The sequence below is a fragment of the Ammospiza nelsoni genome, chromosome Z (genome assembly GCF_027579445.1).
Source record: "Ammospiza nelsoni isolate bAmmNel1 chromosome Z, bAmmNel1.pri, whole genome shotgun sequence".
Lineage (NCBI taxonomy): Eukaryota > Metazoa > Chordata > Aves > Passeriformes > Passerellidae > Ammospiza > Ammospiza nelsoni.
In genome coordinates, this window is record NC_080669.1 from 51,350,478 (window position 1) to 51,494,656 (window position 144,179).

General features: G+C 38.2%; 2 protein-coding genes across 2 annotated transcripts; one reads left to right on the top strand and one right to left on the bottom strand.

The window, feature by feature from the left end:
* Positions 1 to 16,017: 16,017 nt before the first annotated feature.
* Positions 16,018 to 78,289, bottom strand: RNF180 (ring finger protein 180). The gene is made up of 6 exons (XM_059492831.1): positions 78,153 to 78,289; positions 75,942 to 76,037; positions 71,498 to 72,439; positions 37,179 to 37,404; positions 32,393 to 32,518; positions 16,018 to 16,220 (listed from the first exon to the last, which is right to left on the bottom strand). The coding sequence occupies exons 1-6, from the start codon at positions 78,252 to 78,254 to the stop codon at positions 16,018 to 16,020; spliced, it is 1,695 nt and encodes a 564-aa protein (XP_059348814.1). The 5' UTR covers positions 78,255 to 78,289.
* Positions 78,290 to 139,670: 61,381 nt separating this feature from the next.
* On the top strand, positions 139,671 to 140,909 carry HTR1A (5-hydroxytryptamine receptor 1A). Its single transcript, XM_059492703.1, has one exon. It carries the CDS (start codon positions 139,671 to 139,673, stop codon positions 140,907 to 140,909), a length of 1,239 nt encoding a protein of 412 aa, XP_059348686.1.
* The last annotated feature ends 3,270 nt before the right edge of the window (positions 140,910 to 144,179 follow it).

Consider the following 144,179-nt stretch of genomic DNA (forward strand, 5'->3'; position numbering starts at 1 on the left):
GGCTGAAGTTTTATTGTAACCATGATTTCCATGGTTACAAAAGTTGAAGTTAATTTAAAATAATTCTAATGCCAAAAAAGGTTTCAAAGGGAGCCATGACCTTACTGTTTCTTGAAGAACGCATCCATCTTTGATATACATGAGATTAAGGTGGCATATATGGACTTTAAAGCCCAGGTCACTTGGGGAGGTCTAAATAATCCCACCTACAATTTTATTTTTTGCCATCATAAACACAGCTCTAAAGGGATTTCTTAGGTTTTTTTTTTAATGGTTGAATGAATTTGTTTCTTTCCAAGCACTTTTTTACTTACAAGAAGGGATTAATGTTAATTTAAGAAATTCTTCAGATGACTGCAATACTTAGAGGTGTTCTCTGTAAGAGACTTTTGTCACCTATTCATAAGTCTTACAGACTTAAATACATTCTTCTTTTTTCATACCAATAAACTGTGCCTTTGTCAAGGCAAAGTCCGAAGTTTGACATGCATTTTAGCTTTTTCTTAAGCTAAAATTTGGAATTTACTTACAGGCACTTTAAGGCAATGAATGAAATCCTTTCAGTTGTCCATAAGTCACATAAGTCATAAGTTTAGTCAAAGACAGTGATAAGGACAGTAGAACAGAACAGCATTTTATTCTTGTAAGGGCAGTAGAACAATAGCACTCCTGTGGAGAAATAGATAAAGAATGTAACTCAGGCAAACAGAGCCCATTCAAAATGCAAGCAGGATGCCAGCTCAGCTCTGCGAGGCTGACAAAGAGTAAGTTGTACAAAATCAATTATATTGTGCTTACTCAGAAGTGGGGGTTGACAAACAGCCCCCTGAAAAGGACACAAGGCGATGAAGACAGATCCCAAAGAACCATAGAAGGACTTCTGATGAGAGGTGCAACTATGTGAATAAAGTGATACAGACACATCAGATAAGCAGGGATAGCTTATTTGTAATTTGTAATCAATGTGTATGGTAAACACTCTTCGCCTGACACTTGGCACATGCAATTAGAGGAAGGAACTTCTGAGTGACTAGGCTGCAGTAAAGAATGCCTGCTTTCTAATACTCAAAACTGTGTCAGAAATTTCTATCTGGCAGATTTCAGTATCAACAGAAAAACCTTTAGTTTCAAGAAATGAGGCATTATTCCTTGTCATCTATATTTTTTAACTTAAATGAACAGTTTATATGTCATGTTCTAATAATGGCTACCTTTGTGTCTTGATCAATTTTCCCAGTACCCAAAAGAGTGTGTAAAAAGTGCTGTGTCTCACCTTGCAAATCTGCAATGATGCCTCTTATTTAGGATATTGTTTTGCTTCCTAGAAGGGAAATCCAGAATATGGTGCATGGTTTTAAAATGTACTGTACACTGTACAGAGAGACAGAGAAATCACTTAGTAGTAGAAGCAATAGCAAGTGTGTTTTAATCTCTTCCAGAACAGGATGGGGAAGTCTATATTCTACCTGACATGCTGTGATAAGTATGTGTTACATACACACTTTTGATCCAAAGAAGGGTGTGAAATCTAAGACAGCTGAAACTATTTTCACAGGTCTAAATTATGTAAGCCAAGTGGATGGTCACATGAATGGTGCTTGAAAACACCAAAAAGTCTGTCTCAAAGCATTCATATGAGCTAAAATCGTCTATTTGTAATTTTGATCAGGTAATTTTTAACCGATTTTTGTAAATGTTTCAAAACTTCTTTTGACAGTAGATGGCTTTATTTTTAGAAAGGATGAAGGAAATCAGGTCAAAGCTACAAAAGAAAACTGGAAATACTGTTAGGATTTTGCAATTGAGAACTCCAGATAATGTAATAATGAATTAAATGCTTTAATCATTAAATAATGATTAAAGTAGATGTCTCAAAGTTCAGTGGGAAAGAGAAGCTCCTCATTTTCCCTCTAAACCTTTTCTTTTGCTGTCTTCCCTTAGGTTTATTGGTTGTGCCTCTTTATGTCTGTACTGCTGTGTGAATGCCTCAATCCTCATTTTTTTCTCTTTGAAAAGCTAATGAAAAAAATGTGATCTTTTTTTTTTCCCCTGCTGTACCCACTCCTAGCACAAGCATCTTTTGATGGATGATAAAAGGGGCCTTCTTTTCCCTATCTTGCAGCAAGTCATTCTTGTCGCAGACATTTCTCCACAGAAATCCTTTCTTTCAGATTTCTGCGTCTTCAGAAGGCTGCGTGTTCGAATCACGTCGGGGTCACCAGATATTACCACACCTGAGAGTGGGCGCAGCTGGTGAGAGAGAGATGGTGAATCTTGTTTCTTGAATCAGAAGGCTTGATTTATTAATATATGATATAATACATTATAGTTATACTAAAAAGAATAAGGAGAGAGGTTTGCAGAGCTGCTAGCTAAGCTAAGAATAGATAGAAAAGAATCCACAACAAAGTTGTGTCCAGGGACTCAGTCCCCTAGCTTGCACTGATGATTGGCCCTTAATTATAAACATAGAAAATGAGCCAATCAAGGTGAATCCTATTGCATTCCCCAGCAGCTGATAATAATTGTTTACCTTCTCTTCGGGGGCCTCTGGCCTCCCGAAGACGCAGAAATCTGAAAGAAAGGGTTTCTGTGGAGAAATGTCTGTGACACATTCTCTTCACAGCCTGGGCAAAGCTAACATAGTCCACACATTCCATTAAATAGCTCATGAGAACAGTGAGCTGGGGCTCTCTTTCTCATACATGAGTACAGGACAAGCCACCTTAATCTCCCTCCCTGAATTCCAAACGGGCTCCCTCCTTATCACCACATCATATTTAAACTCCTTTTCCTGACAATGAAAATTAAATTACTCTTTTTCACAATTTTCTCTCTCTTATTTCTTGTCGTACTTTTTCAACTCACTCTCCTCTATGAATTAATCGATCACCATATTCACTTTGCACAATACGTGTACTGTTTTGAGTCTATGTATCAGCAGTTTTTGAACTTTGAAAAGCTCCTGGTCACTAAATTCTCATGTCCACACTATGCATTAGACTCAGCATGTACAGACATCTCTGGTCAACTCACAGCATGGTATGTTAATGGTATTTCTGAAGCGCCTTCTTTCAAGATGTGCTTTTGCAGTCCAAAATCTTAAAACAGGGTTGTACATACCTGGCATGTAAGAAATGCTTAGAAGAAAAAGCCGTAGTAGTTAAAGTGAAGATTAACTTTTAGTTAAAACTCATAGAATGATAGAATGGAATGGTTTGGGCTGGAAGGAACCTTAAAGATCATCTTGTTCCAACCCCCTGCCATGGGCAGGGACACCTTCCATTGGACCAAGTTGCTCAAAGCTCCGTCCAACCTAGTCTTGAACACTTCCAGGGATGTGGCATCCCCAGTTTCTTTGGGCAATGTGTTCCTGTGCCTCACCACCTCTAGAGTACTCTTTCCCCATTTAAAACCATTATGCCTTGTCCTGTCACAACAGGCCCTACTTAACAGTTTGTCACCATTTTTTTTAGATGGTCCTACTGAAAAGCCACAGTAAGATGTCCCTGGAGCTTCCTCTTCTCCAGGCTGAACAGCCCAGCTCTCTCAGTCTTTCCTCATAAGAGAGGTGATCCATCCCTCTGATCATCTTGGTGCCCTCCTCTGGACTCCCTCCAGCAGGTCCCTGTCCTTGCTGTGCTGTGCCCCCAGAGCTGACGCAGCCCTGCAGGTGGGGTCTCAGCAGAGCAGAGCAGAGGGGCAGAATCCCCTCCCTGCCCTGCTGCCCACCCTGCTCTGGATGCAGCCCAGGACACGTGTGGCTCTCTGGGCTGGCAGTGCCATGGCTGGGTCACGTCCAGCCGCTCAGCCACCAGCACTCCCAATTCCTTCTGGGCAGGGCTGCTCTTGGTTCCACTCATCTCACAATATTTTTCCTTATGACAATTTAAAATCTGCAGGGTTTTAATTTGATATACTCTGGTTTTGATAGTACTATAATTGTACCTTCTGCCAACACACACCAACTATAAAAAGACCTAGTAAGCACATTCATATATACTAGTGCATTAATTAAATATGAAGACATTTTAAATAGACAGTGGTTTTAGCTGCATTTATTTAATTTTTAAAGGATTTCACAGAAAGTAGCCTCATCAAGTTGTTGCTTTTGGAACACTGGAAAGTTTTGTGTAAGATGTAAAAAAATAGTTGTTGTTTAGGAGCTGAGTTAATAAAGGATCATGATTTAAAAAAGCTTAAGGTATCCATATATTCAGATCTTCTAGTTTTTCAACACAGATGACAACAGTAGTCTGATGACTTGGGGAAACAGTCTCTAGAATGTGAAAGGCATATCCAAGAGCAGCATTTGTCTCTCTTCCCCTTCTCTCATATATTCCTGACTAAAGCATTTAACTTACAGAATAAATTTCAGTGAAACTGAAACTTAGAAACTCCATCTTCTGTACTTAATAAAGAATTTAAATTCAGATAGTATTATTGCAGCTGAAAGGAACCCTGAAAGATCATAAAGTCCAACAAATACAGAGCCTTTCTTTCATTTGACAATGAAAGAAAGTGGTGTTTCTCCCTGACATTCCTGTATGTTTATCTAGTGCTTAGAGCATTTGCTGTGGACAAGGAAAGTTTTGATTGAAGGAGGATATGTTTAACCCATTTTCCTGAAGCACTCTGACCACTAAACTGCAGAAAAAGATTATTGTTATCTGTGATTAACACAGGCATTATTATTCATCACAGACACTGCTATTCTAAGGGCAGTTAGGTGTCAAGGATCTTTGGAAAGTATAAACATAATTAGTTTTATATTACTGTTCATTCCTCTGAGTAAACAAAAAACATTTGGGTGAGTGCAGACACTCAATATCCACTTTTAAAACAGTCACTCAGAGCCTATTCTGGCAGACCACGGGCAGTTTGCATTGTCACCTGACCATGCTGCCTGCCATCTGTATGATTCCTACTGCCAAGTGGTACAGCACACAGCCAGCTATGCTGGCTCTAGTCCACATGAGGATTCCTGCACCAAAAGGTGGGAAAAGCAGAGCAATTTCAGGTGCAGCATGGCTGCTGCAGCAGCACATAAAATGGCCTAGTGAGAGAGTAGATTTGTCTGTCACGGTAGGTTAAAAAGAAGGAGCTGGTGGACAATGTTCATTGCTGAATCAGGACTTCATCCTTATCGCTTTGGAAGACTCTCTTCTAGGACTTGATATTTTCTCTTTTAAGTCCTTGATTTTGTACTTTTACTGTGACTTGTTTACTGTGCAGTCATTCAACCCACTGCTTTGCCTTTCAGGAAGAAAATTACCCACAGTTGTTGTTGCATTTTGAAGATTTAAAAAAATTTAGCACTATTACTACATTTTAATTAATTTTATTACATTTTAATTAATGCTAACTGATAATGTTACCTAATAATGAAACCTGTCCACTTTTAATGTTTAAAACCCAAAGAATTTCAATAAAAGTAAAAATATAATTTTTGTATTAATTCTATGTAACAGCTGTAATGTTTTTCTGACATAATGCTGATTATGGTAGTGTTTTTCAAAGAGACAGTCCAGAGTCTTTACTGAAGTCCTTTTAAATAAAAAATATGATTGCTATGATCTCATTTCTGATTACTGATGATGCTAACTGACAATGAAAATATTTCTTGAATTTATGTAATAATTCTTGGATTGCTTTACTTGTATTTGTAAAAAAACTGAGATGTGAAATAAACTCAACTTTCTTTTCAGTTGGTGCAAAAGCCAGAAACCCTGTTTACTAAATAACATTGTGATTTATATTTTGCTGCCTGAAGCAATTTGCTCTCTGCTCTATTTAAGGGTTTAGATATTCTCTCCTTTTCTTGATGAGGGTACTTAGCTAAGCAGTATGTGGAAGCTAGTAGGAATCTTCCAGAAATGTCGTTCCAGCCAGTGGGTCAGAGACATTGCTGAAAGGTTTTTAATGTTAAACTTCTTGTAAAGCAGTAAATGCTACCCCAGGGGTAGGGGTGTGTTGTGGGTTTTTTTTTAAAGTAGATAAAGAATTTAGTTAGTATCTAACTAAATCATGCATATATAGTTAGTATCTAACAAGTCATGCATATATAATTTGGCTGCCCTTTGATTTAAATTATGTTAATAAGATAATTTCGTTATTGTTGCCAAAAAATTTGTTAACCTGTTATATTAACTCTGTAATATTTGTATTTATATATTCCCCAGTGTTTGTAAGAGTGCCTTTAACTTGAGAAGCCCCAAGTGATTTGCACATTGAACATTCTACTAGACTCTGCATGAAAATAAATATTAAAAATAATGACAATCAGACCTGCAAATTACTCTGAAAATAAAACAATTCAGGAATACCCAGGGAAAGAGAAGGGTATCTTCATTTATGTTATTTTTACCATTATACTGGATTCCTCTCTTAAGCAGAATTAGAGATAAAATAGTAGTATGGCTTGACAGCTTAATACCATTATGTAATTTTTGTAGTTTAGGATTTAAATCATAACCTACATGACAAATAAAAATTAGTTTGTGAGGCTTGATTCCCAGGTGAGTGTAAAGAAAACTATCAGATGATTTTGTAGGTCTTGAAATTGCTGTTCATGTGAAATTGGAGTATATGCATCGGAAAAATCTGTGACCATAGAGCTGTTTTATGAATGTATATGTTCTTTTAATTCCCAAGTTTTAAAAAAGATAAAAGGTGGAATCCAATTCTATAAGATGGAACCAGAGAGGGTTATAATTTGACTGTAACATTAACTTCTTACACACATTCTCTGCTTGATAAAATGTAAAAGAAAATTAGCATATTCTTCCTGCCCTGAAATTTAATTCAAATTATTTTAGAACTAGTTTAACTTCTGACAGCTGAAATGCATACATTAGCCATGTAGAGCCATCTGCAAGGCAAACACATTCTTACCTCATACGTTTCTAATTGGAACATGTTGTCTTGCAGGCATCATTTGATGCCATGCTCTGACTGGTAATGAATTCTGGAATCATGCATCTCCTCAAGGATTTATACTGTATGGATTAAGGACAGTTTTTTGAGAATTTCAGTTATTTTCACACTTTGGTTGTAAGTGTTACCATCATTTCTTGGGTAGCAGCCTGATTATATGAAGAGTTACTATCCCCCAAACCAGGGGTTACTTTAGGTAGATAGGTATTATATAGGATTTTTTTAAGTATTACACTTCAATTTTAATTTACCAGGATGGTCAGCTAATTTTTTCTGTCAATATCTGATATCCTTCACTTTATACAGGTAATATTGTAAAGCTACATGAGATTTATTGTCTCTACAGTCTGAATTTCATTCTCAGGCTCAGAAACAGTGGAATATATTACATGATTAGCATTTTAATACTATTTTTTTTGAATGACAGAGTAAAAAGGATTTGAAATAATTAATTTTTAATGTTTTCATCAGTATCAAATGACTTATCATAATCCTTTTATTGGTGGCATTTACAGTCTCTGCTTCATTGTCTTGTTTAAGGATAAAATATTGCATATGGAGCATTTTTAAGTTATTGCTGATTACATTTTAATGATTTAATGGAAATGTGGAAATACTTCAACTAAATGTTGAAAATGTTTGATGGAAAATGAAATAGATTATTCATAAGTGAAATGGTATCTACTGAAAAGTCAGAATATAATTAGTGCAGTTTTCTCATCCTAAAACCAAAGAACAAATTTAAATAAGCCATCACTAATACAGTGCATAATGATTTGTATCACTTGTATATCATCAATCTAGAAATCCTGGGAGCAAATTTATTTAATTTGTAAATTGGTATTGAGATTTCAATGGCATGAAGCTGAAGGAGTCTTTCATTACATTGTAAAGTAGAGTGGACAATAAAAAAAGTGGCTGAGGGATGGCAGCATTACTGTTGAGTAATACAGAGTAATATTCTGTAGTATTGAGTTCCAGAATATTTTTTAAACTCAAAAACTAGTTAGCTAAGTGCACACAGGACAGTGACTGCTGCTACAATATTACAGGAAGTGCTAACAGATAGATTTTAAATTTCGAACAGTCCTGTGGGGCCTTTTCAGTAGCATTTCCATATACCACGAACAATCCTGAATGAAGCAGCATACTTTTCTGACCAAGGACCAATGTGTAAAGAGCCCTTAAGAAGATCAGGTCTAGGCAGCCTGAGCCAAGACCTTGAGGGGTTTCATCTCCTCAGGCACAACAAGCAAATAGGCTCATAAGCCACTCTTCTGTTCCTACCAGCCTCAAACATAACTGAGGGAACAGTCAGTTGTTTTCTAGGCAGTGGTCAGTAAAATAATCTTGTGTTATTAGTACTGATCTTGAGTTTTCTAAGCCAGGCTGAAGGGCATTTATCCTGGCACTGCTACACAGTACTGATATCCACTACCTCCCTGGAAGCAGTTGCTTTGCTGTCCTTTGCTTATCTGCTATTTTACACCTTTATGGTTGTTTTCTTGCAAGAACCAACCATACTCTGGCTCCTGGTATCTTTTTTACAGGGACACAGAAGTTTCTTTGAAAACATCCTGAGGTTTTATTTATATCTAGTACCATAAGGTGTTTTGTTCCTCTTCGTCATGCGTATATATTTTCCTTCCATTTATATATGCCACAACTTTCATTAAAGGCTGTGGAATAAGTCAGGTTAAGATTCCCACCTGGTTATAAGTTCAGAATTTTGAGAGAGTGGTATATCATGCCTTAGCAAAACAAACTGATTGAAATAGAAGAGCAGCCCCAGAGGACAGAAAGCTGAAAAATAACAGTACACAATCTTGCCTTCTTTGGATAGATTCCAGCAGTCATAGGTGAACCTATATACCTTAAGAAACCTGGGATTATTGGGGAATCTTTTAACGGAGCAGAAAAGGAAAATCAGTGTGTGTTGTCAGATGCCCTGTATAGCTCCTGAGGACTTATTATAGGAGACCTGCTCAGTTGAGGACCCCAAAGTGCCAGGGGAGACTACAGAGTGCCCTGGACAGCACTCAAAGGACAAGGAAATCCATTTGATCTCCTACATAACTCTGCCCAGATGAGAGTCTTTCCTTGAGAAGCAAGCCCTGAGCTTTTTTTCCCCCCATTGTCAGTCTGATGACTTGTCCAGAAGCGTTCCTCTGATCAAATTTGTCGGCTTAGTCAGGACATTTTCTGCAGTGTTCATCAGAGATGAAGTTTGTCATGTAGGATTTGTCTGTAATAAAATAATTTTAGTAAAACCTCCTGGAAAAAATGTGGGATTATACATACCCTTGGTCTTCTTTTAGGAACTTTTTTTAACAATAAAAAACCTGTAAAAATTATGATCAAGTGAAAAGTTGAATGTCCTCAATTATACATTATTACATTTTATGATTAAACTTCCACAGTGTAATGGTGTAGAGTACTTTCAAATAGGTCTACATTTTAGTGCCTCATCAGAAATGTAGAAATATTTCAACCAAAGAAGATGTTTGGTACAAAATTAAATAGATTATTATATAAGTTATTTTTAACTATGTAATTTTACTAAGCTATTATAGACTATTTTTTTTCCAGTGTTATATCACAGCAACAAAGATTTAAGACTCTGGAGGTTCAGTTTAGTTTTGGTCATACAGTAATCAAATATAAATAAACATAAAATTTGAACTTGCTTTCATGAGAAATTCTGAAAACTCCAGAAATGCTATCAAAATACGTTTTACAGTAATACAAAAAGTTTGTAAGACACAAATCCAGTTGCAGGTGTATATGAGAAACCGTACTCTAGAGTGATGACTCTCATTGATTCTGCTGGGATCCAGATCACTGCTGAAATCCATCATAAACACATCCATTTAAGGCTTTAGATCCCAATATTTGAAATCCTAAAAAATCCATTTTGAAGAAATGTGATCTTCAATTCTGCATCGGGCTACTTTAAAAGGAAGGTCTCATATTGGGAATGACAAATTGAGGCAGACAAAATAGGAGGTACTGTTTGAAATTTGAATTCAAACCCTTACCTGTAAAAATTTAGATTTTAGACTTGAACATTTGAATAATAAGTTTAGATATAAAGTTGGCATATCAATTTCTGGCACTAGGATTACTAATATGGAAATAATATAACTAAACCTTCTGTGATTCTTTCCTTAGTGCTCTTATAAGTACTGCAGAGAACTGCAACAACCACACAGTAAAAAGAAAAATAACTTTTTAAAGATTGAACTGGTTACCAAAGAGAGACTGGTCATATTGAATAAAGATAACAGTGAAAGAAGAGAAAATTGTAATTAATTCTAGATGGATATGTACAGAAAAGTACAGAAATGAATAAAAATGTGGGCCAAGTTTTTCTAGCATTATACTGCTTTTTGTTTTTAAGGGAAAACATGATGTTCTCCTCAGACATTTCTGTTTTATTTACCTCTTATTCAGGAATTCCCTTATTCTAGTTCTCAACCAAGTTAATTCTTGTGTGATGACTTCACAGAATGACTCATATGAGAGAGACTTCATTCTCTTAATAATTTCCGTGGTCCTTGGCTGGCATCTCACTAATAACTCTGTATTCCCTTTGGACAGGGCAGCCCTGAACTGGACAGAGCCCTCGCAGAGATGGACCCACCAATGCTGAGCCAAGTGGCAGGACCATCTTCTGTGACACCATTAGCCTTCTTGACACAAGGATGCACTGCTGGCTCATATTCAATTTGAAGTCTACCAGAACTCCCAGGTTTTCTGGAGTGTAGAGCTGCTTTCCAGCTGGGTTACCTCCTGCATGTACCGAGGCATGGGGGAGCTGTTCCCAGGTGCAGGACTGCTCTTGTTGAACAGCATGATGTTCCGGTCAGTCCATTTCTCCAGCCAAAGTTCCACTGGACAGCAGCACAACCCTCCGGTGTACTATCCACTTCTTCCTATTTTGTCCTCTGCAGCTTGCTGAGGGTATGCTCTGCCCCATAATCCAGGTCACTATTGAAGATGATGAACAGGATAGGATGCAGGTTTGTTCTCTGGGATACACCACTAGCTACTCGCCTTCAGGTAGACTTTGTGCCACTAATCACAGCACTATGAGCTTGCTCTTCAAGCCAGTTTTAAATCCACCTCACAGTTTGTTAAGGATACTATTACTGACAGAAGCCTTGGCCTGAACTAAGGTGCAAATGGGAACATATGGATTTTATTTAACAATAAATGGATTTTATTTAGCAATAAAATGAGAGGGAGAGGGAGGGGGGAGGGAGAGGGAGAGGGAGAGGGAGAGGGAGAGGGAGAGGGAGAGGGAGAGGGAGAGGGAGAGGGAGAGGGAGAGGGAGAGGGAGAGGGAGATGGAGAGGGAGAGAGAGAGAGCAAGGGAGAAGAAAGAAAGAGAGAGCAGAAGATAGTCACCACTCATGGATCCAGAGGTGTCCTTTTGATCCTTCTTAACCCAGGGTTCTTGGTGGTAGGGTTCTGAGGTCATTCAAAGCTTTTCACTATTTATACATTTTTGTAAGCAAAGGAACTAATGGTCATTGGTTACACAGTTCTCTTATTCTATTGGCTAAAGGATTCCCTCACTTCTAGCGCTAATACTGAGTCTCATGCTCAGTCTTCCTCTGGGTTGTGAGTTGGCGGCTGCAATCTCTGCTTGCCAGAATTACCTTTTACCCAGCCTGAGCTGACTTCAGCACAGTTGGTGAGTTGGCTTTCCTCTTGGCCCATAGAATCAGCCATTATCACTGATACATTCTTCTCCCCAGCTTTGTTTACTTCCCCCTAGGCCTGATATAACACTCAGACAACATCTTTTCTTGTCTCATGTATTCCTCATGGTGTCTTAATTCACAGTTCAAGTTTCAGGTATGCACAGAGGCATGGTGGTTGCAGATGCCAGTTGTCCCATAACCTGCTGATCAGGATCTTTGTTTGACCAGCGATAAGCATACGAGCAGCAGATTCTTTACACACTTTGTCACTGTGAATTTCTGTCTGATTACCCAGGATGTGCTAGCTAGATCTGCCAGGCTTGGAGTTGGGCTGTTCTGTCACTCCATTCTGTGCTTATCTCATGGAAAAGTCTTTCTGTGGTAACTGTGTTTGAGACAGAAAACGATGATCTTTAAGTCCTTATACTAGTACTGTCTGCCTTAGAACTTTCTGGTAAATAAAAGGCATCTCTAAGGATAGCTTGGTGTCTTGGTCCATATCCAGAGCAATCCAAAGCATCTTTCCTCACAGCCTCTGCCTGGGTATGGGGCTGAACACCAGCAGATGCTCTTGATATCCTATCTTTCTTTTCTGTTCATCTGTGACCTAGAATTCCCCAGAGGAGAGTGTGCATCTCATAGTTATAATGTTGTCAGGATAGCAAAGAACAAAAGATCCTGAGAACACATCCAAAAAGCAACACTACACACCATGAAGACAGTTACTTGTCAGATGATAGCTACAATAGATAATCTTACTCCCAGACTTTCATGTTATCAGCAATAATTTTCTCTAAAAATGACAAAATACACTGGTTCTTCCTTCTTTTCCATCTCAGTATCACTAAGTGAAGCAGTTGACATGTGATAAAAACATGAGGTATATATACAGAATACTGGGAAAAGCTTCACTTGGATCTGAGCTTCTGTAGGCAGGCACAAGCCATGAAAGACTCTGTTGTGCTTCACAGCAGCTGCTCCCTGAGCAGCTATTTTTTCGGGTATTTTTTTTAGAGTTGTGTCATGAGAGAAGCAAGATGACTGAACCTTTGGCAGGTAGGGGAGCTACAAACATACCCACTGGCTGACAAAAAACTCTGAGTAGGCATGAAGGTCCTTTTCCAGTAAATGTGATGCCTAAGTCTTGTCCTGGGTTTCTGCTGTCTTCAACTGCTAAATGGTCTTGACTAACAGTGCCAGTACTAAGAATTCTTCATGATCAGAATATGTTAAGAACCAGACCATGCCCCCAGATGATTTCTGACAAAAGATGCCTGGAAAGTAATGAAACAAATAAAAGGTTGCTAATATAAAAAAAGTTAATCCCACTAGTGAAAAAATCAGCAAAACTTTGCTGCTCCCCAAGCAGAAACAAAAGGGATATCATAGAATACAATGAATAAAAAAAAAAAAAATTCCACCAAGCAAAATCTAGTGAAATGACTGCAAAATATTAAAAACAACTCAAATTTTATTGTAAACATTTTAATACTATGATAGTTACAAATACACACTTGCTTATCAGGATCAATTGAACCAGAAAATAGCCTACAAAGGACCTGCTCTTGCTCGAAGAGATATTGACAGGATTTTACAGCAGTCTTCAAGGAAAACCAAATTTAAGCTTTTAAATGGTTTCTGCATTTTTACAGAAATATGTATCTCAAAAAATCCCGATATATGACTAAAAATGTGCATCTCCACTCTATACTTCTTCGGTGTTTTCCTCCTATGGAGGACTGATCTCTCAGAGTTGGAGTAGCCTTCATAATCTACATTTTTAATAATTTAAGAATAATCTTCCTGTGGAATTAATAACAATCCATATAAAATGAAACAATATTGCTCAAGAAACTGTTTAGGCCTTGAAGAAAGGTAGAGTTAAACAATTAGAAATGTCCTGCAAAACTGTGAGTCCTACTAACTGCAGAAAAATGTCTCTCTCAGTCATCAATTCTTGATGAAAATGTACAAAAGAAGCCAATATTAAATTGTATTTTTACTCTTCTTTGTGGCTCTTTTTCAAATAAAACCATGGTAACATGCTATTAAAAATGGTGTAATTTTTTCTTATATAACTAGTTAGCTTCTATATTACATTTCTTATGTCTTAATATATTTTTGAATATTTACTGAAGGATATTGCTTTACCAGGCAGCCTCGTTAAAATTTTAAACAATATTATTACTGGAATTTTAGACTATATCACTTAAAGGAAATTTTCATGACTTTTTTTATTTTAGGTTTTTTGAGATCAAAACATAGAAGCAATTTTTTTTTAACAGGGAGTTGGTCTCTCCCTTTTCTGACATATGAGCTGTAATTTCAGAAATTTAGAGAGGCAAACAAAAATTGAAGTTAGAATGGCAGTCCTGGCATATATGAGAGAACTGTTTAAATTTGTGGATAATATTTTAGGATACACACCCACACATCTGCATGTAGCCAAATAGGAGCGTATGACTTATACCCCCTAGTTTTTAAAATACTTCTACCAAATGTTTTATTCCAGCCTTAAATCTTTAGAAAGATTATGCTTAATGTCATGAATAATAGAGCCAGTCACTTTTAGGAAGAGACAAAGTAACTGGATGTGGATTATTCTTATTACAATAATGTATTTTTGGCAAAGCCACAAGTATGTGGTGATGGGGAATTTCAGTTCTTACATCTCTTTAAATTTGCATACATTAAAAAAGACAACAGATTATTTAGTCTAATCAGTGTAGTTTTTGTAATTTTTAGTTCTACTCATATGTTCTTGAAAAGATTGTTTTATGAAATATTTGTAGTTGATTTACTGCTGATTTTCAGATTAAGTGAAAGTTTCTTTTCCTGATCTCTTCATAGCCTGTAAGAGGCTGACCATGCTGGAGCTGCTCCAGTAAAGGAATATAAGATCATTCTTAATAAAACTCTGATTTCATTCCATCACATTTGGCAGATGGCACCTTCCACAACATATTTCTCCTTGTTCTCTGCTAGAACAGGGGAGTACACCACCTACTGAAAAACCACAGGTCTCCCACACAAATTCTGATACTAGAGGGACAATATACCTACACTCACATGCTTTTCTAGATGAAAGTACAGTGTACTTTGAAGAGTCATGCCACTAGAAATAAAAACTTCCTTGTACCTCCCTGAAAAGTAAAGCCCTAAACTACTGTGTGCCATTCTTCAGAACCTGATTCCCACATTCATTTCTAGTATCTTGTACTATAATTTAATAGATGCTCTTCCACTTAAAAATACTGTCTAAATAGCAAGTCTGGAATTATTGTTGAACTGGTTGCAGTTTGGCACTGTAACTCATCAATTTTTATTTAGAGTAATTACAAAGTGCTTCAGAATAGTTTCACAAGAAAGGTGCAAATAAATACTGTGCCCTCTTATGTCCGGATGTCCGGTCCCATGAGACATAAAGTCCTGGAGAGCCCACATTTAAAAGTATCCTCAATTTTTACAGCAATTTAATAATGATACTGATTTCTTATACTGGAGAATGCTTCTGTCTCCAGTGTTTATTTGGGTCAGTGTCTAACAGCATCATAGCCAACAGGCCTGCTGCTTGCCCTCCATTAGTCTTGCTGGATCCAAACACACTCATCTGAATGGGTAAAAAAGGTATGGTGCTACAGTGGGAATCTGCACAAAAATGGTCTTCTTACTGTGCAGAACTTGTGGTAGTTAGTTGATTCCTTTTGATTAATATTTGCAGAAAAGATGACCTGGCAGCACACTGCAGTGTAATTTTTCTTTTTAGTTAATAGGCTCAAAATATCAGAGTGGAATGCTGACAGGTCTATCAGTTGTCAAAATTTTCCAGGATTTGGATCATGGCACTGAAATAGCTCTGATGAATGTCTGCGCAATGCATGGTACAGCACTTCTCCTGCTCCCAAAGGATCTGAGTAAAAATGGGAAGCATCTTTATTGCTTTTATGTATGAGGAATTGAAGCACCAATGAGTGAATGAAGTGTGTCAACACAGAGTGAAACCCCTAAATGACTTTATAGATTACATTCTTTTGTACTACACAGACTTCCCCTAAAAACTGGGAGTACTTCTACAGAGTAATCATTTTATAAATTAGGGGTAAATTCTTTTCCCATCAAAATTTCCCAAAGGCAAAACTCCCACTGAATGAAGTATGATGTAGATTTCACATTACATTTGTAACCAAACTCAAGTACTTTGTCACATATAGGAGAAGTAACGAACAGCTGCACAGCATGCTTGATGCAGTCTATTCCAATTCTGAATGATAAAAATGCAGTATCAAACATTTTAACCTTTTATCAATATTTTTCTATTCACAATTTTTCTGTTCCCATGACTCTCATTTTCCTTAACTGTTATTTCTACAGCCTAAAGAGGGAAAAAGAAATAACAAAGGAAACAGAAAACAATAAATCCTATTATCCAGTTGACTGAATAAATGTATATGATCACCAAGTCCATATCAAACCGCCATCCACGGCTATCATCCTCGAAGTCCATGAAGTCCATCCTGTGAGCAGCATGTGGGAAATGCCTCCTGGTCACAGTATTTGAGCGCCTTCGAAAACCTGCTGAAAAACAGACAAGGAGATAAAAATCTTTTTAAAAAGAACCAGATTGACTAGCAAAAAAAGTTAACACTCCTTCCTCCAGTTATCAAAAAGACAAATAGAAGCAGGAAATCTCACACCTCACTGCTAAGTTTCATCACTTTGTTGGACAAGAAGCTATCTTAGGAATTGATTTTGAAGGATTTAAAAAGCAACACTGTGTTCCTTAAAAAGTAACTCTGTGTTCCACGTCTAGAAAATAATATGTTTGTTTGTTTGTATATGGATTTCTCTAACATAATAAAGTAATGATATCTGCTTAAGTTATCCAGATTTATGAGCACCTCTCTTTTGGTGCCTTCTTTCACTGAGTTTGACTTAGTGATCTAGAAGTGAAAGGCTCCATATACTGTAATGAATCTCTTCAGTAATTGGTTAAAATGGGTTCCCTAAGATGGGTTCTACTCATCTGAATTCTTCGGTAATCAAAAATATCCAGATCTGTACCTGTATAGTGCAACAGTTGATACACATTTGAATTCCTTTTTACTAGAATCTGAGATTATCTTTCAAAGATAAAATAAATAAATCTTCTAAATGAATTGTGCCTGCTTTACAATAATGCTCATTATGTTCAATATAATGCATACCAGGTGAAAATTAAATTTTTAAATCACTGTTTCTATGCTGATAACACCTTAAAAATATATAGGTAGATGCAAACAAGTCAAGTGGAAGTAAAAATCCTGTGTCTCCAAGATGGCCTGAGTGTGGGGTCCTGCCAAAAGGTCTGTCCTCTTCATTGTCCCCCAGACTTCTCCAAGTAGCAAGAGAGGTACTGTGGAAGCAGACCTCCTCCCTATGTCAAGACATGAGTTTGGAGAAGAGTCTGTGCAGCTGTGTCAAACAGTAGGCTGTGGCACAAAAAAGAGCCTGGAAGCTGTGTTGCAAAGGCAGAAAATCTGTCCAATTCTGATAAAGGACTGTTGTACTCTAGATTTTTCCTCTGTTTTCATGGAATGAGAAATTTTTATGATGCATTCTGTATTCTTTAATAATTTCTGAACAGAAAAATACCTTTTGTATTTCCAGCTAGATTGTAAACCACATTTCTTAACCATCTGCAGATAAAAGCTGAGAGCTGTAGAGCTCCTCAAAAATGGAACAGCAACATAGAGTAGGGGTTTGAATTATGAAACAGAAGACCTGAGGGAGCACCAAACATCTTTTAATGTATTTTTCTACTACATAAAAAAAACCCTATCATACATGATTTCAATCCCCAAACAATATAGTCCCCAAAATAATTAATGTATGGGCATGTATTTGTGCAAAAAATATATTTTATTTAACTTTCTTGCATATGCCTGTGTTGCTACACTCTGAACAAGAACTTCTACTGAAGTCACATGAATATGCATGCACAGTGCTGGCAGAGTCTGGCAGACTGTTAGTGGGAACTTGTTACTAGATAACAAAAACAACGTTTTGTGCAAATCACACTTTTATATGCACCAAAGTGTGCAAACAAAAAAAGGTTTTCAGTAAGCATCAGTAGGCACATCTGTTGCACTTTGCACCCTTCTATGAAGTACTAGCAAAGCACTAAATAAAACTACAAAAAAATGAAAATATCCTCTCAATTTTATAAGTTGACCTACTTTTTTAAAACTAGAAAATAGAAGGTACAAGATAGAAAATTTTACTATAAAAATGTTCCCAAATGAATAATATGCAAGCTACAATAACCATTTACATTAAAAGGGCTCATGTAAAATTAAATTATGTATGAACAAGTGTTCTGAGGTTAGCAGATATACCAAAGTACATAATTTTGGCACAGCCTCTTCTTTCTGCATGGATGAGAAGAGCTATTGAAAGACTGTGAGAAAAAATGCAAGTATAGACTGAGACCTTCCCATATGTGCCCTTGCAGCACCTGGCAGCTTAGTGAGCTAGATCTTTGGAAGTTGTTTCCAGAACAATGTGTTAAAACAGCATTGCACCTGTCTCTGCATGCTTGTGAACCAGATCTCACACTGACTCCATTTACTGTACTTTATGTCCCTTGGTGGAGCAGTTTTGGAGTAAATAAATTGTTTTCTTTTCAGGTAAAACTAGAAACAGAAGATGAGTTCTTAGAGCTCAAAAGTGTTCCAGTAATGTGCTTCAACCACTAATGGGCATTTAGCCCTTGGGACTACAAGTTTCTTCACATGCAAATGTGGACATCTGACCTCACAGCATCAATTTTTGTGCTCTATTATAGCTGATATAATTGCTAATGCAAGAATGCCTCTGAGAGACAGGGAATAATCTTTTCTACAACATCTTTATGCCATTCATAATTTTACAGATCTCTAGTATCTGTTTTCTCTAATATGCTTTCCAAACAAAAGAACTTTTGAATTTTCTTTGTATGGAAAAAGCTTCAAAACTTCAGACTATCCTTTCCACATTATGCTTCACCCTCCTTTATTTTTCTCTGAGATGATGTAATCTAAAATTATGTGCAAAATTTGAGTTGTGGGATCACCACAAATCCAGACAATGACAAAACATTTTGTTATTATTCCTGCTTACCTTTTTATTGTGGCTGTGCATGAAATGTTTTAATTAATCCCAGTATTATCCAAATGTCTTTTTTTAAATGGCAATAGCTGATTTACAGCACACTACAGTGAATATTATGCATTGTGGAGATGACTAATGCCTCTGTGTACACCTGACTGTCCTCATAGTGAAAGTGTTTTCCTTGCAATCTGAACTCTTCATATGCCTTAATGCTCATCCACTTGCCACGGAACACTGTGAACAGGTGGTCTGTCCTCTTGGTGGTCTCCTTAGAGGTATGATAAGGCTGACTGAAGATCCTCCCCAAAGCCTACCCTTTCCCTGACTGAAGAAACCAGTTCTTTCAGCCTCTCCTTCTGGGTCAGGTTCTCCAGGCCTCTGAGCATCCCAGCCAAACCTGGGTTGCTCTGCTAAACCTGCTCCAGTCTACTGCTGTCTTCCCTGTACAAGGGAGGAAGGCAAAACTGCAGGATTTTAGATGTGGTCTGTTGAGCAGTAGGGGATAAAAGCTTTGTCCACAGTTTTTCATATATTCTACTCCTGTTCACAAAGCCCAGGATGCCGCTGGCTTTCTTCACTGCCAGGGCATACTTCCAGCTCACCCACAGCTTGCTCTCCACCAGGATGCCCAGGCTCTTTCCAGAGATCTGTCCTCAGGCTTTCAGTGCACAACCTGTCTCATTGCCAAGGGCTCTTCCTTCCCAGGTGCCGGTCTCAGCATTTGTCCTTTTTGAATTTCAGAGTCCTTCCAGAACATTTCTACAGCTTGTCAATGTATCTCTGAATGGTAGCCCTGTGATGAGTCTATCAATCTGTCCCTAACTTTGCTGTTCTCTGCAGGCCTGATGAAAATGTGTTCTGTTGCTGTCTCCAGGTCACAGATCAAAAGAACTGTTAGTTGTCAAGTTCAAATTTACTATCGTTAGTGAAGTGAATAATATAGTATCACTATAAATTTTACCAGCTGTATATGTATCACTTTACACAGACCACTGTGTCATTCTGACAAGGTCTCAGTTTGAGTTGCTATGTGCTCTTTTACACTGTATTTTCCATCTCCTTCTTGGGTCTGTTTTTCTTTTTGAGGTGCCTGGCAAAAGGGTCTTTGTCTGATGCAGCACCTGCATTTCTCCAACTTCTTGTCCTGTCTGAATAGCAGCCCCACCACTGAGTCTTCCAATTTGTTGTCACCTGCAGACTTGATGAGAGCATGGAGGAAAAGAACAAAAATTTCCAAGTATTCTATAATTTTTCAAGTATACAGGTGTTTTTATGTTGCTTTCATGCTTTGACAAACAAGGTATCATCCCAAACTTCTTGCATAAATGCCAGCTTTCTCCCATATGCACATTAAGAGGCATTATATTCTGATTAGGCTAACATAATAGCTAAATTGCAAGATTTTCTAGTTAAGATGAGCTGTGAGATTTGTATTTCCAAGAAAGAAAAATCATATATTGCTAGAAAGGTTTATGAGAGAGCAGCACTTATTCTGTGCGAATGACTGCAAGCATGTCCCATTAACTTCTCATCTCATGCCCCAAGCTTTCAGTCTCAAGCTCTCCACTGAAATTCAAGTTCCCAAAATATCCAGTTCCTTCCCCAAACTAAGGCCCTTTAATGAAACCACCATCCTTCTCAGATCCAGAGATCCACTTCTTCTGCATGAAAAGCTTGAACCTTACCACCCTCTTGCCTCATTATTTCAGCTCCACACACCTGTTGTCTCAGAAGTCTTTTTATCTAGAGAGAGTCATATCAAATTACAAACTTTTCTTTCTCCAGGATGCATACCAGAACCTTCAGCTTTCCTATGTTAAAACTTCTACTATCATCTTCCAAGGCCTTTTCCACAGCAAAATCATATTTCCAAACCTCCCTCACTATCCTGCTCTTACTTTCCTCTCACTTTCTCTCTGCTTTCCTTGCATATTTCACTCCTCTTGCCCTTCTAATATTATCTGTGGTCTCTTGCTGGCTGCCAGCACCTTATAACCATGACTTACATGACAGCTTAAACATCTCTCCTTTTCTTTCCATCCCCAAAATCCACATCCTACTTTTTGACAGCTGTTGGGCTCTAGAAAACCTGGATGTAAAATGTACTTAAGGTACATTTGTACCTTAGTACGAAATGTACTTTCCTTTCCTGAAACCATTTTTACTTTCACTATGTTGTCTGTCTTACCAGTTATAGACTTTTGCTGGGCTTTTGGTTTAAGTGTTAAATTCTATTGCAGTCTCAGAGAGGTAAGTTGTGTTTAAGCAGTAATTTGTGCATGCTTAAAATGTGATTTATTGAACTCACTGTGCATATGATACTGATGGCCTCTGCACATGAATAAATCAGTTGCATGCAGGCAATTTAGTGAGAAACACACAGATATTGCTTTTTAAAGGTGTCAAAGACCCCTATCTGAAAGAGTCTAGATAAGCAATCAGTTACTGTGAAAATCTGAAAATGCCATGTCCTGAAGCCTTTCATATGGGACACAAGACTTGATTCCATAAGGGACACTCCTTTCCATAAGGCAGAGCTGGGAACCACTGTTACAGCTAGATGTCTGCTTTGTGACTTTCTTAAGGCATTTATTACAAAAAAGAAGAACAACATGCTACAGACAAAACTATGTAGAAATCCCAAACTGTGGAAGTGTCACTGATGTACATGTCATTTGTCAAAACAAAAGGCTTGCAAAAACGTCAGTCCTACAGAATCAAGCACCAGCCAAACAATGCTTCTTGCTGTTGGGTATTAGCAAAATTATTGGGATTTATATCTAAGAATAATCTTCCCTCTCTTAAAACTTTATAAATCCTTTGGGGATCTGAGAAGAGAATACAACAAAATGAACCAGAAATATACAAAATGGAAAGGATAAAAAACCCCAACTAAAACAATGAATAGAGGTTCCAATGGCAATAACAGTTCTTAAAAATATTTATTTCATACAACTCTAACTTCCCATATTATTTTCAAAATTATAGGTACAATTTTTTTGGTAGCTAATCTCAGAGTTTTTCTTCAGAGGTGTGTAAACAAAATAAATGCAGAATTTAAAGTCATTGATTACAAATCAATACATAAAAGCCATACTTGAATTTGGCATTTCTTTGGATCATTTATGGCCAATACCTTAAATTAACATCTCTCAGGCCTTTAGGACAGTGACAACTTTTCATTTGGACTTTTTCCTCTGTGAAATACTGTAAATTGCATTCCATCACAATTACAATTATTTTCACTTGACAAATTTGGTGGTTTTACTCTAGAGTGAAAATAAATATAAGATCTTCTTCCATTCAAATACAGCTTGTCAGATTTCAGTGAGAATTATTTATAAGTGAAGTTTTTTGCACATTCCTACTATTAGTTTGAATTCTAAGAAAAAAATACAGCATCACTTTACCAGTTAACAGTGATGTTCAGAATACTAAGCAAATAAAGAGATAAAAAGTTGGAAGACAGTTACCTCTTGCTATTTTATAGATAAAAAATTCAGCTTTTACAAATTAAAATATGAACCCATGAAGTTAGCTTGTATATTGCGAAAAATAAGCAGATTGTGAGAAAAGAAAATGAGTAAGTTTGAAAATTAATGCCAAAAGCCATAAAGCCACATTAAATGCATGCATACACATTTTGCATTGGTTATTCTGCATAACTAAATATCTCACTCTTTATTAAATAAGAAATCTATTTGCCAATTTTATGAAAATTATTCAATAGCTACTGTGTCCAGTCCCTCTCAGAAATTCAAAGAAAAAGTAGAACTCATATTTTCTCTCTTGGGCTGTTTATTTTCCTGAAAATAACGGAATCAAGAAACAAGAGGACTGTGGGAGGGCATAATGACCTTAGAAAACATGCTCAGCCTATGATTATTATCACAGAAAACATAATCATCTGTGATTATTCTATAATTATCAATACTCACAAATAGAAGCCACTTGGCTAGCTCAACTGCGAGGATACGTACTAAAATGGGAGTAATTAATTCACATATCTCAGTGTAAAAGTCACTCGACTTTGGGAGACTTGAAGGAATTTTGGAAGATAGTCAGGATGCAGATCTTTTTTGGTTTTAAGTAACTAGGTGAATTACCTGTTTGCTTTTTCTTTCTTCCCCCAAATCATAACACAAAAAGTACCAAACAGTCAGAATATTATGTAACAGCTGAGGAATCATATCAAGGAATGAAGCTGCATGGTCTCATGCATGTCATAGAGATCCACATGCATAGGTTGCACACATTCTAGACCATAAAATGTCTTACTTTGATTTTAAAGGTAAGACTTGTACATGTATATTGATGACATACAAATTACAATTATAGTAATTTTAATACATTTGCCTTCAGGAGGGGGAGTTGTAATGACTTTTGTTCACATTTGGTTGTAAATAAATTGTATCTTAACAGTGAATTTAACTTGTGGACAATTTCTCTCTTTACCATGACCATGCAGACAATAAAAAACAGGGAATTTCAAACAGCAACTTGAGGTTGTTTCTGCTTCTGTGGTTATGTGCATCAATAATCTATATGAAAAAAAATTTTAAAAAGTATTCTGAATATTCTAATTCAATGAGATTTCATCTTATTTTTAATCTACTTTCTGCTTCTCTTCCATTCTATCTAATCTCTTACTCATCATCAACATCATTCATCTCTCTCCTGCTGTTCCTACATTTTACTACTGAACGTTTCTGTACATCATGTTGTATTTGTCATCTTCCCAGATGACCAAATACTGTATTTCAGCTGCCAGCAACTCTTGCTAAGTTATCATCACAAAAGCCTTCCCCTGTTTGTGTCATATTGCTGTAATGGCATTGGCTACCTCTAGCTTCATTCTTCCCTCACTAAGTACTTACATCCCTTTAGGCTCTGTTTGTACAGACTGCTACCGCACAATATATAGAGAGGCAAACACTATCGATATTGATAGGTAGACTTCTTATATAATAAGAGATGACTGAATAAGTACAGAATAGCATTAAAAAAATATGTCATATTGTTTCTTGTCTTTGATGCGAATGCTACTTGGCATGATGCTTAATTCTCTCTAGATTCTTATTTTGTAACCTGCATGATTGCTGTATTTTTTTCTAAGCATACTATTTAATACTAATGATGATTTAACAAAATACTTTGCAGAGTTTTGTAACTACTGTTAAAACCGTTTCAGTGCTTAAGGCTTTAATGTTTTAAGCCAGTGTCAGTGATAAAAGTAGATACTAATAATGCAAATACTCTCTTTAAAATAAATTAATGAATTGTCCCTATTTCTCCTAAGACAGAGGCAGTGTGATGGCAGAGATCAGAAGGAATACCCGTAATAGGCATGCCTCACCACGCCCCTCTGTAAGACATGGCTCAGTTCATCTGCAAATCTGGCAACACGAGTCCCATAATTTCTCTGGAGAAACTGGTGAATTACCTTTCTTGGACCCATGCATCTGTCTTTAAAAAAGGCATGTTCAGTTTTAGCTATTGTCAATACTCAAAATTTCTATTTCCCATCTGAGCAAATAAAAGAAATGTTCCTCCGGATAATGAAAAAATTCAAAGTACAAGATTGTATCTTTAGAAAGCTGGCACAGTTTTTCTGAACTGAAAGTTTTCTGATGATGACAGTACTTAACCAGTTTTTAGGAAGTTAGCCAAGACTTCACAGAATGAGCTGTCTAAAAAGCCTTCATAGTTGTTCAACATAAAATTAAAGATAAATTTTCACAAAGCAGGTTTATTAAAAAGTTAACTAGAAAGAAGTCATTTGAAATAAAAAGAAAATGCTTATGAACTGTTAAAAATTCCTTCCATTAGTCCTTTTTTAGTTGTGCAATGGTTTTTATCTCTGATTTTTCCTGATGCAATTTCAAACATTCAATTTTATCTACTCAGTAAGTACATTCATCAAAGCTCCTGAATCTGCTCTGTTGTTTGCAAATCTCTGGCTTCTTTAAGATGGTATGGCTAGTCTGACTCTAGACTAATTAAAATATTATCACATTTTAGTGTTTATTATTCTCATTCATCACCTTGAGTGCTTTCATGGTTCTTCTTTTGTCCTTCAAAATCAAATCAAAATGTCAGCTTTTGTTTCCACTTTAAAGGGTCTCCACAACTCTGTATTGCCTAAAAAATGTTGTCTATCTTTTTACAATTATGCTGTGCAAGCACCACATTCTTCCAAAACTCTTGTCAGGTTTCTGTCCAATAAATACTCCAAGATCAAAGTGAATTTTTGCTTATGTCCAGCTTTGGAATGGGTACAGAGTTATCTGTCACTGGTACAGGTGTATGAAGTAATAATCACTGCATATTAGACAGGAAAAACACTGTATGTGGCTGTCCTTTTTTCTTCCCTATCCACTCATTGACGGCGATGAAGCCAACTGATACATCTATTAGCAACCAAAAATTATTATGTAGCAAACAGAGTTTCTGTGAGGTATCAAATAAACGGACTGAACACCAGGCAAACTTAACTTTTAATTTAAGATGTATTTACACCAGCAGAGTTGAAACTCTGTAATGGTTACATGAGAACAAACTGCTCTCTAGGTCATGCATTTCAGTGCTGGGGAAGAATGCACAACATAAAATTTATTAAACATAATAGTTAACAGCTAACAGTAACAGTATAGCTAACAGCTAATTAAGAATATAATATAGTCATTTTTTTCCTATTCCCTATTCTTCTTGGCCTAGCTGGCAAGGATTATTCTCCACTTCCACTAAAACACATAAAAAATACTTGCTATTTCCTGTCACTGGTGAAGTAAAAAGGCATCTTTCCTTTCACTTGTTCATAGAGACCAATCTGAACCTGAACTAATCACAGCAGAACTTTACACAAAACATAAATATTAAAATCAAGAGATATTTTATGCTCTAAACAAATTCTGTAATGAAAGACTACCACTTAAAAAAATGATAATTTAAAGTTTACCCAACGTGGTTAAACAAAGATTATGTATTGTTTTCAGTAGTCTCTAGAGAGCAAATAGTAAATATTTATGTGATCTTATTTAATAAACAAATCAAATAGAACCCTTTTATGATGGCTTAAATAAAATCATAATGAAAGACACTATTTTATCAAACTGCAGAACATATAAAACAGGCATACTGAGTAGTATAAAGGTCTTCCTACCCTATCATTCTTTTCCTGACAAGTCAGACTATGAGGAAATGATCAGGATTGAAAAAAAGTAAGCACAAGGCAAGCATATTGCAACACTTTTCCCTCTCAGTGCCAGGGACTTGCATTTCCATGATCTCTGCAGACAAATGTGGTACCTTTGAGTTTAACAGGAACAAGAATCTGTCATGATTTGAACCCATGCTTTGGGGTAATGATAATTTTATTTAATGTCTCTTAGTTCTTTTGCAGAGTTCTAGTTCTTTTATTATGAAACAGTGAATAACAGCAGCATACATACACTTCTGTCATGCCTTTCCTGATCTTAATTACCGCAATCATCCCCCCTCTTTTAGTAATTTGTTTCTTTGTGTGAAGTATTCTAGTCTATTTACATAATCCTCATCAGGAAACAATTTAAAACTGACTTTCTCTTTTATCTTTTCTGTACCCTTCCTGCTAACTACCTTGTTTTGTGATGAAAAGAAAACAATGTAAACATTGCTGAAGAACACTACGTTCCAAGACAGTCTCCTGCCACTGATTGCACTTGGTTTTAATTTTTATTATCCCAAATGTTTCATACTGTAAGCAAATCTTACATCTTCATATCTTGTAAAAAATACGCTGGATAATATGAGCTGTAACTTAGACCCATACAGGATCCATATGATATATCTTCAGCGAGAAAAAATAATCATATATTTGTATTCTTTGTTTGGCATCTTTTAACTGGCTATTAATGCTTCAAAGGACTTTCCCTCTTATCCTGAACACAGCTATATTTTATCAAGCATCTTTAGAAAAGGACCTTAAAAGTTTTTAGGAATTGTAAGCTGCAGAGTGAAAACCCTGATACCTCTAACACCCCTACAAGGTAATTTGGGTTTCTCTGGTACAGCTGTGGGCCATGGCTCCATAGGAGGTCCAAGATGTTCTTAGTTTGTCTCACTGACCACTAACACTTGGCTGCCTAAGCAGAACTAAAGATGCCAATCTAACATCCATTCAGGGACATGTCAAATGGGGAAAGGCTACAGTATACCTTTTTGCCATGGCCATTCTAGCACAACCCTTAGTGTTGCATAATTACAGCTACCAATATTCCTGCCACACCAGGAATATTGGTAGCTTACAGTACCATGGTTAAATGGAAACAAGCAATCCTGATGACACATACAAATTAGACAGAATTTGATTCCCTCCAGTGCATTGATGAACCAATAGAGACAAATCAGTAACCATAATTTCTGAGTAGTAAATTACTTTCCTGAAAGGACTGGAACATCCTTTTCAATGAGAATGTGGCTCTGAAGGAGTCCCTAAAGAACAGCCTCTGCAAAACAGATTAAAATATAAACAAGGCTATTGATACACAATATTTAGTTCTAACACTGTTGGCAAAGTAACAGGGAATGAAGTGGCAGCCATGAAGCTGAAGTTTAAAACTTCTTTGTAGCAAAGACCTTTTAATTTTAAACCTTCCCTTCCGTTTTCTTTTCCTTTCAGATTGACTTCTACTTGGCAAGATGCAGAAGGAGAAGCATAAAGGCTATTTAGTGCATAGCCGCTCCATGGGACCCAAGGGGGACTCTGGAATCAAGAAATCAGTCTTGCATTTTTTACCAGCAGGAGCTGACAGAACTTGTGGGCAAGGAAAATGGGTACAAGAGTTAGGGCCCAAGTGCTGACAAATCAGTAAAATGACAAAGTGGCCATCAGTGGAGCTGACCTAAGACACTCATCCAGCAGGTTTGGATTCTGTCTTTTCTATATTAGTGTACTATAAGCCTAGCAGACACTGAGAAAACACTTTCCAGTGAAGTGTGTCTTTTTTAGGCAGAAAATTCAATTTATGTGAAGACTGCAGATCGCAAATGCATTTTGTGACAAATAGATGTATGCAAATTAACTTTTTGTGATTTGTCAAGCCCTACTGAGGAACCTTGTGAAGACAGGCAGAGAGAGCTGGGACCATTTAGTCTAGAGAGGAGAAGGCTGAGAGGGAAGATCAATAACATATATAAATATCCCAAAAGTGGGTTTCAAGAGGATGCTGCCCGACTGTTCAGTGGTTTCCAGAGACTGGGAAAAGAGCAATGGCCATGAGCTAAAACACAAGAAGTTCCACCTCAGCGTGAGGAAGAACTTTGTGTTGAAGGTGGCAGAACACTGAAACAGGCTGCCCAGGGAGGTACAGCCTTCCTCTCCAGAGATATTCAAAACCCAGCTGGATGCGTTCCTGAGTCATGTGCTCTGGGTGACCCTGATGGGATGGATTAGAAGAACTTGAGAAGAATAGTCCAAAATAAGGATTATTCTGGGAGTCTTCTGCCAGTATTACTCTTTATAGCTAAAATGAAACGCTGCACCTTCTATTTTCAGTAACACCCGTCTTGTTTCTTCTCAGTAGATCACATTTATCTGAACTTGAAAACCAGTATCACTTTATTTGGTTATTTTAAACAAGGAAAATTTAACTTAAAACTTGTACATTTCTTGTTTCCAACATCCTTCCTTTTTTGCCTATCAAACTGAAATCACGATAAGAAGAATCTTGAATCAAGAAAGTAAATTTTAGTATCGTACCCCTATTTTAAAGACAGAGATACAAAGAAATTTACCAACTGGCATTATTAAAAGCTTTCTCTAAAGGAAATGGTTCACCATTTTCTCTAGAGAATGATTACATAAAAGGTCATAGCAGATGTGACCTACTGAAGTGATGGCAATTTCCACCAGGTTTTAGTAGGCTTGGAAAACACTCTATTGCAATCCTGATGCAGAAGTCAATATTTTTATTAAGTACCTAAAGACATGAGATGAGGAAAGAATCTGTGCAGATTTCATTGTATACAACACTGGAGGAAGGTTTTCTAGATTAAACATTTGAAAAGATAGAAACAAACATTCTATTTTTAACTAGACTTTCAATTTAATTGCCAAGTTTTATATAAAACATCAGCAACATTAACAGATGGAGGGGATTCCTATTAGCCTAGGAATAATTATGATTCCAAATACTAACCAAAGGCTGTAACTCAGAGGTTCCATAATCCCCTTCTGCAGTTCTGACCACCTACTTCTACTTTTCTTGAGTCATCTCTACAACCTTACTCTACATGCAGGCAGCCAGCATCTATCTACAATGCAATCATTATCCTGACTACTTTATCCTTTATCTCTGCAATAGATAATTGCAGAGATAAAGGATAAAGTAGTCAGGATAAATAATCAGATTTATGCAAAAGCTTTAGAAATAACACTTTTAGGCACAGTGTACTAAATGTCTCAGTCATTTTTAATTTCTTAACTTGATTACACCAAAGTCAATGTCAAATTAAGTATCATATTTGCAATTTAAATTATTCTAATCTCTTATTTTAGCTCACATTTCTGTATCAAATTACTGTTGGGGACCTACCCTTTGTTGATGAACTTCCTGTGACTGTACAGCTCTTACAGAATGCAATTCCACTTTAATGGCATACAAAGACCACACTTAAGTTATTCAATTATGATATATCATAATAAGATCCAATTGAGTGTGCTTGCTATTTAACTTTTCTGTTCAAACTACACTATTTATCTGTTATAAAATCTATTTAAGAAAATAATTAATCGAGATGTTATTTCTATTGTGAAATTGTGATTTTTTTGAAGTTGTCAGTACTCAAAAGAATAACTAATATAGTATCTTTTTTATCTCATATGAAACAGAAGATATTTTATGGAATTTAAAATTAGTTTGTTAACTTTTCCATGTATTAAAAATCTGAATGGGAAAAGAAGAATTGCTTTCCTTCGTGAACAGCATTTTCATTTAATCATTAACTTATCCTTGACCAAACACCATGTAGACAGCAATACCATAAGCAATGTTTATGAAACAAGTGGGAATTCTGTTGATTATTTTATTGGAAAAAAATACAGTGCAATACAAGGGCAAACTAATCTGGAGCAATTTTCATCGGTGTAAAGCTCAAAAGTGCTGCAGTGCTGAGGTTTCTTTCTTTTTGTATAAGAACTGAAAAGTTAGGGTTGTTTGTATTATTAAAGATAATTCTACATTGCCTATGGAAAATCTCATATGAAAGAAAACTCACATGTAGATTACCAAATATAATTGGCTAAGTGAATAAGTTCAGGAAAAAAAGTAAGGACAAAGAAGTGCTTGATTTTATCTAGCAGTCCTGCAATGTTCATAAAGTCAAAATTAGTTAACCTGATAAATTTTGTATATAATCTAAACTTCCTAACAGTAACTTTTGTCTCCTCATATCCCAATCTAGTTCTGAGGTCTGATTTTATCTAGCATATCTAATGAGTGATTTACTGGCTAAGGTATACTATTTTTACATCTGTGGTATTAAAATGATATTGTGGAAGAGGTTTTGTCACAATGAAAGCTGGAATAATATGAAAAGAGCTTCCAGATACTCCATGAACACTGGACCTGCTGGATATGAAAGTGAAAGAACATACGTATTTCTAACATGGCTGCAGAATTTCTTCTTTGCCAATGCAGTATTGTACTGCAGTATTTGACAGTGCACTCCTATACAGAGGTGGTTATTTTCATGTTCAAATTTGCAAAATTTCATTGCTTTCTAAGCACTGTAATGACATCCCTTTTCACTCCAGTCACTCTACTCATGTACCCACCCTATTCCTCTTCCCATTCTTTATATTTGACTTCTGAAATTATATCATCTTATTAGGCTATTAGGTTCTTAATTGAAAGAAAATTAATCTAAGTACCCTCTATATCCCTTCAGATCTCAGTGGTATCAGGGTTTCCCTTTGCAATGGAATCTAATATGGTGTCAGAAGACTTTTGCTGCCACTATTCTCAGCATTTTATGCCTGTTAAGTTTGAGCAGTGTCCTGAGCCAGTAAACAAAACCAATTATGGAAACCAAATATAGAACTTTAGGTGTTGCCAAGTACAATTTAGATATAAGCCCAAATGAACAGTCCAGGAAGAAAATACTATATATTTTCATTTTGAAAGCACACAAACCTGCAGTAGTTTTTACTGAAATAAAAAGTCAGAAGAGAGACAAGGCAGCAATCCTCTTATTGAGAAATGCAAAGACAAAGTTTCAGACAGCTTTGTGGTTTGTGTGTCTCATTAACTAGATTTAACCATGTTCCCATTTAGTGTGGGACCTTTAGGCTATACTTTGGAGACACATAATTCCAGCACTCAAAATTATCTTTGGCAAATTTTCAGGTGTAACAATACTGAAACTTTATGATGTCTCCAGATCTTTCTTTTATTTCTACTTATTTATGCTTTGTACAATGCTTAGCATTGAGAAAGATATTTATGAAAGGCATAATTTGTATAAGACTACAAAACATAAAGGAACTATGTCACATGCATAATATACATTAAAATATATCAATAAGACCAGCATTAACACTCATACTGTATTAACTCCTGTTAGAGAAAGTAAGTACTTGTCCTCATTGTCCTGCCAACAGTTTTTTTCTCTGAATAATACCAAAGATAATCCATGAGTTCTCAAATTTCTCAAGCCTGCTCTTTTTGATGGCCAAGAACATTTCTTGATATTATCAGTACCAAATTATGACATTACTACACGATTTTATAAGTGGAGTTCCAGAATTTATCAAATGTCACGTTTACAAAGGCCTGGGTAGACTTATACAAGGAATATAAAATGCAACTCCTTTTATTCCCACATACTTTTAGACGCCATCTGCTCCTGCAAACAGGAAAAGCATATCTGCTAGCTAACATTATGAAAAGTGTATACAAGTAACTACAAGTAAATTTACACGAGGCCTGGTGAAGAAAGGCCATTAGACTGAAAACAGGGAAATATGGGTAAACAGTGAATCCTGCATTTAGATGGTGTAGCTTAAATTTGTTCAGTTCATGATCAGTTAAACGTGAAAATGTTTAGTGTTAAAGTAGCAACAAGAGCCTAAGTTTTCTTCATACAATAAAGAGAAAATGAAATGAAAACACCCATACCCATGACTGTATTTTGTATGTATTATATATGGAATAATATATATCATTCAAAATTTTTATTTGACTTCTTTTATAAAAGTCTGATTCTTCTGATTTTTTTTTTGATAGGTCTTTATTTACCACACTCAGAACTAGCAACTTTTCTCCTAGAGTAATTTTTTTTATTCCACTATGCAGACAGACAATTTTCTAAGAAGGAAGCTATACAAAACTATCCTGATAATGTGTACAGAATTAAAGATTCAAAAATAAATTAAAGGGTACAAGCACAATTGTCTTTTTACAGTTTGCAGTTTATCTTCAGATTCAGAGCACTGTGTATGAATCACCCAGGAGAATTAAACTCATCTCTACTTTAAGGATCACCTGTCTGTTTGCCGATGGCACGTATTAATCAGAGTCTTATTTTCAAATATTACACTTGAGTTGGAATGACATTCAGGCAAAATTTAAAAATCTTACCTTCAAAAACTCTGAATGCTTTCTTGCAGCTTGGTAGAGGCCATTTAGCAGAATTGGATTTTTGAAAATTTTCCTTTAAATTCAAATATTCCACAGGGAAAAAAGATCTGGTAGAGTTATTCAGATCTACAATAATTAAGGGGAAAGAATACATACATCAATGCCCTAAATAAAGCATAATAATAATGAGCATAATAATTTGCATAAATTTACACAAAATAAAAAATGCCATATCTACTGTGTAAGTCTACTGATTATAACACCTATTTTTTAAAAATCACATTTATGCAACCATTTCCATACATAGCAAGAGCAAGTTGTAAACATTCTGCTTCTTTGGAAAAAAAAATTAGAAAAGATTATGTCATTATGATAATTTCTGGCAAAATTATGCATTTAAGAAATCAAGCTATTTAACTTACAAAACTATTATGATCTCTCTTAATAAAAATTATATCCATAAAAATGACTGTGGTATTAATTCTCAGCTTTTTGTTTAACATCACCATTCAAAAGCAATTGTAAGTAAAGCAAAGGAAGGGGAAGAGTCTGAAATTTTTTTAGATTTTAAAAAATACTTTGGATAAACAGGAAGTTAATAATACTAATTAATTAATCCTGTTAATTAATTATTTTATAAGTTTTTAAGAAAACATTTGTAGGATGATTCATGACACCTTGCAAGAGTTGGCATTATGCACTAATCTCAAGAAATCAACATCTTCTCAGTGTATAATTTGGGGAAATACCTACATGGTTGCAACTTAAAACTGCCAAACTAAGTATTCATAGGAATGCAATGGAAAACTAAAAACAACAGTATTTTGCTACCATAGAATTGATCTACTGATAACAAACAGGGTTGCTAAGCTAGTAGTTAACAGGAAAAACTTCAACCCCCTACTCATCAATTTGTGCCTCCAAACCAAGATGGCTCCAGATAAATATTAATAGTAGCTGGTACCATAATTCTTTCTGTACCTTCAAAGTAAGAAAAGACATTCACAGAACTTTTCAGAAGGCTTTTTTTATTACTTCATGTGGTCCAATGTAATGGAACATACTTTTCCAATAAGAAATACTTTATGAAAGGATAAAATCTTTTTCTCTGGCAAATTTAAGAAAGCTAAGCTTTTTGTGAGCAGGCTCCAAAAAGAAGAAAAAATGCCTCTGCTTCCAGTAGCTTTTTCTGTGTAAGATGAAGATATTAACAGATTTGAAGTAAAAACCCCATGCTAGTTTGATTCTAAAATTTATCCTTTATTTCACCATGTCACAATGCAGGTGGCATGAAGCTACACAATACATGAAGAGCACAGAATCTTCAAATCCTCCATCTCGTTATGTGAAAATAGAGCTACTGCACATATAAACTGCTGTCACTGAAGGAGAAAGGGCCTTTTCTCTCCAAAATGTAAAATGAACAAACTGTGCATTTTTCACTAGTGTTTTTTAAATTTTTATGAAAGAGCTTTATATGCTACTGAACATATTTGGATTAAGTACTATTGAGATTCAGGCTTTTGATGAGACTCTGCTTGCTTCTCACAGCACAGAGAACATTTTATTTTCCTGCTACCACAGAAATCAACACAGTTCTTTCAATTTTATTCAAATTTAAATACTGAAACCTCTGGTGAGGCATCTAATTCCTGTTTCTCAGAAAAGACAGTGGTGACAAGTCTTACTGGCTTCTAGAAGCCTGCTTGGCTGGGCTTTCAATGAAAGATCCCCTCAGGCTGGCCAGGTCACCTGTCCCTCTGCAGGTACATGACCCTCTTTCCCTGCCACGTGCCTGGACCTCCCTTGCACAACCTCTACCCTCAATCTGTATTTCTCCAAAGTGGTGGATTTATTGCACATGTGTGTCAGATCTGGCCCTTCTTGCAAACGACATAAATTAAATTTTTATTAATGGAAGTGCAGAAGATCACTCTGTCCCTGTAAGTGAAGCATTTAAAAGATGCTTCTTTTAAGTTAAGTTACTTGATGGAATCAGCTCAAGAGCTGTTTTCTTATGTGTATCCTGGGCACATTGTCATCTGATCAGATGTGAGTTTATCCTGATGGGAGAAGGGCTTCTAAGAAAGCCTTTAAGAAAGATGGGAACGCATAGTAAGCACCATAGAGCAACCTATCTGGACTGGAACTCATGCTTAAGGGATCCTGTAAAAAAGGCTCAGCTGACCAAGGCAACTGGCCAGAGGAATTGCCTTTGTGAGTCAAATATGGCTTTGTAGCTCTCAGTTAAACACTGATTTTCTCCATAATTGATGGATAATTGATGTCTTAGCCCTTTTTTTTGACACGTTAGATGCATCCTTCTGTTGCAGTTATGCTCAGTCTGCAAAACTGTACAAGCTAAAGAGTGAACTTCTGAGTATATCCTTAAATTTTTTTCTTTTTGACAAATCTTTGTAAAATATATGCACTCACACATATTTTACAAAAGGAAAGCTGCAGAGAGCATCGAAAATAAATTAATGAGGCACATAAGACATCCCAGCTGCAGCATTAGAGAAGTATGTAAAGACTACAAGCAACTTTGCTTTGTTACCTGCACAAACCTATAGTAGCAGTGACTTTAGCATAAGTTTTTAAAGGCTTAATAACTCTTCTGAGTGGAAAAAAAACCCAAATTACTATGCTTTACATTGCTCTGGCACCATTCATCTTCTTAATGTGCTGATTTTACTAATTCCTCTGAGGATACAATATCATCATCAATACCCCTTAGTTAATTTAAAAGTTGTTCCAGTATGAACTGGAATATTTCAAAATATTTTTCTTAGTATATATAATAAAACAAAGCTAAATTACTGTACCTATTTTTAAATATATTACTAAGTCAAGCACATATTGCTATATACTGAATGGTAATATACAAATAGCTGCAGATTTCTTTCATCTGAAGTAGTTAATACAAAATATATTATATACTGTCATGGTCCACTATTTATAGTAGACTCTATTTACAAATCTATGATACATTATGTCCTCCTTAGGCACATAATTCTTCTTCCTCAAAAGAGCTGCATACCTATTTAATATTTTAAGAGTGGGTAAGGTTGAATGGGATGTCTTGAGAACAGCTAGTCCAACCTGCTCTGGCAGGGTCAGCTGCACAGGGGCCCAGAACCAGCTGGGTTTTGACGGGTGTTCAACAGCCTCTCTGACCAGACTGCTTGACATTCTCAAACAAAAAAAAGCTCTTTCTTGTGTTCAGATGGGATCTGAATTGTGTTTGAATTCATACCGAATGCCTTTTGTGCTGTCAGTGAGCACCACTCAAAAGAATCTGGCTCCTTCCTCTTCATTCCCTCCCACCAGGCATTTTTACACATTGTATGTTAGGTACTCAAAGGCTACAAATAATCCTAGTAATATTTCACTTAGAAAACTGTAACGTGTTGAAAAGTTTTGCAAATACATTTTAGAAAGCATCTTTATTCTACTTTTGTGCTCTCCCAGTGGTAATTTTCTGCAGCAAATCTGCTAAATTGGTTTTTTAAAATTTAAATAGCCCTAGAAAAACCTAACTATCTATCAGTGAAACACACTTAATCTGTACATCAAATTGAAGGGAGCATCAAACATTAGGAAAATGAAAAGAGAACAGCTTGAAATCTCTATACAGCAGACAGGTAGGGGTTGAGAGTGCTCAGGCTGCAGCTTTCCACCCATTTTCTCTGCTGCAGTGCATCAGTGCAGGTATAGCCAGTCTCTATCCCTGGCAACCAGCAGCTGCTCAGTGAATCACCTTGAGGCAATAGGTTCACCTGAAAAATGCTTCCTTCCCACCCAAATGAGTTCTTTATCCCAGTCAGTTCCTCAAACTGACCTGCCATCAAATCATACAAAGTTAGGTCTGTTCAAAAGCAGAGTCTGTGGACAACCAGAAACAGAAGTGGGCAGCTCTGCTGATCAATGTGAAACCATACTTCAGTCTACATCCCTAACCTGCCATCATCACAGCACTCACAACAGCTTAAAGAGGATCTCTGCAAGATCTCTGTAGCGTCTAAAATGAAACAAACACTCCTGCATGGCTGAGTCATTTCCATTACTTTGTGAACTGTCTCTGCATAGTTTTAAGTGCTGTAAATGACCTGACTCAAGATACATGGTGCAATTTTATCAATGGCACTTGAATCTACCATATAAGCTTTGGACATAAAAGACTGACTCATGCTGTTCCAGATATTCTATCTGCAGAACTACTTACCCTCTTCTATTTCTATACCTAGTCTGACACCAAACACCCTAGCCACCATATTTTTCTACTGTTAAGAGTAAGGAACACTAGAGATGAGGGTATAGGAGGCTAGGACAGGAGAATTTAAGAAGATGATCAAGGGTTTAAGAAGATGATCTCCAAGCCTTTAATTGTCTCTAAATTTAATGTCATAAATGAAAAGAGCATTTTTTGTGTGCGCCATGAAGTGAGCAATTTTGAAAATACTTTTCCATTAGGATAGTTTGAGAAATGTTTATTATGTTTTGAGCTTGTTATTATTCAGGAAGAAGAAACAAAAGAATTCTACCAGAAAAGAAAGCAATCAGAATCTCATTTTTAAAATAAAAAGTTTAAAAGTACATGTCCCGAATAGCTTCTTGACATTGAAGAGAACCTGCATGGAATGTTATTAGGAGATGTTAAATGGAAAGAAAATCTCACAGTGGATTAACATTACCAAAATTTGCTCTGAATGCATACAGGAAGGAAAAGTACAAATAATTTTTATTTGTAAAAAATAAATAAGTGCAAAATCCTTCATTTCTATACCTGTTTGGAAAAAAACTCTGGCAATTGTAGTACGACACAGTGGACATGGAGTGCTGGTTGGATTGTCTTTGGCAAGCATCCTTAAGCAAGGCTCACAAAAGATATGGTGGCATGGATAGCACATGTAAGGGTTGAAATAAACATCCAGACACACAGCACAGAGATAGCTTTCTTTATCTCCTCTGAGTTCCTGCTCATCATCTGTATGTAGGTTATCATTTGCAGGCTGCAAGAAGAAAAAGAGAACAGATTTTCACATTCAGCTCATAACTATTTTTGATAAACCAATTGTCCAGAAGATCATTTTCAGTAATGGTTAAGAAGATTAATATCACACACGTGATATTCTTAAATTTAATACAGGTTAATACTTTTAAAAAGATGATGAAACATAAAACAGGAATATCAGAAAAAGTCCTCTGTGGGAAAGATGAAAATCACAAGGCAGTAAAAGAAGGAAGTAACAAAACCAAAATGGCTAAGTAAAACTCTATTATGATCAGATTTCTTCTTTTAAAATTAATTTTTACAGTTTATATGTATCTGCATTACAAAAAGGCAGAAACATAGAATGGTATGGCTTGAATGGGACCTTAAAGATCATCTAGTTCCTACCTTCCTGCCATGTGCTAGATCCCTTTCTTGAGACTAGGCTGATCAGAGTTCCATCCAACCTGGCCTTGAACATTTCCAATAATGGCACATCCATAACTTCTCTGGTCAAACTGTTACAGTGCCTCACCACCCTCAAAATAAATTCTTTTACTTAATATCAAATCTGAACTTACCCTACTGCAAACTGAAGTCATGTCTCCTTGTTCTATCACTACATGTCCTTGTAAATATTCTCTCTCCATCCTTTATGCTCCCTTCAGGCACTAAATGGCCACAATTACATTACCCTTAAGCCTTCTCTTTTCCAACCAAATACTGAACAAACAAAACCACACTTTGAACAAACCAAATACTCAGTCTCCATTCCTCTAATTATTTTGGCAGCCTCGTCAGAACCTGCTCCAGCAGTTCCATGTCCTTGCTGTCCTGTGCCCCCAGAGCTGATGCAGCCCTGCAGGTGGGGTCTCAGCAGAGCAGAGCAGAGGGGCAGAATCCCCTCCCTGCCCTGCTGCCCACCCTGCTCTGGATGCAGCCCAGGACACGTGTGGCTCTCTGGGCTGGCAGTGCCATGGCTGGGGCATGTCCAGCCTCTCAGCCACCACAGCCCCAAGCCCTTCTGGGCAGGGCTGCTCTTGATTCCTTCATGCCTCAGCTTGTACTGATATCAGGACTTGCTCCAACCAGTGCACATTTCACTTGGTCTTACTACATCCTCAAGAGATTGCTGTACACCCACTCTTTGAGTTTGTACATGCTCCTCTGGATGGCATCCCATCCTTCAGGTGTGAAAATACCTTTGCTGTGCCAAGAAAGGCAAAAAAAAAACAACTTTAAAAATAATCTGTGAATGGTTCTGCCTTTGAAAATTAATTTGTGAATGTTTATGTTTGTAATTGAATAATTACTTAATGTTCCAGCAAGAATGAGTTCAAAACAAGCCACAACTTTATTACTACAAAGCACAGTATAAACCTTAGAGTAGAAAGTATAGGAACTCCTATCATCTTTGGTAACTGCTTGCTTTTGTCAGCACATGTACTCCAAATTTCCTTGCACTGCTATATTTGTAGGAAGACATAGCTGGACTTCCCAAATGGTGCTCATCCTATATGAATGTAACAACTGTGGTGCATTGCCATGTTCTGGCTTTGCTCCTGTAAGATGACTAAACCTTTCCAAGTAATCTGAAGATCTGGTATTTATGGCACCCTGGGTTTTTGGCTGTCATGATTTAGGAATAGTACTCTTCTATTTAGTGCTCCCGCTGAGATTCTCCAAACCATGTGCCACTCAACTCGTTTCCCCTCCCCTCTGTGGAGGGCTGGAGAGGAGAATGGGAGGCACAAAAGGTGAAGATCACTGACTGAGATAAGAACAAAAACTGGGAATGGTAGTGAGATATATGAACAGTAACAGCAACAATACTAAAGGCATATATATATAAGTATAAGGAAAAGCACGGTTATTGTTCACTGTGGAAACCCCTGACATAAATACCCCACTGCTCCCTCTGGCTCAGAACCAGTGCCACCTGACTGCCCCCTCCAGCTTGGAACCGATGTTATCCAACCCTCCCTCCAGCTCAGAACCTGCACCACACTTACTCAACTGGAAGGAAGCCCTTCTCTTTGGAAGAGACTCTCTTTCCCCGACCCCAGCAATGACACAAGGTAGAACAGAATAATCCTTGAAGAGCTTAGCCATGCCCTCTCCTGACTACTGCAAAAGTTAACTCTGTGGAATGAGGATATTGGGTTAAAGAAGCAACCAATCTTTTATTCATTATGGAAGACACTCAGAAGACATTTACTATGCTCTGCCTCTTCTATCCATCTTCTTTGTTTCTGTTTCTGGTTTTCTCTTTCACAGATCACAGAACCCAATATACTGCAATAACCAAGAGATCCACCACAAAAAACCAGGATAGGAGCCTATCAAGACACTGCTGAGCGTCAAAACTCTTCTCTCATCCCCCTTACTCTAAACTCCCAGTCCTTGCCTCCCCTGTGCAGCTGTGGTGGGAAGTGATAGAGAAGCTTTGGTGGCTGCCTGGAATCCAGCCAGGGTCAATCCAACACACTATGCATTACAGAGGCCACTTTTGACACTCATAGGCCATGACAGACCACTACTGCCTGACACTGGTACCAAAAGTTAATGACAATTGTTAATATTAGGGTTATGTAGATATGGAAATCTATAGATGTTTCAGAGAAGATTACATTTATGGCTTATTACATTTATGGCTTACACTTATGGTTTGGATTGCTGTGTTTCTCATTACTCCCAAAGAGTATCTCTCTCTACAGGAATTACTGAACTCTGCAAAGAGTGAGTAAATCCTTAACAGTATGCAATACAATACTGTGGATTGCATTAAAAATACAGAAAAATTCAGCCAGGATTTATCTGTTCTGGACAAACATTTGTCCTGTTGTTCTACCTTAGCCTTTGCATTGCACTTTCCAGGATATTATGTGGCAAGAGTGTTTGTAAATTCTGAGCTGCTGTGCCAAAACCACATTGCACTGTGTCCAATCACAAGGTCTTGTACAACCATGATTGTCAGTAACTGTTTCTCTTACCTTAGAACTTAGTCTAAGAACTGTCAACAACAGTTTCTATTACCTTAGCACTTACTGCTCCAGTTTGATTTTCTCCACTTGACAGGTCTGAAGAAAACTTCGGTGTGTAGTGAAATTTACAACAGGAGCAACTAGGATGTACTGATAAGCAGGAAGCACAAGTCTGGCTGCACTAACAGCCGCAGAAGCTAGATACAGACAGGAACAGCTTGGCACCATTACTTCCAGCTCCATGCTGTAGGAAAGGTTCTTAAGACAACATTAAATACTAGAGTATTACAACTATCAGTAAAACTGTTTAACTCAGACTGTCTCTACACTTACAGCACAGAAAACCCACACCAGAACAGAATGGCAAAGGGTAACAAAATTTATTACAGCTAAGTAATTTTAGAATGAATTCATTCTAAAATTCTTCATTATACCATTTCTTTGGGAAAAAAAGTGGCAAATAATTTCGCTGAGAAAGTGAGGAAAGTAATCTCAGGTAATTACATGACTGATGACTTCAGCAGAAAGCAGGAAACACTAATACATTGTGAAAGTCCCCTCCAATGCTGCCACACGGGCTTGGCAGGGCAGAATTAAGTGTTTGAACTCAATCTTAAATGTCTTTTCCAACGTAAGTGACCCTATGATCCTATGCAATGTCAAAAACATAATTAAAATCTAGCACAAAAACAATATACAGAAAGCTTTTGCTAACTGGTTTTAATGAGAAGTGTTTGGAAAGAAAATACACCTTGTGTCTAGAGGAGCTGACTGCAAGATAAATGTCATTCAAATGGCAATTTGGTAACTAAGACAGCTAGAGGCAAAACTTCTGAGGACTCACAGGTAACAGCTGGTTCTGAGACAGGTTTGCAATAATGGTAAGATGCACGGACAGAGGTATCTCAGAACCAATTGCAACTATCAAAAGTTGCAATTTGATCAAAAGATCAAAATTATTCTAATGTGCAAACAAGATCTAATTAGGAGTAATTTTCTTAGTGGAAGAGATGTCTTTTCTACAGCTTGGTGCCCCTTTTCAAAAGATCTATGCAGGCACATGGCATTATTCAGAACTGCAAAGCTAAAACCCAAGTAACTTCCTTGTGCAAGAAGCTAATGCACAAAAATTTAAAAAGTCATTATTTTTTAGTTTGCAATTAAGTGGTGCCTATATATATTACTAGAGCCAGGGCTTTAGTGTATGAAAACTTAACAAGCATAATCCAGGTTGGTTTTCTTACAGGATTACAGTACAAACAAGATTAAGAAAGTACATGTAAACATCAAGGACAGTGAAAGATTGTCAAATAATAACAGAAAAGGCTGGAAAGCAAAACTATTGCTCCTGAGAAATGAAGGAAAGGTAAGAGCCTTTCATCTTCCCACACTGATTGGGAGCTGCTAATGCAGCTTTGACAGTAATCCCTATATAGGGGGACATCTATAGTGAGACATCTGAAGGATATTAATGAAAGAGAGGAATCAACTTCTGCTTGAGAAGCCTATAAAGCATGTTAAGGAACAAGGAGTCTGATACAGCAGTGGTTGAGAAGGGGCATGAAGCTATGAAATATGGATATTGGAGCTTGTGAGAAGTCTCTGCTACTGGACTACAGGAAAGTAATTGATTCAGTTTCACATTCAGAAAGAATACATGCATCACTGGATATCTAATGCAACACATTATCTAATGTATGGTTTACCTGCAATCATATGAAAGACCCAGACCAAGTGGTCGTACACTCAAGAAAAGATTTCGTATGAAAGCTATCAGTAAAAGGAAGTTTAGAGTAAAACCTGGAAGCATGATCAAAACAGTGGCAAAACCAAATAAGGCACATATGTCATTTGACAAAGTTGCCCTGTTGTGAAAAAAAACCCAACCTGCAAAACCATTCATTTTCAAATGACCTATTCAGCATGCCTTGTTATCTCAAAAATGTCCACAGTTGAAAGGAATGATGACTGAGGGGAAATCAGTTATATATTTCACATTATTATCTTGCAAAGAAAACTGCCTCTAGAATGATTTTTAGCTCTAAACCTAACTCTTCAATTATAATGCAGAATTGGAATCATACACCTCAGGTCTAAAAAAGTGAGAAAGAATGAATATTGATACTGTTTAATACAAAAACAGAACAAAAAGAAATAAATGCTTCTTGGTTGTTGCTGGACAAAAATATCAGTAGCTTCACATTGTCCCACAACAGCTTTAGAATCTCTTAGACAATTGCAAACAGAACTGGTACAAGACTTATTACATCAGGTACATTGCTTCCTGAAAATGTCTTAAAATTGACAGATATATTAGACACAGGGACTGAATGACTGTCATTGTTATGAGAAAATTTTTAAGTGTTCTTTTGCTTCAAACGGAATTTAACTAGACTTATTTCTGTAGAATAAGTTAGTGACTTCTAACGGCATTTCAAAAGTAAACTCAGAAAAAAAATAAATCTAATATTAAAATGCAGAAAAATCCTACTCAAAAATGTTGCTAGCTATATTAGCAGAAGTTCTTCCAAATCAGGCTATAAGGTATGCCAGGGTTTGTATGCCTTTGAACACTGTTTCAGTTGACAAGTATAATGAATACAAAAGGACATATTTTCTGGTGTCTGGCAGAACTAAGCTTGAAACATAAAAATCATAATAGGGTAGAGAGATCAATGCCCATGGCTTAAACATCTTTACAAATCAATAACTGAGTCTACATTCCCCGCACTTTAAATTTCTCACCATACAACATTCCAGAAAAGCTCAAAGGCAAGCCAAAATCTTCAAAGCAGAGCCAAGCTGCCCAAGCAGCTCTGAGGAGCCACTTATTGCCATGTTCTCCATTCAGAATGACAGAACCACAGGATGAGTCCGGTTGGGAGGGACCACACAGTGGTTCATTTCAACCAACTCCAGCAGGGAGTAGGATTGTGTCCAGACAGTTTTTGGGTGTCTCCAGGGAAGGAGACTCACAACCTCTCTGGATAATCTGCTCCAGTGCTTGCTCCCTTGCACAGTGAAGAAGTTCTTCCTCATGTTCAGGTGGAATTTCTTGTGCATCAGTTCCTGGCCATAGCTCTTTTCCCATTACTTAGCACCTCATAGAAGAGCCTGGATCCATCCCATTGACACCCTCCTGTCAGACACCAGTGCACATTGATACGGCTCCCTCTCAATCATATCTTTGAGGCTGAACAGGACCAGTTCCCCAGCCCTTCCTTACAAGGGAGATGCTCCAGCTGTTTAATCATCTTTGTAACCCTCTGCTGGACTCACTTCAGGAGCTCCATGTCTCTGCTGTCCTGAGGAGCCCAGAACTGGACACAGCACTCCAGGTGAGGCCTCACCAGGGCTGAGAAAAAGGGCTGGATCACCTTTCATGACCTGCTGGCAATGCTTCCCTAATGCACCCAGGACAGTCTTGGGCACTGCACTGCTGGCTCATTCAGACTCTCTCTGCTGCATTTGGGACTGATAAATTACTCTAGGGGAAAAAACTGGAGGATATTTTGTTCATTATTTTTTTAGAGAAATTTCTTTCTAGAGCTGAGAAGCTAACTGTGGTATTTTTTAATTTATATTTTATTTTGGTTGTATTTTTGTTCTAGGTGTTTTTGTTTTTTTTTTTTTTTTTTTTTTTTTTGTGGGGGGAGAGGTTGTTTGTGTTTTTTTGTTTGGTTGTTTGTTTTTTATTCAGCCTCATTTAGAAGTTGCCTTAGGCATAGGCATTGGAGTTGTTCATCAAGGACAAGTACAGGTTGGATGGAGTAGTGAGTGATCCAGTCTAGTGAGTGGCACCTCTGTCCATGGAAAAGGGCTGGAAGTAGATTCTAACGCAAAGCATGCTATGATCTTGAGTGCATTGCAGACCAAGGCTTCTAAGACAACTACTGAGAGGACACATATACTAGAGCCCTTTAAGAAAGAAAAGAATTATAGAATGCCTGAGACATAGCAAGTTAACCAATTTGGTTCAATGAGATATTTTTACTTTGTCAGGAGACAAAGACTTATTTTGTTGAAGAAGTGCGAAAAGACCTCAGAAAAAAACAAACAAAGGGGAAGTAAATTATCTAGTAACTTTTCTTTTCATTTGTGTCCTTACCTCATCCAAAAAAATTACTATTTTAATTTATTGCTGATTCATATTGTTTTAATCAAGTTGAAACAGGCCACACAAAACTGAATGTATCTTGTGCTAGGCACTGTACATAAGTATTATGCACTTATCCCCTTTCTTTCCAAGCATCTTATATAATATACTTCAGTTTCTTATTATGACAGATTTGAAATTTTTAAAGCATTTTTTGTTATGCAATTTGGTTAATCTCTGCAGTTCCTTCTATGGAGTACCAGCCTTTAGGCTTTTGAAATACACATCTAAACTGGCAGCTCTACATATTATTACCCTTTTAGAAATTTCTCTAAGAAGTATTGTATTTAAGGAACATGTCTAAACACAGCTTTTATGAAAATATCTTGAAGATCCCTGCAACTAATTTATAGGTTTATAATAAGGTTTCATTCCTATTAAAATAATTCAATTATAAAGAATAATTGAGAGATGGGCCACTGGAATAAATATTACTCAAAATTCTTGTACCACAATCATATAAACACCTTAATATTTATAATCACCCTTAACTAGTATATAAGAAATTAGTACCATGTTACAAGCTTATCTTTGTTTTCATTTTGCCTTTCATAAAACACATATATAGTTTATATAGCATGTAAAAAGACAATGTCGGCTTTATAGTTAAGTAGCACATGAAGCTTGCCACCAGAAATAAACATCCAGGCACAGCTATTAGTGTCACTAAATCTAAGAATAAAGCAAATATTAACAATTATTAATCTTTATTGAAACCATTATTTCAAACAAAGAGAAGGAAAATTCATTCCCAGAGGCCTGCAGAAATTTCTGTGAATCTCACAGAACCTTGATACGATGCCTCAATGATAGAGAAAAGGATCTGTTGGCCTTCTGGCATGAATTGCAGAGAAAACTTTTTTTTAAAAACTTCTTTTCTTTTTTTACAGATGTTGTATGTTTTACAAATATATTAGAGCTGGAAGGTCAAATTAGAGTCCTAAAGAAGTAAAAAAATGATTGGCTTTTGTTAGTTAGAGCAAAACAGTTGCTATCTACACTTGAAGTCCACCTCACTAGTACAGTGAGTGCAACTCCCCTCTAGTACAAACCTGCAGTTGTTCTGGTTCCTGGTAAAAAGATATAGTCCTGTCAGTTTACATACAAATGAGATGAAGAATCAGAAAATATTTTGGCTTTAGATTAATTTTTTACCTGCAGAACCAGATTTTGTTTTCTTTTTTTAATTTTAGCAAAACAATTTAGAGCACTGAAATAACAGACAAGGGCTTATTTTTTAATTCTTTCTCTAGGATTTGTGTGAAAGTATACACTATTGCTTTTAGGGAAAATGCTCATAACAAAATGTTTGTAAAAGCATACCTTGAACAGTGCGGCTACATTTTGGCATCTTTGCATAAGTATAGTACTAGAAAGAATGCATTTGAAATGCTTCTGGTCATTCAGTATAAATTAAAGGCAAATTACAGCAATGCATGACATGATCTGAGGTAACAGCATACAACCAACACTTAATGAAGAATACCAACTCTTACCATTTACAAATGTCTCTCCCCCAGCACTATACAGCAGAAAGTGGAGTAGGCAATGGAAGAGAGCTGGTCAGATGTGGAGGTTGGCTGCTGTTCTGAACAGTGTTTATAAACTGTTTATAAATCAATGTCATTCCATTTGTGGAACACTGCTTTCCAAAATAAGATAAATGTACAGATTTTTAGTTTCTTACCAGTCTTATTGCTCCTGGCATTTGCCTGCTCCAAGGTAAGGTTCTTTATATTCATAAAGTCTACAGCAAGTACAAAGATTTTTCTGCTAGCAATTAGCAAAAGATCAACATAATGAGAATTACACAGTTTTTGGCTGCTAGTTACAGAAGACTTCTTACTATTTGGGACAGAAAGATGAGTTTGCTGAACTGAACTCTCAGTAAAAACTTTTTCAAAAATGTCTTCAAATGATTTTCAAACTAATTCCTCAGTTTTATTATGTAGCCATTACCATCCTTTCAGTCATCAGTTGTGGTGGTTACATGATCACTCCAGTTTTATTAATACAATAATAATATGTTTCAAACATAGGTTGGAAAAAGTCCAAAGGACTGGGGTAGAAGTCACAAAATTCTCCCTTTTATTCATCAGATAGAAGAGATTTTTGTTAGGATTCATAACAACTGTGACCAAAGGAGGTATTCAACCCAGATAAATTGACTATTTTATTTTTATTCACCAGGATGTGCATTATGGTACAACCACCTCTGACCCTTCTTTTGGACACCTTTGGAAGGTGACATCCTTCTTTCTGGGGGTGGGCGACCATTGTGTGCCTTAGACTGAGCTCACCGTTCACCCCAAAATCATGAGTTCTGAATCTGCAAGCATCTTCTGTTTCCACAACTGAGGTATAGCTTGTGAGATATCACATTAAAAGAAAGATTCACTTAGTGAGATGAATTGCTTTAAAATAAGTTGCCCTAAAATTAGGAACCTAAAGCTATATTTAGACAATTAAAGGACTGTCCTGGTTTTCAAAGAGTTTCCTTATCTGGCTGGAGCAACTGGGTGATCATCTTCCTTAGAACAATCAGGCCACCTATTTAAAGTGTGTTGACTAAGCTTTTAAAAATCAATTTAAATACTGATTATTTAAATAGACTCCATCACTAAACAGTGTTTAGAGTACAGCATTCAACTGTTCTGAAGGAAAATTAGATAAACAAAGGGTTTAAAAAAATAATATATATGAGAAACTTAGGTAAAGGTTATCAGATTGCATCACTGTTGCTTTTTTTAATATTTACTAACATGACTATGGAATAATCCTAGATTCATTAGAATCAAGTAATTTAATTCACTTCTTACGCAGTTCAATATTACTTGGAAAATTTAATATACGGTCTTCCCTTAAAATGCAAACAAACAAATCCCCAAAATATACAAGTATCTGTTTCTACTTAGAAAAAAATAATGAAAATTATATTAGATTTTCTATTACTAAAAACTTATAGAAGTAAAAGTCTGTTTGATTTCTTACAGAAGTTGTGTTGCCTTTCTGGAGATTTTCTCAAAGTTGTAAAAAACATTTTCAAAAGTAAAAAATTTTTTAAGGTTAATAGCCATCAACTAGACCTTTATCTCCATTTTCATAACACAATTATCTGACTCAGTAAAACTTATAGTTTGTAATCCTTCTGTAGTAGATATTGCAATGCTAAATTAAAACAATAAAAAACCAAAATACAAAAGTGTTTCAGATGTTCTCATGCAGCAATAGAAAAAAAAATATGTCCCCTTTGTTTCTTCTTTTCAAGCAAACCTTGGAGACTGACACTGAAATTTTATCCTGAGCTATGGAAGAAAATAATCCAGGTGGACCTGCAGTAATAAAGTACATCCCAAATGTTGTATATGTTGTTTTTTTCTGACAAATAATATCTAGATGTTCAGTTTGATTAATCCTTGTCTCCTCAACTCTTAATCTTTATGATACTTCGTCAGAAATATTATTGTAAACTGTGGTTCTGTATCGGCAGCAATAAGCAATAAGCAATACATTCTTTCCTTGGTATTTTATTTGGTCATATTCAAAGTCATCCAAATTGTGCAAAAGCTTATTTCCCTCAAATGTAACTGTTAGATGCCACAATCTGAAAGTGCTAAACATTGATGGATTCAAAGGGGTCAGCTGTCAGTATTCTGGCCCCTGAATAAATTCACTTTCCAGATACTTAAATTAAGCTGCTGTTATCTTTTCTGTCTGATAAACAGAGCAGAAAATATTACTAATTTTTTATTTCAGAGAACAAGTGAACAATTTTGTATGCATGCATCTTTCTGTAATTATTAGTAATTTCATATACACCTCTATAAACACTTCATCTCATGAAGAGCAAACTACATTTCCTGAACAGCTATTGAACCACTGTCACTCTATTTTATGCAAGACATAAATTTTCTCTGTTGTATAAGCAAGATATTGCACCCTATTTCATTTTCAGGTGTTATTTACAAAGACAGTGAGGCCATTTTAAATTCTAGGGTGCCATCCTTTCTCATGAGCCTTCCTACAAAAGCCTTGAGGGGTCTGAACAATTGACCTCTAAAGATTTCAATGTTTTCTCTTTGCAACAGTTTAATAATGTGGATTTTTCTTCTAATGAAGTATCCCACAAAGTCTTTCAGAAACTGATTATGGAAATCCACCCTCCCAGACAAAAAAAATTGGAGTCTGTAAAGCTTTTCTTTGGAATTGCAGGATGCTGAAACAGAAAAACCAAAATGAACATCTACTATTTCACATTTCTCTGCCTGGATTAAAAAATTTAGGATACAACTACAAATGTTGTTGCAATACACCAACAGAAAACTGAATCTAAGTAGCTGCTACTACTTACCTTTCAACAACATTACCACAAAATATGATTTGCTTTAGATGAAGGCAAAATTCTTGTTTGAGGGTTAAAACTTTTCAAAAAGTAGACCAGAAAAAAACCCCATAAGCATAATCACTTTCATAACCATCATCATAAGCATGGTCATCTTCTCATGTCTAAAATGAATAGTTTTGTATTTAGCTTAGCACTGGCAAACCTTATCTAAAAAGTTTAACAGCTCATGCAATAACTTGCTATTTACATTCATTAAAATTCTCAAAATACATGGATTTACTAAAGTGAATGCACTGCCCTAATACTTCACATATTTGACTGAACTTAGATATATGACATAATGAATACTTGGATCTGGCTATGATAGCCAACATGCAAAATAATTAATCATCGAAATACAAGGCATATCAAAAATTTCACTGCTGACATCCTAAAAATACTTGCAAGACTGACACCAAGAAGATATAAAAGAGTTTGGAAATTTGTAGAAATACAAAGAAACTAGAACACACAACTTACAATGTTTTCATGTAAAGAACAGTTCAAAATACATACAAGAAAAAAAAAAGACCAGGAAAAGTTATTTCAGACTTATTGTTCTACATGGTGTAAAATAAACTGCAATTTATTTTTGTGGCAAAGTACTGTACTATAGTTTGATACTCGATTATCTATCCCTTTTCTGAAAAATCCAAGAGATGCCCACTGCCATTAACATATTAAGTAAAGATTGTTTCATTTTTAATTATCCATAGTGACATTAAGCAAAGACATTACATACTTTGCATCTAGTATAACAGTGAGGGGAAAAATGGAGTTACTATAAAAATAATCCTAGTAGACTGAGGTAGAGGACAGACCTCACCCAACAGACTCCCTCAAAATTCTAGGACTCTCTAGTAAGGTCTTAGAAACTTTTTGATGTTAGCTAATAATTTTCATCTCCTTAATGTGGCCAGCATGCTATGCCCTAGTTTAGCAGGACAGAGAAAGTATTTTCTAATGAGGAAACGTAATAGGCGAAGACAAAAGACTCAATACAGTGAAGCACACAAAGCAAACCAATGTCCTTTAATTTGATTGTGCTGGGTTGGTTGCCTCCTTAATTTAAGTTTGTAGCTGACAAACTGTGAGCATTTTTAGATGTATTATTTATGTCAGTTCTTCAGGCAAAAGCAGGGCATGATTGGAGCAACAAAGCTCACTTTTACACTGTTCAAAAGCCTGCCAATCTTACAAAGAATAAAACTTGTTAATCTACAAACTTTTCGTTTTATGACTTTTACAGTGCACTCCATGCAAGGGTAGCACTTAATTTTGGATCTTAAAGGACACAAGCTAAAGCCTTTAAGCAGAAGATGTAACATAAAGCCTTTATGAAGGGTACAACCAGCACAAATTCTTAGAGTGCATGACAAATTCCAATCTTCTAGCACCTAACATTCTGTTGCTAAAAAGAAGTTTTAGTACTCAGATAAACCTTCAAAAGTAATAAAATTTAACTGACGGAGACAACCTGAAAGAAAAACTCAGTGATGCGAGCTCGGTCCTGCTTAAGCATGAGGGCAGTCTTAGTTCTGAAGTCCATCAATGTCAACTTTAGTCATTTAACCATGATCATTTAGTGGATACATGGTGTATGAAACAGACTCAGGAACTGGAGGGGCTGCTGGGAAGACAATGCAGAGAAAAGCTGGAAGGTGTGTCAAAAAACTAACCAAATGCAGAAATAAAAAAAATTCCTCATACATAGTATAAAGATATATGGCATAGATGTCTGTCTGTGCTTTGTATTTGTGGCCAAAATAGTGCTGATAGCACATCTGTGTTTTGGCTATTGCTTCATTCCTTGGAATGCTTCCTTTCCTGTTTCAAACAGGCTGAGACTGGGCTTGAGGTTGGGAGTTGAATCAGTCAAGACAGGTGACCCATACCACCGAGTGTGATGTTCAGAGAGTTGAGGAGGAAGGGGTGAATGATTGTGGTTGTATTTCTCTGTGCAAGCAATAACTACATGTGCTGAATCCCTGATTCCTAGGAAGCAGATGGACATCTAACTGCTGATAGAAAAGAGTGAATAGACTCTTTTTGCTCTGCTTGCACACAGAGCTTTTACCTTGCCTGGTAAATTCTCACTATCTTGATCTGTGAGTGTTGTCACCTTCCTTCCATGTGCCCCCACAAGAATGGATTCCCTATTTGCCTTTGCAAGAGAGATGAGTGAGCAAGGGGCTGGCTGGCTGGGTGTTTGGCTGCTGGCTGGGGTCAGCATATAGCAGCTCTGAAGGAACTGAACAGATATAAGTGTTTAATTATTCTTCCAAGGACTGTATCTTGACAGGAATAAAGAGGCATACATAAATGATTTTATCAAAAAACAAACAAAAAAAATTTCTCCCAAACCAACAAACAAAACAAAACAAACAAACTAGTCACTTGTTCCATAATGATGGATGATAATTGCACAATAAAAATAAGAAACCATTATAGTACTATGTTAAATGAGGTACACAAGTTTTTAATAGTTCTTCAGCCTTCAATCACATTTCATTCACATTGTTCCTTAGATTACTGTATGTAAACTTTGAGTTTCAACAGTTATTTTTTCAATGCCAGAAGAGACCAATTCATATTAAGTGCTTTAAAACATTATGTAAAAAGACCTTGTCAAAAGCCCAAACCAATTCCATAATGTAATAAAACCCAATGAAATCTTACTTCTATGATTTTTATAAAATCCATTATCATAAGCCCCTCAAACTAAGAGGGAAGAGATCAATGACAGATAACATTGAAAAGGAGATTATGAACTTGTCCCTAGGTCTGCATTACATACCTGCTCTCACTAGATCAATCTATGTTCTTCCTGGCACCAAATCTATTCACTAAGATACTCCTGAGATTGCAAAGATAACACAGCAACACAGAATCTGATAAATTAATGCCAAAATATGATGCCTGCCTTGTCTCTGGGTGTTGTAGATTTTCAATGACTGGTGACTTTCTGAGTGCCTAAATGTGGTACAAACAAAAATTTAAATCAAATAGTGCAAACAATACATCACTGCCTTGGTAGTAATGACACTTTGAAAAGAAAGGACCACAGACATCGCCCTTGACAAAGATTATGACTTTGTTCTCATTTTTCCCAGGAAGAGCGTTTAATTTTCTGTGTTCACAACAAAAGCACATAATCTGACAATCTAGATGATAAAGTTCTCTAGGTCTGTATTTCAAAAGAACAATCTTGCAGAAGTTTAAAATGTATACACACTAACATCAAATAGATGATAGCATCTCATTTTTTCTTTACACTCATTTATAGAGCAAATACCATAATTTAGCTCTCTACTTGTATCAAACGATGTTACTCTATAATGGAAAAATATTTTATAACGGAAAAAGTTACTTTATAATGGAAAAAATAATCTCAAATATTATTTTATAAAATGTGTAGCTGTACACATAGTAAAAATCGTCATATGGCTATCTGATATAGTTCCTTGTTCTAGAGCTGCAATTCTTTCAAGAATTCAAAGGTTAACAAGATTCTTAGAAGAGCTATGACTCATTTCAGTTAAAAATTACAACAATTTTTACAAGGCATAAAAATCCAAGAAAACTCTTTACAGGACACAGGCTCTCCAAGTTTGAATATAGCTGTTTTAACTTCAGTTTTCAGTACAGCAGAACAAATGTATGTTACCATCAGAAACTATCCTTATAGGGAGCTACTGTCTGTGCTCCTAGACAGTTAAGTGTGAATTTGTTTTACCCAATTGACAAAGGTTATTTGCCAATTAAAGCTTTAAATAAAATTGCTTATTCCATAGATATTTGCAACAGTAACCCAGCAAACAATTAATCTCTTGGAACTTAAAATCTATTGCCTGAATCAGAGCCTTTTAAACACTTCTGATAATATTTATTTTTAGGTTTTGATTATACTGGTTTTGAGCATCCTGACTAATGAATATCTAAATTAGATATTCATTTAAAACTTTCAAATACAGATAACAGCTCAGTGAAAGCATATATTTTAATTTATAGCATAATCAATTAAAAAGTATTTTACCTGTAAAATGAAACTAAATTAATAATTCAGACTGCTCCATATTACAGAAATCAACGTAGTATCATTCCTGCATCTGAGAAAAATACTACATAAAATTACAATCTCCAAGACTGGAGATGGTTTGTGGTTTGCACCAGAGATATACCTTTATACATACATGTATACAAATGACAATTCTTTCAATTGGGCAAGATGATAATTCAATCAATATTTGGGCTTTTCATCATTTTCATCTCTTGAAATACCCCAGGATTCCTAGTGCTTCGCTGAAGTACCTACACTGTACTCAACAGTCTCAAAGAAAATACTGCCTGGAAAATGTGGCATGCTTAGTTTTGCATCAGTTCAAACTAAAATTTAAATTGGCATACCCTGGTCTTCCAGCCTCATCACAGCATGTCATTGGTCTCACACCAGTCTCTGAAAACTTTCTCCAGCTGTAATCTCACTGAACTAACTAGTGGTCTTCAGAGCAGAGCAGAGCCACTAAGTTGATCAGAGGGCTGGAGCACCTCTCCTTTGAGGAGAATCTCAGAAAGCTGGAGTTGTTCAGCCTGGAGATGAGAAGGCTCCAGGGAGACCTCATGGCACCTTCCAGAACCTGAGGGGACCTACAAGAAAGATGGGGAGGGACTTTTTACAAGAGCATACTGTGACAGGATGAGGAGGAATGGCTATAAAACAAAAGAGGGTCGATTTAAATCAGATGTTTGGCAGAAATTGTTTACTGTGGGGAAGTGAGGCACCGGCACAGGTTGCCCAGAAAAGCTGTAGCTGACCCATCCCTGGAAGTGTTCAAGGCCAAGTTGGATAGGGTTCTGAGCAACCTGGTCTAATGGAAAGTGCCATGCCAATGGCAGGGAAACAGATGGCTTTTAAGGTCTTTTCTAAACCAAACCATTCTGATTCTGTGATTTCCAGAACATACTGTCTTTTTCAGAGAATATTTTTAATTTTCCAAAATTCTGATATGACACTAAAAATTTTCTACAGAGATAAAATTAAAATGTGACTGACTCTTCAAGCCTTGAAGTTCTCTGAAAAATGGCTGGGCAATTTTTCTGCTATCAAATGTTAAAAATACAGTCAGTTCTGTAATTTCAATTCAGTTTTAAAAATGCTTGTAGAGAGTAGTTAATTCTATAGTTCTATAGTTAATATGCTTATGATGTACAATCATGTCCACTCAAACCAAATTTAGTACAAAGCAAGGAGCCAAAAACAAGAGTGAAAAACTGTCTTTCCTAGAATAAACTGAGGACTAAGTTCAGTCTTAGGGTTCAGACTTTGGTTACCCAACACTATCAGCATGAAGGTCACCCAGGCACAACTGCTAGGTAGGATGCTCCTTTTCATTGCTCTTGCATCATTAAGTATAAATTAAAATTTATGCCCTCTAACTATTTTAGTATCTTGGGAAACACTGGATTCACCAGATACATGGTTTGTATTCCACTTTTGCTGCGTTACCATACCCATTTTTAAACCCCAAAATAACCTCAGTGCCTTGTGGAAAGAGGGCAATTGCATGACTAGATGAGCAGGCTGTTCTTAGTGCCTAAGAAGTGCTCTCTAAAGTGTTAACTGTTAAATACTTTTCATTACAGAAGTGGAACACACAGCTGGAACTGGGGGTTCAGATGTGTTCTTTTGTAAATGAAAAAATAAATACCTGTATTAATATCTTTTATAAATTCCCTTCATAAATGGTAGTGTGCAGGTGCTTAAACTGATCTTAATTAAATTGGAAACAACACAGTTTTGCACAAGACTGGTTCTCCCTATCCCAGCTCTTCCCCCATCCCTGCTCACCACCTCCCAGATATTTTAAGTTTTCTTATATAACATAGGAGGAAATTTACTTTCATAGTTTTTTAAATTTTGAAATAATATTTTAGACTCTGTTGCAGAAAAAGTAGTCCTTCCCAACACTACCCCCACCCAGTAATCCCTAATATCTCCACAGCAGTATAGAAATGCTATAGAGGCAAAATACAAACTTCCTGACCATGCAGCAAAGCAATGTATCATGGTATATGCCATATGATTTAGATTGTTAAATACAATTAAATTGTATCCAGAACTGATTTGCTGTGAACAGGATTGAGGGCTAGAGTATTGTGTATTGAAACCCTTTATAATGTGAATATGAAAGTGATCCAGCTTCTGTCTCTCTAAATTTTGAAGGTGGACTTTTGTATCTGCTTTTGAGATTTTTCTAACTTCACATATTTAATGTATTTAACAATCTATGCATTGTTTTTAATTATAATTTATATGGAACAAATTAGTAGCAAAAATCAAAAGTATAAGCCATATTTTCATGTTCTAGCTTAGCTGATCTACCAGCTAGCATTTGTTTACCTCCAATCACACCATTCCAGCTATAGTATTATGCTGGCTGCAGCAAACTAGTAAACCCAACAGGATCTGATGTGGCAGAAGAAGCAATAGAGAAATATTTAATTTTAGGTTTTTTCCTCTCTGAACCCAGACAACATGGGTCAGATGAGACAAGAGAAGCAGCCAGTTCCAGCCGGAATTGTATGTGGCTTCCTTTTCATCCACTTTAACTTGAAACCACCACCTACGTTGCCTACTCACACTATCATTTAAACTAAAAAATCCATCAGATACCGGCGTGTTTCGGCTCTGCCATGTGCTTCTGATTGTGTTGGTATTTTGAACAAAGAACTGTGCAAGTTTCCCAGAATATAATTCATAAAACTAAATTGCAATAGCGTATCAGCAGGACGGTGAGTCATATACCTTTCATTGATGTTCATGCTTGACAAAAACAAAGCATAATTCCTGGAAATTTCTGGTTCAGTCACAAACACCCTGTGCCCGTCCACCATTCTGACAGCTTCATGTTGTTCCGACAGTCTAAAAAAATCACTAGTAGGAGCCCCATAGAATGGAACATGATGTAGCATAATACAATATCATACCTTTTATTCTTTCTTGTGCCAAAAATCTAGCTTGGTTAGCAAGTTGTCAAAAGGACTACTCTGTAAAGTAACAGGGACTTTGAACTCTTAGTGATCTTCTACAACAATGTGTCATGGAAGATGCATCTTACACCAACAGGCTCCAAATCAGTAAAGATGAGCTACTGGCATTGATAAGAAGTTTGTACTTAAGCACAGATTTTTGGTGGAACAAAATTTAAACAAAGCACTGTTTTGTTTCTGAATAAATTTGACACTAACCACAAAAATTTTATAAACATAAATATTCTACACTAAATTAGGGGGGTTGTGTCCTTAGAAAAATTCCCTAGATCAGGCGAAAAAACAGGCGAAGTTCTTGTACAACTATGGAATGGTTTCACTTTGGTTTTTACTAGTATGTCTTAACTTCTTTCTTTAAAAGTAAAAAGATAGAGCTAAATGAAAAAAAGACACTCTCCATCCTGTGTTCCATATACACCCACAAGTTTCTGGTCTGTTTCTTCAGCTTCAACATAAGTGCAAATTGATGGGCACTGCCCTGTTTTCTACTTAGATTTCACTGGTGCAAGTAGTCATAGCCTCCAGTGAGTTTGCTCTCTTTCACCCCATTTCCCTTTTATTCTTTTATAGTCTAGCTTCACAACAAAGCACAGTAGAAGCAGGGAAGGTACATGCATTTTCACTCAAGCTCCACTACCTTTTGTTGTTCCTCTACCTTCAGCTGCAGTTCCATGCATCATAGCAGGAGAGCTAAAGAAAGAGACAGGAGACAACGAAAGAAAAAAAACCTGAATTTATTTCTTAGGCTAAGTAGTCTCACCCTTGGATTCTAGAGGTACAGTCTGCCAATGAACTTCCAATCACCTCTGCCTGTGCTAGGTCTTTTCCCTCTCCATACATAAAGGACTGCTTACAAACTAGAATGGGACACAAAGGAGAGCAGACAGTGATGTGAGCGACATTTGGGTCATAATTCACTAGCTGAGGGGTTTTGCTGCAGAGTTTCCATATCTGTGGCACTAAAATGCAACAGTTCACATTCCATACACCATGTATATGGTTGGAAAATACTGACAAAGTTTCTTATGGTATCCATTTTGAGGTATAAGAATTTTCTTCCACTATGTGCAAAATCCCATTTTCGGCCTGCTTTTCTGGAAGAATTATTTGAACAATTGAATGCTACGTACGATAAATGATAATAAAAAGCACACTGCACACAAAAGTACAGCAAGTCTGTTCCCACAGCACATGCACAACCATATTTGAAAAATGACAAAAGATTAATGGAAGACAAGTGGAAAAATACCCCAAGGTATTTTAAAGTTCAAATAAGAAATTGAAGATAAAGTGCTGAGAAAACACATGAGAATTCAAAAAAGGAGCTGCAGTGGTCTGAAGTCTTTTGATATGGCGTCATGTACAGCATATGGAAGGACAAGAAAGGCAAACTGCTGCCAAGAACACAGGTAGAATATTAGGCAGAGAAACTTAGGACAGATAAACAGATACTGTGAATCTCATTTAATCAGATCACTGGATGTATTGAGATTCAAAATGCCAAATGAAATCTGTCAAGAATTGACATGAGAAGCAAGGGAACAATGTATTTCTGTAGATGTAACTGATGAAATAGTGGTATAGATAAAGAGAAACAGAGAATCATATAATGTTGTGCTAGAGACAATAAGATGTTCACTGCTGCTGCCCCTCACAGGTTTTACATTAGTTCAATCTAGAGAAAAAACAGAGAACAACTGGGAGCACATCTTAGCACTACGGCTGAGCAACTAAATTCTACTGCATCTTTCCATTATAAAGTAAGATTATATTATACTAATAGTGGCTCAAGTTAAGCCAACGACATCCTCAAAACATTCTGTCCCCACTGTGTTGGGTCACATACAGTGCTTTCCACATTTATCCCAAAAATTCAGTACTGTGCACACATTTGAATTAAAACAGTTTTGATGCACTAATCAATGTTACATTCATACTTAAGGTAAAGGGAATTGGGTTACTTTTAGAACAAAAGGAATCCAAAACACACACATTCCCATGGTGGTTAATACCATTCTAAATGTGGATTCTATAGATTAACAGATTTCAATCCAGAAAGATTAATCTAGTGGTAATTCTAATACATTAATTATATCCTCATAAAACAGCTTTTAGAAACCAGATCAGTCTGTTGTGCTGTGCTGAAGATGGAAAGAGCAGCATATTGTCACAGCAACTGCAAAAATGTTCTGCCTTTCAGTTTAGAGGTTCTCTGATGAAGAGAATTGATTATCTATCAGAATTCTTTCTGTTCAGCAGTTTTTCTAATGCATAAACCCAAAATTCAGTTTGGCAATACACCAAAAACAGTACTCCTCTTTACCATAACATAATTGACACAATCAATTCAGTCTGGATTTTGGACCCACCTCAAAAGGACTACTCAATAACACAAGCCATGTCATTATGCAGCCAAGAGGAACTACCAGGTGTGCTCATGTCTACCCTTAAAAAATCTCTTCCCATTATTTTTCTACAGCCTAGTCTGTCCTGTAGAAAGTGATATGGAACACCAAACCCACTAAATGGGTTTTTCTGGAAAAATGCAAATTATAAAAACCATATGCAATTGCCCACATGCAATGCTGTCTTTTTCTCTTTGCCATTCTAGAATCCTATTTTCCAATACTGTCAATAAAACAAACAAGAAGTTCTCTAAACCACATATTTGATATGCATCAGAGTAGAGGAATAAAAGCAAATTAATCTAACTGAAGAAGAGCAGGTCCCATGCAGGAGGACACGTTCCTTCTGGATGTGCCAGTGCTGACTGGTCTGCTGCACTGGGGTTTGATGTCTACAGATTTTTGCCTTATGACTTGTATCTTTCCCTATTACAAAGCTCCTATGCAGCATTTTACATAGAGCATTTAGGAGTCTACCATGTAAATTGAATTTCCTAAAATTTCCTAAATATTAGCAGTTATCTGTATAAAAGTTACCAAATGATAAATTGTGGCTAGAATGAAAAAAGAGGTCAGAAAACATTGAGGAAACACACAAAAAGGAAGATTGTAATTTTTTTCCCATACAATTATCAGCCCACAGTTTATAGTTTTTTTACAGAAAAATGACTGGCACACAGTTTTTACCTTCCAAGAATCAAAAGTGTAATGTTTCATGCTATTCATATATGTTTGTTGGTTTTTTAACAAACATTTTGCTACAACCAATTGGAGCAGAGTCAGAATGCTCCACAGTCATCTATTCTTTCCAATTCAGGGAGCCTACTCAATGTAACACTCCACATTGCCTGGTTGCTTTCATTATTTAATGTATTTTAGTTCCTTCAGCATGTGCGACCTTTTTGATGTTTTAATGAATGTTATTTCCTCTGTTTCTTAATAATTAAATAATTTCCATTACTTATTTTCTTAATCTGTAAATTGCTTGGCTTCAAAACTAGTATGACAAGAAAAACAGTGGGATAAGCAGACAGATGGAGTTTTTTTTCTAGTAAAAAGCATTTCAGAGTTGCACTATAATTCTAGCTCTCCTCTTCCTGAGACATATTAATTTTAATCTGAAAATGGAAACTGAGATATTTTCTAGATTACATCTACTTTTGATTTTCTAATTTGACTTTTAAAAAAGTCCCTAAAATTCTTGTTTCTAACCCATTTTTGGTGTGTTTGTGTGTGTGTGTGTTTGTTTTTGTTTGGTTAATTTTTTTTGGTTAGTCATTTCACCAATTTCTATACATCTTTTACCAAAACATAATTTAAAATTTTTGCATTTATGGAAGAAAGTGAAAATCATCTTTCTTCACCAGTTGCTTCCTCTCAGTTTCCCTTAGGTAAAATCCCATTTTAGTTCTCAAGCTGCTAGCTAATTATTTTCAATTTGTTTCAAAACCTGTATTAGCAGTGAACTTTAGCAAAAAGTCTAAATCCAAAGCAAAACTTAAAATAGCTTTTAAAAGCTATTGAACAAAATACAAATGAAAGAAATAATGCCATTACATTAGAGAGAAGCATCAAATTATTGATTTAGTTGAGTGTTCATAACGTCAAATATTTATTTGATTGTACATAATTCTACTAATCATACAAGATTGATTAGTCTAAGTACTGCAATCTCTCCTCACACTCTAGACAGAAGAAAATGAGATATACATGATATGAAAATAAGACATCTTCAAATTTTTGACCTGCAAATATTTGGCTTTGATTAACATTTTGTCAAAGTTTAAGATTGTTTTTATAAAGACTATAGGGAGAAAACCTCATCCAATGAATAAGTTTCTTCAGACTGGTAGCATTTTCAAAAAGGTAAGATCTTTAATGAATCAGGACATTTACTTTCCTCATTTTCAATATGTGCAAATGTTTTCTTGCTCATACTCCAATCTCTACCCTTTAGAAACAATGCATCCTATCTCCTAATGCTCAAATGAAGGGTAAAATAGAAACTGGCTTACAAATACTAATAAAGGGAAGTGACAAATTTCTAGCATTCTCACATATGTAAAGCACATATACTCTTGAATGCAGATTAAAAGAGAAACAAACCCCCCATACATTCTATCCCCCATAATTCTAAATTGTAGTAAATGTGAAGCACGTTTAGCTAAATCATCTATAAAGGAAATCATTCCCCTCTGATGTGTAATCATTATATTTTAGGTGTTGATATAGAACATTGACAAATCACAAATCATTATAATTTAGGTGTTTATATAAAGCATTAGATGATCATGTGATATCAGAAAAAGCAGTGTTTCAAATAAAATCTTGGCAGCATCTAGCTTTAGAAAATGACATCACAGCTTTACAGACATAAGGGTGTTACATCATAGCATAGGAAACATTTGTTTTATCTAAATTTTTGGCACAAACTTGTTTTTTGGATGTTACAAAGACATTCTCATGCCCGAAAGACTGCCAGCTTCTTTAGCTGTAAAAGTAGGTGCTATCTTTCCTTACTTCTGAATTATTTCCTTAATTCTGAAATGCTGTTACCATACAATACCTCTTCAGTATTTTGCAGTACTATATATTACTTTCACTAATTTGTTACTTTAACTTTGCCATTTCCTACTAGAATCACTGATTGCTTATCAACTGCAGAAACAGTTGGTATGAAATCTGATCTGTTCTATTAGCATGATGTCTTTTGGATGTGTACAATGACTTTTACTCAGTGATTGCCTGCATAATGAAAGAAATGTAAAGAAAAAAAAATATTTTTAGATAGCATTATTTTCTCCCATAAGGGGTGATGATGAAAAAAAAACTGCTTTGGAGTTGAATACCACTAAAGTTAATGAGACGTTGTGGATTAGTAACATTCATAGACACATTGACTGCTATAAAGCATGAAGAAATGGCTGTGGTTTCCTTATCCCCGGAAGTGTTCAGGGCCAAGCTGGATATGAGCAACGTGGTCTACTGGAAGGAAGACAGAGGGGCAGAGGGGTGAAAATGAGATTATTTTTAAGATCCCTTCTGATCCAAACCATCCTATAATTCTGATTCTGTGAAATAGTAGCAAGCTTTAATTCTCTCAGATCTTAGGAATTTTTTTCTTTAAAAAAATTTAAAAAAAAATTGGAGAATCAAGTCCTGCACTTGAATTTCCATACAAGCCACCTTTAATTTATTTCAGTTATATGTATTCAGAGAGTTTAATACCCTGAAAACTAATCAGAAATACAAAACCTACTCAAACTCTTAGTCACTGAGAATGAGTCAGTAGCAATTCATAGAAAGGAAGAACTAGGAGCACAAAATTTGGGGGTTTTTTTTGTAAAATTCTTTTTTTACTGTGTATTTGATGTTGTTCTTCTGGTTATACACAGTAAAAATCGTGATATGAAAGCACTCTTGTATTATGGTTCCTAGGATTGTTGAACTTTGATTTTCATCTGCCACAAAGCATCTTATGTAACTGTAATTTATTGTGCTCTTCACTCTATCTATGTAATAATAATTCCTGCTGAAATTATAGGATTCACCTAACTGCACAATACTGCAACCTACCTCTGTGAACAGGTCATTATCTTTCTCAGCTGAGAGACTGCAAATTTCATAAATTCTTATGATCCAAGTTGTCTCTAAGCTTCCAGAGAAACTAAAATAATAGATTCTAGACCTTGCAGTTCATAAAAGAAAAAAGCGTACAGTACTTCTATGGTTCTCGGCTGATCATCAGTATTTTCTTGGAATAGCAATCAATAGGGCCTTGGAACAGCAGCAAAGATTCTGTGATCATCTATTGAAAAAACACACTGGTTTTTCGTTGGTTTTTTTTTTTTTTTTTTTTGGTTTTTTTTTTTTTTTGCGGACAGCAATAAAATATGTAATTAATTTCAATGGGCTATTTCTTTCTTCTGTTGTTTTCATTCAGCAAGATACAGTGCCTGTGAGGATGGACTAGGATCTTATTTGTGGCACGGGACATTACCCCAGCTATTGACGCTTTGGGTTGTAGCACTATGAGTATATTATTACTTAAGGCAGAGGTGGCTGCATTTGCAGACTTTCTGTGTCTCTCTTCAGAAAAAACTACAGATTCCTAAGGATGCAAGAAAAGCACAAATATATCAGTGAATACTATTGTATCTTAGCATTCTGAACACCAGTGCTGGCCTGGCAGAGCAAGTAGCAGATGATCCCCTCTGTCTTGTGTAAAATGGGCACATAATGCGTAAGAGTTCTTGGATTCCACTCTGCTGGGATCATTCTATATATCCTAAAAGCGTTTTATAGACAAGCAGCTAAATAAACCTGTATTTCATTTAAATTAAGGAATAAATTCACAGCACAGCCAGCTATTTTGGCCTTCATTACAGCTACTATGACAGTGCATCTACACTATATTCTAGTCTAAATAATCTAGCTTCAAGATGATCATGAAATACATACAGACAATCCTGATATATTGTTTCTATCCAGTAGCATCCTGAGCAATTTTCTCTCCTTCCCAACACAAGTGTTGCTTACAACACAACTCATAACCAAATGCAAGCAAAGGTTCCTCCTGCAAATTTGCAAAACTATTTATTCCACTTGTTATTATTAACCCCAAGCTGTGTAGAAGACATGTCAAAGAGTAGAAGAAGTCAGGTCAGAAAATACCCTTAAAAGCTGTAATCACAAATAATGGCATAAAAAGACTGCAGCTAAAACTAATTAAAACTCTAAAACATTGACATTTAAATGCTTGAGACAGGAGATTCAGGTGCACCTCAGAAAACAGTAGCTGTTACGTGCTATTTTACTCAGATACAACTTCCATACACACTACAACTGCAGTTTTACAAAGGTATGCCGTGCATTTGGGCATGAATCCATCATCCCTAATACCTTCTTAATCCAGTTCTAATCAGTGACAGAATGAATGTGCTAATAATCAAGGTCATGTAGCAACAATAGTTACAATCAGAGCAAAAGCAAAGAGAAACTTTGGCTCAGCAGCAACCCATGCCTGAAATTTACTGCCTCCTTTATTCAGGAAGTTAAAAAAGACATTACTTCATGTACCCACATAGCCCTGTAATGCAGTATTGCTGCTGTAAGAACAACCACTAGCTCAGCACTGACCTTGAAAGGCATCAGGGCTGAGGCAAGACACACTTGCTGCGGCTGGCTCCCCTTGCCCTGCTGGCTGCTTAGCTTTACTTTGTTTAGCTGTGACAGCAATTTCTCTAATTGACCAGATGTCTGCAGTTAATTTGTTTCACTTTTTTTATCTTTTCGTGATACAACAAGTAACAGCAGTTGTTCCATGTATGCTTTTAGCCCCCACAGCAGCCCGCTGAGAGATCCATATGCAGTCTGAGAACAAATCTTGTTATGAGCATCATCACAGAAAGAGTGAACGAAATCCAAGTACATAAATGCGTAACTAGACACATGAAAGATTTACAGTTGCAATAAAAACATGACTATGCAAGAAAAAGAACTGTAAACTATTGTGCTCATTAACAAGAGACTTACATAGATGAATAACTTTGGTCACAAGCTAAACCTTGAAAGTCTAGCACTTTCACTACAAGACTCTCAAATGCTAGAAGGTATCAGCGTGAACTTGAAAACTCAAGGTTGTAGGGCAAGATAACAACACCTGACAGTGTGGATAAACGACACTATATCTCACCCACCTATTTGTCCAAAGTTTAGATTATCACTGGGAGCATGAAAAGCAAACTGACTTTTTGGAAACTGACCGCTAGCCATCTTTGTCAGATAAAACACTGATGTTTTCAAAAAGATACAAAAGAACCAGTGAAGTGTCATTAAGAAAAGTAGCAAGACTGTAAGTATTTCCCCCTACAAATTAGGATCCCTTCCAAGAGGATACTGCAGTTTTGAAGCTGATTACAGAGCTCTATGTAAAATGATTTTGAGAAAAAATGCAATGTATCTGGAGAAATCACAAATCATATTTTTCTGAGATCTTCCTGAAAACTAATACAAGCTTCCTCATTAGCAATCAATGTAAACATATAAGATACACACAAAATGGAATTCATAGAAGAAGTACTTCACCTGCTTAGCTACTAATAAGAATCATTACTAATATTGGCAACTCCTAGACTTAAGCAGCTATTATCCTACCATAACAATTTACATAATTAACACGTTCTAACCATATATAATCATATCCTAACAGAAGTCTAAAAATCCCCCATGAACACAGATGTGCACATACACATTAAGAATGCAAGCATCCCCTGCACAGGCATGAAGAGCCATCCTTTGCAGAACAGAGAGAGGAAGCTTGGGTCCCTCTACTGTTAGCTAGTTAGTTCAGTCCTGCTCCTATGCCTCAGAACCTGCATTTACTGCAAGCCTCTGGAAGAAGTGCAGGCCAAGAGCTCACAGAACGTTCCTGTATTCAATTTAATAACAGAGTGCATTCTGCTGCCACATAATGTTTATGGCTGCACTTTGCTTTTCTGCAAGATAGAACAAAACCTTTGACAGATACTTATCTTTATTAAAATAAAGCAGCCCTTGCATTTACAAAGAAATTCCAAAGTCTGAACAGATTTGTTATCTTAGACTGCTCTCCAGAAAATTAAAGATAAAAGTGATATGCTCAGGGTTTTTGTTACATCTTTGAAAATATTTACCTCACAGCAGGGTTCGGCTGCATTAAAGTAATTCTTTAAAAAGTACTTAAATTATATACTTTTCACTGCCATTTATTAAAACTCTTTCACTCCATCCAACCAGAGGTTTATGGTTTTTTCTTCGTGAAGTTTTATGGATTCCTTGAACACACTGGGTGTGTTAGAAATCATGGTCACAAAGTATCACAGATCAGCTTTCTATTGGAAGTACCAGAATGACAAAATCCACATTTTTACAAGGAGGATTGCAGAAACACCAATAAAACCCAAGAAAGATGAAAAGTAAAACTTGCAAAAAAAGGATAGCAGATTGACATGAGAGGCAAGCAGCCATGAAATGGAGTGCGTGGCAGAGGACCATTACAACATGTCAGGCTGTACAGAGGATGTGACTTTCTGGAATAACATTCTCCTGGGAAGATACCTCAGCACTGGGAAACACAGATGCACTAGCCACATGCGCAGCTTGACACACTCTAAGAAGTAGACACATTTAAACATTCCATGCCATGGTTGCAACCTCTCACAAAGGATAAAATAATAAACTCAAAGCAAAGTATCATCGTCTGAAAGCTACTACTGGAAAGCAATCACTTCGTTTACACACTAATTTTGAAAATTTTGTATTTTGTAAACTATGCTTACTGATGAGAACTAACATTACAAACTGTATATAATTTTCTATATAATATTGTAAGAGACTTAAAGATTAAAATTGCCTCAAATACTGTTAAGATCACCAAAGGACTTTGCTCATTCTGGCCAAACCAACACCACGAGGCAACTGCTCATTGGTTACCACCCTGACCCCTGCCACCCACCCTGCCACTGTTGGATATGCCTTTGTGACTTCCTGGAAATTTGGACAGTAAGTTAAGCCACATGGCAGGAACTAGAGATAAGATAAAGATGGTAATATTGTCTGATTATCTCAGACTAGGAAGAGGTAAACAAGCTGGGGGAACACTGATAATGAACACAAAGCATCCACAAGGAAAGCCAGCTCAGCATCTGTGCTGACAGTCAGCTCTGACTGGGCTCAGCTCAGAAGGAAGAGGCCATGGCCCACTGACTCAAAAGAAGAGGAAAACTGAGCATGGGACCACTCAGCATTGGAAACAAGCAGATCATTTAACCAAGAGAATGGCAGAACTGTGTAATGCAATGAGCATTGATTCCTTTGTTTGCTAAAATGTACAAATGGGGAGAAGTTTTGAGTGACCTTGGACCCTCACTACTGAAAAGACCAGAAGAGGACCATTGGGATGATGTCTGGAACCACAGTTGGTGATACCTTTTTACTTAATCTGTCTCTCACACTCTTTTTCACTCCTCTCCTCTCTTCTTCTATTTCTTTCTATCTCTCTCTACCTCCCACTTACTTTAGATGAAATTCATACTATTGCCTTCAGCATTTGGTCTCGTTTGCACCTTAATTTGGGCAGAGGCTTTGCTCAAATAATGGGATCTTAACATTATTTTGTCATAGTTGGCAGGATACTGTGATCTGAATTTTCTTTGACAATAGTACAGTTCCCTCTAGGGGGGGTTGTGTGGTTCCTTCCCTGGGAACACTTGGAAACTTTGCCACAGCTTTCCTCTGAGGAAGGTTACATGTTTTCTCCTGTGGGAACTTTTGAAAAAATGGCTGTCCAGGGTAGTCAGTGCAAAAAAAGTATTTTTGTATCCTTCCTTGAAAAATTTGTTAGTTTCCCTCCTACATGACAGGTGGGTTTATGCAAGAAAATTAACCTATTTGTTCCTCATAATGAGCTACTGGTTATTCAAAAATAGGAAGATGAAATAATCGTATCCTTATGAGATTTGGTGAAAGAATAGCACTTTCAGTTAAATAAGGAAAATGAAAAAAGAATGCAAGTAGAGGAATTGCTAGCTGTCAAGCATGATGATGCCCAAATGCTTCAGGCAGAACTTTGGAATACGAATGAGAAAGAGGGAGAATCTTAGGGGAATAACTGCAGGATGCAGAACCTCTAACATACTCTGAAACATGATCTTGTAACTCGACATTATTTTGTTCAGTTGGGAGGAGTTGGGAGACAGTGCATGAGTCTGTGGTTTTGCAAAAGAGCAAAATGTAACATTGACTTTGACATCTGATGACAAGGCAGTAGCGTGTTGATACTTAATTAAAATTGAAACCCCAAATGACTGCCAGGATCAGCAAAGAGCTACTGAAATGGTGCCTTATGTATCTACTAAGATATCAAAGCCTGGTCATACATCAGGCAAGACTGAAATCCATTAATATTAATTTATTAGAATACTGGAAATCTGGGTATACTTTCAGGATGGCAAAGAGGTAAAATCATTGGAGTAAAACAGAGCCAGTGTTATCTGCCAAACTGATAAGGTTAATTCATGGCTCCTGGATGAGAAACTGAAGTCTGCTAATCTTAACCCTAAAAGAAATCTGGGCTAAGCCATTAAAGCACTCCCTAATTCACAAATTCAACACTTCCTAAAATTTTGCAAGCAGTCTTATTTCCTCCAGATGTGAAATAAATCAGAGGAATGCCCCATGAAAAGATGAAGGAAGCAACAAGAGGAGTGCACCAAACACTTCATGAAACAGAAGGTAAAATTCTAAGGGGTAATCTGCCAGGAAGTTTGTGTTGCTTTCTTCTCCTAGGAGTGCCAGCATTCCCTGCCCACACTGAAGATCAAAAGAACCAGCTCAGAGAGGGTGAATCAGTGGATTTACATGAGAAAGTTTGCAGAAGCCAGCTAAGAAGATACAATAATGACTTTTCCTTTAGGGCCTTTATCCTCCCTGGTAGACACGACCTCTGAATCAACACTGGATGGATTTTTCATCCTCCCAATAATCTGTCTGTAGTAGGCTGAATTTTCACTTTTCTTTTTATAGGAACCTGCCAACATATGAGACCAAGCTGCATGAAACCAATGAAGCTTTTAATTGCTACCATAATTGCTTGTAGTATCAACTTATTAATGTTTGTGATTTGTTTGTGTTTTCACTGTGAGTGAACCTGTTGGGAGACCATGTATTAGTCAAACCATTTTATGTGTTGTTAGTTTGATGTTTTGCCAAGCTTATTTTGTCTTTTACTGGAAAAAAAATGGTGTGGGAAGACCTTTTACTTTTGTCTCATAAATGTATAATTTTGTCTAAATCAAATTTAGCCTGGGAGTTGGCATAAGAATTTATGTATATTTGGAATCATACAAATACATATTAACCAGTTCTGCCTCAAAAGGCTTTAGATTTAGGATGATTTGGCTACATTTTTCAGAGATATTAATGAGTGAGCTGAATAATCCTAAAAAAACAAATGTTCCATGCGAAATGGAACATTTCTTTTTTAGACCAGAAAGACAGACAGCCATGGACCAAAAAAGGGGCATGGGTATAACACAAAAAGGCTGTTTACCAGATCTTAAGCAACTTTACTTGTGACCAGTTTTGGAACAAAATATGTTATCAATCATGAGACATTCCAAATCAAATCAGAGATTTATATTGCCTGTTGAATATGTCTGATGTACACTGACTTTTTACAGTGTGTCCTAACAGAGTATTTTAACTTCACCTAATTTATTTTATTTATGCTAATCAATATAGTTACTCTAGTGCATTCTGCACCACATGCACTTCTCAGTTGTGGGTGCAATTTACTCTGGCAGCAACGAGGGCCATTTGCACCCTGAAACAAAAATTAAAGAAAACAAAAATCCAAAAAACCCCAACCAAACCCCAAAGAAAACAAAAACAAAAAAAAACCCCAACCAAACCCAAAAAACCCCAACATAGAATTACTCAGCTAGACAGGAACATTGCCTCTAAAATTCTTTCAACTACAGTGGATATTGTTGAAAGAGTACACTTTGAAGTGTTTATATTAAAAAATTTGAAGTATGTAAGCACACTTTTTCAACAAATCCATTCACACTTACTCCCAGTGTGCAACTGTGTAATCAGCTGTACTAAGTGACCTGAAAATCTACTTCAGAGCAGGCTAACTGACCCATCTTAACACATAATGTATGTATCTATTGGGGATACTGGCCTATGGGACTTAAAAATCAAGATGCTCTCTGTAATTCTATGGCTAATGTTGGCCTACATCCAACAGACACACTATTGCAGAATCCATCACATCCACTACCAATTAAACAACATGCAGATCCTTGTGTATCACTGGTAGGGGCAGTGCCTAATCAGGATTGGGTTAATAAGTGGAATTGGATTTGTATTTTTAATGATTTGCACAGCTATTGTACATGGTATGATTACTTGTGTTGTTGCTTCTGCTGTTTCTGTATTTTCTTGTAGGGCCCTCTACCTCTGTCACCCCCACAGACAACCCATGAACTGAGGAAGAGGCCCTAGAATCCAGTGTTTGAGACACAGGGTGGTGTAAGAAAAACCAGCTCAGCATCTGTGCTGACAGTCAGCTCTGACTGGGCTCAGCTCAGAAGGAAGAGGCCATGGCCCACTGACTCAAAAGAAGAGGAAAACTGAGCATGGAACCACTCAGCACTGGAAACAAGCAGATCATTTAACCAAGAGAATGGCAAAACTGTGTATGCAATGAGCAGTGATTCCTTTGTTTGCTAAAATGTACAAATGGGGAGAAGTTTTGAGTGACCTTGGACCCTCACTACTGAAAAGACCAGAAGAGGACCATTGGGATGATGTCTGGAACCATGGCTCGTGATATCTTTTTACTTAATCTGTCTCTCACACTCTTTTTCACTCCTCTCTTCTTCTATTTCTTTCTATCTCTCTCTACCTCCCACTTACTGTTAGATGAAGTTCATACTATTGCCTTCAGCATTTGGTCTCGTTTGCACCTTAATTTGGCTAGACACATCTCTCCAATAATCAGATCTTAACAAATGTAACTAAAATAATGTTGGAATAGGTTAAGCATGTCTTAACAAGAAAAATTCTGAAAGTATCTTTCTTCCTTAGCTATCAAAAATTCAGAAAATCTGTACAATGTCTTATTCTTGAAAGTAATGTCTAAAGATTAAAGATGTTAAAGACCGTAGGTGACATGATAAAATTGAAAAATGTACATTGTGCTTGTGCATCATCATTTCACTTACCAAAACAATGTGATCTGGAATTTTTAAAGCCATTTTAAGGATCTGGACAGATCTTTATAGGCTTATTAGAAAACAAGTATTCAATATTAAGACATCCACATTCTCAGCTTAATAGATGTATTTTACAAGAACAAATTTTCAAAAGGTCTCAATAGCAGTTGAAGTCTTAAAGCAAAACAAAAAGCCTTCCTAAAGAAGAAAGAATATATGCACACCATACTGAAAAGACTCATAATATTTCCAAGACCCATTACGTTTTCAAGCTGGTTCTCACATCTAATTGAGAGAGACACCCTCTAAGTATCTCTCTTAAATCTTGAATTCACAATGACAAATCTACCCAAAGGAGGAATAATTGCTTGAGTAGATACTACTTCTCTGATTAGTTACTAAGGTTGCTCTTGCTTACCACACAGTTTTTTTGCAGGAAATTTATGATGAGAAATTTTCTTATAAAGGCATATTTATCATTAGTCATTCTACTAAATTTGAGAGCAAACCAAAACTGTGTTAGTCATTTCATGACTGGCTTTCCTTCCAAGCCTTCCACCAAAAATTGTGACTGCCTATCACCTTTAATTCTGTTCTGCTTTATATGCCTTAAAAAAGGAAACCATTACTGTCCAATTGATAAGAATATGTACCAGTTTGTGTAAGATTTGCAGATAAAATATTTATCTGCAAATATTATTACTGTTACTTAAAATATTAGTCCTATTAAGAACTAATATTTTAAATAACAGTAATCAACTCTTTACTCATAGAAAAATAGTTTTGGAATAACAATATTGTTATGGAATAACAATAACAATATTGTTATGGAACAACAACAACAACAACAACAACAACAACAACAACAACAACAATAATAATAATAATAATAATAATAATAATAATAATATACAAGAAATAATGAAGGCATTTAAAACATACTTAACTATAAAGTTAACTCAAAACACCATTAACTTAAAGTTAGAAAATTCTGTCATGGTAGGGTTCCTCATTTAGAAGATTCAGATTTTTAGTTTTTCTTTAATCCCACAGATTAAATTTCACTGTGTTTTTTCCCACTTCAAATTAATATTACATCACAAAACAATAAGAAGGCCAGTGAAAACCCATCATGTTTTGATTTTGCCCAGAAAGAAAACCTGATATGACAGAATTAGAAATAAAACTACATATAGGAAGGGTTCACACATCTTTGCTTGCATGATACCTGACTGTAGGTCAGGTAGGAACTGTAGACAGTTCCACATTAAGCCAGTATTAAAAGACAACATGGAAAAAAAAATATGAATTATTTCTAAAAGCAAGTCAAACTATACCAAAAAAGTAGCATAATTAATTTTAAACACTTACTTGCTTCAGTAGATATTGTTCTCGCCTTTGTTTTCTCCTCAGGCTTTTTGACTTGTTTCTTTCTCTTTTACTCAGCTTTTGGTTGAAGGAGATACTCGTAGGCTGCACAAGACCACCAGGTGTGATGTACTGTTTGTCTTCTACAGCCCTTGTAGGCGAGGAAAGATTCATCACAAATGGTGACCCATCAGCAATGACAGTACCAGAAGATTGTCCAGTAACTTCAAAGTCACACTCACTTTCAGTGTCTCTGTGTAGTAATGTGGTAACAGAAGTAACTTGAAATTGTTTTTGTAGTATCTCAGCCCTGGAACTATACAGATCCTGAAAAGAACTACCACCTTTTCTACTGGCCTCTAATTGCAAGCTCCCTTGCACATAAGCAGGTGCATTTTCACTTGGGCCATGATAGAGTGGTCCCATGCCGCAAGTTTCATATAACACAGGTGACAAAACAAGTCTTTCTCTGATATTTAAATTCAAGCTACATGATCTGTGAAAAGGTTTTACAGTGCATGAATCTTTTATAGGATAGGAAGAAGGAAGATTTCTTTTTTGATTTAATGTTTTTAAGGGAAGTTTTTTACTTTCTATCTCATATCTAGGAGCTCTTAATTCTAGACAAAGTGCTTCTGTTAATCTTCCAGCACCATTATTACTTCCAGCTGTGTATGAAAGCCCTTGATTTATGATTTCCAAAGTTGCAGTTACCACTTTATGGCAGGTATCCTTGTTAAAACCAGACTGAATTTTGAGAAGCAAATGTTTCTCTGATGATTTTGACAATTTAACAGAGAAAGGTGGCCGATCCTCAGTCCAAGTTTTGAAGAAATGTATATTTACTAACTGTCCACAGGAACATTCTTTGTTGTAAACAAAGTTAAAGCCACCTAAGCAGGCCTCACAGAATGGACAGTGCAGTTTTCCAATTGTCCACTGTGCCTATTGACAAAAAGAGGAAAAAATAAAACACACAACATGTTCACTGAAAATAAATGAGCAAGAAATAATTCCTGAAGTTATTTTCTCCTTTAGTAAGAGGATTTTCTTCTTGTTTTTCAAATAGAATAAAAGATACTTCACAGCAGAAAGCAAATTCACCATAAATAATGTTCTGGTCAAAGCTTGGCTTGCTGCAAGGATAACAAATTCTAAGAAAACTACAACACACATTGTAAAATGTACAAGCTTTAAAATATGTTTAGAATTTGTCCACAGATAGAATAATGCTGCAATACTAATGAAAACATTAGATCTTTAAAGTAGTGAAATCAATTTCCCAAATTAATCTGGAATTGGCAAGCACAACTTCTCAGCTGAGTGTTCTGAGCACTTATACATTTCTTGCATACTAAGTATGGTGAAAGAAGATTTCTTACAAGAAGAATATAGCTTTTCACTTTGATTAACCCACAAGAGCTTAAAATGGTATTTGTATTTTTGGTGTATGTAGCATTACAACATAATCTCTGTGCAGAAACCATGACAAATCCTTAATACTCTATATATAGGGAGACAGTTATTTTCATTATTTATAATTTTATGAATTCTTTTCAACCATGAAGGCACTTTTTCAAAAGAAAATACATATCAAAAATCTATAAATGCCTACATATTAATACAACTATTAGTCCTCCTATATATTTAGACAACCATTAGTATTTTCAGCAATTATATTCATTTGTCAGCAGTACTGTTGAGGACTAAAGTTATGCAAGTGTTTGTAGGATCAAAGCCCAGAGAAACAACAATATCAACTCCAGCCACACTTAACTGACTTGAGTGTCTAAAGAACTATGAATACAGAAGGTGCTCAACATTTCTAGTTTAAGCATTGCTTTCAGTTGTAAATGCCCTTCAAGGTGATTTGGACAGCTATGTCCACAACTGATGCTTGTCCCATTCAAAGGTACAGAAAATGTCAGAAAGACCAATTTAGCAGTTTCAGAAAAAAACTCCAGCAACTTGTGTGGAAAAAAGTTATTTTCAAAAAGAATAGTTTACACATAATCACAGGCTTTCAAATTCTTGAGAATTCTGCAAACATTCACAATGGCTCTCAGTTTAATAAGACTGACCGATGTGTACACAGGCCATTCCCAAAGAAGAGTTAAGCTTCTTCAGAGATTTACTCTTAAGTCTCCCACAATCCATTTCCCAGATGGCAGGGGGCTAGACTAGACATTAAAATTAAGAGAAAAGCACTTTCTCGTGACTTTATTGGGTCTTTTTGGGGTGGAATAGCATCCAATCTTCAAATGGAGAGGCGAAATGATTCACAGAAGGCCAGAAGCCTGCAAAAAAATTGACATGCAGGACACAGGAGGAAAAAGGACACCTCCATGCCCCATGTGCACAGAGATTGGGAGATGAGGTATAGTACCAAGGAGCCTGGGACTGATTTAGCGTGAGTTTGGCAATGGAGTGTGGAAGCACTGACTCAGTAAAAGAAGTAACAGCCTACTAGTGGAGGAGGTGGTAGGGGGAAAATCAACAAGATCTGAAAGAGTGCTGAGGGTACATACATTTAGTGATGGACTGCATATGGAGGGAAAATGGAAATGGTTAGAAAAAGAAACCAAAACAAGCAATAAGTGATGGGTAACAGAAAATCCAGGTCAACAAAGGTCACTAGCAGCACTAGCTACATATTTATAATTATTGAAGATTAACTATACTAATACGTACATGAAATCCAAGAAGATTGGTTAAGAATAGGGACAGATGGCAAAAAAGAACCGGCTGGGAAGCAGTGGGTTTTTACAGCCTGCAAATAGACTTTGCGCTTATGCAGAATGATTTAGCCTTTGATTCAGGAGTCATACAGGAGAAAATAACACATGATCACAAAATTATTCAGAGCTCAGGAGGATCTGGAGGTAAGTCAGAATTGTTTAACACCCTGCTTTCCCCCGCACTTACCCATAAAAACACAGGATCTTGCCAGAGGAGACAAAGTGAATGAGGCAAGAGTTCCAAGGATATTAAGTGACACAGTGAACACAAAGATGTCAAAGGTGTACACAGAGAATTGCCTTGTCTGCCTTTTTCACCAGAGGAGAATTGCTCCTCTGCATCCTTAAGCAAATGTGCCAAGCATTCAATGGGTTTTATATTTCCTCGGTCCCCAGTTTGACCCTCCAGGTTTTCAAATGCAAAAGCTAAAGGTGCAAAATAATAATTTAAAAGCTAAAAGTGAAAAGAATAATACTACTATCAATATTGAATTCAATTATACTGAAATAATTTAAGAGGCAAAAAATCCTCTAAAAACTGCCTTATTATTAAAGATTCATGGTTAGGCGATATTGTAAAGTGACTCATACTATAACTCAACTCATGAACTGTAATTTTCAAACATACCTCTAAGATTAGTGTTTCTGAACATAACTATTATAACACAACAATGTTTAATTCATTGAAGTAGAGGATATCACTAATTTTAAAAAGTTTAATTAATGTTTAACAGAAAAATCCCACATAGAGGAATACAAAGAAGGAAGATTAAGGTTTTCTAAATTTCTGTATCCTTAGCTCTACAGTCATAACAATTTTTTTCTCTTTGTGCATTATTTTCAGTATAGGCTTGCTTAGGGCAGAAATTACTTAAAATACAGCAAAATTTTACACTGAAGTCTAAGAAGTCTAAGAATGCAAATAAAATTTACTTATCAAAATCAAAGATTCATAAAAGAAAATCAGTGAGGCAAAAAAACCCACTGCTTCTGCTTATTGGTATCTATGCCACAACATTAACTTCTAGATTGTCAACAACTTACAGAAAATACCAACTGAAGCAGTCAGTACAACAGGAAATTTATGAGATGGTTTGTAATTTACAAATGGGCAGCTAAAACTCAAAAGCAGTGACACTGGCTTGTCATCAGACCTTTGAATTTGCAGAAAAGTATCTATTTTATATTCATATGACATATAAGAGCATATTAAGTATAAAAGACTTAAGTATAAAACACATCATATTCCAAAAACTGATCTCTTAACAAATCTGGAGTCCACTTTTATGGGAAAACGTGCTTCCTGTTGTCCCTGTCAACCTATACATCAAGATATGATGCTCAAAACAAAGAAAACCCCAAAGCCCAGATAATAAATATAATATTAAGCATTGACAAACATGCAGAGAGGCCCATGACAGTTATTTGGACAGCCATAAATACATTGATCTGTTAAAGAGTAGGAACAGAATTTATCACTCGTAGCACTTCTGCATATATTAAAAAGCAAAACAAAATTAAATAATATTTTAGAGAGGAAAAAAACGGTAATGGTAAATGGTAACGATAGACATTCCTGAAAAGAATTCCCTCAGTTACAAGGTCTCTGTAACATATATGGACCTTGCCAGAATAGTGTTCTTGAAATTGTCCCCCTTAATTATTTTACATGCTGAATAATGAAGATGCAAGAAAAAAAAATCTACTACCTTTTCAATCACACATTTCACCCACTCTGGAATGGCTTCTAAACTCACATGCCATACGTTGCAAGAATTCTGAGCAGCAGCTGAAGGTTGTGATATCTGTTAATGAAACAATTACACTGTTACTCAAAATTTATGTAAGCTTTCTTTTCTTTGAATATAGCCAGAAGACAGTTCCCCAAAACCGGTAAACATTAAGAAATAAAAAATCTCAAATCTTTAAGCTAAAGATCAGATAGATATTGCCAGTAATTATCTATTTCTGAATCTAAAAATATTGGGCAAACTCCTGCGGAAATATAGGTGTCTGGAGGTGGTTTTGTTTTGTTTAAAAGAACAGAAAGTATGCCGTTGCAGGCCTTCCAAGAATATCTGGAAATTGATTTTAGAATCACTGTGAGCTGGCATAATTTTTCAGTAAAGATAGAAAAATATAAGTTAAAATTTACATAAAGACTGTGATCAGCAATGCACAAATGCAATGAGTAGAATTAATTTTCTGGGATTTTTAGAATAACTAATAGAGTAACCAGGTAGTCTTATCAACTTTCACGTTTTTACAGCAATAATGTGATCAAATGAAGAGAAATCTAAAAACCTGTAGCATTTCACTAATTGATATTAAAATAAAAACAATTGCCTAACTAAATAAGTGTTACAGGGATGGCTAAAATTATAAGGAAACTGGTGAGAAAGTCTTAAAATCAGCTGCTAAAATTTATGAATAAGGAAAGTTGTCAATGCCCATGTTATTAAAGTCATTGAAATAAAAATTTTATTCCGCTGAGAATTAGAAGTGGGGCTATAGATAGAAGATAGAAGATTTTAAAAATTTTCCAAGTATTGACAGAAGACAGATCCATTTATTATGCCTATGCTGGCTTTTTGTCCTATCTGTGAAGATCATCTGCACTTCAATGTGCATTTAATTATTAGTGTTTAGACTGTGGTCTTAACTTCAACATTTGTTTTAAAATTTGTTCCGCATTTTTCTTCATTCATTATTCAGTTATGTCTCTGTGTGAAGGTCTAAAAATCATCTGTGAAAACATGCTGAAAACATTAGTCTTCTCATCCTAATACTGTCTTTTCCTCCCAACCTCTTTAGATATAGCATTAAATTACACTTTTTAATTTGCTATCTACATAAATGGAGGAGACACTGCCTCAGCCATGTGCAATGATGGGTCGATCTCCACTCACAACTAAAAGCTCCACCATAGGGAACTTGGATAAAGATATCTTTTTATTTTCACTACATTTTTTTCCATGGAAGGAGTTGGAATTTCCACATTCCCCCCCGAAAAATCACTTCAAACCATGCATAAAAGAACCATCAAATATAAAGTGAAAAAATTATTCTAAAACTTCAAGCTCTGTAAGCAGAGTGATTAAAATGGGTTTTATTGATAATACTATCATGATCTTAAAAACTAACTTTGTTTCTACATCCATTGATTGTACCCCTCTCTAGTGTGCAAAAGAATGTTATTGCATTACTAACACATTAATAAAAAACATCACCACCTTCTCTTGTATTTGCTTTTTAACTTTGATTCAAGAGGCTGTAAGCCTTTTTGGCACATTTGGAAAGACCCTAGCTCTTTATGATTAGTAGCTGCCATTATAAAACAGTAGGAAATACTTCGTCATGGTTTTATTTTGTGCAATAATCCTTCTGTTTATTTTAATAAAAACAATATAAATTACTGAGCAGGGTATAACCCTGCTTAGGGCAGACTAATCTTCTGAGCTATTTTTGTGCACAGACTACGGCCCACATTTAAAAAATGAAGAGCAAAATATCCATGATGTAGGGATATTTTACACACAGTTAACTACCAGAGCGGAAATTAGAACCAGTCTTTAAAAAACACCTTATACACAAAGAGTTGTCCATTAAGAGATATTAAAAAAAAAAAGACTGCTTTAAAACCATCAAAACCAAACCCCATTTTTATATTAGAAATGGTAGTGCTCTATATAAGCTAGTAGCCAAGTGTCCATGAGCACAAGCCTGCATATGGCAGAACATGAAGGTGATCACTGCCTACTTGGCTTCACTAAAATTATTTCCTCCACTACTCTCTACAGAAATGTCTTTACTACATACGAGAGATTAAGTACAAAGTGAGGCTAAGTCTAATACTTCTTCATTGAAAGTAAATGGCACCAGAAGAACTTACAAACTCCCTCAGAAGAAGCTATACTTACTTGGGATGTTTTTTTCTCACTACATTTTGCAAGACAAACAGAATTTTCTATATATTTTCTACATTTCCAGCAACAGAGAACACCAGCCTCTTGATTGTTCATTATGTCAGCTTGGGATGTTGCAGCTCTGTATGTTGACCTGTAAAGACCACAAAGCATACAATTTGGTCACCCACTGAAACACCAGTTTTCTCTTGAGACCTTGAAGTCCATAAATACTCTCACCACTGTAGTGGAGACTAACACTCTACTTACAAACGTAATCTGATATTATATAGCATGTTATCTAGATGTTTTTAATAGTAACATGAAACAGCCAGTTCTATTTCCAGGTTGCAAAAAGAACTAAATAGCAACAACAAAAGACAACTAAAACCAAAATAAAATAAAACAAAACTGAACAATCAACCAAACAAAAATCTTGTCCAATATTTGGACAAAAGATAAGAGAACTGGACATATTCCAGTTTTTATGGAATACATACACACATATAATGCCAGATAACAATAATGAATGCCAACATAAAACTACAGATGACTGATTCCTTTCTCAACATGCCCCTGGAGGCTTGCTCCCTTAAATTATTTTGTGTGCAAGGATGAACACTACTGGTGCAACCATTTTTCAAGACACCAGAAGGACAAGACAAATATTCTATTTTTCTCTTTTTGGGTCTTGCTGCATCCTGATGGTCTCTCTGGTCTTCTCTAGCTTCTTCCAAAATCTTCCCCTTTTGTCAAGTTTTCTCCTAAGACCCTCCAACTTTTCTTTCAAAGTACTTATGTTTTTACCCCCTTGTGCTAGCCACATGAAAAAAAATAAGAAAATCTTTTTCATCTACATAGCAACTCAAGCCCTGTAGTAGAGTTAGGCCTACTCCAAGTGCTGAAGTGCACAGCACTCAATGATGGGCATGCTGGACTATAAAACTAAAAATCAGTGTAAAAAGTTTCAGAGTCCAAACATCTAATTTTCCAACTATTTTAACATTTAAATTTTTTCAGTTTTCACTAACTAAAGAAACTTTGAGGTCTTCACTAAAGGCTGTCTGAAGAGCAGTTTGCCTTATTGAAAACATACAGACTTTTGCATTTTCCCCATTTCTACCTTTCCTTTTTCTGCCTTGTTTTCTGATTTAATTAAAGACAATGAAACACACAGAGAGGTTACTTATTATCTTTTATTTACATCTGAGGTCTTCATTCAGCACAATTTTTGCTTTTCTATAAAAGTAAAGGTCTAAAATATAGTCTGACAAGGACAAGCAGAAACATCTATACATATAATAGACTCTGAGTTTATGCGCAGTTTTTAACAATCAGATGGATCCACTCTCAGCTTAAGAAGTGAAATTAAGGTAAACATTAAATATTTCCTTGCAATATCACAATTAAAAAGAATTTTTATTAAGGGTCTACTAATGAATCTTAGGACAGACAAGCAAAGGATCATGCAAGAAACAATTACATAAAAGCTAAGAACTTATACTAGCAACCTGTCTTGTTCCTGACAAAATTTGAATGATTCAAAGACTTTGACTTAAGCAGAACTTCAGTTTTTACTTAACCAAAACTTAGTTTTTACTAACCTACCTTTGTCAGTGCTGCTACTTTCTGTATCAGACACATTTCAGAATGTAACATATAAAATAATGAACTTGTCTATGAATGATTTTTTTTAAAGTAAATTCATTCTCTGAAAATTTTTAGAAGTACTTTGTATCCCTTTGCTGTTATAACACTAGGCACCACAGGGTATTGAGAGAATGATTATCAGTTATGAATTTCTTTATATCACTCAAACACTTTAAAGCTGTTCTAATTAATTTAACCTTCACAAATTCATAATACACTTCTAGAATGAATCTAATTTTACAACAGTTCAGTGTGAGCATCAAATCTAAGATCAGCCAGGATGGACCGAAAGATATTTTGCATGCAGCTAGTTCACACATTCTTTTAGGTACAGCCATATCCTTATCTACCCAAATATCTTCTTGATATGAGGTGATACATACTTGCATCACTTTTTATGCTGTATTTTTTTTATCCAAATGATATATTTAAGTCTCTATATACATTCTGTTCCCCTTAGAGAACAGGATGTCTTGCTATCTTTTGAACAGCTGCTTCATTTGAAGCTGATGACTGGAGCAGGGCAGGAACCACTTTGGGATAGAGCTCTCAATAATCAGATAAAAGACTGATGAGCACCTGCTCTATTTAAAAGGCAAGGTTCAACTCATGCAAACAAAGGCTCTCTAAGGATCTCACTGGCATTTGAACTGATGTAAACATCCTCCTTCTCTATAACATCTTCTAAGATCTACTGCAAAATAAAACGTCTTTTAATTATTTATTTTGTTTAGTTAGTTATACCCTTTGAGTGGTTCTTCTTAGTTCAGCATATACCTTTTATTTAAAATTACACTTACATAAGAGAAATGAGTGCATAGTATAAGTGTAATGACACACACAGCATGATTGTATTTTATTGTGTTTTGTGTAAGCAAGAGTGCTGATAGTGAACTACATGGAAAAAATCCAAGTCAAGTGGATACTTTTTAAAATATTACAGTACAGCAGGCTGAAGTGTTCTTCTGGCCTAGGAGTATTTAAAAAGTAAGCAGGTGTATTAAAAATCTGCTTGTCTTTTGCAGACCTCACAAAGGAGAGAAGAAACTCTACAGATGCATGTCAACACACTGCAGAAGTTTCTACACACATCATGTTTCTCGTTTACTGCATTAATATGCACTTTTATTTTGTTTTGCATGTAAGTTCAAATGAATGCATACGACCACAGAATTTTGAAGGTTTTTTGTTTAGTTAAATGCAGTTTGACCATAGTGTCTTAGTCTCCTTCAGCAAAAAGTGTCTACATAAAAAGTTTTTCATTTGGAACTCCAAAAATAGTGTCAGACCCTGAGTGGGCCTTTTTATCTCAGTACTAGGTCACGTGTGGCTGCACCGCTTTCAGGTCAGTTGCTTTGTGTGAGCTCACGCTTGCCTCCCAAGTAGTATGCAGACATATCAGAGCGTTTAAAAGCCTATATTCTTCCATGGCGACTGTCTGATGACCTTCAAACTCTTTTTTGTTATTTAGTACCAGTAAAACTAATAGCAGAGTCCTAAGACTTCCTTTCCAAGTCAGTCTCGGTTCCCTTTCTTGGAACTCATTGGTCTAATCTTCTCTTAGAGACCTTTGATGAAGATTTTACAGCCTTCCCAAACTACTTCATTGTCTTCTTATCTTTTATTATTAACTTTTCCCCAAATACTTACATGGAATTTTCTTCTAAGTTCCCTTATTTGCTGTGAATACAGAGAACAAAATTGCTCCTTTTGTGCAGAACATTTTAAAACTTTAAACACTTATTAGATATTAGCTTCAATCTTGTCTTTGAACTAAATAAATCTTTCTCTTTTTCCTCAGAGATAATGCTTTCTTGATCTCCAACTGCCACTGCTATTTTGTGAACTCCTTCAAAAGGGTCAGCTATTCTTGCTGAATCCAAGTTCTGGACACAGAACTCACTGCAGTTTTACCAGCTGAGAAGACTAGACAGATTACAAAAATTATCTAAATCATCTAAATTTCTTATAAAGTTCCAATTGTATAATATATTACATTTTGGTAATTCTGTCTTCAAAAGGATTGCTAAAAAACATGAAGTAGGACTCCTATTAAAAATTCTCGTATGTTCACAGTGAAGAATGAAACACAATCCCCTAAATTTCTGTTGAAATCCGGCCTAGAATTTCAACTTGCCCTTCATTCACAAATATATAAAAATGAGAAAATAAGTGTAGCAACACAAGTGGTTATCAATGCCTTTTCTTCAAAAATCACTTATGACCCCTTTGGAGCATTGCAGCCATTAAAATTACAATAATATTTACACCTTAGTAAGAAACTAGGGCACTGAAACTTCAGCAACAGTTATTGACAGTCTTAAAAAAAAATTAGATGAGAGTCAGCTTTGTAGGAAGATGATAGAGAAAAGCTAAATGAGCTGTTCTAGCCAACAAGAGTCCATATCCCAAGTTCCTGTTCCCAGAAAAGGAGGAACTGATACTTTACCAGACAGAGAGACAACCATGGGTGGCCAGCATGATACTTTTGTATCATGTAACCCATGTAATAAACCGAAGTTAAAAAAAAAAAAAAGTTGCTTGCAACAAATTTCTTGACTTGCTTAATCCACTGCGGCATGCTGCCTAAGTCAACAGGTCGTCCAGGCACTGCTGGATATGGAGGGTGTAAATGGCTTTGACAGGGAGCAGACCTGGCGGGTCACTGGAAGATCACGGATCGGCGTGTGACCTCGTATTTCCAAGAGATCCCAGAGTCAGAGCTGCCTGTTTCATGCTCTTACACATCCCGCACTAGTTGTTGCACAAAGTAAAGACCGAAACAAGCAGAAACAGGGTGCCGCTGTCCCAGCACAGCGCGGGACACCAGGCTGTCACTGCCGCTGCCCCCGGACACCCCGAACCCGCCCAGGCCCGACCGGCTGCCCCGCCGACGTAACCCCGGGAGCGAAGGCACGGGGCTGCCCCTCAGGCGGGCGCCGGGCTCACCCGGGGCGGACAGCCCGGCCGCTCCTCCGGCTGCGGGCGGCTGTCGGCACCGCCGCGCTCACCCGCGCCCCCCGCGCCCCCGGCCCGGGCCCGCCTTGGCCCCACGGGCGGCTGCAGCGCCTCCCGCCGCCCCGGCCCCGCTCAGCTCACCGGGCCGCGCCGTGCGAGGCTGCGAGGAGGAGGCGACGGCACTGGAGCGACCGGGCGGGCGGGGAAGGGGCTGCGCAGCAGCAGCTGCTCCCGCGAACGGGAAGAGACGGGAGACAAACGGCGGCGGAAAGCGCTCCGGCAGGGCGGCCCCTGCCTTCGGGAGGCACACGGCGGCAGCCCGGGCCGCCCTGGCGGCTGCTGCGGCCGGCGGGGGGCCCTCGGCGGCGGCGGGGCCAGCCCTGCTGCTGCGGGGACGGAGGCAATGCCCGCGCCAGCCTGCGCCGAGCCCTGAGGCCGGCACGTCCTCTCGTCTCCTGACTGGCAGAGATGGAGCAGGGTGGGGTCAGCGCCGGCGGCAAGCTGTGACCAGGGAGAAGAGAGGCGGAGAGAATTAAGGCTAAGGGAATGAACGACAACTTTTCAGTGGCCACTGGGGAAGAAACTGCGTTCCCTCAGGCCGGAGGAATCAACCCAAACCCAGAGATGGTAATCTCATAGAGCGAGGCCAGGGACATGGCAGGGACGGGCGAGCGCCCGCCGGCCGTCACCTGCAAGGCTGGGTGCCCTCTGAGCCCCCGGCTGCCCTAATGTACAGCAAGGGAAAGGAGGAAGCGTTAAATGACACGGGGCGAGGGAGTGAAGAACACTTATGAATCGGTGTAGGAAATTGCTGCACATCCGGCGGGGCTCCATGGAAGGAAGGGCGGCACGGCGGCCTCAGGCCGGTGAGCGTTTGTGCCCAGACAACCGAGCTGGCCGCTTCCATCCCTGCAGCGCCCCTTGCACGTCAGCGGGGATTTGGTCTCTTGCGGTGACACTGTGGCTTGACCGGGAGCTCATACGTGCTGACAATCTGCTCATGAGGCTAATGACAATCTTCAAACACGAGAATGGAACAATTTTAAAGCAATGTGAGAGTAAGAAAGGCTGGGAGATTGCTGACGAAAATTAAATTAGAGTTTGTTCACTTCTTTGCCTGTGGAGGTGATTTGGAAAAATCAAACCTTCATTTCAGGCTTTCTCCTATATTTATGATATATAATTTATGTGATTTTACTTATATTTCAATATACAGTTCCTGCAGGTCAAGACAAAATTATATTCTTAGGTAGCTGTAACATCTGGGCTCTCATGGAGACCAAAGTGCCCTGCAAAGGTTACAAAGTACACAAAGATTACAACTTGAGATTTTGTGATAATCGCTACTTTTTCTTAGTGGACACCCAATAAAGAACATCACAAGTAGGATGCTCCCAATAATTAAATAATGTTTTATTCTGCCATGTGCAGTACAGTAACTGTAGAAGAAATTGACTATTATTTTCAAATAATTTATAGTGTGCTACAGTATGCTCAAATTTAGACTAAAATGACTATTAGAAAAAGCAATATTTATCAGTCATAAAGAACTGCAGTTTATAAGGCAAGTTTTAGCAAACTTAATTGATAAAACTATAGAGCAACACATGAAATAGATGAATGGAAGAAATAAAATGCAGATTAAAAGAATGAGTTCAAGACATTTCAGGCCTCAACTTATGGCATAGAATAATGTTGAAAATATTAGGAGAGAGATATTTTAATTTTTTTCATCTCATTTGTTTCAGTTTAAGTAGGATGTAGTGTTGGACTACTTGAATTTAATGGAGTCCCACATTAAAAGATAAAAAGAAATAGTCATGAAGGTGGCTCTGGGGTTAAGAGGTGAAAAGGACTATATGGCTTACATCGCAGCAACAGCAAATGGAATGAGGAAGAATGAAACTTTGCTGCTGGCTACAAGACCATATTCAGAGCCATTCAGCTGTACTGTGTGGGTAACTGTATTGATTATCTTATAGATAGTGTTTGTCTATCACAGAGCAGCTGGACGGTGGAATACTAGAGAGGATGAATTTTGCTGTGGCTTTAGGACCCATGACAGGCTGATGCAGTAGTTCATTCAAAGGCAGGCTATATATGAAATGCCTTTTGCTAGGATAGCCCCTTAAGTCTATGGTGGGAGTTGAAGGATCAGTGCGCAGTAAGTCAGCAGCCAGAGAGCATCTTTGCTGTTGTTAGACATTGATTGTGTCTCAGGAGGACTGCATTGAAGGCCTGTGCAATGAGCCATTGTGCACTGAAGCACCCTGCAGGGCCATAGTGACTGCTGCATACACAGTGGCACATTCTGTTTTCATGTCATGACAATGGAGAGTGTATCCAGCTCACAGGTACTCTACGGGAACCTCTAACAAGTGATCATGTATTCCAATAATCACACCAGGAACATGTGATTTCCATTCCAGTTGTGTTGATATAACTGCCTAGAGGGAGGGACGACCTAATTGTCATTCCTGCAGAGTTTCTTTCTTTACCAAAATACTTCATTACAAGAAGTTAGGTTTTCTGAAATTCAGTAGTGCACTAATGACCATCCAAAGCATTAACCCAGTCTGTAATCCCTGGTTTTTCAACCCATTAGAGTGCTCCATTATGTGGTCATCTCCAAGACCTGCATATCAATTATTTGGTCACGTGATCTGGAAAATGGTCAGAAAGGGAGCATTAGGAGAAAAGAATGAAGAAAATGAAATTGTTGAGTAGAACTTTTCGGACTTGACGTTGAGCATAGAAGGAAAATCATCTTTGCCATTACCTGCTGTTTTATTTTTTTGTTTTGTTTTGTTTGGGGTTTTGTTTATTGTTTGGTGTTTATTTGTTTGTTTGTCCCCCTCCACCCTTTTTCTTTTGTTTTCTAAGCAGCTTGCATATTTGAACAGCATTATATCAGGAGAAGCACAATGAGCAACCATGGCCTCTTTCACCCTTCACTATTGGATTAACTGTTGGATGAATTTTGTTAATACTAGGCACTACAATAGCCATCAAGCAAAAGTGTCGCAGACATCTTTTCATGAAAATTCTTTCTTAGGATTTTTTCCTGCTGAGAAGCTGAGCGGTTTCAGCACAAATTATAAACAATGGTTATCTGCTGCTGTGGAATGCAACAGGTGCATCTGTGATTGGCCCATCTTGGATGTTTACAATTAATGGCCAACCACAGCAGTTAGCTTGGACTCTGTCCGAGACACAGACCCTTGTTATTCATTCCATTCTATTCTTAGCTTAGCTAGCCTTCTGAGATGAAACTTTTCCTTCTATTCTTTAGTAGTTATAATGTAATATATATCATAAAATAATAAATCAAGCCTTCTGAACATGGAGTCAACATTCTCGTCTCTTCCCTCATCCAAGAACCCCTGTGACCACTGTCACACATAACATTTTTACTGGAGAGATGGAGATTATATTTTTGTGTATTTTTATCCTATTGAGAATGGAGCCTGACTTTCAATTCAGCCCACTGCTGAAAAGCTTTTCCTCTTACAAGGTAAATTGTAAGAAAATGACATTTCATACTTTTTTACTTGAAGATAATGGTTTGTATTTGATTTGTAAATCTTGTCGTACTCCTATAATAAATGTAAAATCTATGCAGAATATCCATCAATTAAAAAAACATTTGCTTTGATTTGCTTTTGCTTCTTTTGGAAAAATAATCAAATCCATCTAAAATTGTGATGATAAGCTGGATTATAGTTAGGGAAAACATTTTTAAGTCCCATAGGACTACTAACAAAGTAATTTTTTAATACAGTTTTCTTAATTTGTGTTTGCTTATTCCCTGGAATGGAATCCAGAGCTGTGTTAAATCTAGGGATCCTTTCTGTGCTTCACAATCCTGGTGGTCAAGGAATCCTGCTATCTTGAGAGACGACAAAAGAAAACATAAAAACCATATACTGCTAATATAGTAAGTAACTGAACTTTGTTGCTTATCAGCTGTTGAAAGCTAGTTCCTAGAAGGGAAACTACTTATACAGAAAAGATGTTTATCCCACATTTCCCTTGACCTGGGAGAACATACTAGTTATCCAGCTGAAAATAAAAGCACTGGGGTTTTTTTTCTCCATGTGGTGGCATGGTTTCAAAGAATTTATGTTCTGTGGGAATATACAGGATTGAGAAAAATGCCTGTGCCTAAAGAATTGTGGAGCTTACATCAGAAAGGGAATATCTGGGATCTTCAAGGAAGAACTTGAGTGTTTTTCACTAAATAGACATGAAATTGCACTAACCCCCCTTTGAAGGGGGTTTTGCACTATATGATATGTAGTCTGTGTAAGTAATACCATTAAGCCGATCATTGTAAATTTTCATCGAGGCTTTTGATTAAGTTAGTTCAATTTAATTTTTAGTGAAGAAAAACAAAGTATTAAGTGCTTGACTTGTAAAGTGAGCTTACATAAGCTAAAGAAATTCAGCCGATCTGAACTGCTCAGGAATTTGGGGAAGATATCTGAAACTGAAGTTAAATTTCTTTAAAAACCCAAGAATTTCTATCCCAACAAGAATAATAATGTTAGAATGAAATGGATTGATACTTGAAGCAGTATTTTCAACAGACTTTCAACAAATAGAAAAGAACAGAAAGGAATCAAAAAATACTGATCAGCAGATGACATCTTTTTCGAGATTGTGGAATAGTAATTAAAGCTGCTAAAACTGAAGCTGGCTTAGAACTTGTAAAGAATGTTACTTTATAACCTTGGCTGTCACAGAGTTGGAAAATAAATGAGATTCAGGTGAATAATATATAAGTTTATGCACTTTGAGATTGCTGGCAAGAATTTCTGCTATCAAGTGGTGACTCATCAATTGGAAGAAATAAAGAGGTTAAGTAATGGAGTATATTAATTGATCACAGGATGTCTGTGCATTGACTGTGTGATGTAGTGCTGGAAAAACTAATTCTGTCCTGGCATTTCCAGTACATGCAGGTGAATACCAATGCTCTGGTAATTTTTAATTTGAAATAATATGGATAGTGATGATAATAATAAATTTTTTAAAAAGTTAATTTTGGCACAAAGAAAAATACTAAGGTGATAGAAAATGTATAGAGCCTGCTTTATGGGAAAACAGAAATGGCTTTGTTTACTAAGTTCAGCAAAACAAATGCTGCACAAAGTTTTTCTTGAGAGGTCATCACTGAGGAAATAAAATATTATTGCAGCCTTTTATAACTTAGGAAATGTATACCAAAAAAACCCCCCACCCAAAATTATTTGACCAAAAAGAAATTTAGTTGTTGAAAAGTTGTAGCTGTACTACCAGGGAGATAAATGGAAAATCTTCATAAGAAAAATATTGGAGAAAAAAACCACCAACTAAATTTTCCAAAGTTGGTGGTGGCACTTTCATTTTTAATTTTATGTTTTTTGTGAAAATAAGATTATCCTTGGTAATTTGTTACCTCATGACTGTCTCTGTGTTCTTAGTCCTGATTTCCCTTCCCATGAGAGGCACTGCCTTGTCAGTGCTTAGTACATATAAAAAGATAATATTTCCTAAATAGTGTAAAAACATCTTTTATATCCTTCAGAGGGAATATAAAAGAATTCATGGTTTTTTCAATATTGCTGTCATTCAAACATTCTGAACAGCTCTGCACAGTAATTTCTATTTGGTGAAGTTTAATCTTTCATAACACAGCATCATTGTCTGTTTTACCATTGTCTAAATTACATCTTTGTAAATATATTTTTATTGCAGCATTATATGAAGCAGTTTGAAAAGCATAACTTTTCTAGAATTATCAGTTTAACTTTTCAATAGGAATGGGTGGAAAAGAGTGAAATTTTCCTTCGGTCATTAGTCCTAATGCCTACACGTACCAGGCTTGTTCTTAGGCTGAGATACAAAGAAATTACTATAGAATGGTTTGGATTGAAAAAGACCTAAGAGATCATCTGGTTCCAAACCCTCTGCCATGGGCAGGGGCTTCTCCCGTGAGACCAAGTATCTCAAAGCCCTGTCCATCCTGGCCTTGAGCACTCCCAGGGATGGGGCATCCACAAAGTGTCTGGGCAACCGGTCCCAGTGTCTGAAAACACTCGCTGTGAATAATATCTTCCTAATATCTAATCTAAACCTGCCCTCTTTCAGTTTAAAACTCTTACCCTTGTCCAGTTGCGACTTGTTCTTGTAAAAAGTCCCTCTCTGGCTCTCTTGCAGGCTGCCCACTTTAGGCACTGTAGGATGCTAAAAAGTCTCTCTGGAGCCCTCTGTTCCTCAGGCTGAACAGCCCCAACTCTCTCAGCCTTTTTTTATAGCTGAGTCACTTCAGCATCTGATCATCTTGGGTCTGAACTCATTCCAACAGAACATCTTTCCTGTGCTGTGCCCCCAGAGCTGACGCAGCCCTGCAGGTGGGGTCTCAGCAGAGCAGAGCAGAGGGGCAGAATCCCCTCCCTGCCCTGCTGCCCACCCTGCTCTGGATGCAGCCCAGGACATGTGTGGCTCTCTGGGCTGGCAGTGCCTGTGGCTGGGTTTTTTCCAGCTTCTTTCCTGGTTACTATCCTCTTAAACTGAAAATTGCTTTGAGTTTATCTTTTAAGTAGTGTTTGTCTTTTATGTATGCCTAACGTATTTATTCTTATTCCTTACAAATATTGAATAGAGAGTAAGTAGAGAGAATTATTAATTTGTCTGACTGCTGAAGAAAAAATGTAACCTGTTCTTGATTTTAGAAGACACTGCAACTTAAATAATCACTTTATCCTTGAGAATAGATCAAAATATTAATTTCATATTACCTGTTTGAGTGGATATATACTGATATATACTGTGAACAAAGTATTTTTGTAGAAATAATGATATCCATATATTTTTATCTTGTATTAAATAATTTTTTATTTCCTTTTAATGACATTCTGAACTCTATTCTCTGAACATGCTGGAACTTAGCAAATAAAAATATTGGTACATAATAAATCAATGGATAATCAATTAATCTCTAAATTACTCTGGAATTATCTTGCTACTATATGTATTCTAGTTTCAGTTACATAATTATGAAAAACTTACTTGTCTTACACTCAGTAGACAATATCCTCATTCAGATACCAATTTTAGTTGAGGACATGAAGAATTTTGAGATAATTTCTAGCTTTACTTTTTTGAAAATTATTTCTGTTTCAGTTTCTGAGTTGAGAATTTTGGTCTAACAAATTCTGTGTTGCACTTGCTATTTGCAGTTTGATGGCACAACAAAACCAAAATGGAGATCTTTGAAGCTTTCTAACAAAAGGCTGTGTTCAAATACTCTTTTGTTGTAGTTGAAAGGACCTCCTACAGTCATTTTGCATATTATTTTCATTATTACTGAGAAATGATGCCTATGAATTCTCCAGACAGATCTCACAGAGATCCAAAATTCTTATAATAGAGTTATCAAAAAACCGTAATATAATATGATGCTACAGTAAATACTGTTTTCACTTTAGTTTTTTATCTCTTACCAGATTCTACATAATTGTTTCTTCACTGCCTTTGCCATGGAAGTCCTTCTCCAATCCTTGAACGTAGGCTCTGGTTTTATCCCCGCAAACAGGCCTCTTAAAGTAACCATTTCAATTACCAAAACTAAGTACTGATAAGCTGAAAGGAAGCTCTCTGCTTTACCTATGATTCTTGCAGAGTCAGTGAAGAGTGACATTCCTTAAAATGTTCTCTGTTCCAGCACTGAAAATACTTCAACAGCTCTCAGTAAGAGCAACCAACCATGTAGCTATGACTCTGAACTCCACGTCAAGGTAGTACTGCCACAAACTAACACTGCAGTTGATTTTATTCCCTTTGGCATGGTTTAGTCACACTCTCACTTCAGGCTTAAGCCATAGGACAAATGCTTAAGGAAAAAGCTATGTCCCCACAGTCTCTAGGCTTAAATATTTAAAAAATCTTGTAGTTTATATTATGGACATTATAAACTGCAGACAACTTAGGAGCTGCTTAAACATCATCTTCTGAGTCTCTTTTTCAATTTTAATGCAAGGCTTGAATGAGATACCCACACAATGTCTTCAGTGCTACTTTAAAATCTCTTGTTTATGATATTGGAAGATATGACATGGTTCTCTAAAGCAGCACTTAGAAGCCAGGTTTTGTACCTGAGGGCATCTCATATGACTCTTAAGAGTTTATTTACTGGCAGCTGAATATTCCATTGAAGTGTATCTGAGATGCTTAAAAAGTAACTGTTGTTATTTGTCTAAATATTTCAGTTTTTAAGGGTGACTGGGACAACAAAAGCAGAGAATGCCTTTTTTGGGCATCAGTTTCCAGTAGTGAACACCTCTGCAAAGTGAGATATGTGCTTCTGCTGAATTCAGGGCATTTTCTGTGTAAACTATGCCTTTGTTTTTGAACTTCCAAATAGGACTTGGTGATTTCCATAGACGGAGCTTGGAGCTGTCCATATGGGGACTGCTAGGGAAGTACTTGGACCGTGGGGGTAACTAGTTAAGTGTCCTTCTTGAGGGACCTGGGCTCTTCTTCCTCTCAAGTATCCTTCTTGAGGGACCTGGGCTCTTCTTCCTCTCCTCTGTGAAGCAGTGAATTTAGGTGGTCTTCTCCATTCTGCAGTGTGTTGTAGTGCTGGCCAAGGGGAGCAGCTCCTTGTTCTTGGGTTTTTCTGCCCTGTTGCAAGATGCAAACATGGTTGTGAAGACTGGGTGGAGCTGCCCATCAGCTCAATAGAACCTTGCTCAATAGAATCTTGCTTATGTTATTCCCTGCTTTACCAGTCCTGCCTGGGATGCATTGTGTGGTGGACAATGAGGAAAACAGAATTTCCTCCTTTTCAGGCAGGCTGTAAACACCAACATTTAGTCAATGGACTCAATTTTTTGAGATGGCTCAACAGCACCCTCAGATCCATCAGTTTTCAGCCACCAGGATCACCAGGTGCTGTGGGGCAAGAGCCCAGGACTTACATGGGTGTCTTTCAGCCTGATGTCTCTGCAGACATTTTCTAGAACTGCTCAGAGATCCTTGTGGCCCTGCTACCCTGGCTAAAACAGTTGGTGTATGGGGCCACTGGTGGATGTGGCTTTGGCCATGTAAATGGCAAAAGAGTATATAGGTGGGGGTGGGTGAGGAGACCTTGGTTTGGAAATTCCAGCCCTTTCTACAAAACCAGGCAGTCATTTTTGTGTGTCAGCTCGTCAACATTGCTGGAGGCAAGTGCCCCACAAAGAGGAGGGCCAGTGGCCCCCAGAACACCTCCAGGAGGTCATACCTTTGGCAACACTAAGGCAGTGAAACCAGTGACAGGTCAGTCCTGGGAACCGTGCTGGCCCCTAAGAAGACATGAGGGCGCTTGTAAAATAATACAAAACTATGGAAACTGCAGGAAAAGCCTTGGTGTCCCATTAAAATAGTGTAGCTGGTATTGCTATCCCTTCCTATGAAGTCTTTTCCTCTTTTTCTGGGTGCTGTGCACACCTTTTCCCTCATGTGTCTGCAGCAGCCTGAGATGGATGGGTCCTGTCTGGTGGGATGGGATACAGCCATGTACTCCTTTGCCAGGACAGGGAGGCCTTCAGGTCCAACCTATGCCTTATTGCTCATGAGCCCAGACCTGGCCTCCTCCATGCCTCACTCCGTGCTGGCATCTTGAAGCTCTTCTCCAGCCTTTTCTGTTCACTGCAATCTTGATATGGTTGCACTCAGCACTTCCTTCTGCACAACTTTGTGCTGCTCTTTGGATAGAGCTGTCCCTGTAATCTGATGAGGTGATCAGGACTGCAGTAGAAGCACCATGCTGCCTGGTCACAAGGGAAAATGTTATGGCAGCTCCGCCAGGTGGAGCCCATCTCCAGGCTGGCCAGACCACATCCTGGAAGAAGGTGCCTCAGCAGTCTGTCTGTGAGGTCTTGAGCAGAATGCTGAGCCTGTATTTTGCTGCTGGCAGTGGCTGTGGCCTGATCCTCTGTTATGGGGCTCAAAGGTGGGGGTGCAGGATCTCCCTTTCCACCCTAGGCAGGCAGGATGGGGCTCAGATCAGAGCCACAATCCCATTTGCTTTCATCTCCTGGGCAGAGGACAGGAGTGACTTAAACGAAGCTGTTCCTCACGGATGCTCTGGATTTAGCAAAGATGCTCTTCACTGTAAACCTCTTCCCAGCATAATCTGGGTGTCTTGCAAGCAGTCTAGGAAAATTTGTGTGGAACTCTGCTGTGGAAGCTCTTTGTGGTGTGTGAGAAGAGAGCTTTTCTAGCCAGGAGCCTGGCAAGAGCTTCTGAACATATGGGAGCTCACAGCATCTGCAATCAGTCTGTACTGTGTTCTCATCTCCCCAGTCTTTGCAAGTATTTGTGTGGCCTTTTATGGAGAGAGACCTGCTGTTTCCATCTTGTTTTTCAAAACCAATACTTGCACCCAGAAATGCTTGGGAACTTGCTCTGACCTGACGATGGAAAAACCACACAGCTCATAGAAGCCTAGGTACTTGATCTGTACCATCCTGGGGTCTGTCCCTTATGTCAGCCCCTCAAAAGCCAAATTTCTTTCCTGTCTGCCTTCTCATCAGAAGTGAGAACACAGGGACACTCTCCTCCTCACTGGAGCTACTGACTGTTGCATCATTTTTGAAAGGTGGTGTCAAAAATCCACCTTTAGATCAGTGGGGGAGGAAGACTTGTTGTTTTTAAATGTGGCCAGGTATGTCCATGAGGACCTATTAATAACAACTCTTTCCTGAGTTTCTTATAAGCAGAGAAAATTCCAGCAATCGCGGAGATCCTACAGGACTTCTAATGCAGATTGGTATCACAGGTAATTTCCCTCTTTTGTGTATATATGAAAAACATGCCCATTAATTTTATCATGAAACTTATTAAGCTGAAACTATGAACTTTGCTTAGTGTCAAAATTTTTAACAAGGCACAGAAAAAATATCTGCTGTTAATAGTGGGGGGAAAATCTGCAGATAAAAACATTCCAGGGAAAATAGTGAAAGTGTTCTTCTGTAAGACAACAGTTGTCTGCAGTTAAGTTTTATTTCCATCTGCTTTCACTCCCCTGACTGCTGCTTGCTTTGCCAAACCCAGACTTTAAAATAGACTAAGGAATCTGAAGTTAGGCAGTCTCATTTTAGTCCAATAGAGTTGGCTGCATGCATCATACATTTCATTCTGTGATAAATAAGCTTTCCTGTCATGTCTCAGGACACAGATATTGTTGAATGAGCCCAAAATACATAGTAGTTAGTCACAACATTTTATACACAAGACTTTCCAAATATGAGAAAAATATCAGGATTTATAGTGAGCTGGTAGGTGATGAGTATTTGACACATATCAGAAGAATCTCAAAATATATGGGACAGAAAAGCTATAGCAGACTGAACTTCAAGAAACTTTTTCCTGTCTTTCCTCATATGTTTGAAACTTGGCCTAATTATCATGACTGCCATAAAATAAATAGATTAAAAAACTGAAAGGATGAAAAAATAGAAAAGAAGGAAAAGGCAAAGGAAGATGAGAAGAAGGAAGTGAAGGAAAAATGAAAAATAAAATTATTCATAAAATCTCTTTATGTGGTAGTATGTTCTGACATTCTGGCATATAAAATACTTTTGATGTGTTTTGTAGATGAAAAAAAGAAGAATTGTTGAACTTTGAAATATGGGAATTGCTCCAAAGAAATTAACTTTGGTATGTTTTGCGGAGAAAAGAAGAAACCTCACAACTTTATAAAAGTTGTAAAGCCCGGTATGTTTATTTTACGACGCGCGCCGGATGCAAGTCCCCCAACAAGGCATGCGTGCCTCTGAAGACCTCAGGTCGCCTTTTATCCCCCTCCCAAATGCATATGCATACAGTTTCACAATAAGTTCATACATATTCATTCCGCGTGACATTTAGCACTAGTTCTTCTTTATCAGAGGAATTCCTAGGTCTGGGGCAGATCGACCTTGCGGTAATTTCTGTTTTTCTTTCTCTGTCTCCTTGCTGTCTCGGCATGCGGCCTTTTCTTCAGCTTTGGCCCTACAGACCTCTCACCTCTTCCAGGCACTTCACCTAATTCAGAATGGATCCCCACTTCGTCTCTGGTACAAGACAAATGTCCAGACACTAGCATCCCTAACTAATTATTGTATTTCTCAAGTTTTAATAACAGGGATATGCTCCTTATTAAAACAAAAATAGTGTTGACTTTCAAATCCATATTTTCTACTGGGAAAAATAATTTGAACTCAGAGCCTTTATGACAAATCTGTATATTTAAAAGAGATTGTTATTTTTAGAACAATCACCCAAACATCTTACTTATGTCTACCATGAAAAAACAAATCCATCAGTAAAATATGTGTTAACACATCCAGTAACAGTAGACAAGGAGAAAATTGAGGTACTTAACAGATTTTTGCCTCAGCCTTCTCTGAAACCCTCTCTTTTCACATCTCTAAAGTGGATGGAACTCAAGGCAGCACCTGCAGGAGCAAAGTCATACCTGCTGTAAGAGAAGGGCAAGTTTGAGACCACCTGAGGAAATTGAACATACTTGAGTCTATGGGACCTAATGAGGTACACCCTAGAATCTTGAGGGAGTTGGCCAATGGAGTTGTCAAACCTCTGTCTGTGGTACTTGAGAATTCATGGCAGCCAGGTGGTGTCCTGGGTGTGTGGACAAAAGGAAAGCATGGAATCCATTTTTAAAAAGGATGAAAGGAGCTACCAATCTGTCAGCATCACTTCTGTGTCTGGGAAGATGATAACACATCCTTCTGGAAGCTGTGCTAAGGCACACGGACAGCAGGGATGGTTGTGGACAACAGTGGTTTGAGCCTCTGCTTCATGAAGAGCAAGTCCTGCCTGATCAACCCACTGGCTTTCTATGATAGAGTAGATAAGAGAAGCTGTCATTTATCTGGGCTTCTGTAGAGCCTTTGGCAGGGTACCCCACATCATCCTTGTCTCCAAGCTGGATTTGATGGGTGGACAGTGGTTAAGGGGTTGGCTGGATGGCTGCAAACAGAGGGTAAGGGTGAAGAGTTCACTGTACAGAGATCAGTGGTGACTGGTGTCCCCCAGGGGTCCATCCTGGGACCAGGACAGAGAGAGCAAGTGCACCCTCAGCTAATTTGCAGATGACACCAAGCTGAGTGGTGTGACTGGCACACCTGAGTGATGGAAAGTCCTCCAGAGGGGCTGGGATGAGATTGAGAAGTGGCCCCACAAGAGCATATGAGTCTGTTATGTTAGACAGATAAAATGCCCCCAGAAATATCTGAGTTCATAAATACCTGCTACAAATAATAGGTGGGAAACTGAATCTGTTCACAGAATCACAAAGCTGCAGAATGAATGGCTGGGGTTGGAAGGGATCTCTGGATGTCGTCTAGTCTAATGCCCTGTTAAAGCAGGTGAACCTAAAACATGTTGAGTAGTATTGCATCCAGTCAGATTTTGAATATTTCTGGGGAGGGAGACTCCATGGTCTCCCTAAGGAATCTGTTCCACTACACTGTCACCCTCCCAGTAAAGAATCAGAGAATCACAGGATGGCCTGGGTTGGAGGTGACCTTAGAGATCTAATTCCAAGCCTCCTGCTGTGGGCAGGGATACCTTTCACCAGCCCAGGTTGCTCAGAGCACCATCCAACCAGACCTTAAACACTTCCAGGGATGCGGCAGCCACATATCCTCTGAGCAATCTGTTTCAGTTCCTCATCATCCTCACAGTAAACAATTTTTTTCATAATAGCTAATCTAAACCTACTCTCTTTCAATTTGAAACCACTGATGTGTCAAAGAGTCACATTCCCCACCTTTGTAATGTCTGTAGAGTGTATTATTGTAGGGTGTAGAGTGTGTTATTGTTTTTAGTACTCCGGGAGAACAGCTGGAGAAATTTGTGGACTGGAGTTCTCCCTCCTAGGCGCATGCTTGCCCCAAAGTTTTCTCTTTCTGAGTGTGGGTAGCACATCTGACACTGCTCTGGATGCTTCTGAATGATCCTGAGACATAGCCACCTCCTGAAGCAACCCGTCTGTGCTGAGGCCTTGCATCACTTACCAAAAGAACTAAAGATGCTATTTCTGCATCAAATAGATTTTATTGTCTGAGTCATGTCCATAACCATGTTCACACATCTTCTAAGCTGGGAAATTAGGTGTATGCTTTGGCATATTTTTAACATTACAATTTTGAAATACAAATGTCAGGAAAATTGAATTGAATTCAGCTATTCATATTCTTGACAGAAGCTGGACTGTCAATGACTGACAGCAGTACAGCCTTGATGTAAGCTGATGGTCCTGCACAGTTAGGATCCTGCACTGCACAGGATACATGCATTTCTCACCTTGCCTTGCAAAAAGCACAGGCTGGGGTAGCCACAGAATCATAGAATGGCTTGGGCTGGAAGGGCTTACAATGATCATCTAGTTCCATCCCCCCACCATGGACACGGATACTTCCCACTAGACCAGGCTGATCAGAGACTCTTCCAGCCCTGTCCTGAACACTTCCAGGGATGAGACATGCACAACTTTTCTGGGTGACTGGTTCCAGTGTCTCATCACCCTCACAGAAGGTAATTTTTTCCGAATAGCCTAAATTCCTAAGCCATTCTCTTTTCGCTTTAAAGCCATTACCTCTTGTCCTATCACTACTTGCCCATGCAAAAAGTCCCTCTCCTGCTTTCTTGTAGGCCCCTCTAAGTTCTAGGAGTCTGCTGTCCAGTGTAGGTATGTGCATTTGGGTTTTTTTAAATTTTCCATGTTTCACCTAATTGCATTTTTTATGCACTTCCGATACCTGCTTAGATTCTGTGTCTTTTCTGCAGTATCTATTTTAAAACATTTGTTCCATTTGCACATATATCTCTCATTTTGGCAAGGTGCTAATATTCTTTTTTCCTGGTTTTTACCTACCATTTTCTTATTTGCATTCAATTTTTAGTTTTTCTTTTGATTTGTCAGTGCTTTTTCATTTCATTCATTTACAAAGTATCTTTTCTTTCCATCAGACTTCTATCTTCCTCTCTTAATTTCTGAGCCGAGCAGAAACGTGTAGACTGTATCTTTTGCTGATTACAGGAATACATACGAGATGACTACTGGCTGTGGTTTCAGCGGGCTACCAACACGTGGGGAAATGTTAACCCTCAGCTGAGATCCATTTGATAGACACTGCATTGAGATTGCAGTAAGAGCAAGAAGATCGAATATCCAGCAGAGGGAGTGATTTCCTCAGCTAATGTCGCTCTGCTCGGCCTGCCTTGACTCCAGCCTCAAGGACAGAGCATCAGCGTGTCGGCAGAGGCATGAGAGTAGAACTTGTAAGATGTACTGCAAAAAGAGAGAGCTAAAACACAGTATACAAACTACCTAAACGGAAAAAAGGGAACTATCTTGAAATGGCCGTAATTTTTATCTAACTGGTAAAAGAGTTTGAAGAATTTAGAAGAGGAGATTCAAAAATAAGGATTAGCTGGCATGGTGGTCTTACCCCAGTGGACAACTAAGTACTGCTCAACTGCTTGCTTGCTCACTCCTCGATCCCCATTCCCCTGGTGGGGAGGAAAATCAGAATAAAAGAAAAGTAAATTCATGTTAGGACATAAGAACAGCTTAATAATTGAAACAAAATAAAATATTATTATGTTACAACTACTACTACAAGTACTGCTGCTGCTACTACTATTCCTACTACTACTACAACTACTAATCATCATGATGAAAAGGAGAGAGAGAGAGAGAGGAATAAAAGCCAAGAGAAGCAAGTGACCCACAATACAGTTGCTTACGAGCTGCTGACCAATGCCCAGCCCAGCCCCCAGCAGCAGCCAGCCCCTCCGGGCCAGCTGCCTGCAGTTTACACCCTGCACACGCTGCTCTGTGGTGTGGAACATCCCTTTGGCTGCTCGGGTCACTGTCCCGGCCGTGCTCCCTCCCAGTGCCCTGAGCACGTGGTCGCTGGCAGGGATGGGACCCTGAAGGGCCTTGGCTAAGGGTGAGCACTGCTCAGCAGCAGCTGAAGCATCGGTGTGCTGCCAGCGTTCGTCTCATGCTGGCTCCAAACACAGCACTGGACCGGTGACTAAGAAGAAAATCATTCTATGCCAGCCAAACCCCAGCTAACTAGAAGTGAGAAGTATTGCGCAAGAAATATTTTTAATTAGTGGTGGTGATACTTGTCTTCATGACTGCCACAAATCAAATATTGATGAAGTGATATTAAGTCTGTGAAAGAGAAATTTATTTAATTACTGGAAAATGTAATTTATCATACCAGTTCAGTAAAGTGTAAACTGAAATGCTGCCTCTTTTTGGTGGAATACTTATTGGTTAACAAAAATTTTACCACTAACTATGATAATTATGTAAATAAATTATAAAAAAACCCCAACACATAAAAACTGATGTTTGTCAATAGAAATTAATTTACTGGTAGTGCCTGGAATTTTTTCAGTTTGTACTGACCAAGTAGCAAGGCAAGAATCTCTGAGTGTTTTGCATAATGCTTGTTATTAATAGCTCCAAAGATTTTCCTGAGGTAACTTCCTGGGAATGAATGGGAAAGTCAAATTGACTTATCCGTGAGTTGTCAACATTTTGAAAGCAGTCATTGATCTCTAGGTGTAATTAGCATTAAGAAAGTTGTTGACTATACTGAAGTATTTAGCTATTGCTTTCTCTCAGTTTTGACTGGAAGCAGACAAGGGTGAATGGAGATGAGACACATAAAGTGAGCTAACCTGAAAAACAACCCAGCAATTAAATTAACCCAAAGCAGCTTTTGATTATGTTTGATATCCTTCCTCCCTTCCATAATTTACTGAAATTAATTTTCAATTCTGTAAAAAATAAGGCTGCTGGGCAACAATCCTTTAGTACCTCTAGGTTGGAAAAAAACCCCTTGTATTGGAAACTTGGTTATAATGAGCTAAAAAAATTATTCAAACTGTTTTGCAGAGGTAAGTTTCAAGATTCAAAAATAGTCAATGTTAGAGAAAATACAAATTTGTTAATGATTCAAATAACGTTTTAATGTATGGATTGCCAATGTTCTAGGATGCCGTTTTAGATCAAAACACAAGATAAAAATAAATTATAGTCCATTTTCAAAAAGCATAAGGCAGCAATGTTTGTTAGCAATAGGGAATGCTAAGTCACAACTTAAAACACACCTAGCTGATTTCTGGGTAAGAAATCCAATCTATAATATGTATAGATTGATTGAAACTTGGGCAAAGTAAGGAGCCTTAGTATTTTTGATCTTTAGGTTCTGCCAAATGCCAAAGTAATACTTACCTACAGTGTTGTCAGTGGGATGGGTAGTAAAAAGATATTTTATTTGGTTGGAGAATGGATTACAATGTTTTTATAGCATTTTCTCAATTTACAAAACCCTTGTTATAAAGTGTGCACAACTGTTACTCATTTAATATTTGGAAATACTTCTAGAATTCAACACAAAGCAGATGGAACCCCCAGCAAATTTATCTGGAAATTATAAACATTGCCTACTTACTCACTATGTTTTTGTTCAGCACCTGCCACCACAGAACACAGCATGGCTTTGGTCTTTAGGAGCTACATTAAGGATATCTGGTATTAAAATTCAAAGGAAGAATTCAGAAGCATCTTGCTCACCATAATTATTTGCAAAATATTGTGGTAATTTCACAGCAGCCAGAGCTGAGGCAGGGAGGCAGATTGTGCTTCATTCCACATCAAGACAGAATGTCTCTCAAAAATCTCATCTGGAACTGTGAACCATCAGTGAGTAATACAGGTATTGTCATTTAATAAAATAGAAACATGATATCAAGTGATGAACACCTGTGACTTATTTTCACAGTCTGTTGCAGTCTGAAAATAATAAGGCTTGGAATTAGTGGTTTGACAACATTAGCCAAATTTGTGTTCTCCTCAGAAAGCAAGGTGATACTAGATAATGTTTTCCCTAATTTCTTTTTTTGACTAGAATACCTATAAACTAGATCCAAACAGAAAATCAAAACTTAAAAAAAATAAGGGAAATTGAAGTTTTTAGCGGTGAAAAACAATAAAACTGAACTACTAAGAGATGACAAATACTGTATGCACTGGAACTCTCAAAAGTATGTGATGATTACCGTGAAGATTTCTGCATTATACCATTGGGTCTGGAAAATATGTAACATTCACAAGAGCAAACTGAAATACTGGCAGAATGATAACTGGTGGATGATCCACTAGCTATTTTTGACTCTACCTTCTGTAATTATTTTTATATACAATTAAGGAAAGCAATTTTGTGATTTTTTTTCCTAGTATAAATATGGGGTTTAAAAGATCTAGTATGATATTAATATGTGAAGGAATGTTTCTGACAGAGTGAGTGTTTGGAAGTGTTTTGGCAGCAGGTGTCATTCTTAGGATATTTTTTATATTTGAGAGAGTTCCTTTTTTTTTAGGGGAGAGGGGGAACAGGTTTCTGAGAGAGGTTTTCATAGCTTATCTTAGACTAAATGATATGATCATAAAAAAACTAAGCAATGTTTCAGAAGGCTGCTCTTCTCTAAAAATAGATATAAACAGACTGAGGAAAGCATCCCAATATCATGATGTAAATGGCTTAGGTGCATATGAGGACAAGATCAAGACAGAGACTTTATTCAGACATGTATCTATACTTACTTCATCTTCATCCACAGGAATATTTTGACAAACTGTATGAATTTGCACTGATTTCTGATCCTCAAAAATCATCTCCTGCAGTGTCACTAGAAGGTTAATTAAGTTTTTGATAATTGTGTAATGAAATATCTTTTTAAAATGTGACATATATCATGACATTTTAATCATATATGTTAACACCCATCATTGGCTCACCATCAAACTGTCTCCAAAATATCCTGCAAAATACAGAGTGCACTGGCATTATGGCATTGTTTATATTCTAGGAATACTTCTTCCAAGGAAAATAGTGTATGTTGGAGCAGACTGCTATTGCAAATTGGCTGGTCCACCCCCCCACCCCCCCCAATCCCAGAAATTAATAACATATCATTTATTAAATACTTGTGGCAGGCTTCAAGGGATAGCAGAATGTAATGAAAAAAACAGGAAAATTTAGTGTTTATAATTAGGTCTTCCCAAGTACAACAAGTACTAGTAAAAATTGGTGTTTTCAGTAGTGTTTTTCCCTATTAGAACTTTCTGAAGGGCTTTCCTTGCTCTGTCAAGCATTGTTCTAAATAGTTACCTTAGGTGTATTTAGTGGGTTTTGTTAGATTTTCTGTAGTCATCATTTATATTTGGTATATTTAGCTGTCAGCTCAATACCCGTAGTATTTACCTCAAGAAGAACTTGTAGTAGCTTTAAAAGAAGATGGGTGCTTTTGCTTCATTTGTATCATGCACCCATAGAATCACTATAAAGTTTGGAAAAGACATCCAAGATCGCTGAGTCCAACTTCCAACTGACACCACCATCAAACAAATGATAGCACCAAGTGCTGTGTGGGGACTCCACTGCTTTCCTGGGCAGACCAGTTCAATACTTGACAAGCCTTTCAGTGAAGAAATTATTCCTGAAAAGATACTGACTTCTATGTAAATTTAAAATATTTAGTGCCCATGAGTACACTGTTAATAGGAGTATCATGTAGTAGCAATAGGTTTGCAAAGTACAGTAACTGTGTTGTTTCTAAAAAGTCTAAGCGAGCAATGTTTAGGAAGTTAAGTCCAATAATGAGAAACACTCGAAGAAATACTCGATGTGTGAATTATGGTAAACAAATATTAGCACGCATAGATAACAGTTAACCAAAACTCTTGCGTGTCCGTGAAAAGAAGTGATATGGGTTAGCAGTTCTTTACAAAAATTCACTTGTGTCCTCTTGTAGATCAGGCAGTATCTTTCAGGAATACATACTGCTCTGGTCATTCTGAGGTTCTTTCCATAGGCTCTTAAAGGTTATGACCTGCTCTAAACTGTAGAGGAATATCAAATCTGGCCTGAAAATCAAGAACCATCCACTGAAAGCAACATTAAGTTAAGAACCAGCATTTGCCAGGGTAAATTAATTTTCTGCTGAGCTATGTGACTGCAGCTAGGCTGTCAAAGGTTTCTGAGCTAGTTTCTTTAAAGTCCTTGTGATGATTGCTAGCACTTATGCTGAATGAGGATGAAGGAAAAAAAAGTAAAGGTGGATGCCCCTTTTCTTCCACAAAAGTAAGCCAAATGGCTACCAGGAAGGGTGATGGCTTTTATGGCTCATCTTAAAGCACTTCATAGCCCAAAACAAGTAGCACCACCACCATCATTGTTTTTTAAGGGCTAGATACTGGTCATCTTTTTCCTCATTTTGAAGATATACAGGAGAACACTGAGCCATAAGTTGTTAAATAGAGCTCTTCTTAAAATTCTAAAATTGATATGGAGATCGCAGAGCTCTTCTAGGCTATTTTTATTTCAAGAGGATTTCTGACTTTCAGTGAGATATTCCAATTCTTTTTGTTAATCTGAAACCCAATAAAAGGCCCCTACTTCTTCATAGATATAAAGGTATATTTGCCTGTGTCTTTGGTGGAATGAGTTTGCCTTTTGGCTGCTCCTCCCTCACCTGTAGAAGTCAACTACCTGAATGAAGAACAGCACAGACAAGAAGAGGATGAAGGCATTGAGAAAGAGTAGAAGTAATAATACTTCAGCTTGGAATGAAGAAGCACAGAGGAGATGCTTGTCTTACAGTGCACCCAAGAAAGCTTCTTGAAGTTGCCAGCTGTCTTATGGATTTGAGTGTGTAGCTAAATGCTGATATTAATGTTAATTAATGCTAATTTAACATCAATATTCTTAAAAGCTTACGGTTGCCTTTCCCCACTTTTTTGGAGACTTCAGATCCCAGCTCACAGCGTATTAAAGACTAGAAAACTAAATCAATTTGATAATTTCTTTAATATTGTTTTGACTTTTGGTTGGATACCATCTTCATGTTAGGAATGAGTGCACTGCTTATTGCTCTTTTGGAACCTGTCTTGGATACATTACACTGAGACCTAAACCTTCTTGCATTCCAGTAGAGTAGTATCAGTAATCAAAACAGAAGGACGGTAAAATTGAAGAAGCACATATGGTAACAAATCCCCTGAAAAGAAAACAGGCTATAGCACGAAGCTACCATCTGCTCTAAGATTTTCAGTCTCCCTTTTTGCTTACTAGATGGCAAACAGATTACCCACCCTATTAACCTATGACAAAAAGAATTTTTCTGCTGTCTTGTTATAAAATTAACAGGGCTGAAATTTGCCTCATACCTAGGCTTGGTCACCCGAGCTTCCTCAGTGGATAGAAGAGGTTTAACATGTTAATTCTACACAACAGTCTCCCTTCCCACAATGAAAGGTGTTACTCAAAAGTCATTGTAACAGCTAGTGCTTCCTTAAAGCATGGTGAAAGGGAAGGTTGGCAAAAGTATCTAGCAATAAGGCAAATCAGCTGTAAACACACATTTACAATTTAGAAAATGCAAGAATGAGAGCACACTGGTGTCTTGTTTAGGTTATACTTCACCTTGCTGTGGCTATTTTTTGAAACCAGGATCACGGTGCAGTACAGTCCTTTTGTCCTGGGTGTTGCTCAGCAACATAATGCGATTGCTTCTACATATAGAATATTTATATAATATTCATATAGTATAATATCTATATAATATTTACCTCTGTGCAAAAAGAGACCATTCAGTGCTTTGTATTTTCCAAACCCTCAGTTAAAATTCCTTATTTTTGAGGTAGGTTCATGCAGCAGAGCAAGACCAGAAGGAAGCTATTTTCCTCCTCTTCAGATGTGGTTGCTACTTACTTGCCTTTCACAGAATCCTGTTCCTTGTGCATGGGTTTGCTGCCAGAACTATTGAAAACATGTGGAATAATCTCAGTGCTGTAGAAGAAATCTGATCAGTATATCCAAAGCTTAGCTCTTCTATTTCTACCCTCTGTTAACTGTCACAGTTCACCAGGGGACAGGAGTCCCCAGCCCTGGGCAAACACACCAGTGTAACATCCACGTTTCCACTACTTCTGGAGCTGGTAATTGTATTCTTAGTGAGACATAACATCCTGAAGGTCTGATGATTTGTCATCCCCCCCGAGAATGTCCTTTCAGATTAATTTTTCTCATCTGAATATAACATAATTAACAGTATTGGTATTTCAAGCATCTACATTTGACTCCACATTTAAGACCTCAGACATAAATGAGACATTTGAAGTCTTTTCTCACAACTTTTGTTCCCCATCACTGATCTGCATTCTCATTTGGATCACACAGACATTTCAAGCCCAGAATCACAGCTGCATATAGAGGAAATAGAATCTGAAAGGCCTGATCTGCAAGACTGCTAAGCATACAAAATTTAAGGAAGTCCTGATAGAAATCTTTGAAATTCAGAAAACATTGAGAAGTTTTTCATCTTCAGTAAAAAAAAAAAAAAACAAAAACAAAAGAAAACAAGAAAAAAAAAGGAACAGGAAAAAAACTCCAACAAACAACAGGAAAGAGGAAGTGAGAAAGTTTAGTTACTAGGTAGAATTTTAAGATATACTAAAAAGGCACAGATAGACCATTGATCTGTTTGGTTGAACTGAATTTTCATAACATTTGACATTTATCTCTCTTACAGTATTTTCTCATTGAAAGCATCATAAGTAAGATTATTTTATTTCATTTTCTGTCTCATTGAAGGTTTCTGCTCGAAAGCTCATTAGTTCTACTTTTTCCTGGTTTGAGAATTCTTAGGCTCATATGAAAATAGGAGATGGCCTAGAAGGTGGATGGGAATAAAAAAAAAATCATTCTGAGTGTATCCTTTTCATCTTTAAGATACTTTTTCCTTCTAAATGCAGCTTTAGCAGTAATACCTCAAATACTTTAAACTTTTAGATAAGCAGCAAGGGCATGGATCATAAAGACATACTTAAGTCAGTTAAAAGTTGAACTTTTTAAATATCAGCCCTTTTCTTTTGCTTAGAATACATTTGGGAATTCAGAATGTTTCAGACCAGGCTTTTTTCCCCTTCTTTCTTTCATAAATTCTGAGGAAACTCTGGAGAACTGTTACTGAATCAGAGACTGCCTGGTTCTCTGGCACTCTGCACAAATGTGAATAGGAGTATTGGGGAAAAAACCCTCACAATAATTTTTACCTTGTAGCTACTAGTATTCTTGCACAGAAATTGTGAGGAATTGCTCATACAAGGATGCAATTATACCTATCAATTTCTTGTAGCTAAAAACAAAAACCATCTTTCTTTCATTGATACCTACCTAACACACGCCTCGGTCTTAGTGTTTGTTATTACAGGAAGAAAGTGTAGCCATTACCCTTCATACACAGAGACATTGGCATCATTGTCTAGATTATGTAACAATTATAATAACTGAATAAACCACCTCAAACAGTTTAAAGGGACATAAGAACATCACTCTTATGATTTGTCTTTTTGAAACCCTCTAGTAAATTGAACTGTGCTGGGGAGCGCTCCTGAGAGCTGAAATTCAATTGTACATGCTGTGAAATTTTTGTTGTGGTTCTGTTGGGGTTTAACAGCAGTCGGCAATCAAAGCACCACACAGCCACCTGCTCACTTCCCCACCAGCAGGATCTGGGGTAGAATCAGAAGAGTAAAAGCTGAAAAACTTGTGGGCTGAGGAAAAGGCAGCTTAATAGGAAAAGCAGAAGTCATGCACACAAACAAAGCAAAACAAGGAATGAATTCACTGCTTCCCATGGGCAGGCAGGGCAGGCAGCATGCCCAGGAGTGCAGGACCCCATCATATGTAACATTGACTTGGGAAGACAAACACCATGTCTCCAAACATCTCCCCACTTCCTCCTTTTTCCTCCTCACTTTGTATACTGAGCCTGATGTCACATGGTCTGGAATACCCCTTTGGTCAGTTGGGGTCACCTGTCCTGGCTGTGTCTCCTCCCAGTGTCCCAGGCATCCTCAGCTGTGTGGCAACTTTCTAGAAAAAGCAGAAAAGGGCTTGGTGATGAAACAGAACTGTTCAGTGATTAAAAAAATCCTATATTCTTAACAGCTCAGCACAAATCCAAAACACATCCCCATGCAATCACTATGAAGAAAACTAACTCTACCCTAGCCAAAGTCAGCACAAGTCACTAGTTCACCTTTGTTCCACATGAGATTCCACTGTTCCAAATAATTTCCAAGCTCAGTTTGTGATATATTATGGATCATTTCCACTAGTCGGTTTGCATGCCCCCAAGCAGCTTTATAGGCTAAAATTATTTAGGAGTGTGGAAATAAGCTGTTCTCTCCGAGCTGGTGTCAGCAACTGTAACTCAGGCACATTTAACTAAACTTGCAGTATCTTAAATGTCTCAAGAGAGACTTCATTATTTTTTTCATTGGCATAAGGAAGGGCTAGTAATAATCTCACTTTGTAAGGCTCACTTGTTACCCCTTTCAGAGTAGCCAGCCAGAATGACCTTGTCTCCTTGATGTCTGGCTGAGCATCTTAACACCAGCTGATACATAAGTCTTATCTCCTTCCCACAAATATCAACTAGAAGTGATATTTAATTTTAAAAACTCTTTGCTTGCTAAGGCACAAGAAATCTGTTACCAGCTCTTAGTCATAAAATTTACTAGTGTGAAAGTAGTGATCCTGCCTCTTAAATTGCATCCATGAGTGCCTTTTCTCATTCAAACTAGGCAGAAAACACCTAAAACTGAAAATGTGTACTAAAAATAACAGACAATATAGTTTATTGCAGGAAAGTTCATTAGGTCTTATAAGAGAGAAATCCCAAAGATATAAACCAGGCAGTGTACAAACTAAGTTTCTGAATATCACTTTAAAACAGGTTCCTGTCTGTTCTGTGTGTACCCATCCAATTTAGGCCAGCTACTGAAGATGATTAAACTTCAAGCTACTCTGATGTAAGGGACTCTGGGGAGATAAATTAGTTTTATTTAGAAACAATTGCTAATACAATGATGTAGCTGAATGAAAATAATTAACTTATATTCTCAAGGGCGATTTCCTACATGCTTAAATATAAAGGTATCAAAGAAATTCTTAAGTACATAGAAGGCAAGAGATTTACAAGTTAATCACACCTGCCAAAGATAAATAGATTCTGCAAAAGTCCAAGATAAGTAGTCAAACATTTCATGTCATCACCAACAATAGTAAAGGAATCCTTTTTTTAAGACACCAGTCTAATTTTGTAATTGCTAGTTCTTAAGCCATTCTTTATCCCTTTTCCTGATGCCTTCTTACATCCTGGAGCAGCCTCATCCTTCCTCCTGAATAGCACAGTATTCTATTTGTCATATACTACATTTGTGGTGTTGCAGCTTCTAGCTAAAAAAATCAAAGAGCCAAATAATGAAAGTAGAGAATCAAGAGTGGCTAGAACTTTACTGCCATAAATGTGGGAAGATCTGGTGCTATTTCTCAACAGCATTTCTTTGTCTTGTCTGGAAAACTATTTTGGAGACTTCAGTAATTTCAAGGATTATCTGTTTAGAGATATCAGTTTCAAATTTTTTTCCTTCCCTCTAAAGATAATTAATACAAATACAGACAAAATTGGAATGGGGATTGCATATTAGTGTGGTGTCTGTTCATTAACAATATCTGTATCTGCCTTTAATCTATGTAGCATTTGTTTTTAAGTTGAGTGCATTTCCATCATTTCACCTTATAATTAAAGTCATGTTAAAATTGCATAGGGAAGAGGTATTAGGAAGTCTTTTGAAATACAATTACTTCTTTTGGATTTGACAGAAAGGGAGGTAAAAATATTGCAATATGACTGCAAGTCATATATTCCACAAATAATAAACACCTCAGAAGAAGTATATAGCCACTTATGCAACTGCTTTTGCAATCCCTCCTCAGTTTTATCTTTTCATCATTCTCAGACTAGTGTACCCTGAAGAGAAGCTAAAAGCAAAAGTAGTTGGACTCACAGAAAGAAAAGATTTGGAGCATAAGAAGAGCTCTTTTGATCCTTCTCCTCATGTAAAGGATGCTGTATAGCTCTGGAGAGATGAGCAGGAAACTGACTGATCACCAGTAGTTCAAGGCATTAGTAAGAAATATTAGAGTCTCCAGATTAGGAACTTTCAGTATGAACATAAGGAAAAGATGATGGGTGAGGAGAGGAGATGCCGGATGTAGTCAGTGCACAGTCACAAATGTTATTCTCTTTATATGGCTACGTGTATTATGAATTGCAATAAAGTGACTGGCAAGTTTGTCTCACTGAATTATTTTCACTGAACTCTTGGCATATTTGAGTTTCATCATTATGGCTTATTTATTACTGAAATCCGTGGGAGTCAGACTTTACATATGATCTAAGAAGTCTAATGAATACAAAAGTAAACATCATTCCTTGTTTTTTAAATGGGAAAGCACAGCTATTCAGAATCCTACTAATTGTTGAGTCCACTCTTATATAGAGCAGGAACTGTATTATATTGATGACTCACTTGAATTTGAGCTATGGCTTTGTATATGAACTCTGATATTTTTATTTTTTAATTTCTGATTTTTAAAATGGGCCCTTCAAGTAATTAAATCGAAGCACTGCATTATGACCACAAAACAAGCAGAGCACTAAAGATCCAAGAAAAATATTCTTATGACACTTTTTGGAACAACAATACACCAGATTTTGTATTGCAGCCTTGTCTTGCAACTATCTATTTTACCTAACACCTCATTTGAAGGTCAAATTTACTAGGCAAATCATAGGTGAAAAAGAAACTTCTTCCCACCACTTTGCTTACAGTCACAGTGGCATTGAAGTATTCCTTTTGTTGTTACATTTAAGAAAGTATCTGTGAGGACCAGAGTTCAAACTTTTCAAACATTGCATAGGTGCTGCTGATATCTGACAAAGTAACTGTGAAGGACATAGAAAAACAATGTAGAATGAAACAAATAATTTGAAGAACAATCTCAAGGTGATGTAACTAGCTAAAAATGGCAACTATCCAAAATGAAATATGGTTTGAGGAAAAGAAATTGTCAATAGTTTTTCTGTGTAGAAGAGCAAATTATGAAGTTTCTCTGTATCTATTGTAAATAATTTTCTAATAGGAAAAGCAAGAGATAGTTGCTACACGGTTGAACATGTTCTGATTTCTTTTCTTCAACCCCATCTGTTGGAGTTTTTCTCCTTTTCCTGCTTCTTCAGTTTTCACCTGGTCTCCTGGTAAAGACCTGTAGACAATAAAATAGACAGCCCTTTGGACTTTGTACATAATTTATTTATTCTAGCTGAGCCTAAGAATTTGATACCACATGGTTTCTTCTATTTCATACTATATTAATATCAAGTGTCTGTAGTTAAGGTAAATACAAGGATACTATTAATATTTACTATGATTTATGATTATGAAATTATATTAGAAGATTATAATGTCATAGAGTCTTAGAGTCATAGAATATGTTTAGTTGGAAAGGACCTCCAAGAATCATTGAGTCCAGCTCCTAGCCCTGCACAGAACATCCCAAGAATCACACAGTCAGGATGTGCCTAAGAACATTTTTAAGTGCTCCTTGAACTGTGACAGGCTTGGTGCTGTGACCGCTTCCCTGAGGAGCCTGTTCCAGGGCCCAGCCACCCTTCAGGGGAAAAAAAAATTTGCTAAAAATTTACTAATATCCAACCGAAGCACCCCAACACTGCCTCATTCAGCTCCCTTTGGTTGTATCAGTATTCACCAGAGAGAAATCAGGGCTTGCTTGCTCTGGTCCTCGTGAGGAAGCTGTAGACTGTGATGAGGCACCCCATCGCTTTGCTCCAGGCTGAACACACCAAGCTGTCTTGCTCTTCAGTCTGCCCTCAAGGCCCTTCACCACTTTCTTTGCCCTCCCGTGGACACTCTTGATTAGCTTTATGTCCTCCTTCTACTGAGGCACCCAAAGCTACAGGTGGTGCTCATGGTCAGTCATCAGTACCAGCGCAGAGCAGAGTGGGAAAATCACCATCCTCAACTCTGCAGCAATGCTGTGCTCGGCGTACCCTAGAGAACTTCCACATGTGGGAGAGCATGTAGCAATAGATTTGGCTGGCTGGCTGGACTATATGCTTGCATACATATTTGAATTTCCTCTTTGTGCCCCTTCAAACCATTGTGGTTTGAGCCAATTCTTAGCTCAAATCGCAACAACATTGATTCTTCCAGTTACAGAAATCCTTCATTTTGCCCTTGTGTGCTGAACAGCAGGCAGCCTTTACAAACTGTGATCCTTATGAGTTTTCCTCATATGCAAAATGTTGCAGTAGGGCAAACTGAAATTTACATGGAGCAGTTCAAAGGCCTAAGGAAAAAATTGAGGTAATTATCATTTGACTGAATTGAGTCTATGAGTTACTCATGCAAAAAAGATGTAGACAAGTATTCAACTAATTTAAGTGTCTCTACATTAATGGTCTTTTTGTAGGTTAGTATCACCAAGCTACAAAATACAAGACCAGTATGTAAAAAACGTGAAAATGCTCATCTTCAGAGGCTCAGAAAATGGAAGTCCAGTAAATATGTTTTGTACTTTGGCTTTTGAAATCCAGTCTTGTTAGGGCTAATTAGCAGAAGTAAACAGAGGCAAAACACTTTCCAAAGAAAAATGTTGTCCTTCTTATTCTGCAGTTTAGTTAAGACATCCCTGTGCTCATACAATAGGCTGCACTCAAGAAACCATATAAATCACATCTTTTCTTTACACTTACAGAGTCTGCTTCCCTGTTGTCCTGGATTTTGGCCAGGACAAAGTTAAAATTTTACACTAGCCACGAGGAGGAAGAACTGGAGCTGTGTTAGCATGTCTAGGCTGTTAATCTATACCACCTCATATCACCCCCAGGCTCAGAAAAAAGGGATTTCTTGCACAGGCACAGAGGGTCCATCCATCATGGTTAACTGTTTCAGGGTGGTGCTGCTTTGGATCAGTTGATGAGGGTTTTTTGCTTGTAAGTCACCCTCTTTTTGTACAGGTTTCAGTATTGTTTCTGTTCCTGTTTGTTTACTTGTCCAGTTGCTGTTTCCAGTAAATTGTTCTTATCTCTACCCATTATTTCTGCCTTTTTTTCCCTCTCACTAGAGAAGCGGGGGAGTGAGCAAGCACCTGGTTTGGGAGAGTCTTGCTTTGGGGGGGGACTCAGCTGGGGAGTGTCATTCCCAAACCATGACACCTGCGGACCTCCCTGGACTGCAGAGCCTCAGATGCCTCTCCATGTTCTTCACCAGGTGCTGCAGGAGAATCTCTGCTCCAGCATCTGGATTAGCTCCTTCCTTTCCTTTTGCAGTGACCTTGGTGCCTACAGGGCTGCTCCTCTCACATATTCTCACTCCTTTCTTCTGGCTGCAATTGCACAAATTTTTTTTCCTTCTTTCCGAAATACGTTATGCCAGAGGCACTACCATGGTCAGTGATGGGCCTGGCCTTGGCCTGCAGAGGGTATGTCTTGGACCCAGCTGGCTCTGGCTGTGTCAGGCATAGAGGGAGCTTCTTGCAGCTTCTCACAGAAGCCATCCCTGTTGCCCCCCTGGCTACCAAAACCTGGCCATGCAAATGCAAAACACACACTTCCATTAAGAGTTAGCTTTCTGTAAAACAGTTTCATCATACTGATTTTTCTGTAAGATAGATTTGCCCTTGGAAGATACCACTTTTGATACCTTTTTAACAGTTCAGTGTCTTAACCAATAGGTTGTGAATGGGACTTTTGAGGATAAAAAAGGAAAAAGGAAATATTTAAGTAGAACAAAATAGAGACATGAAATCTCTAGAAATTTGGCCAGGGAAGGTGTGTTAGTGCTGCTGTCATCAGCCTATCATGGGCTTTTGTTCTCAAGTATTCTTGACCCCTGAGTTTCATCATCTTCATCTAGCTATTAAGACAAAGATATCCTTAATTCCCCACTATCTGTTCACTGGTCTAAAACTGAAAACCTCTTTTCTAGTACATGTGAAGCCTGAAGTATAAGAAAATATTACAGTAATAGAGTTCTTTTATTTCCCAGTGTTCTGGAAGACAGTGACCTTTCTGCTAGGATTTATTAGTATTCAACTGTCAAGGACTAATTTCTGTTTTTAAAATTTTTATATCAAGTTAACTTATCCTAATGTCAGATACTAATCACTTTTTATTTAATAACATTTATAAGGGGAAATATCAACAGAACTTAAAGGGAAAATGATTGACCTTTTATTAGTCACTCAAAAATATACCAATATTTGAATAAAATCATTTTGAAGGCATGTATTTCTAGAGTATAAATCATATTTGGTTGAGCAAAAATTTCTGCAATCTGATTTTCTAATTTCTTCCTTGTTTTCTTCACTTTTGCATTCCATAGCACTTTCCCAGGGAGTTGCTCTTACTCTAAACAACTCCTGGTATCCTGAATTGTAACAGATGTCTGCATATTGAAAACTGTTTTGTATTATGAGATAAGAATCTGTTGGGTTTAGAGGACTGTGCAACTTTACCCAAGCTTGGTACCAAGGTTGGATTTTTGTTTATTTTTTCCTTAAGGCAAAGCACAAAACTTTTTTTTTTTTTTTAAAACATCATTGACTCTTCATTTTCTTACTGGTGTAAAGAGTCAAGTTAAAGATACAAAAAAACACCTCACTTCATAAAGATCTGTGCTACATTGTATTTTTTAATGGGTTTTATGCCCAAGAAAATGAACCAATATCTTTGGGAGAAGAAGTTGATTGAGATTTTTTCAAAAGATAGTTATCTAAAGGTGACTGGACTTTAAAGGTAGCAACACTGCAGTAAATGCTTAGTACAGAATCATCAGGGAAAAGTTCCAACAGTTTGAGGGAAGTCAAAAGACCTGTTTTCAAAGGACAACCTAATTTTGCTCTTTAATTTTATGACTCTATGCCAGTGAACCGCATAGGAGAAATCACTCTGGATAAAATAGAGGTGAAGAAAACATCAATATGTATCAGCCATGAATTTTGATCAAATAAAGGACAGATGTGCAGAATCACATTTCTGTTAATGCATAAGAGAATTCTGTATTAATGCAAAAGTTCACTCATCTGTGATCTAAAGAGAATAAAATTTTATACTGTGGATACAGATAAAAGTGTAAAAATATTCAATATTTTCATCACTAGGGTTATAACTAAGCCCTTTTTTGAGAAGAAAGCAATTGTTTTCACTGATGTGAACTGTGTAGAAAAAAAGAGGAAACTGCTTATTATAATAACGTCATTTTAATGTTTGCTTTCTATTTTTTAACTGTGCAAATTTTAGAGACATTTGCCGTGTTTTCTGCTTTTCTGGGCTTTGGGAAAATATTTCCTGCATATATTTCACTTTGATCTCTGTCCATCTTGATTCAAAACCTTGCACTGTTATGTACTGGTGAATAAAAATATACTTATTAACATTTGCTGGTGGTACAGAATCCACCTCACCCAGTGGCAAACATTGAGAAGGAAATATCTTGACTAAAGGGAAAACAGACCATGAAGTTCTCATGGGAAGAGCACATGAAAAATATTAGCACACAGGCATTCACTTGCTTCTCGCAGATAGTACTGAAAGTTCTATTCCTAGAAGATTATGCCACAAATATGCTTGTGTAGGTCACTGTGGAAGAGAAAACTGGCAAGTATGTTTGGGGTTTCAATGTCAGTTACATTTCTTGAGTTATAATTGTGTTAAACTGACCATACAAGTGGTAAATGTCATCATCAAAGACACAGGCAAAAGAATGAGAGAACAGAGCAACCCAGGGGAGAAGGGGAAAACATTTCCCACAGATTAAATAGGTTAGTTGTAACTGGTTTGATTAACCGTGGAATTAGCACCTGTGATAACAAGATGTTTGTTTTTTTTTTTTTTTTTTTCTGACAGGATCAGAACAGCTGCTAAGGAGAAGACACACATGATGGCATCTCCAGGAATTATTTAAACCAGCAAAAGTCCCCAAACACCCTCTTTAGGTACTGGAAGGGAAGCATAACTGTTCAATGGGAGTGTGTATGACATGCAAGATTCATACTTACTCTTTTCATGAAGATAGGCCAGAATTTGCAGATTCCTTCTGAATTTACACCTGGCAAACACTAATAACAAGGGACAATAACAACATCCTCCCTCATGCCATTGTATTGCAATTTGGATTACCAGGGGCACGTGAGAATAGGCTCTGGGAAAATGCTAATAAGACAAGTGGAGACCTGTGAATGGATGAGTCCTGCCAGACATCTGTGCGCAACACCCACAAGGGAAGTGATGACAATCCACCTGTGGCATCAGCGTGACCTTTGGGATCCTGCTTATGGAAACACGGTGGTTGGCCTGTTTTAGAGAATGTCACAATATGTTACGGATCTACATGCTGAGAAGGAAAGAGGCACAACTTAAGGGGTTTCTCCTTCCCTGTTAATGAGATTGATTTGTAACAAGCATGAGGATTGCTGATGGAAAGAGTTTTACTTTAATGTTATGTGGCTGTGCAGTTGCCATGTCTCTGGCTGCATAAAGTCTGTATAGTTCTGAGAAGCTGTACCTGCCTTACTTTTTCTGGTATCCTGTTCAGCCAGAAAAATATAAAGAAACAATGAGATTAACATAGCTTTGGTGTTTCATATAATGGGTTTATTTCACTTACATTTAAATCTTGACTAATTATTTTAGTGATTTCATGCAGGTACAGTAGAAACTGATCTATCACTAAATATGAGCTCCACTGCAGAGACTATTATACAATGGCTGAATAAATCTATGTTAAAGAATAGACCCTTTCTCCCATGTGATGCATGGCTTGCCGCTGTATATTATTTCTATAATCATTAAATACTGCAAAGAGATTTCTAAAAGACTAGATGCCTCTGAAAGATATTACTGACAGCTTTTAAGTGTTACACAGCAAGAGTGATTCACCACCTTTAGGCAGACAGAAATGACAAACTCTGAGTGTCATTTTTCTATTCTCATGTAAGAAATGTGAAATAGAAACTTCTTTATTGCTACATTTTATATAAAGATTAGGTCCTTAACAGAGTAAGTTGCTATTATCATGCATAATACGGTATGCATCAAAGCAGAGAAAGCATAAAATACTTCATCTGATATTTGCAGCATTTTAGCATTTGCTATGTATTATTGTAAAGTGGAGAATTTTATAGGTAATAAAGGATGAAATCATCCACAAGGAGAGAAATAAGTTCTGTGCAGTACAGACTTATGTGTATGAGTTTTTAAAGATTATATACTTTTGTAACATTTGAGCACAAGTCCGTCTGTTCTGCCCTGTTACACTGGGCATGTATGACTTACATGGAATGAAGACAAAACACAAAATCATAAAAACTTGTTCTTTCAGCACTAGGAGAACCCAGAAGTACTTAGAGACAGGAAATGTTTTAAGTTTTCACCACCTGGCCTACACTGGAGGTGTGGTAAAACCTGGGTGCTGCTAATGTTCAAATTAGTCTTGAAGAAGATGTGGAAGTATGGATTTTTGAACAAATCTGCTGCTGAGCAAAGTCCTAAACTAACGGCTGCACTGAGCTGAAATTTGAAGTAGTCCTGAGCAAGTCGCCTCATTTGCATCCCTTTAAGATATCACAGATGATGTCACAGCAAGATCAAACACCTTCCTGACCTAACCTTCCAGCCTAGCTCCTTGACAGCAGGTCAGGAGGTTTTAATTTGGCCTACCAAATGAGTGAGAATGTTACCTCTGTGAAATACCACACCAAAGCATCTTGTCTACCAGTCATGTGAGTGTTCCCCCAATATATAGCATAATACATAAGTAGCCCACAAACTACAGAACTATTACCTTTTGGCTTGAATAATCTGTGTTTTCTTGAGATAAGGGATGACATAATTTCTTCTCTAAGTCTTTGTATTGCAAGACATGATCCTGAACAAGTCTGGTATTGTTCTGAATTTGTGTCTGGAGTAATTTCTAGGAGAAACAAATAGATAATTAGGAAACAACTAACTAGGAAACAACTTTGCTAGTAGGAGGTGTTTGCTAATAATGCATTATATCAGAGAATCAATTGGAATAACCATGTTATTGAAAAAAAGGACAACTCTTTAGGGAAGAGGAATTACTATATAGCAAGTAGAAGCTGTTTACACTCACATATATGTGGCCCATGTGAAATGGCAATCCAGTGGGGAAACACTGTACCCTTCTCAACTGTAGCTCTCAGTCTGGGAAGTCATTCCAGTATTGCATAAGTCTGTCTAGAGCATGCTTCTGTTCAAGATTTTAGTTAAAGGCCTGCAGGGTGGAAAACAGAACATATTGAGGAAGTCTGCAGATATTTCTGGAATACTAAAGGTTTTAAATGTTTTTGAGGGAAGAGAGTAGGACTGGCATTCAGAGTGCTCTTATTATAATAGGGTTGAAACTGCAAAGGACATTCCTGTGATTCCTTTTGTGAATCCCATAAAATAAAAAGGAAATAATACCAGCTTTATTTATATAGATTATATTGTTAAAGGTTAGTTTTTCTTTAAATTAAAGGCATGAGTATATAGACACTAGGGAATAATGTCTTAATTAGCAGTCAGTCATCTGCGCAGAATTGAGTAACCCTGGTATTCACTGCACTAAATACCACAACAAGACAAAGATGTCTGTGTATTTCTTGAGGAATATCTGAGTAAGATTCTCATTATTAATTGTGCAACTGATATGATTAAAAGCTGTTTTAACTTAAAAAAGCAAACAAAACAAACCAGGCTGGATAGATGAAATAAAACGTAGTGTCCATTTAGGAACAAGTAATCAAGCACAATCACATATCACATGAGCACAGAATTACAGAGTCACAGAATATACTGAGTGGGAAGGGATCCATCAGGATCATTGAGAGCAACTCCTGGCCCTGCATATATAAAATATGTGGGGGAAAAGCACAAAACTGATTATTCTGAGGGGAGATACTATTGGAATGTGATGGGAGGTGAACAGAAGGGATAGAGTCTATTATTACAAGATGACAGTGAAAGAGCAAATTTGAAAGAACAGCTAATGTCCTATTCTGCACAACAGGCCATATTGTTACTGCTAGGGAGAGGATATATAAACTCACTATCAGGCTGTCTAAACTGTCAGGCTGTCTAAATAATTCTCCAATTAAAACAAATGGAGAATAATTTCATCACACACAAAACAAGATATTCCTGATATCTGTTTTTCCTTTGTGGATTTTCTCTGTGGAAAAGGGTTTCTGAAATCAACTGTGAACTTTTTCCCAACAGTGTTTGGTATTGCAGACTCCTTTTGTGCTCCCCCAGTGCAGCTGCGTTAGTTTTTTTGTTAAAAATGTGTAGTGGAGATTCAGGCATGTCTGACCACCTACCATTTGGTGTGAAATGGAGGATACAGTCTGCAGTGGTGTTCCATGAGGTGTGACTCCAAAGCTTTTCATTAGAATAAACAAGGATAGGGGGATCCCTTTAACATTTCTATCGGTAATTTTTTTTTGTGTGTGTACCTTTTCTGAGCTGAATGGGCAAGATATTGGGGGAACCTATTGTAAGACATTACATTAGTAGAATCTTCAGTCCATTTTTCCTGTGAGGGCTGTAAAGAGAGTGCTTTGAGACAAGGAAAGCTGTGTGGACAAAAATCTTCCTTCATCATTGTGCTAGACTGCTCCTTTGTGAATAATGTGAACAACAGTTATCAGAAAGATTACAGAATTCTTTATGATATGGTACAAAGAATCTGCTATTTGAATTCATGCTAAGAAAGGGTAAAAGAGTGGAACAGAACATTGTCCTGCTTACACAATCCCTAAGTCAGAGAAAGATTCCAGTTTATTGTGCCCAATCTACACTTGAGTAGAAAAAGTAGTGGATAATTGAAGTATATGTATGTGTATATAGAAGAAAAGGTGGTATTTGACTTGACCACCTTCCTTCCCTCCTAAATTCTGTAAAATTGGAAATTTTACCACCTTTTCCTGGAAATTTATATCAGATGTCAGAGTTAAAATAATAGTGAGATACTTGTAGCACATCTCTAATGACTGACGTTTTAAAGTGTATCACTCTAGAGTGAGACCATAGCTTCATAGTCATCAATACTAAGAAACCAAATTATTGAATCACTCATTTATAGGAAATTGATTCAAATCAAGCATGAAGTTTATGGCTGTGTTTATATTGCTTTAGCTAAAGCACACTGTGAAGTTCATGACAGCTTTTGAGCCAAAAGCCAGACATGGGAGGTTAAATAATACTTGCTTTATGGTACAAAGGCAGCCCATCAAAAGATGTAGAAATATCTCAAGCTGCCAATAATTTGTGCTGGTTCACTGCTTTGTGTCATGTGATGGTACTGATTTTGATCTAGTACTGGGAGCTCTAAAGTCAGACTCAGTGTGTCATGAAACTGGGGACTAATGGCTTAGTTGCAGTTATTTTCACAAGTACATCCTAACTGGTAAAAAAGTCCTCCTTTCATGTGTCATGGTTTAACCCACACTTGAGTACCGCACAGCTGCTTGCTCACTCCCCTGCTGCCTGCCTCTCCTCCAGTGGGGAGGAAAATGGAAAAGAAAAGTAAAATTTATGTGTTGAGAAAAGAACACTTTGATAATTGAAGAGAAGAAAAATACTATTATTACAATAATATTAGTGATAATGATAATGATAATAGTAATGACTGTTGTGAAAAAGAGAGAGAGAGAGGGAGACTGAGAGAGAGGAATAAAACTCAAGAGAAATAAGTGACAGACAATACAAGGTCTTACCCTCTGCTGACCACTTCCTAGCCCATTCCCCATCCTCCTAACCACCTTCCCTCAATTTACATCCTAGGCATGATGTGCTATGTTATGGAGCACCCCTTTGACCAGTTTGGACCAGGTTTCCTGGCCATGGTCCCTCCCAGTGCTTGTGAACCTGCTTGTTTACAGAGAATGAGAAACTGAAAAGTCCTTGATTTAGGATAAGCCCAAAGTAACAACTACTAAAACATCAGTTTGTTATCAACATTATTCTTATGCTGAATGCAGCACTGTGCCAATTAGTAGGAAGAAAATGATCTCTACTCCAGCCAAAATCAGGACAGGATGCATGATCTTATTTCTACATTGCAGATTGTCACCACTCACTTTTGGCATTGCCAGAATGCACAAGCAGGGCTGCATCCTGGGCCGTGGCGTGGAAATTGAGTGTACCCCAAAAGATTATTCCTTGTTTACTCCTTTTTAGACTGGGAAATTTCAGTGTTTCAGTGATTAAATCTGCAGATTCCACCAAGCTGTGCAAAACCAAATGAGGTGTGAGGTAGGAATGAGTAGCCACAGACACGTGTAGCATATCATGCACAATAAAACCAAGAAGCTTTTCTGGCCAAAACAAGGTTTATTGTGGGAGTGGTGCAAACTCATATATGACAACTACTAAAATTACCATGGAAAGAAGAAGGGAAGGGGCAGAGTAACATACTACTGATTGATTGCAGCCAGACCCTTGTCTTTGCGCTGAGTCTTTCAGTTCTCAAATTGCCTGAAGTGGCCAGTACTCTGCAGATGGCCCCAAAACCTCTGCAAAGCAAATTAGTTACTGGACCCTTAATCTCAGGGTTTTGGTCGTTTTTTTTTTTTTTTTTTTTTTATATTCAGAGAAGTTTGTGTATGAAATATGCATTTATCATATCCAGCTAGAGTAAATATATTTTACAAGAGATTATATATTCCAGACTGGGAGAGGTATTATTAAGGCTAAAAATACACTAAATACAGATTTTCCTTGAAAAGAAAGGTGGTTTTGAATGTTTTTATTTTTAAAATTGGTGAGTACTTTCATGATCCAACAATAAACCAGGGGACACAGTTGAATGCTTATGGAACAGATGTAGAAATACCTCCAAACCTGCTGGTGAATATGAGTCTTTATGGGAATGTATAGTGAAACAATGTACCACAAAATTTTAAAAGCCTTTTCAAAACTGGGAGAGATGATTATTCTAAAAGTTACTATAATCCTTCAATTTGCCTGCTGTGGAATAGTCTACAGCTAAGCATTCTTTGTCTATATAAAAAAATAATTTACAAGTGTAATTGCTGTAAATTAGAACCTGAAGCTGAAATGAGATTAAATAAAACTGGATGTTGATGATGGGCTGTAACAAAATAAGTATGAAATATTGAAACAAACTATCAAAGTTTTGGGCTTTTTTTAATGATCAATGCCTACAAATCAAAATTATTTGGATAAGTGTTGGGGTAATTGGCAGAAACAGAACAGCCTGTGCCACGTAAAAGACCAGGCTAAATGATCAGAAATTCCTTCAGGATTTATTGTTATAAATTTCTGGGAAAAGTTGGGGGTTTTTTTGCTACTGCTAAACCTGCACTTACACTAGCTGAGGATTCTGCACAATCAGCCATTGCACATTTTCCCATTTTATGAACATTGCTAATTTCAGTAATATCCCATTGCAGCAATCCTGTGCCAAGGCTGCAGCCTAGTTTAGTGCCAATGTGAAACAAAATGAACAGAAGAAAATCTGGGTGTGCAAGTGAAGTAGATAAACAGTATTTAGAGCTATATGAATTTGCATCTGTTTAGATAAAGGAGCAATCCCTCTTCTCCCAGAGTCTGGGTAGTTCATCACAGAAAATACTTGAATTGTGCAACTGTAGGTATTCCGGTTTGTATTTAGATTGGGCATCGAGTTACAAATTCGCAGAATTCACAGAATGACTAGGTTGGAAAAGACCTTCAAGATCAACAAGTCCAGCCCATGCCCTGACACCTCAGCTAAACCACAGCACTAAATGTCACATCCAATCTTTTTTTAACACATCCAGGGATGGTGACTCCACCATCTCCCCAGGCAGACTATTCCAGTACTTTATCACCTTTTCCATGAAAAAAACTTTTTCCTAATATCCAACTTATATTTCGCTTACTGCGGCTTGAGACTGTGTCCTCTGGTTCTGTCAGCTGCTGCCTGGAGAAAGAGACCAACCCGCACCTGACTGCAACCACCTTTCAGGAACTTGTGGAGAGTGTTAAGGTCACCCCTGAGTCTCCTTTTCTCCAGGCTAAACACCCCCAGCTCCCTCAGTCGTTCCTCACAGGGTTTGTGTTCCAAGCCCCTCTCCAGCCTCGTTGCCTCCTCTGGACCTGCTCGGGTGTCTCAAGGTCCTTCCCAAACTGAGGGCCCAGAGCTGGACACAGCACTCAAGGTGTAGCAATACACCTGAATTAGTACAGGTACATCCTCAGATGTACTTCTCCTGGGATGCCTTTGCTCTCTGGTCATTTGCACTTCCATTCTATTCCTGTGCCTCCGTGGTGTCACTAAAAGACATAATATTGTATCAACTCCCACCTTCTGGGTGCTAAGAGTTTTTCAGCACAGCTGTGGGCCTTTTCACACATCTCATTTCGGTGCCCAAGAGTATTCCAATTTAACTGACTGGAAGAGTGTGAGTTACCTGCCTCAGTTTATACTGAATGTGGTTATGGAACTAGGTGCTGTCAATGGCTGATGATTCCCAGACTGCTTAAATTATAAATAGAAATCAATAACTGAAGTAGTAATTCAATACAATAAAATGCCTACTTGTTCTGCTACTGCTTTCTTTCCATTAGAGAAACACTTTTAGTTGTACTCAGTATTAGCCTAATTTCTTCCTCTGATGTCCATGAAATTCCCAGCCATAAATATTAATCAATTACAAAAATACGTGGTTTACTTCACATCAACTGTGACCCCACATCTCAGAATGATAAATAGTGGATATGTGTAGCTAAAAATCGATGAGACATATTTCTGTCCATTTTCTCACCATTTGTCAAAATCAGCCTGGCTTCCTGAGGGGAGATGATCCTGGAGAGTACACAAACACGTGAACTGGCTGTCTCTTGGTCCTAGCACATAGCCAGATTCTGCACTGTTTGACCTCTATGCCTACAGAATGAGAAGCTTACTGAGTATGAGCAGAAGGATTTCTGGAGCAGAGATGGTCTTCTCTTTTTGAGAAGACTCCAATATTTTGACTCACAGGCTCCAATATATAACTTATATGCAGATATACCGCATTACATAAAATCATTTGATCATTTCCTATTAAAGGAAGGATTGTTCTTTAAATTATGACTTTCTTTGATGGTAGATTATATTCATTTCAGCTAATAATTTTTATTGTACTTCTTTCAACTATAGCTGTAAAATACACATAGCACAAACCCTTGACCAGAGTATAAAAAGTTCAGTTACCAATAATTTAGTGACAAAGTTACCCCCAGCTTAATTCTGTTATGCTCACAGACTTACTTGCATAAGAGATTAATATCCTATGAGCTTTTATTTGCTCATTCATTTATTTTGTATTTCCACTCTGTGTATATGAGGAGCATTTGGCAATTTCCCATCTAAACAGTGAGTTTTAGCAGCTCAAGTCAGCCGGGACACTTCTTTCATTAGAGTGCTGATGAATTGATTCTTCTACATTGTGAAAATGGTTCTTGATGCTTCTACTGTCTTTGTGACATTGACTACCCAAAGTCTGTACCCAATTTGTCAGGTTCCCCTTTAAATATTTACTAACCTATATTCTCCCAGTCCCATACACACTAATACCAAATATACCTTTTACTTCATCAACAGAAAAATCCCCTTTCCCAGCCCCAAATAAACAAGTTGTCCCCAGAGAATATGACATAAACCAAGCTCATTTGATATTTAGATCTATTTAAATGTATTTCACTGGTACTGCAGTGCTTGATCACTTCTGTTAAGATAGAAGCAGTTTGTGTAAGTTCCCAAATAAATTTCAATTCATTTCAGTGTTTTCAGGGGCACGTGAGGGTATTGGCAGCATCTCTGGCAATTCTTTGTACCTCATTGCAGCCCAGGCAGCAGCTGAGATCTGGTTTAATTTTAGGATTACTAACCTGAACTGAAATGATGACTAAGAGAGAGTAAACTCTATAGGAAGATTACAAAATTCTATAAGTCAAGCTCAAACCTGAAGTGTTTCATCCTGGAACTTCTGAGGATTAAGTATTACATATTCCAAGGCTTCTTGAATTTTTCCTAATAACTGATTGCTAAACACAGGTGTCTGAAAGGAAAAACTAAAGATGCCTGTCTGGAGTACCACAGTGTGTGGCTTCATCCCAGCCACTGTATATGCAAGTATGCATATACATATTTAAGGCATTCTCACCTACCTTTGTTTCAAGACTCATGCTCAAGTAACTCCCTATTGTATCCATATCACCATTTAATGTGTTGATCTGATTTAGAGATTTGACCGATTTATGTGCTTCTCTAAGGCAGAAACACCACTGAATCAGTGAAGAGTTCTGATCTGTAACATCAAGCAGGCTGTGTGATTTCATTCACTAGCACTGAAAAATGTAAATGCTTGCAGCTTCAACACTTTTATAAGTATTTTGCTGAATCAGGAGTTATCACTCATCATTCAAATAATCTCTGGTCCCTGGAATCACTATATGTTAAAGGATGTGTTTTGCTACTCTAATTATGGGCTTCAAACTCTTCAAAAAAAGGCTTGCCAAAAGCAGAACATCTACCATTCCACTTCAATCTCCACATTATACCTTTCTGAAGAGAATTGGCATAGCTTTTGCTTCTTCTATGCTCCTTTTCATAGCTATTAGCTGAATTCTAAATGTAATTCTCAAAATTTGGATTGCCTTCCTGCAGCTGAGATGTATTTAAAAATTAATTAAGCTGGCAGTTTCTATTTGCCAGGTGAAATACATTTAAGCACATTTTCATTCAATTTCAAAAGATGGAGCTCCTTTCTGACAGCTTGTTACCTAATGCATTCCACCAGACCAGTGTCTTTCCAGCAAATAAAATATGTTTTATCCTACTAAGGATATGCATTGGTCTAACTTCCAGTGTTCCTGTTTGAAATCTTGCCTGTCTTTAACTTAGAGACTGCTGCTCACAATCTGTATTTGATGCAGAATTTTAACCTAGTGGGAGTGTGTGAGAACTTTGAATTTCAGTGGAACTAGGATTTTATTTACAAGTTTCATACTCTTATCTATTAGATTATTTTTTGTCCTTTTCTGGTTTCTTTCTCTGACTTACAGACATTTTGTGTCATATGTGGTGTCTACAGTGAGATCTACATTTTCATATGCAATTGTATGCTGGCAACTGTTTGACATGGTGACATATGATGTCTTTGCAGAAAAAACCAGCTCTGCTTTGTTTTCCTGGGCAATAAGTAGGACATTTAGCTATAGAAACCTTGATGGCAGAGCTGGCAGGCTTTACTTCATTACTGTTGTACACTTTAAGATGCTGAATACTTCCCAACATTTAAAGCATAATGCAGAAAAACACTTTCATAGATAGTGATTTGTAAATTACACAAGACTTTGCTTAGAAAAAGAAACAGCAATGACAGAACTTTAGGACAGTGGTCTTTAGAGCGGTGTGTGCACCCCAGGGTATGCACAAGAAAGTCTGTTGGAGTGTGGGAAGAGAATATTTCTTGTACCATTAACAAATAAAATAGTACTTTAAACTCCCTTTATTTTATTTTTATCCTATCTCTTTTATTTTATATTTTATGTACATTTTATACAGCTATGGGCTGCACCTTGATATTTTTTGAAAAACATAAACCCTACTACACTTAGCATCCAGTGAACAGATAAAAAGGTTGTGACCACATGGCCGCACTCAGGACATTTAGTCCTATTTAATCCAATTTAGTCCAATTAAGGATTCTGTTGTGGAAAAAAAGAAGATATAACTTGTAGATATCCAAAACTTCTGGTCTCTTACACAAATCATGGTTTACCATCTAAAATCACAAGTGTAGAGACAAGTGTGCATCCTGGACCTTTAAAATCAGGCCATTACCACAACAAATCCAGAGAAAGATGTTAAATTACCACAACTGATCTGCCAGGAAGAAAATACCTGTCTACTTTGGTTTATTCTAAATTTTTGGGAAAACTCCATCCTAGTGCAGAAATGCTGATTGCAATGACTGTGAGATGTGGACCTGTTGGAGCCAGTCCAGAGAAATCCAGAGTTGAACAGAGGGCTGGAATGTTTCTCCTGTGAAGACAGTCTGAGACAACTGGGGTTGTTCAGCCTGGAGAAGAGAAGGCTCTGGTGGGACCTTGTAGCACCTTCCAGTACTGAAAAGAGAGATGGAAAGGGGCACTTTAGAAATGCAAGGAGTGATAGGATAAAGGGGAGTGGCTTTAAGCTAACAGAGGGTAGCTTTAAATTAGATATTAGGAAGAAATTAATTACCAAAAGTGTGGTGAGGCACTGGAACAAGTTGCTTGTAGAAGTTGTGAATGTCCATCTCTTAGAAGTGCTGGAGGTCAAGCTGGATAAGACTCTGAGCAGCCTTGTCTACAGAAGGTGATCCTGCTTGTGAATAACTCTTGCTGTGGACTAATAAATCTTTATTTATTTACAGAAATTAAAATACTTTTGATCAAGAGAAAATTAGAGGGAGAAATTCTGTCTCTGTCCTTGTTTTATTATTCTTATCCATTTAAGAAATGAGGAATAAGTTAGTGTCACCTAGAAATGATGAACATTAAAATAAAATATTGAAAAAAAGCCTGTCCTCACTTAAGCCAATGAAATTATATTCGTTGCAAAATTGTCTTGTTTTTAAAATGATCAGAGCTTAACCTATTGCTCTGTCTGAATTTTGAATATTTTTGGGGGAGTTGGCTTACCTATATATATCAGAGGGACATACCCATGCATGCAGAGCTATATGTTTTATGAGTATTACATGTGTGATTAAAATGCTTTGCAAAACCAGCATACTCAACTCCCTCTGGCTGAAATAAGCACCAGTTGAGAACAGAAGAAAATGATTTGTTGTTTGATGAAGACTCTTATTCCAAGAATCCATTTATTAATTGATTACCTCAGTCTTTATTTTAATGTAGTTCTGTAGAAAAATTGTACTGAGAAGCTCTCCATATATACTTGGTAAACCTGTTGCCCTTGTAGCTGTAGAACTTCCACTAAAATCAGTGGTAGTTTCCCTGAAGCACAAATTGCTTTAAGTTAGGACTGACTATATTCCTGCTATGGTCATTCTGTGAGCATCGCCCTATGAGGAATCGCAAGGTCCACCTCAGGTATGAAGGAAAACAGTAATCTAATATAGAATAATTAAACTAATAAAGATTTGCTTTCAGTGAATTCAAACAGAAGGCAAATAAAAAAATGAAAAAAATAAGTTATAAAAGTAGCATGTACATACCATAACCAGAACTTATTTTTGAGATGGCCTTCATTGCAATGGTCCCCAAAACAGCAGGCAAACAGATTTGTATATAGGTCACAACAATTATAGAGTGAGCATTGGTTAAAACACCATCAGAATGAAATGGCAAACATTACAGTAAAAACTGGTATATGCCCAAAGTCAGGAATGCAGCCCTAACAGAGGTCATCCTGTGGATAAATAGTGATACATTCAGGATTACAGGCATCACAGAGAAATAAACCATGATTTGAAACAGTTTGCAGCTGGTCTTGGATATATGCACTGGATTTTATTAGTCTTGGATTTATGCATTTTTAAAGGAATGTGCTTTAAAGGAACGACACATTTGCACTCAGTATGTTGCATCTGATACTGTCTCCTTCATTGCATCTCACTAAGAAAGGTAGAAAATGCTTAATTAGTTGAAAAAGACACAACTATTATTGTGGAAGAGAGTAATCAAGAAACAATTCAACAACAGTTTTTTCAGTCTACCTTCTTTCTTCCATTCAGCTGACTTAAGCATGGCACACTGTATTATGTACAGCATCCAAGACCTTCATCCTACACTCACTGCCCTTCTTCAACAGCAGTGAGTGCTACAATGTAGTCTGTGTCCATGTGACTGAGGATATTGAATTTTAGCTGCCAGACTCCATCCAATCTTACTGTGTTCTCAGGTTTGCTATAATTTGTGGCCATTACATTTTGATTTAACTATCCTGATTTACAGTAGTTAGGAAACTAAGCTCACATCTCTTAAAAGTTAAATTTATTCCACTGTTTTAAATCCAGGAATATTTTTATAAACTTTTAAATTTTAATACTGATATGAATTTCCATGTGCCCTCTCAATTAAAAATATGAGCAGTGCTACTACTTATTGAAAAGGTTTGAAATAAATTTCTATACCTAACCACCAAAAAGATGGGTGGGTGCAAGTGAAACCAAATACTGTACAGAAATAAAAGTTTGCTCCAAACTACCTTCACTGACTAAGGTAGATCAAGGAAAGAGAAAAGTTATTTATAGAACTAGTTACTGATAATGAATTTGTTACTGGAAACAGTAACTAAATTACCTCCTCAGGTGAATATTTCACATTTATCAAAGTGAAACCTCTCTGGAAAAAGAACTTTACAGGCTTTTTTCTAATGGGACAATGTTTGAAGAATCACAACAGAGAAATATGAGACAGATAAAATAGGGATATATAACTTTTTTCTAGGCTTTTCTTAGTGTACAAATAGAAGGCTTGCTATTAAAAATGTAAAAACTCATTTATAATCCTTTATACAATATGCAATTAAACTATTCAAACTTTACTAAATGCTAAATAAGGGCCAAGGGCAAAATATCCTTTATTTTTCAACCTGATGTTTTAATGACCTTAATTACATTAAGGTAAAAAATGTATAGAAATACATATAAACAGATTACATCTCGTTTTTGAGTATTAATCATTAACTGTGGGGGACTGCAAAATCTCTCAAAATTTCTCCAGTAGGTATATCGTGCATAATTGCCCAATGGGGGCTTAAGCCTTCCTGTTGAACTCCAATTTGTGGTCACTCAACCATCATTTGTCTCGAGGAGTGGAGCTTCTTCCCACTGCAGTAATTTCTATACAACCAACTTGATTTTTTGCATTCAAGTGCTGGGGAGAGACACAAATGGTGTTTGGATCCCAGGAGACATAAAGAAAGGATTTCTGGTGATAGAAAGGAAGGATAGGCATTTATCACTTTTTGAACCTTATTTACTTACCTATCACTTAGTGATGGCCAGGTAGAATCATAGAAGCATAGAATCATCAAGGCTGAAAGAGACCTTTAAGATCTATCATGTCCAACCGTCTGCTCAGCACCACCACTGTTATCTCTAAATCACTAAAGCATGTTGCCCAGCAGCAGATCCAGATGCCTCTTAAACAACTCCAGGGATGGTGACTCCACTCTCTCCCTGGGAAACTTACTCCAATGCCTGACCATCCTAATAGTGAAAAAATGTTTTCTAATATCTAATCTGAATCTCTCCCATCTCAGCTTAATGACATTTCTTCTAGACCTCTCACTGCAGCAATGTAGGAGAGACCTGGACATACCTTCCTTTCAGGGAATTCTAGAGAGCAGTGAGGTCCCCTCCTGCACTCCTGTCCTCTTCCTGACACCAAACAAACCCAGCTCCCAGACAAACCCACACATTCAGCAAATGACGGTGACACTCCTTGAGTCTCCTTTTGTCAACCATGCATTTATAGCAACCATTTTTATTTTTAAGTGCAACAGCCAAATCAAGTTGTAATTGGACCTTGTCCCTTCTAATCTTTTTCCTAGATGACCTCATGACATCCTTGTAGTTGTCCCAAGTCACCTGATCTTCCTTCTAGAGTCAAGAGATTCTCTTTTTTTCCTCACATTCCCACCTAAGCTCAACTTAATCAGGCTGCTCTTTTTCCCTGGTAACTTGTCTTCCTACACCTTGAGACAGACTGCTCCTGAATATTTCACAATTCCTTTTTAAAATACATTAGCCTTCCTGAACCCCTTTTCCTTCCAGGACTGACTCCCATGGGACTCTGTCAATCAATCTCCTAAACAGGCCAAAGTCTGCCCACCAGAAATCCAAAGAGGAAGGTGCTCCTCTTTCCTACAGCCAATATTGAAACCTCCAACATTTCTGATGCTCTGAGCACTGAGCAGCACATCACCCATCTGTCCTCTGTTCACAAACAACAGGTCCAGCAGAGCACCTCCTTGAATTCTGGAAAACTCATTTTCCAGTTGTATAAGGAGGTTCTCTTCCACACACTCCAGGAACCTCCTGGATGCTTCCTCTCTGCTGTGCTGTATTTCCAGCAGATACGTGGCAAGCTGACGTCCCCCACGTGTACAAGGGCTGGGGACTGTTCTGGCAGCTGCTTGCAGACCTCCCCAAGTGCCCATTCTCCCCAGCTGGCTGGTCTGTAACAGAGTCCCTGCACACCTGCACCCTGCTGACCTTCCCCAGCCTTCACCCTGAGGCTCTCAGCTGTCATCTTCATCCTCACCAAATTCAATACAAACAAAGCACTCCCTAACACACAGTGTTATCCCACCACTTCCCTCGCTTCACCTGTCTCTTCTAAAGAGTTTATGGCCATTCACTTCAGCACTCCAGTAATGAGAGTCATCCCACTACGTTTCCATGGTAGAAATCACCACAGAGGAGGATGCAGCTACACTTTAAAACATGAATCTCTAAATGAACATACAAGATTTGCACGAGTAAAAGAATTGGTAATTATTTTTTCTTGCAGTCCTCTGTTGTGTGTTTAGAGCCATATTAACCTGAATGATATTGCAGGCACAAAGAGTCATAAATTACATCTTCTGCCGTGCTTCTCTCTGTCACTGTCCTGCCATAAATACAAATAAATACAAGCAAATTTATCCCCATGGTGGCAATGTTAATCTGACATTAAGAAAAACAAAAACAATATCTGCATTTACGCAGGAACATTTTTTGTTTGAAAAACCTTAACATAATTACTCACTACAGTCTTGCACAAACAGAAATGGAGAATAAGCAAAATGCAATTGAATTCAAGGGTGAAATCATAATATTGGTTTCTTACTAAAACAGAATATAGTGCAGAAGAGGACTGATATAAAGTGAACAGTAAATGTGTGACTCCAGTGCTGGTTTTCATGGAATTGTCTTTAGAAAAACCTAAGAATAACTTTGTCAGTTAATGCATAAACTACGTTTTACTTAGTTTACATAATCAGTGTTGAGTGGGGGAAAATAGAATGCCCCACAGGGGAAGAAATAAAGAGGCTTTTGCCATATTCCTTTGTTTTCTAAAGTAGATGGACAGAAACAGGTAAAACCTGGCATTTTACTCTCCCCTCTGGAGAAGTGGAAAGATAGAAATTAATTGCTCCTTTCAGGGACATAACTCTACTCTTCTTTACAGTAATGCAATTGTGTATTGCACCAGACTACAAGTTAAAAAAAGCTCGTCTAGCCTTTCATGACTAACATCAAATTTGTCTTATCAAGAAAAACTGTGATGAACCTTGAGGGATACATGATGTACCAGATGCATAAAACATATCGTGACTCTTTTGTATGAATAGTCATTAAGAGAAAATTATTGGAGAGAATGGGTCTGGTTTATAAAAATTCTCATAACACCTTGTTTTCATGTTTCTTAGTTTTGTTTTTTGTTTTTGTTGTTGGGTTTTTGTTGGTTTTGTTTTTGTTTCTGCTTTTGTTTTTATTCTTGTTTTTGTTCTTGTTTTTGATTTTTTTAATAGTGGCAAAGGTACGGGTGCTACAGTGATGAGTTCCTTATGTAAGTGATTGGAGACAGTCTATAATCAAACTAGCAAGCTGCTAGCTTTGCAACTGAGTTCATTGCAATATGTGCCTATGGGCAAGATTTTAACTCTCAAAAAGCCTGCTTGTAGATTAAGATTCCTGAAAGTTTTAGCAAGATATTCCACTACACTTACACAGTTGTAATGTGCCATTCACAGAGTTTTGAGGGCCTTGAAACCTGATCTGATCTGCTCAGGTGAGATTAGAACCAAGGGACTCCTGATTAGGTGGTCTCAGTCTAAAAGAACCCATCAGTTTTTATTTATTTTGAACTTAACTGAGTGACAATAGAAACTGTTAGGAAGGAGTTCAGATGACTCAGCTAGAAAGGGAATGCTGAATGTCTGTGGTAGGTGTGATAGAGGTCCTGAGAGAGCAGAAATTTTGCTTAGAGTTTAGAAATTTATAAATCATGATTAATGGGATGGGAGATCAGAGGGGAAAACTAAAAATCTAACCCAAAAACATTGGGAAAGACTTAATGTCATCAAAGAACAGCATCAGCATCCAAGATATAGCACGAAACATCCCATACTCTTTTACTAGTGTTAAGATTTGATCAAATCTCACTTCAATGTAGCAGACAGGATCTGCATGGCTTATCTTGATAGCCAACTCACTCATTAGGTTATATAATGTGTTACTCTCCTTGTGCTTCCAAGTGCCGTGACTAGCCAAAATAGCTGTTTGCCCACATTGTATGGTTTCCTTTGCTGCTGTCCTTTAAGGCCATCTGGTGAATGGACTGGAAATGAGGTTGGGGGATGCTGGCCTGAGCCACTCATTGGTATCCTGGCCTTCTTCACCATTTGCGTCCCTGGCCAACATAGGAGAGCCCACATTGCTGCTGAGATGAAGACATAGAACTGATTGTTTCCTAGCAACACTGAGGACACATCTAAGATCTGTCTGGATTCACAGACTGAGGTTTATTCTGAACTGGATTCATCCCATGCAAACACAACCAAGACAGGGTGGCAGTGCTGCCTTTCATCACTCTATACCCAAAGCCCTAGGATTTTTAAGACTGTTTGAAAATAGAGAGCAATTTCTTGAAGGAAAAAAAAAAATCTCTGCTGATGGAATTGGGTAGCTGAACTGCTTTGGTAAGAACAGGCCAAGAAACACTCTTCTTAATATTGGATCATGGAAGGATTAAGGGGCTGCATGCTCAAGGTATCAACGTTTGTGGGTGTGTTTTTTGTGGGTCACTGAACTCCATTTGTTACATAGGAACACTGGGTGATTAACTTAACATGAAGCCCGCCAGTTAGCAGGGTGTTTAAAAGTTAATGAGAGTAACAACGAATGAGCCCTCACAAACTGGCAGGGGATGCTCCTGAGGGGCATTTCTGCCTTACACTGTCCCTGGCTGTACACTCCAGCTGCCCCAAGCACGAGCATTTGTGCATGGCCCAGAGGTTGTACCAGGAAAACTCATAAAGAAAAAGAAGGCATCAGCAGCTGAATAATTCCTCAAGAGAACATTTACTTCCAGCAAAAGAACCCACAACTTTTCTCCCTGACAAGGCCCCAGATTCTTTGGAAACATGATGGTTTACTACAACGGTGCCAACTAATGCCCCAGGTAAAGGACATTAATAGATCAGCAAAGACAATATCCTCATGGCCTTTGTCAATGTCACAGTCTGTGTGGGCCTCTCTAACTCCATGTGATTCATCTCTGTGTAGATAAAGCAAATTGCTTTTCATTTGAAAGGATAAAGTTAGTTTGCAAAGACTAGACATTTATTGTCTGTACATCAGCCCTATTTTCAGAAGCTGTATTTTTAAAATGATAGTATTATATTAATTTCAATGTGAGAAAATGGAAATGAAATCATAATAACATATGTATTTTTTAAACTGGCATGGACTAATATACTACTGAACTGTAGGCACTATTGCTGAGCTCCAGCCAGTGTGCATAAAATTTGAGAGTTTATATCCCTTATAAGCAATAATTTTGAAATTCTAGCTTCTGTCTTTGTTGATAAGGAGCCAATGATGCCATGTAATTTGCTTTTAATCTAACGTAGTACTGAAGTTCTGACATGATAAGAGCAGAAGAAGTCATCAGTTGTTATACCGGGAACTCAATTGCAAGATTCATATACCTTAACTTAGTTTTGGAAAATACTGATAAACTCATTTAGATTGGCCTGATAGTTAAAGATGAGGCCCATAGAGGTCTAGTTAAAGATGCTTTTTCATAACTTATTGTCCTTATAGAATAATTTTTTTCTTTGTCTCCTCTGAAGTGAAATACTATACATATATAAAAATGGCAGAAATTATCTTTGCAATAAAATTCTTTAGAGCAAAAATCTCCTTTCACTAAAATTTGTTTTAAAATCTTTTAATATTAATTGTTTTGAATTCATTCCCATTTAGAAGCTAGTCTTTTTTAAACAGAGGGCATGGGGTAGAGATAACAAACGAAAAAAAAACTTGAATGTGTCTGCTACAATTTATCCATAAATAAAGTCACTAATGAGAGAAAAACTAGAAATTATTACAAAACTTGGAATATATTGGCATTTCTTGTTTAAATAGTTATGCAAATAATATATAAAACCTGTGAAAATTGCCTAAGATCCAGAACACTCCTGTAAGTGGGTATGTATTTTCTGCAAATAGTTTGAGCTAGTTTTGTATTTTGCTGTAAGATGAATGTGAATATTAAGTAAACACATTAAATAATCTTAATTAGCTATAAGGAAAAGTCAGATTTAACCAAGAAGTTCCTCAGTGCTAGTCAGCAATTTTAGAATTGTATATTGGATGTTATTAAGATGATTTATTTTGCAAACATTGAGAAAATATGAATTGTGACTGAGTATTTTTAATTAGATCGCAAATATCAGAACACAGTTTTTAAAAAACCATTCAGGTAACATTCTGTATTCTTGGGACTGCATTGCACCACACAAGTGATTTTTAACCAGCTCCTAATGCACCAGTTCTGTGTATTGCTGCCCCTTGCCTCTGACACGGGTGTGCTGATAAAAACCTCAGCAGAGCTGGAACATTGCTTTGTTCCCCACAGCATGATTAGAGATGACTAAGTAGATTCTCCCAGGGCTTCTCTGAAGTCAAACTCATTCTTAGCAGCTTTAGTATCAAGAATGTGCACAAATGGTTAAAAGACATTCTCACAGCTCTTCCTTCATCACAGGTGCAATGTGCTACAGAAAGGGCAACATAGAAAATGTAGCCTAAATTCAAGTTTTCACAAAATGTCAAAATTCTGAGAAGTCACCATAAACTAATGAAAACTTACATCCAAACAAACATGCTTGAAAGTCTCTCTACTTCACAGAGGGAGAATATGAAAGCAAATAGCTTCTAGAATTGATCTTATACTTCTAGACTTGCATAATATCTGCCCGATGATTTAGATAGCAAGCATCTCTGGTAACTGTTTCACTTCAGTGATATTGCTTGAATATACATAACCCTCATTTTAGATGAAATGTTTACCTTCTCTTCTATTACTTCCGAGAGTGCTAGCTGAAATGGATTATCCCCTTTTGTGAGCCCTGCTGAGTTATGCTGTAATTTTAGTTACTACTGTAAGCTCTTGGCAGAGAAAGGCAAAAGTACCAAATAGATATGTGTGTAAGTCATAAATAATTAGTATCTGTCTAATAAAAATGATGACCATAAGGTTGTAAGTAGTAAGGCAGTAAGTTTACTGTGAGGCAGCAGAATGGAAAGAGAATAGGACACAGGAACTTACCATCAGCCCACGGTTTTCTATTATGGCAGTGTCAAGTGGTATAAATATGGTCCATACTATGGGAGAAAAAGATAGACAGGCATTTCAGCATTCTGAGATGGTAGTTTTTCCTGTTTCTTACAAATTATTCCTCTGGGTTGACAGGCCCAGATTACTGATCTGCTTCTAAGTATGCAATAAAGAGGGAACAGAAATCTGACTGGCTTTGGTGCAGAGCCACCTGAAGCTGAAATAGCAGCATGTGAACCCAGCTGTGAACCCATCCTCGAGACATCTCAGAGCCATGGAGCAGCACTGCTGCTCAGACATGTCTGGCATGGAGCTAACAGATCTTCCAGGCCTGACCTCGGGTGCCAATGTTGTGTGTTTGCAGAACTGGGATTGTTGAGGAGCAGCTTGAGAGATATCTCAGCACTTGGCAGCACTTAACTCAGCGCTGAAGCTGAGTGATGTGCTCATGCTGTAGCCTCTGTTAGACCCCGGGTGATTCTTACAGGACCACAGGAATGTCTCATCACTGCACAGATCCTAGTGGGCCATAGGTTGCCAGCTCTTGGCTGGCTGGACAAGGCTTCGTGGGCAATTATCCAGGCCATTTTCTTGCTCTAAAAGAGGAAAAAATATTAAAATGGCAAAAGGTGATTAGAAGTTGAAAATTTATGCTTTCTTGTTGTGTTATTGTACTGGCTTTGCAGTGTATTTACTCTGACTAGACTAATAGTAGGATTCATTAATTCTTTATCCTGTTTAGAAGTACAAGTTTGACTATCCAGGATTTCACAAACTAGCTATATCCAGAGACAGGACACAGGGAACAGCTCTACTACTGCTAGCAAAAGTCACTTAGTTTCCTAGCTGATTCATCTTGTGCACAAAGTCAGGACTAAACAGTTTACCAAATCTAGACTAATTTTGCTCCAGAATAGCTTGGCTGAGAGCCATCCAGTTACAACACTAGCTTTGGCCTTAAGATTTTCAGTAATCTTCTAATATATTTTGGTTTTTTTACAGGAGAAAGCATAAATTTTTTAAACTACTGCAAAATATTTTGTGCTTTATGAAATGTGGGAGCAGATATCCTGAAGTGGATCTTATGGTGAAATGCATGTCCTTGTGTGAAGAGGATGTATTTAAATGATACAGCCACTTCAGACATTAAGTTCCTGTTTGCTTCTCTGTATTTTAAAGTTACAGCTGTTTCTCAGAAGGTTTTCAGCTGTGTGGAGTAGTAAGAATTCCTTTTGACTACACTTACAAGATGCCTAAATAGAAAATTGAAGAAGGTGCTATAGGTTACCTTCGGTTACACGCTTCCTTTCACCATTTTGGAGCTTCTCTCACAGAAAACTGTACGCACTCTATCAGTTTCAGTGACCTGAAATAATTAATTTCCTTCTCTCCCTAGGTCCTTGACCCTTTTATTTTGAAAGTATTACTGGAATATAATTTCTTGAATATCACAAATACTGTTTTTATCATGGTGAAAAGTTAAAAAAACAAACCCAAGGTTCATATCCTTTTCAAACCAAAGTGTAATACGCAACCACAGGAACAAAAAGTTGCGAGTGACTTGTGGCATTTCAGTTTTACTTTGACGAACAGGTAATCCAGTCATAGTCTGAGAGCATCAAGAATATGTAGCCTCTCCTTTTCTATTCTTGAAAAGTGTGGAATGAAATTGCTCAGAAAAGACTGTTTTGACACCATTGTTAATACTTTTCTTTTTGTACTTACTGAAGACACCCTTGTTTGCTGCAGCTGTATCTTAACTGAATAATATTAGTGTTTTATTTTGACTTTTTAAGGCTTGTTAAGTTTTCATTTACTCTCAGATCAAGGTGGATTGTATGAGGATATGGTTTTCCTTAAGAATTTCCCTAGGTACTTTACCTAGGTTATCTAAAGACATTAGGAAATCATTTAGTTTCTTAAAAGTTTTAGTGGAATTTTGGTCTTAAAATGCTTAGGATTAAAGACACTCTCAGATCAAAAGAGTGAATTTTCCCTTCTTCTACATCTTCCACCTCCTACTCCCCTTCATCCCCAGTTGCCTAAATTGCTTCTTAGTTTAATTCGGAGAGAAATGACCTTCAAACCCTGAAAAAAATTAAAAAATTAAAGCTGATTTAAAAATTTTCAGTTGAAAAAGGACCCTGTCAACCTTTTCTCATTGAGTTTCTCGCCAAAATGTGTCTGGGATTGACTTCACTTGGCTATGTCAGCACAAAACATTTCTGGAAACAGTTTCCCCAAGAGCCTGCGTCCCCTGTGGCTTTGAAATGCTAATTTCAAGATAATCTAATTAGGCTAATGACTTGTCCACCATCATACAAGAAAGTTGGGTGAAATTTCCTTGCCTCCTAGACTTGCATTTCTATTTTATTTTATTTTATTTTATTTTATTTTATTTTATTTTATTTTATTTTATTTTATTTTATTTTATTTTATTTTATTTTATTTTATTTTATTTTATTTTATTTTGGCTGATAGTAAACAGCAAGAAGCACAAACTTTGATTTCGAGGAAGGAAAACACTCTTGAAAGAGGTAGTTGCTTAGAAGTCAACCATGCCATGCATTTGAGTTGACATTAAAAAGAAAATAGGTGTTGATAGTGAAGCCGTAATGCATACTTACCTATCGATTACATTTCGTCTGTGTCTCAACAGCATTAAGTCTTCATTCAGTAGAACACAGACCTTGTAAATGTTAGTGCGAGACAAAAGGCATGCAAGGGTACAGCTCTGATCTGCTAATCCAGCTAATCTCCATGCTTTGGTCATTCACAGAGGGGATCGCAAGCCTAGGGGCAGGGAATTGCAGTCTCGAGCCCTCGTAAAAAGGAACTGGCTGGAAACTGTCCAAGTGTTTTGAAGCTGCAAATTCAACTTGAATTGTTCACTGAGAGACGGTGAAGGACACCTGAAGCTGCGCAAAGCAGACTCTGTAAACCTCATCTCAAGCTTGATCAAGTTAGAATCAGAAAATCTTCCTGTTAAGCAGTTGTTTGGCTTTTTGCATTTACCGAACTTGATGGCAGAATTACAGAGCAGAATGAAAGATCACTAAAAATACTGAGCTGGAAGACAGTAGAAAATCTATTACAGAGGTGTGTTGGAAAACTTTTGTTTGCCTTTCACGGAGAGTGAAGCCTACAAACATCACCACTTTTTTTTTTTTTTTCCCCCTTTTTTTTTTTGTAACAGATTCTTCCCAGGTTTGCAACTGTTAGTTCTATTTACTGGATAATAACTGAATTGTTTATGATATGCCAATCTGACACTCTTTATTTAAGATTATTCTCACTAATACATTTCTCACTTCACTTTCAGATACAGCGTTTCCCCTCCTATCGGACTGAACTACAACCTACAACGTTTTTTGTTTTGGGATTTCTTTAGTAATTTTTACTACTTCTTTTTGCTGCTGTCGCCGCTGTTACTCTCGTGAGAGGACAGTCGTTTCTCTAGCGTGCCGTACCGCAACTCGCCCGTCGGAAGGGCCGGGGGGCAACGCTGCCGTCCTGCGGGGGGCTGGGCGGGCGGGCCGGCAGCCGCAGGGCCGAGGGCACGAACCATCGCCAGCTGGGCTTCCATCGCTGCATCAGCGCTGATCAGCGGGAGCTGTACAGGGCCCGGGCTGCTCACGGGTCCCTCCCGCGCTCCCGCACGGCCGGCGCCGCTCCCCGGGCAGCCTGGCAGCTCGCTGCGGCGGCCGGGCCGGGCCGGGCCGAGCGTCACGGCCTGGCCCGCCCTGTCCTGTCCTGTCCCGCCCGGCCGAGCCCCGCAGCCGCGCCCTCGGGCGGGCAGCGCTGCCTGCAGGTGGCGATCGGCACCTCCAGCGCCGCCGGCCCCGGGCAGCCCGGGGAGCGCTGCCCCCGCCGCAGCGGCGGTGCCCGCTCGCAGAGCGCCCTGGGCCCTCCCCGCTCTGCGCTGCCCCCGGAGCTGGTCCTGAGGGGCAGCCCAGAGCCAGCGCTGCCGGGCGCGGAGCTGGGGAGCGATTTGTAAAGGGCGGAGGGTGGGGGGGGGGGGGGGGGGAGGCGTAGGGAATTTATCTGCGGTGTCCCTGCAAACGACACGGGAATAACATCTGCGCCCACCCGACAATGGCGACCCAGCGAGCCCACCGCGGAAAGGGAGGAGGGGAGGGGGACGGGGAGAGACGAGAGTAAGGAGGGAGGGAGGGCAGGGAGAAGCGAGGAGAGGCAGAGCAAGGGGGAGCAGCCCGGGTGAGCGGCGGAGCGAGGGGCAGAACTGGGCAAGCGGCGGCAGGAGGGCCGTCCCCGCCGTGCGGGGCTGCGCGCTGGGCAGGGGCGGCGGGGATGGGCGGGCGCGGGGCGGCTCCGCCAGCCGCCGTCCTCCGAGCTTCGGCCGCCTCCCGCCGCGCTATATAGGGGAGGGAGGGGTGGTGGATCGGGGGGTGCCCGGCGTGGCGAAACCGCACGGGGCGCCGATGCGTCCTGCCAGGGGAGCGCACAAGTGACCGGCATCTCTTCCCATGTCTGTCTCCTGAAGCGACCCCCCCACCCCCCGCCGGCATGGATGTGGCCAACAATACTACCTCCCCAGCGCGCTCCCCCGAGGGGACAAGCGGCCCCGGCCTCGCCGAGATGACCCTAGGCTACCAGGTGCTGACCTCCCTGCTCCTGGGCACGCTTATCCTGTGCGCCGTGAGCGGCAACGCCTGCGTGATCGCAGCCATCGCCCTGGAGCGCTCCCTGCAAACCGTGGCCAACTATTTGATCGGCTCGCTGGCCGTCACCGACCTCATGGTGTCCGTGCTGGTGCTGCCCATGGCGGCCCTCTACCAGGTGCTGAACAAGTGGACGCTGGGGCAGGTCACCTGCGACATCTTCATCTCCCTGGACGTGCTTTGCTGCACCTCGTCTATCCTGCACCTGTGCGCCATCGCTTTGGACAGGTACTGGGCCATCACGGACCCCATTGACTATGTGAACAAGCGAACTCCCCGGCGGGCGGCCGTGCTCATCAGCCTGACCTGGCTTATCGGCTTCTTGATATCCATCCCGCCCATGCTGGGCTGGAGGACGCCGGAGGACCGCTCGAACCCCGACGCCTGCACCATCAGCAAGGACCACGGGTACACCATCTACTCCACCTTCGGCGCCTTCTACATTCCGCTTCTTCTCATGCTGGTGCTCTACGGTCGCATCTTCAAGGCGGCACGCTTTAGGATCCGCAAGACAGTAAAGAAAGCAGAGAAGAAAAAAATCGCCGACACCTGCCTCACCCTCTCTCCGGCCACCGTGAAGAAAGGCTACGGGGAACCCGGCAAGGGCTGGCGGCGGACTGTAGAGCCCAAGCCCGGCGCTTGTGTCAACGGCGCGGTGCGGCAGGGCCGGGACGGGACCGCCCTGGAGATCATCGAGGTCCAGCACTGCAACAGTTCCTCCAAGACTCACCTGCCGCTGCCCAGCGAGGCGTGCGGCTCCCCACCACCGCCCTCTTTCGAGAGGCGCAACGAGAAGAACACGGAAGCCAAACGCAGAATGGCTCTGTCCCGGGAGAGGAAGACTGTCAAGACCCTAGGCATCATTATGGGCACCTTTATCCTCTGCTGGCTGCCGTTCTTCATCGTGGCCCTGGTCCTGCCCTTTTGTGACAGTAAGTGCTACATGCCCGAGTGGCTGGGGGCAGTCATCAACTGGCTGGGCTACTCCAACTCCCTTCTCAACCCCATTATCTATGCCTATTTCAACAAAGACTTCCAAAGTGCTTTTAAGAAAATTATCAAGTGCAAATTTTGCCGGCAGTGAAGCCCGCCACTCCGGGACGGGGCAATGGGATCCCGTTACTTCCCCCCGCGCCTGCCCCGAGCAGCAGTGTACCCCCTCCCAGCCCCTGCACACCCTCGCCAAGGGCGGGGGATCCGGCACCCCCGCTCCCTCGCTTGGCGCCCGCCGGACAAGCCCTGCGGGCACGGCGGGGCTCGGCTGGGAACGACCGGGGACGCCCGGCCCGGGAGGGCTCCGCGGCCGCCCTCGTCCCTCCCGGCGCTCCCGCCTCCCTCCCACTCTCCATCATTCTGGGTAGACTTAGGGTTTGCAGGTCGTTGCTTGTGGTGGCTGTAAACCATAGTGTCTGCCCGAGTAGCATCGGTAAAACAAAACCACCCTATGCAGGAAACCGCCGTGTCGGGGATTATTCTTGGATTTACGAGGCGACGGCAGTGGACTGGGTCCGACCTCGGTCTGGGGGTGTGAGTATGGAGGCTGAAGGCGACTCCTCGAGCCTAGGAAGGAGCTTTGGGCGCGTTGCTTCCCTGTTTGTGAAACCCTCAAGTGGATGTTCTTGGGGGAAAACCGCCCGTGTTTAGTAACGTTGAAAAGTACTTACAGCAACGTCCCCGTCTGTGTTACGTGTGCCTGACAGCCATCCTGGTATGCTAGGACCTGCCAGTTCACCGGGGTTCCCTTTGTTACAACACAGGGAAATTATGGGACTTAAAACCCCAACCGCACGCCTCATTATATATGGAGATTTATGGGGATTATTTTTTTTAAATGCCTTGGACCGAGTGTTTCCCAGCAAGGAAAGGCTTGGCGCCATGCGACTGTCCCTGAGTACACCGCGCACGCAACGGCACAGGGAGTGTAAGCAGCCTGTGAAGTAGCGTTTCTTTCTCTTTCTTCCTCTTTTTTTTTTTTTTTTTTTTTTTTTTTTTTCCCTTCCTTAAGCCGCTTGAAAGTTTCTCCTGAGACGTTGCGGTTTCTTCGGAGTCAGTCAGCTGCGGCACATTTGCTCGGGAGGAAAAAAAAAAAATGAAAAAGAAAAAAAAAAAAGAACGACAAACAACAACAAAATGATCCAAACCTATCAACCAAAACATTGCCATGTGCTCCGTGGCAGTAGGGGAGGGGCCGAGAGCATCAACCAGCGGCAGTCGCAGGTGGGGAAAAGCAGCATCTCGCCGCAGACTGGGAAGGGACAGGCTCTTTCCTCCTCCGGGCGAGCCCTGGCGGGGGTAAGCACGACCTTCCAATGTGAGAAGGTCTGAGAGCCACGGCGAGAAGCAGGCAGCGTCCTGAGGGCTCTCCTTGCTAACCTGGCCGGTCCCTGGGACGGCTCTGCAAGCCTCCGTCCGCAAAGAGTACCCCCTGTGCCGCTAGCCCCGCTGCTCGGTCCCGGGAAGCCCGGTGTACTTGCCCTTCCCCGCCTGCCCGGGGCTGGGGCAGGGCTGCCTGCCCGCCGCAAAGCCCCCCTGCCCCTCCGCTGCCCCCGCCTTTCCCTCCGGCTGCGGCCGGGAGCTGGGCTCGCCTTCGGCCCGGGAAGGAGGGAAAGGCGCCGGGCCGGACACCGGCACTGGGCCGGCTGCCGCTCGCCCCTGCGACGGGTCGCCTGGAATGAATGCTTGACCAAATATATATATATATACATATATATATTTTTCCTGTTTATTTTTGTGCAATCCGTGTTGCTTGTAAGTAAAAGGGAATGTGAAATATGTGTGTCACGTGAATGTAAGTGTCCAGTAATTTCTGAACTTCAACCGCTTACATTAAACGAAAATAGTGCTTTTGACAACCCCCGATATGTAGCTGGTTTTCTGAAAATCTTATTTGGCCTCATTTTCGCAATTAAAGTGATCTTTGATCTTATCTCTTCTTTGATCACTCCTAACTACACGCGTCCTAGATGTTCTCCAAGTGTCGGAGTGTCAGAGGAGTTAGCCTAGAGCGATTAGGGAGACGAAACTTCTCCGGAGTACTCACTCAGGTGCCCGGTGACTTTGGGAGCGCGGCGCTCCGCGGGTGGGCCTGGGCAGAGGCGGGGCAAGGAGCGGGGCAAGGAGCGCCCGTGAGCGCCGGCGGTGCGGGGGCATTGCTGCTGCTGCGACCAGCGCAGGAGGGGCTTGCTCCTCTCAGGGAATCCTTCCTTGAATCCTGCCGACTTCACCTCGGCTCCTCCACGTTTTGCCTTTTTCCAAATATTTTTTTTCTTCGTAAAGCTTCCTGTAAACTCCGCGGCAGCGCTCTCAGCTGGGACTGCGTGGCCGCCCCCCGGTCCCGCATGACAGACAGACAGGCCGCGCAGGGTCCCCGCTGCTCCGCGGGGCTGGTTCCTGGCTGCGCGGCGGGATGGGACGGGACAGGGCCACCCGACTTCGCCGAGAGGCGCAGGACCTGGAAGCGCGGTACAGAGACGGGGCAACCAGAGGGGTGCCCCTTCCGAGCTCGCTATACCCGCTGGGCCGGCTGCGGATGGCGGGGGTACCAGGGCACCCGTGCCCGGGCCATCTTACCCCAGGCTCTCCCTTGGGAGTCCCGGAGCCTGGAAGCGCAGCTGCCTCGGGCGGGACGCGCCCTTTCCTGCCCAGCGCTGCCCCTGCTTCCCCGCGCGGTCTCCGCCCGCTCCTTCCCCGGGCACGGCGCTGGGCACGGCGCCGGGCCCCGCCAGCACAGCGCGGGCATCGCTGTCCCGGCGCCCGCGCCAGCAGCCGCTCACGTCGGCCTCCCTCCGGACCGTGGCACGGCCACACGGGCCGCGCCCCGAGACTCCAGAGCCGGGGCGGCTCCACAGCATCCCCCTCCTTCTTCCCTGCACCGGCCACGACGGAAGAACCAGCCCAGAACTCCGTGGGACTGTTTCTCTGAACAGTTTAACGTTCTCCCTACTTCTGTTGCCTTCCCTCCCTTTTTTTTTTTTTTTTTTTTTCTCCTTTGCAATAAAATTTATAATGTGGAGGAAACGACCTGCTTTAAAATATAGAGCTTTTTGTTTCTGTACTGTGATTTTCAAATTCTTAATTTAATTTCCACTCCAATTTAGGAAAAACCCAACCTAATCAAATCCCTGAAAACCAACCAACACAGCGTTTTTAAAATCAATTTTGCATTAAATCAGTATTTGTGGTTAGTTGCAGTATTTTATTTGGCCCACTAACAAGCAACGTCCCTGCAGTTCAGACAGGTTAATTTCAGTTTTAAGGTCCTATGGAAGTTCAAGAAATGAATAAAGAAAAATCCAAATAGCAAGCAAAAATATTTTATGTGTTAAACAGAGCACAGAAAACTGAGTTTTAACAA

Excerpts from the sequence above, each read along its gene's own strand:
- RNF180 (XM_059492831.1), bottom strand. The coding sequence starts at position 78,254 with ATGAACAATCAAGAGGCTGGTGTTCTCTGTTGCTGGAAATGTAGAAAA. Across the intron at positions 76,038-78,152 it reads GTGAGAAAAAAACATCCCAA|ATATCACAACCTTCAGCTGC; the intron begins GTAAGTATAGCT and ends TTTCATTAACAG. Across the intron at positions 16,221-32,392 it reads AGCATTCAGAGTTTTTGAAG|CAGGTTTTCGAAGGCGCTCA; the intron begins GTAAGATTTTTA and ends TCTGTTTTTCAG.
- HTR1A (XM_059492703.1), top strand. The coding sequence starts at position 139,671 with ATGGATGTGGCCAACAATACTACCTCCCCAGCGCGCTCCCCCGAGGGG.